The sequence below is a fragment of the Alligator mississippiensis genome, chromosome 2 (genome assembly GCF_030867095.1).
Source record: "Alligator mississippiensis isolate rAllMis1 chromosome 2, rAllMis1, whole genome shotgun sequence".
Taxonomy (NCBI): Eukaryota; Metazoa; Chordata; order Crocodylia; family Alligatoridae; genus Alligator; species Alligator mississippiensis.
Genome location: NC_081825.1, coordinates 39,900,630 through 40,044,808, shown reverse-complemented (window position 1 = coordinate 40,044,808; position 144,179 = coordinate 39,900,630). Strand labels below are relative to the sequence as shown.

Sequence of the window (144,179 nt, the reverse complement as noted above, 5' to 3'; positions counted from 1 at the left end):
TACCACTAGTTGCTCAGCATCAATGCATGTCATTGTTTACTTCAGAATTTAAGCTGCATTCTTGCATTTATACTTTACTGGTGTTCAGAAATGTTGTGTGTGACCTATTCATGTATATGCAGAAAGAAAAGCCAGCACTGGCAGTAACAAGTATGAGGATGGAGATGGGTGCTACGTTCAGAAAATAAAAAAGAAGAAAAAGATGTCACTGCAACAGCTCTCCAGCACCAGCAGCACCAAAGTAGACAGGGCAAGAAGCAACACTTCAACAGCCAATCTGATGGCTAAGAAGCTCGTCATCCGCATGCTGATGGTGATAGTGATGTTGTTTTTCCTTTGCTGGACTCCCATCTTCAGTGTAAATGCATGGCGTGCATTTGACACCGCTTCAGCAGACCAGCTTCTGTCAGGAGCTCCTATCTCCTTTATTCATTTGCTGTCCTACACTTCTGCCTGTGTGAACCCCATCATCTATTGCTTCATGAACAAGCGCTTCCGCATGGGTTTTCTAGCCACTTTCACCTGCTGTACTAAGCAAAAGCCCCCTGCAATAAGAGGAGAGATGGTTGATGAAGAAGAGGGGAAGACCACAGGAGCTTCTCTCTCCAGGTGTTCTTACACACACATGAATGCCTCTGCTCCCCCATGAGCTGCCACAGAAGGAGCTACATTTGGCCAAATTCAAATACTTCTCTTCTTGTCTGGTCTTGGAAAGGTGATTAGAGTTTGACTCATAATGTGACCTAGTTCTGAAGACATCAAAACACCTCAGCTGAGCAATTAAACTGATAGGAAAGGCAGTGGGAACGTGAGAAATGGATGCTGCTGCTTGTCTGGGCTTTTTAGCATGTCTTTTAAAAGCAGACTGGAAACACTGGGCTAATATTTGCTCTAAAGTTTCCTATACAAATATACTGTAACCAAGAGAGTTTCCTTGCATCATCAATTTAGCTCACTCTTTTAAATGGAAAATTGAAAGTCCAAGATACCATTCAGAGTATTTCTTGAAATTTCCAAGATGCTTAAATGCTCCTTATTAATCACATTATAAATCGGTATTTTTACATGCTACCGTTAAATATCTATATCATGAAATCAAAATCTGTATGTTATTTTGATAGCAGTTTTTATTATTATTTTTGCCGAGGTACACTTGTTTTTAAATTAATTGAACACCAGGCCAAAGATGGAAGCAATGGGAAAGGCTATAGATCCAAAGCACTGCATAAAACCGACTTTTTAAGTAGATTAATTTTATTTTTTAAAATTAACCACTATGAATGTAAATGGAATATACTCTTCCTTCAAACAGAAACCTATGAAAAATTTTAAAGTACATGTAATAGAATAGTTTTGTGTAACTGGGGTTTGAACAGGAAATAAAAGGACTAAGGGTTGACTTTCAAAGTTGGCCACAGACAGTGACAGACTTACCTCTCACCCTCTGTGTATGCATGGGAAAAGCCCAAAACTAGACTGTTTTGAATATAAAGGTGTTATTACTGGCATACACACATGTTAGTGCACAGAGGTATTTGCATATACAAGTCTGCACACAGGCACCGAAGACCGGGATGGAGTCCTCCAAAAAATCAGGACTGCCATAGTAAATATATCTTGATTAAATAACAAATATAAAAGTGTATCCAAAAAATCAGTTATGCTGTGGCAAAGCTTAGACGTGAAAGTAGAAGTAGTTAAATGGAGAAAAGTAGAAAGCAGCACATAAGCAAAGACTGGACACAATGTCAGAAGTGTTTATGGTTTGCTTGTAACCTATGAAATGAGTCTCTCTCCAGATACACCTATTTGTGTATAAATCTGGTGTAGAGTAGAAAGTTATGAACTGTGTATTTCATCTGTTTTGTTATGTAACAAATTAAATCTTTTCTTATTCAGCATATGGGTGAGTATCAATGTTCAGACAATGCACAGTTCTCCAGAACTCGACAGCAGCAATTACGTAATTTACACTGAATTTTATCTTGTTTTGTGGAAGCTTCCTATTGAAGTCTTCTATCTTCTAGTCTCGTCAGTACGATTTTTAAGAATGGTATGAGCTAGATATTAGAGTTTGGAATTGAATGGAATATAGATGTGGATATTAAAAGAAAACACTGTCAAGGTTTTTAATCTTAAAATCTGACTCACTACAGACTGATTTTTAAATTGAAAATACATTTTGGATTCCAAGTACCCAACTCATCCCTGAGTTATATACTGGCCTCAGTACTCACTAACGACTTAAAACTGTTTTGCCCAAATAACTGAGCTGCACATCTTTTTTAATCTAACTTGTCCACTGCCAGGTAATTTTTAAAAAATTACCACTGCATATGTGGGAATCTATAAAAACAATGTTCTACCTGCCACAATAATGAACTAGCATTATTCCTGGAGTGCTGACATTGATCTGACCCTTTGTCTTTACTCAGTCATAACTCCCATTGAATTAAATCCTGTAAGTTTTCCTTAATCAAGGATGCAGGAAAAGACACTGCATCTGGTCTAGCATGTAGGGCATGACATACTTTTCTCCTGTACAGCAAGTTGAAATTATTCAACAAAACCAGCAATGTTAATTTAAGCTTTATCTAGAACACTAGGATAAGAACAAATATTCTTGACATGGAAAGGCACAATGGTAGGGAAAATTTTAATAATTTTCAAATGGAACTATATTTCAGACCCTCAGAGAAAAAAAGAATCAGTTTCCTGTTAAAAATTAAACTAAAATAAAAAAGCTTGACAGAGTTCTTTTATTATAATATAAACAGGAGTCTGTACTCTTCAAAAGGTCAGGTCTGTTATACTGTGTAGTATAAATGGTTAGTTAGGTAAAAAAAAAAACTTTTAATGTAATAGTTGTGAATATCACTGACTATATTCAGTTTAGAGATGTGATGTACTCTGGAATTCTATATCAAATGTAAGAAAATATTCCTATTAGGTGTAGGCTTTATAATGCAATCAGAATGTACATATCTGCATGCACACCATTCAGCTCTATCAGATGATTCAACACAATGCTTAATTGATTAGCCCCAGGGTCTACATAGCACTATGTACAAGTTACTTAAAATGACATCTTATTTTGATCATCGGTCCCCTGTGGCCTGGAGTATTGGAAGACCAAACATAAAACAAAGGACCCTTTAATTTTTGTGATGGGGGGGTCAGTTGAAGGACAAGGGGGTCCAGCACTGAGTGATATGAGAAAGGGGCAGATGGGAATAAATGAATCAAGTTGAGTAGTGGGAGTGATAGGTGGGTAGCAATAAGGAATGAGAAACAAATAGAGAATGGAAATGAAAAATACAGATTTCCATCTCAGATGCTAGTTATGTACACACACAATTTTTTATTTTAAAGCAGAACTTACCTTTTATGAAATGACAGTGCCACACTAACATTAATTAATGTGCCTCAATCTGGAAATGGAAAACCTTAAAATCATGTTCAATACTTGCCGTTATGTTGGCCTGTTTTTTAATTTCCTAGTGGAAAAATTCTGAAGGTTTTCCCCATTATGGACGTTTTTTGTGCACTGTGCTGTGACCCTTTGCATTCCAAAGGTGAAACAGACATGGCATAAGGCTAAAAGTTATCCATGGCAATGGAATTCTTCCCAAAACCTTGCAGTCAGATGCTGTTATTGAATTCTGGTAATGGAAATGTCATTTGTCATACAGTAAATAAGAACTGAATAAAATAACAATACAAAAGAACAAATGAAGTCTTATTATTCTGACATCTTTATTGGGGGAGGGGGACACACCCTGAAATCCCATTACTACAATTAGTAGTAAGGAGCTGTAGATAAAAGCCTGCTCCAAATCCAGCAGAAAACCATTGCAAAATAGTGACTACATATAATGAATCCAAATGTCAAGTTTGAATTTTCTTATTCCCTCCCTTTCCCGCTCTGTTTCTTTTCTTCCCCCCTCCCATATTTATTTTGCTTATTCCCTGAACGTTATGCCTCCCTCCTCTCTTCTCTCCATCCCTTTCATCTTACCCTCACCTGCAGATCCTCATTTTTCCTCTGGAGTCTAATTGTGCAATCTTCTAAATTTTGAGGGCTCCTTTTCCCCACTGTATCTTCTACCTCCCTTCTATTCATCACAGTGTTCCTTTCCCTCTTTCCCTTCCAAGTTTTTCTTTCCAAAAGCCCTTTTCACCTGTCTTGATCTCCCTTCTGCTCTGATACAGTCCTGAACCACATTATCCTGAACTCTATTATCCTTTCATAATCCCATCCACATGTGCAGTCTTCTTATAATTACCCCTGCAACAATTACTTATCATAATCATGCACAGATTAATTGAAACCTCATTTCTTTTATATTCAAATCCTACTGAATACGTGTGTGCGCACATGAACCTCTACCAAATCTTATCACACAAAAATCCTGTACAAAAACACAAACCCACACAAAATCCTCTCTTAACCCTGAAAACACACTTCCTGCTGCTCCATATGTAATTTGCAACCTAGACTGTTGCGATAGGCTTTATTTAAATTTTTTTTCTCCAACATTTGTTGGAGCTTTCTGAAACTAAGAGCCAGGTGAAGATGGCCTCTAATTTGTAGGGGACAGGGGCTTCACACCTAGAGGAAAAGGGACCTTAGGATGCTCTCATCTGGGCCATTTAATTACACTCAGTGATTTCTGCATCAAGGCTAATGCACATCTTTGGAAAGCCATTCCCTCTAGGTTTAAAAAAAAGTTACTGCATTCATTTGCTCAAAAAAAATTGTTTCAATACTTAATTATCTTCACTTAAGAATTTGTGCATTTTTAGTTTGAATGTTCCAGACTCCAGTTTCTATTTGTTGGATTTTGCTCTGTTTTGATCTAGGTTTTTGTTTGGAGTCTTCTACTATCAAATATTTTCTCCTTAGCAAGTCCTACTGGATCACGTTTGATAAATGAAAAAAACTGACGTCTTCAAGTTTGTCAGGTTTTTTTTCTAGACAACTAAACAATTTTGCAGTTTTCAAAACCCTATTCAAGTTTTATGGTCATTGTAAACATATAAATGCCAGATCGATCACCACATGGCGTGGCTCGGTAGTCTCAATTCACCAGGGACAGGTGCCCTATCTGTAGTTGGTCTTATACAGCTACATTTTCAAAAGTGCTGAGTGGGAGGAGATTCACTGACCATTATTTGATTAAATATATCTTTTTCCTTTAAGTCTAATCTTCCCCACCCAAAAAATGAGGTAACAGAGTGTGCCACCTGCTCCATATTTTAGGAAAATTTCCTCACAAGGTCAGAATAGTCCTTTTGATTTAATGTAACCTAAACTGAATTAGGTTTTCATAGATTTCATAGACATTACGGCTGGGAGGGACCTCGGAAGATTGAGTCCAGCCCCCTACCCAAAGGGCAGGAAGTCAGCTGGGGTCATAAGGTCCCAGCAAGATAAGCATCCAATTTACTCTTGAAGGTGTTCAATGTAGGTGCTTGAACCACCTCCAATGGCAGGCCATTCGAGACCTTGGGGGCTTAGACAGTAAAGAAATTCTTCCTTATGTCCAGCCTGAAATGGTCTTGCAGTAGTTTATAACCATTCGACCTCATCATCCCTTGGGGTGCTCTGGTGAACAACCGTTCCCCCAGATACTGGTGGTCACCCCTGATAAACTTGTAGGTGGCCATCAGATCACCCCTGATCCTGCGCTTTTCCAGGCTGAAGAGTCCCATAGCTCTCAGCCTCTCATCATAAGGTCTGTTTTCCTGACCTCTGATCATGCGCATGGCTCTCCTCTGGACTCTCACAAGGTTCTCCACATCCTTTTTGAATTGTGGGGCCCAAAACTGGATGCAGTACTCCAGCTGCGGTCTCACCAAAGCCGAGTACAAGGGGAGAATGACATCCCGGGATTTGCTTGAGAAGCATCTATGGATGCAAGCCAGTGTTTTGGTTGCTTTACTAGCCGCAGCATCGCATTGCAGGCTCATGTTCATCTTGTGGTCAATGATGACCCCCAAGTCTCTTTCTTCCGTACTGCTAGCCAGCGTAGCACTGCCAAACCGATAAGGATGCTGCAGGTTTTTCCTCCCAAGGTGGAGAACCTTGCATTTTTCACTGTTAAACACCATCAGGTTCTCGTCCGCCCATTTCACGAGCCTGTCCAGGCTCCCTCCTGTCTTCAGGTGTGGATGCTTTGCCCCAAAGTTTGGTGTCATCGGTGAACTTGGCCAGTCCGCTTCTGACTCCAATGTCCACATCATTAATAAAGACGTTGAACAATATGGGTCCAAGGACAGAGCCTTCGGGGCCCTCATTGGTCACAAGACACCATGACGATTGACTTCTGTCAATTACCACCCTCTGGGTCCGACCGCAAAGCCAGTTTCCCAGCCAGCAGATTGTGGTGGGCCCAAGGCCACAATTGGCCAGTTTCACCAAGAGGTGATCATGGGATACCAGATTGAAGGCTTTTTTGAAGTCAAGATATATGACATCAATCTCTTCTCCCTCGTCCAGATGATAGGTCACCTGGTCATAGAAGGAACTGAGACTGGTCAAGCAAGACCTACCCACAACAAACCTGTGCTGGCTATCCCTCAGGATGTTGGTGTTGGCCAGTCCATTTTAGGATGGCCTCTTTAATAAACTTTTCTAAGACCTTCCCCAGGATGGAAGTCAGGCTGATGGGCCTGTAGTTTGCCGGATACACTTTCTTCCCTTTCTTGAAGTTAAGCACCACACTGGCCTTCATCCAGTCTTTGGGCACTTCACCAGAGCACCAGGAGTTCTCAAAGATCTGTGCCAGAGGCTAGGCTATGATGCTCACCAGCTCCTTGAGTATCCTGGGGTGTAGATTGTCAGGGCCAGCTGACTTGAAGGTATCCAGCCTCTCAAGGTGTTCTTTCATGAGGTCAGCATTGATGGAGGGCAAGGGATCTCCCTCACCCAGACCTCCCTGTCCCCTAGTGGGCATGGGCGTCCCATGGGACTGATGAAAGACTGACGCAAAGTACCCATTTAATAGGTTGGCTTTTTCCTGGGCATCAGTTGTCCTATCTGGTTTAGCAGGGGTCCAATGTTGCCCTTGCATTTCCTCCGGCTCCCCACATATCTGAAAGAGGACTTTTTATTGTCCTTGATACTCAAAGCTAGTTGGAGTTCAGTTGCAGCCTTGGTTTTCCTGGTTTGCTCCCTGCAGGACGAGGTCAGAATATTCCTCCTTGGAGGTGACTCCCATCCTCCATCCTTTGTAGGCCTTTCTTTTTAGCCTGAGGTCTGCTGGATCCATAGATTCATAGATGTTAGGGTCAGAAGGGACCTCAATAGATCATCGAGTCTGACCCCCTGCATAGACAGGGAAGAGTGCTGGGTCTAGATGACCCCAGCTTGATGCATATCCAACCTCCTCTTGAAGACCCCCAGGGTAGGGGAGAGCACCACCTCCCTTGGGAGCCCATTCCAGACCTTGGCCACTCGAACTGTGAAGAAGTTCTTCCTAATGTCCAGTCTAATCCGTGGAGTGCCAGGGGGGCTGCTGTGCCCTTTTGCTGCCTTTCCTCCGAGATGAAATAGAATTAGCTTGTGCACTGAGGATCACTCCCTTGAGGAGCAACCAGTCTTCCTGGACTCCCCTCCTTCTGGGGTCACGGTCCCTAAGGGCCTCACTGACAAGCCTCCTGAGCTTGTCAAAATCGGCTTTCCTGAAGTGAAGGACTTCAGTGTTGCTGGCTGACTTGCCAGCTTTATGCCAGATGGTGAAGGTGATCAGCTCGTGGTCACTGTCACCCAGCTTCCCATCAATCACTAGGTCGCCGATTAGGTCATCCCCAGTAGCCAGTACCAGGTCAAGCAACGCTTACCTCTCGTTGGCCTGTAGACTTCTTGAATCAGGTAGAGGTCATCCATGCACGATAGGAAGCTTTGCAACTGCTCGGATTTTGACCTAGTCCTGCAGCTATATGTTTGTGATGCTCTTGAAGGCAAGATGAAGATGGAGAAAGCTGAAATTAAAAGACTGGACATAGCATTACAGGCACAAAAACTTTGTAGAAAGCACCATGAGTTACACTGATCCCCTGGACCCAACAGAAGTTCACTGCAGCTGTGGTCTCCTAGCGATGCCCTTTCCCCCTACCTGCCCTGGCACTGTTTTCAGAATGGGAGAGGGCAAGGGAGCTTGTTCTGGGAGTTCCCCAAACAACTCTGGAAGGTGGGGTGGGTGGATTGGAGCTCCTCCATCTTGGTAGGTGGGAGAGGGTGAGCTCCAATCCACCCACCCCACTTTTCCAGTGCTGGCTGGCAAAAACACCCAGACCTAACTCCCTCCTCTCCCTTTCCCTACTCCCATTCTGAAAACAATGCTGGGGCTGGGAGTCAGCGCAGATACAGGTTACTAAAACCAATCCATTTTGGATCGCCTTTATCTGAACCCTCATGCATGAGGGTTCAGATTTTCATGGAATTAGGCCCTTTTAAAGTGCTCTGCAGCTGTGCACTTCTGTTTGATCATGGCTTTAGAGAGCTTTTAGGGGCCAGATCAGGCAAAAATTGTCACTTCTGCCTGTGTCTCTTCTGACCATATGCCTCCTCTTCACTTTCTTAAATGCAACAGCAAATTTGCTGAACAGATTCCATGTTGTCTGCTCACTCTGTGCATGGATCTTTCTTCAGCTCCGCTTAATTCTTCATGTCAATGCATTTTTAAGCATGTTAGAACATCTCTTTGTAAATGTACCATAAATAGGATCTATCTCCAAAACAAGCTTGTCCTCTTCCATCAAACCAGGTTACAATTTCAGGAAAAGAGTTTAAGGGAAATTTTCTTGAATAGTAAAGCTGCCCCCTTGCCCAGCTGATGGCAAAGTATCCCTGCTAGGAGGCATTTATTTTGGTCTCTAGAGATCAATTATGGCATGAACAATTTCCTTCTGTTTCAACTCCTACTAATTTGATCTAGTGAGATTTCAGCTGTCCCTTCAGTACTGAGAAACAACAGCATAACATACTCATTATAGCCAGCAGGTAGTGAACATCAAGTGGGAATCATCTCCCGCTGGGTAAATACTAACCATTTAATTGATTTCTTGCCCTTTAGCAGTTATTGAAAACAAAAAGAAACCCCAGAGCAGAATAAAGTAAAGAGAAATGATTTAAAGCTGTGCAAAAGTTCCACTGTAGTTCCTGCAAACCTAGTGGATGCACCGATACTAAAATACAAATTTGTAATGGGAGTGGAATTTAAAATCATAGGAGAATACAAGGATTGCTCCTGCAACATGCTTATTTTGCTTTTTCTAATACTACTACTTTTACTAATAATAATAAAGCACCAAGGGCCTTATTGTGAGAATGTTTGACAATCATCAAGAGACCTAGTTATTGACAGGAAGTGGAAAATGCTGTGCACAGTGGACACTATCTATATGGGTAACTGAGGTGAGCAGAAGGCAATACCTGAAGTGGAATTTGGTCAGTATATTGGGCTTATTACATTTACTCTTACAGAGAAACCCTTCAATGACCCAAGTCCTGAGATCCTCACATTCTAATCAAGACTCTGAACCTTTAGCTGATGGTTCCAGTAGCATTACTGTCCAAGAAAATTAACAGGACATTTTCAGCCAGGGCCCCCACTTTTCAAAACTTACTCTCCCCAGGAGGAGCTTATCAAGGAACTTCCAGAAAATAAGTAATTTCAACAGCTTCTAGCTAATATTACATTGGGTGATCAGATCAGATTTGACTCAGATGCTAGCAAATAAATAACCCAAACTGCTTATGTCACTTCTAGTTTCTGAAAGTCTCCCACGTAAGTACTAACCTAGTCCTACCCTGCTCATTTGGTGCAAGAGTCAGCAATCTACAACTTGTGGGCCAAATCTGGGCTCCCAAGGGAGGTGGTGCTCTCCCCTACCCTGGGGGTCTTCAAGAGGAGGTTAGATAAGCATCTAGTTGGGGTCATCTGAACCCAGCACTCTTTCCTGCCTATGCAGGGGGTCGGATATGGATGATCCTATTGAGGTCCCTTCCGACCCTAGCATCTATGAATCTATGAATCTGACCCCTGTCTGTAGGGCTTTGGCAGCGAGGGTTGCCTTCTGCAGATACTCTGTCCACGTCACCATAGGGACAAACATTAGCTGCAGGCGCTATTCCCATACTGCCAAAGGAAGAAGTGTCAGCTACAGACCCCTTACCAATGCAGATAGGGAGCCAAGCAGCAGTGGCTCAGTGGTCCTAGTACCTGCCCCCAACCTAAAGAGGGCAATAGCCAGAAAAGGTTGCCTGTCTCGGATTCAGTTCGATCAGATAAGACCACAGTACTAAGTTCCTTCCTGAAGCTGTGCCGCCTCATGCAGAAGGAACACATTATATGTAGAGATCAAGATGCAAGAGCTAATAACATTCATTTAAAAAAAAATCTTATAGGCAAAGTAGTAGCTACAGAGAAGAGTTTCAACCATGAGAAAAGCTTCCACAGTGAACTTTTTTTTTTTTTGCTCAGAGAAAGTTCTGCCAATTTTGAAGTCATCGTTTTATTGAGATGACAGATCCAAGACACAGACTCCAAGGAACATCTCTCAGTGCCCTGTGTTTATTAAACAGAAAATACTGTTTAAATAGTGTCAAGTAGCTGAAACAAACCACCACAACCCAGGGGAGAAATGTCAAACTTAGCTATCAATTGCCTGGTATTATTCAAGCATTATCTTTTTTTATTTCCTTACTTCCTTAGAAAAAAAGTAAGAACTCAGATGTTTCAGAGACATGGGTGAGATGCGAGCTTTTGTAAGGTGATGCCAGGCATTTTACTGACATCCAAATATATTTTGATTCCACTAATATAGAACTGTTTAGTTAGCACTGGCAGAGCTCTCACTGCTGTACAAAGTCAAAGAACCAAGGCAAGAGAGACCCGGATTACATAAAGTACACTGGAAATCACAAAGGAAATATCAACATTGATATTTTTTCCTTTTCCTGAAATGGGAACAGCCAGGGGCTTATTGTATGCAAGGCTGGTGAAGGAGGGAGGGATATGAATGTAGAAAGGATGGTGTGACAGGGGGCCTCCTGGGGCCGAACTCTGTGGCCCGCCCGCCTGTCACCGTGACAGCAGGCCTACTCAGGGCCGAGCTCTTCATGGCCCGCCCACCTGTCTCTGGGCAACCGCCCACTTATCTCGCCTGCCACGCCTTTGATGATAATTGATTCATATATTGATGTCAATTAAGCAGGAGGCTGCCCATTGTAGTGCCCCGATGCCAGGGGGCGCTCTGTGGCTCCGACCTCCCCTAATACCGCAGCCCAAGCCTCACAGATGGCATCATGGTGTTACTATAATCACCGGCCCCATACTGGGCCCCAGAATAGTCCTAACAGGACCCCTCTCTGATCCTTCCTATCAGGCGGCCACTCCACCGTCATCCGGGCTACCTAGCCCCCCTGAAGCCATGTTCCCCTCTCGGGTGTGGTTCCCCCGGAACCTTCAGCCTCTTGCCCTGGCCCACCTCAAGGCCAGTCGGGACCCCAGGCCCCCGGCTCTTGGGCGTCCCTCACAGTGGGCCCCTGGCCCTTTTGACCCTCTCTGGTCCTGGCCCCAGCATGGGCCAGTCGAGGGTACTATCCCCTTCGGGCTGGGTCTCTAGCCCTTTTCTCTCATCCTCGGGCCTCACCGTGCCACTACTCCCTTCCTCCTAGGAGCAACCGCAGTACCACACCCTGTACACAATGCACTCTCAGGGTCCGCCCTCTCTGGGCCCCTCACAAACACTATCAGGGTTACCCACCCGGTGGTGGTGGGAGCTAGGGGTTAAGGCGCCCCAACCCACCTTTCACAGGGGTGATAACTGGCCTGGCATTTCCTGGGGGCTCCCGCGCCACTGAGAGCCCCACCAGGCCACCCACTCCCGGCAGGGTGCAGTTTCAGGTCATGCCCAGGACCAGGAGCCTCCTGCCAACCCCTTGCAGCTCCCCCTTACCTCCGGGTCATTCATAGCAGCCCTACGGCCAGGCGATGTTGCTGCCTGCCCTCCTGCAGCCAAACTGCCTTGTTTATATAGGCCTCAAAATGGCTGCCCTAATCAGGCACCTGGAGGCTGCCAGCTCCAGGCCCTTAAAGTGGCAGAGACACCCTGTGCTCTGCCACAGATGGGAATGGATCATAGTAGCTGGAAGGCAGATACACAGGAAGCAACAAAGGGAATGCAGTTATGTAGCAAGCTGGAGTTGTCAAGAGCCTTGAGAACAAACATGAGTAGTTGAGGTCCAGTGTGATTGGCCAGAAAGAGTCATAAGATTGCATACAGGAGAAAAAGGACAATAGAGCCTGATCTACAGCCAGAGAAGATCAGTTTATCTGCTGTGTTTTGGACAGTCTGAGGAGAGTCCATATTGGTATCAAAAAGGCCAGAGAGGAAGGAGGTGGTGACTAGGGGGCAGACAAACAATTAGCTATTATTTTGGATTCATAGCTCTGTCTGTCTCATTGCTGTCTACTAGTGCATTACTCAATGCCCAACTTCTTATTGCTATGGGTTCATTTTAACGAGATGTCACCTCCCTGTTCAAATGCTAGTGCTCACTCAAGTTTACTCCTTAGTAATTCTGAGTCAGAGAGTTCATCTACCCAGAGACAAATCCCCATTACAGCAGCCTTAGTCCATGCTTCTTTAAGAGCCCGCAAAATAGTGGTTCCCCGGCTCAAATTGGTTGGTGCTCTGGGAATCAGGATTGCCTTCTAATTCTAGCTTTGGGAGTAGAAGAAACTTTAATGGGAAGAACAACAGCTGCTGGGACTCAGAACATCTGGGTTTTGTTCCTAATTCAGGAGGTGAAAGATGAGTGGTACATAGTGACCACCAGAGAAACTCTGGAGCCAAATCAGAAAGCCACAATGCCAAAACACATATAGAGGTTTTCTGAAACCCAAGCAGAGAACTAGCTGGAAAGTGCTACTGAGAATAACATTGCCAGGAAGTATTAAGTGCTACATCAGAGCTTTTGAAGAAGGGTTTCAGAAGATTATTCCCAGGTGATGCTATTTTGGCCAGAGCCTCCTACTGCCCAACTAGCAACCCCACCTCTTGGAGGAGTTCAAAATGGCAGCCAGACCAGACATTACACTTCCAAGTGTTCATGTCTTTGAATTTCCACATTTAAATCAGCCAACCATTTTACTCCATCTACCACAAGCCCTGCAATTCTCCTCTTCCCTCAGGTCTATCACTGCCCCATCCTGTCCCAACCCAAGATGGTAAAGGTGTTAAGTATCAAAGTACTTTGCATTTCCAGTATGTTTATTACAACAGCAAACACAGAAAGAGAAAAGGCAATGGAAAAGTACTATGCCTCACAGTTTGATCAGTGACCTGAGCTTTGAGGCATCTACATTTTAAGAGATAAATTATACTAAAGAAACATTTAAAAAACGCATAGAGGTTTTATCTGGTATTTAGCTTGGGCTGTTTCTGGTTCTCTCCAAGACCTGAGGAAGGGCACTTTGTCTGCAAGCTTGTCTAACATCTCTCCTTACTCTACAGCTGATCCAATAAAGGATATTTGGAAAAAAAAATCCCACAGAAGTGATTTATGTCATTCTTCTTCATCTGAATAACTGTGGCAATTGTTATTATAATACAGCCTTCAAAATTGTGTTATTGCCAAAATGTTTATGGAAGTCTATATTATAGTGTTCAGCAGCATTTTTTCCTATGCTGCCTGACAGTGGCTTGAAAAGGATGCTGTTAAACCACAGATGCATTATGGGATAATAGGGAAGGAATGGTAGGAGTTGGTCAGTTTAACTCCAAAACCCCAAATTCCATTACATTCCCATAGGCATCCACAGTGTGTCATACTAAAAATACTAGTGTCTGCTGCCTCACTGTGAAGAATTGCACTGTGGGATATCTGCCTAGGATGCTGCATGACCATTTTGAAGTCATGCAGAACAGGCAAGGATTTACAAGAAAAGTAGCTTAAGCCAGAATAAACAAAGCTGATATTACTTTTTTGTAGCAAAAAAAGTATCTATCAAGTTTTTCTACAGTGATTTACCAGTGTCAGTATCTTTAATGGACAGAAGGGCACAGAGAGATGAAGCATCCAAGGCTCCCTAGCAGGTCAGTGACAGAGCCACTGTGACTTAGCAGGGTCCAGTACAATGGTATACTGAGTAGACCATAGCGCCCCCAGACTAGTCACAAGGGGAAAACAAAGTTGGAAAGATGATACCTTGCACAGACAAAATTAGAGCTGCCCTGCCTGGAGTAGAAATGTGGGCAGCACATGAACATCCATGGGCCAACATTATTTTAAACTCTGATTTACCTCTAGGGATTTAATTCTATCCACACGTCCTGGTAGAGCTTCTGGAAAAGGGGTAATGCTAGTTACAATAACAGGATAAGCTCAGTCTATGCTAGGAGAGCTTGCTAATAGAGCTGTACAGTAAGTACAGTGCAGACAAAGCCTGAGCTCCGCACCAAGTCATAAAGCTTCTCCTTCTGTCACAGCCATATTGCTCACCTGCTGACAGTTGTCAGTGCTCACTTCATTGGCTGGGATGAGACTGATCATCTAACCAGCAATCATCTTTTGTTTCCTTAAACCAGAGTGGCTGCAGCAATTACCCATGATCAGCCCAGGCCCCTCCTTATAAGAGAGAAAGCTGTTCCTGTTGCATTACACCCCCAAACCCAGGTGAGTGGGACAGGCTACCCGATGTGTACCAGGCAGTTCTATCCATCTTGCCTACTGACATTGGATAGCACAGAAAGATGGAGCAGCTAATTGGCTCTTGCCCACCAGGTAGGTGGCCAGGATGTGGCTTTGCCTTGCTTTGAAAACTTGGAGTAGCCATTTTGAGCTCATTTGCTAAAATTATGAAACTGTTGTTACAGGCGTGTAGGTTGTAGCCATGTTGGTCTAAGGACATAGGCAGACAAGTTTCTTTGGGTGAATCTGATATCTTTTATTAGACCAAATTAAATAGTTGGGGAAAAAAATGTTTAGTAAGCTTTCAGGTTCAAAAACCCTTCATCAGCCTCAGGAAGTCTCTACAGCTTGTCTTTTCCTGGAAGAGCACACACCAACTGCAGAAAGTTTCTCGGCCTGAAAAAGGGTTTTTAAACCTGAAAGCTTGCTACAAATTTTTTTCCCCCAACTACTTAAGTTGGTCTAATAAAAGATAGCAGATTCACCCAAAGAACCTTGCTGTGAGGCTTTCCAGCTTCTACAAGGTGGTCTCTGAGTTCTGGTTGGGGAAGTTTAGATTACACTGTTGCAACTTGGGTGGGTTTAAATCAGCCTGATAGACAACCTCAAGGCAATAGCACTGAACAGAGAAGGGGCTTCATCTCCATGTCTTGCATGGGTTTCTGTGCATTGGAGGGATAGGCTAGGATTCTGAACTCCAGCCAGGGCTGTTGAACAGACTCTGAGGGGCACAGGGCACTTGCTTCATTGTATCTACCTTGAGGTTTATAAGAGTTCAGCTGAAATTCACACTGAGACCAGCCCCTTTGAATACTAAGGGTTTTAGTAAAATTGTGGCTTCTCCATTTTACCATGTTGCTATAACATAGGTGCTGTTTCTATGCTTGTATCAACAGATAAATTTTCTTTAAAAACTGTGTTTCTACTCAAGCCATAGTGCATCAAATTCAGTTCTTTTGCAAAACTAAATCAAGAGGATCATGGCTTTAATATTATTTGCTTAAAAGCAATTTTACAACTGACTTACAGTTTGCCTGCACTTATTCTGAATTTATTTTTAATAGTTTTGCTTAATCTCCTACCATAGAAAATTAACAGAAAATAAAAAATGCCACAATTTATTTCCACCCACCTATTGGATCAAAGTAGCCATCTGTTTAACTTCAGTCCTTACTTGAGCCAAGAACTGCTCCTATTTGCTTATTTTGTCCTTGTCCTCTGTGGAAGGGCATATTTGTGTACAGGCTTTTTCAACACCTTTCAATGCCTGTGAGACACTCTCCACCTGTGTGATCTGTTATCTTAGATAACAGTTCAGCGGGCTTTTGAAAAAGGGTCAAACTTGGAAGTGATACATTTTTCACTTGCTCACCTGAACATACCTGCTTTCTAATAAATAGCAGGAAATATTTCATATTAACAAAATAAACTTGAGGGAACTGCTGTCCATTTTCAGCAAGTTTCATTAACTAAGGCCATGTACAAGCATTAATTTCTAGCACTGGAAATTTCTGAAAACTTCTAAGAAATTTCCACCACTAGAAATTATTCTGAGGGGGGAACAGTACAGTACTGGTGTCCAGCCTGCAACCCATCCCCTCTCCCTTTCTCTTTGCACCTATGTGAGACTCCTCTCCTCCTATTCCTGCAGGGGATGTTGGGGGGGGGTGTTGGGAAAAGACACCCCTATGCAGGGGATGTTGGGGGACCCCCAATCTGGGGAGCAAGTAGGGGATGTTGCCCCTCTGATGCCATTCCCACCAGAATGGGACTGGAATAGTGGGTCAATTCCCCCCACCCCCTGCATCTTGTACCCCTGACTGAGCAGTTGCTAGTCTGGGGAATTGTTTAGAGCATGCCCAATGCTATTATACTCCCCTCTCAGATCAGACTGGGGGGGGGGGGGGGGAGCGTCTTCATTACCATACCAACCTTCATTCTCACAAGAGAGTTTGTCTCACAAGGTTGACACCTGGAAGATTTTCCCCCTAGAGGGAACATGTTTCTCCCAGGGGAAGTTGAATGAATACCGGTTCACTCACAGCTTCTACCAAGAGAGCAGTGATTCTCCCAATAGAAACACAACACTTGTATGGGGCCTAGGACAATTTACCATTTCTCCATTTTCCTCTGCTTTCTTTGTCAGACTAGTTGAAATGCACTCTCTTTCTCTCTCTGCCATTTCTAGATTTCCATTCCAAAGCAGGCTTGGCCTGTGTGTCTGAAATTTATTAACATGAAACATTTTTTCCTAAAACTTTCAAACATTTTTTCCCCCCAAAACAAAAACTTCTGGAGATCAGGGGCTTGTAACATGAACCTTCAGCTCTTCAACTTCCTAGTGGAAGTGGTCAGCAAATCTGCACCATCTCTGTGAAAAGGCTCGATACCATGTCAGACATAGAAAGGAAGGAACTATTTATGTCTCTCCACATTCAGAAGCCTTCCTCAAATTCATTTGTCTTCAAGAAAGATTAATAATGACATTTAATCAAGTGAAAAGATAAAACCCATCTCTGGTTTCCCTTTATCTCACTTACAGGACCCAATCACAAAAACTCTTATGCACATACTTAAGTTTTAATTAGACAAGTAGCACCACTGAAACCAGTTTCCAGGAGGGGGAAATCCCATGTTGTAAACTCTCACAATTTTAATGTCAGCCTGGTGATGCTTGGTATTTTAAAAGTCCCAGCCCAGCTCCTATTACATAAAAAAGATCAGTTTTTATTTTAAAAAGTTGCTGTCCCTCAATTTTAGAGAGAAGATTGAAAGATATGGCTTAAATGGAGGTATTTTTAAAATCTCAGGATATATTAGGAGGCCTAACTCCTGATTTTTGAACATTTGAGTTTGGTAATGTTATCAAAATTAGGCAGTGATTGTATTTTGCATCTCATATGGAGCAAAATACATTCTTGGCATGTAAATGTGAAGTAGAATAAAATACAACCATGTTAGCTGGCATTCGTACTCAAAGAATAGGCTCCAAGTTTCACAATTTGGAAAAGAACTGGAGACAAATAATTACCTACAATTTACCTGTCCCTACACCTCACATGATCTAACAGAGTGTTTTGTCCCACTAACATAGGCAGTATTTGCATTGAATTTTTAAGAGAATTGATTCAGTCATTTTAACAATAGTTTCTGCCTTGATATTTAAAGAGAGGAATTCAAATGAGGATTTGTATGTGCAAACTGACTGTGAGCATTTCTTTGACATACCACTAAAAATTTAGAATCTAAGGATGCCTTTATTGACCCATTTCTGATAACTGAGTTGAAAAGCATCAAAAGCCTTTTTTACTACACAAGACCAGTTATTATCAGTTTCCATTTCACAAACTATTCCTGTGAGACATTAAAGATAAAGTGGTCACTCTTGGCTGAAAACACTCTATGAACAGGAAAGCACATTCATCATGAACTTCACTATTTATGCAAATCATACTGTATGAACAACATGGCACTAAACAGTCTCCATGACCAATTTTTCTAGACAAAGTTTTTTATTGAAGTGTAAGCTAGTGAACAGAAGAGGTTTTATTCCCAATGAACTGAAAAATAATCAAGAGAGGTTACTTGCCTTATGCCAGGGGTGCTGAACTCAGCCAGCCTCACAAGCCAGATGAGGGCCTACAGGCTGGAACTGGCCACAGTGGGCAGGGCACCATGTACAGCACATACTCCTTGCACAACCTTCTTGTGCTGCAGACAATGAGAGGGCTGGTCCTGGAGTTGTGAGCACTACCTGTGGCCCAGGGGACCAGCACAGGGTACATACTGTATGTGGCATCCTGGCAGACAGCCTTGCATACTGGCTCCAGCATGCATAGACAGCCTGGGACCTGATCCCAGCTGGCCTTAGAGACAGTGCACAGGGTTAGTCCAGTGCAGACACCACATGCAGCTTATGCCCTGGACCAACCCTTGTGTTACAAACAGCACCTGCAATGCCAGACAAGCTCCACAGGCTGCCTGTGTGCTAGACAGGCTCTGCAGGCTGCATCAGTCCAAATTGGATGACAGCTCCACAGCCCAGATCTGGGCCACGGGCTGTTTGTTTGACATAATTATGTATAATCAGAGATCAAGACACCTTTGTCAATGCTAGCTATTCTCACAGCCTTTGCTGCTTCCTGGACAACAATATAGTGCATATAATTCACTGAAGACATCTTCAGACTTTATCTTTGTCAGCTTGAAAATAAATGTTTTCAGAGACCTCAAGCAACAGCAGAGGGTCTTGCAAGTTATGTGTTGCCTGCAAGCTGTGGGTTGGGAACAACTAGTCTACCCATTGTCCTTGCATGGTCCCAGAACTATGACATCATTGGAATTGCAGAGACTTGGTGGGATAGCCTGTATGAGTGGAGCACTGTCATGGATGGGTATAAGCTGGTCAGGAAGGACAGGTGGAAGAGGAGAGGAGGAAGAGTTGCACTTTATGTAAAAGAGCTGTAGGATTCCTCAGAGCTCCAGCATGAAACTGGAGATAGGCCTGTTGAAAGTCTCTGGGTTAGGGTCAGAGGGGAGAACAACAAGGGTGATGTCATGGTGGCAGTCTGCTATAGACCACCAGACCAGAAGGATGAGATGGATGAGGCCGTCTTCAAACAGCTAGAAGTTTTCTGTTTGCAGACCCTGATTGTCATGGAGGACTTCTAGCATCCTGACATCAGCTGGGAGGGCAATACAGCAGTGCACAGGCAATTTAGGACATTTTGGGAGAGTGTTGGGAACAACACTTCTTGATGCAAGTGTTGGAGAGGCCAACTAGGGGCCATGATCTTCTTGACCTGCTGCTCACAAACAGGAAAGAATTGGTAGGGAATGTAGTAGTGGGTGGTAACTTGGGCAGCAGCAACCATGAGATGATTTGAGTTCAGGATCCTGAGGAAAGGATCCTGGAAAGTAAAGACCCTGGACTTCAGAAAATCAGACTCTGACTCATGTAGGCTAAGTACAGACAGTCAAAAGCCTGAGACTGAATCGATTCAATCTAGGCAGCTTCCTCTAAGTTGGGTAGGTTGAACCAATAACCAACTCAACTGACATTCAGTTTTCAACTTGGAAAGGCAGAGAGAGGCCTGCACTGACCCAGGCTAGTAGGTGGGAGGTGCTAGAGCACACCTCCCAGCCTGCTGGCCATTGCCAGGCCAGTCAAGTGTCCCCAAACCCCTACTGTCCCCCCACAGGGGGTTAAGAAGCCCCCTGTCCATGTACAGACCCACCTTGGGGGAGCCTCCCCCTCAGGAGGCAGCACAGAAACTGCTTACTCACAGAGGTTGTTGAATCTCCATCCTTGGAGGTTTTTAAGATCTAGGTAGACAAAGCCTTGGCTGGGATGATAGTAGCTGGGGATGGTCTTGCTTGGAGGACTTCCCTGGTTCCCTTCCAACCTTATTTTTCTATGATTCTATACCCAGGTTTCACTGAAGGAATGCATTCCTCGTTCACAAAGGCCAGAATTTGTTGATCTGTGCTGCGTATGGCCCTTGCATGTCCTTAGTGTCTATATAACAGGGGTATACTATGAGAATCATTCAACCAATTTATCCAATTTGATTACTTCAACAATACAGAAATCCAGGTAATCAAATTCCAAAATAGCTGTTCTACAGATTTCAAGGAGAGGGATACCTCTTAAAGCAGGCACAGATGCCGACTGGCCCTAGTGGAGTATGCTCAAACTCAAGATGAAACAGGCAATAGAATTCCTGCATGGTTTAACAGCAGAGTTTAGGAGACCATCTAAAGCCAAAAGGCGTTGTTAAAAAAAAAAAAGGCGGCATATTCCACTCAGGAAGATCAAAGGTAAAATAAGGTGGGCTAAAAATAATAATAATAAAAAAGTAAAGGAGCAACTTGCAAAACATGCTTAATAATAAACACTTTAATAACACAAACATGAGAAGCAAGAAGCCAACTAGACAATTGGTGGAACATTAGATGAGCAAGCACAAAATGTGCACTTAGGGATGATAGGGCCATAGCAGAGGAGCTGAATGAATTCTCATTGGTCTTCACCCCAGAGGACACTGAGGAGATTCTGATACTAGATCAATTCTTCCAAGCAGCTAGGTCCAAAGAGTTGGATCACACTAAAGTGATGATAGAAGAGATTTAGAATAAATCAATAAAATAAGTACTGGGACCAGATGGTGTTCACCCAAGCTTTCTGGAGGAACTTAAACGTGAAACTGCAGAATTGCACTAGAGGGCTGGCAAATTAACAACAGACCTCCCATCTTCCAAAAGGGCTACAAAGGTGGTCCTGAGAACTACAGACCAGTAAGTCTTCACTTACATCCCTGGCAAGTTGATAGGGATATTTATAAAGAAGAAATCAGTCACATGGATAGATATGATATACCAGAGAAAAGTAAGCATGATTTTGTGACAGTAAATTCTGTCACAATGTCTGCTGGAGTTCTTTGATCATTTTAACAATCATGTACACAAGGGGGATCCAGCTGACATAATACATTTGGATTTTCAAAAAAGCTTTTGATAACATCTCTCACCAAAGGTTCTTAAACAATGAGTTTCCATGGGATTGCTGGGAAGATTCTTTTTTCATAAATCAAAAACTGACAAAAAGAAAGGAAGCAAAGGGTGGGCTTATAGGGTTACTTTACAGGATGGAAGAAGGTCAATTGGGAGATCCTGCAGGGATCTGTGCTGGGTCTGTTTCTAGTCAACATTTTCATAAGTGACCTGGAAAAGGAAGTGCACAATGAAATCCAAGTTTCCAGATTAAATTAAACTATTCTGGGTACTCAAATCCCAAGCTGATGGTGAGGAGTTACAGAAAGACCTCCTGAAGTAAATGGGCAAAAAAGAGCAGATGAACTTCAGTGTTGACAAGTGAAAGGTAATACACACGAAGAAAAATTACCTCAGCTGGTCTCTGAATAATATCCAATTGAGATATTATTACTCAGAAGAGAGACCTTGATGTTACCGTAGATAGTTCTCTAAAAATACCTGCTCAGTACATGACAATGACAAAAAAACCCAATAAAATGTTGGGCATCATTAAGAAGGGAATTGAAAACAAAATGGAAAACATCATCAAGCCACTCTAGAAATCCATGTTGCGCCCACATCTTGAATGCTGCCTGACCCAGTATGCCACTGCTTCTGGTTCTTATGTTTATCTTACTCAACAAATAGGAAAACTGACACAGGCCATATATCCCATTTAGAAAGCCGTTGAGATTAAATGACTTGTTTTTTAGACCCAATGCCATAAACCACAAACAAGCAAGGTGGGAAGGTAAAAGGATGTGGCTTAAATAATGCCTAGAGTGAAAGCAGGGCTTCCTTATCAAAAGGGAGCTCCACCAAACATACAAGTCCTATGTTCAAGCCCACTGTATTGTATCAATCACCACTTGAGTCATTTGATTTTTTCCCCCATTCTACAATCTTTAGATTTTTTTAAGGGCCTTCACATCACTAAGCCCATTAAGGATTGTTTTCCTGTTAGGAACCTAAACAAACTTTATTCAGAAAAAAAATAATTAACCACGAATAGAAAGGCAAACAGTGGTACAAAAGAAAATTTCCAAATGACTGATGATTTTAGAAGTGTTTTGGTGAAAATATTCCTAAGAATGAAAAATGAAAAATAATATTTGCTTAAGACATGCAGTTCTCAGACTTGGAACCAGATCCTACTCCATCAATTAGGTATTTAAGAGGATTTAAATGCCTAAGTGTGATTCTATTCCTCCTTGCTCACATCCCTAAAAATCCATGGATACATCCACTGTTGTAACATACCATCATTTGACCCTAAAGACTTAACACCCGCCCCCCCCCCAAAAAAAAACAACCCAAAAACAAACACAAGGAGGAATATCCACCTATTGTTCTATTAACAATTTTTCAGGGACTCTAACAGGGGGGGATAGAATTGCACTTCATTACCTAAAGCGACTTACATGCATATGTGGAATAGAATCTGACCCGTAGCTTGTAAGCTCAAACATGACTCTGACCCATTGCATTATTGTTATAAATATAAGGTGTCTACGTCAGCATGATTTATTTACCAAGCAATTCAATTTATCAAGTTATATACTTTATTATATACTTTACAACCAAAAACCATGATTATTTCAAGTTTAAGATGATCGCCAAATAATTAGATTCTATGTGGAGAAATCTATAAATATGTAAATTTCCCATGTATAAAATGTAGTTATTAAGGATGGTCTTAAATTCTCCCCCTGCACTGCTGCAGCGGGGAAGAGTGGCCGGAGTGGCAACCCACATTTCTTGACTCTGCCACCACCATCCCCACTCACCCACCCCCTGCTGCCTGTCCCCCCCCAGGAAGTGCCTACACCTCCTAGCACATCCACCCATGACTTGCTTCTTGCAGTACTGTGTGCACAAGGGTGCCTGCCCCCTTCCATTTGGCACCCTGCCAACCTGGGCCTGCCATGCAACAGTGGTTGTGGTGGTAGCAGCTGTGGCCCTGGGATTGAGTCAGAAGCTGCTGCCACCACTGCTGCGTGGCCAAGTGAGGGCTGGAGTCAGCCCATGCTCTATGCCCTGGGCCACGACTGAGAGCAAGCAGTAGGAGGGCGGGGAGGGCAGTGGCTGTGGCTCTGACTGCAATCCCAAACCTGGAGTAGGGGCTGGAGCCAGAACCAGAGCAGACATGCATGGTATTCCACCTGAGGCCTAACCAGTGCTGAATGGTACTATGACTTGACATATACTATGCACAATGCTTTTATATGTGCCTCCTCCCCCCCACACTTTTTCTTTTTTGCAAAAGCATTATATTGCTAGCTGATGCTGTGTGATCCTCCATAATCCCACATTCTGTTAGTGGTATTTGTCCATTTATTTTCTTATTTCTATAGGAAACATTTTACATCCATGCTGAATTTCAAGTTTTCTGTAGTACAGATTTTTCATTTATTAGGATTCCTTTGAATTTTAATCTTAATCCCCAAAGTGTTTTCAATATTTCCCAATTCTTGCATCTTCTGAAAATCTAATCAGCAAACTTTATCCCCACATCCAAGTCAGTAATTGAAATGCAGATACTTACTGCCTCCCTGGGATGACTAGGTCTGCTTTGGTTTCAGGAGTCTGTTTGCTCTTCATGATCCAACTCAGGTTCTTGTGTGAAGCACAATTTCTCCTTGTCAGAGCTCAGGTTGGTCTGAAAGTCCAGGGCCTCTTTGATGCATTCAGCTTGGTTAAGCACAAAGCTGAGTTTAATCATGGCCTTCCAGGAATAAATATTATCTAGCTCCTCAGTCAGGACTGGTGGGCAGAGCACTGTCAGAGATCCTGTTTCTGGGTATTATTATTTGATTTGCATTCATTGCCTTTTGTGCAGCATCCATCAGTCTCCCAGGAGCAAGCCCTCTCTGCCATTTGTCCAACTATATGCTTATATAGCTTCTTAATAAAGTGGCTGTAATGACAAAAGCTGCATTGTTTCCTTTTCCCAGATAGTAAGGAAATCTGTGCAACTCCATTCAATGCCAAGGCTTGGCTGCTATAACAGTATAACTCAAAAAGGACATCATCACAAATGGGGACAATTCTTGCCTATGAACAGGGAACATGGCCTAAAGCAGGAGAAGACACACCTAGGCCCTGACATGGTACAAAGGAGAGTAAGGCAGCAGTTGGAGATCTGCTAAACTAGTAAGAAATTAGAGGCATCTTCATAAAAACTTATTCCTTATTTACACAACCAGAAATTGTTTAATCCATTTTGAAAAGGCCCATTAATTTGGAGTAAGAATTGCATGGTGTGAATGAATGTTTGAAGCCATTTAAAAAAAAAATTTAAAAACCCCTAAACTACAAGTAGCAATCTGCAAGAAGGAAGTTGGGAGACGGATAGAATTTGATGAGTAAACACCTAGTAATATTAAAAGTAGGAAAAATTTAACAGAAGCAGAAGCCTAGTTTTCTGTATGAAATAAGCTCAGTGGCCTCACTGCATATCAGCTATTCATAAAACCAATACATGGCCTGAAGAGGACTTTGAGAGGCCTAGCCCATCCCTCTTCCCAAGGCAAAATCAGTTATACCTAGACCAGATAACTGGAGAAAAACATATATTATACCTAAAATGGCATTAGGTGTGGCTAGTCTACTCATGTACAAGGAAAGTTAGCTGAAATAAGTCTACCAACGCCACGTACATTTCATTATGATAAAATCTACAAGGACTTTTGCAATGGAAAATAGGGTTTTTTTGCCAGTGAATTACATTTCCTTGAAGGCATCATTAATTAAAGGAGTTAATTACCTGATGCATTTTGTATACGTCTTAAAAGGCCTTCAAAAAGGAACCTCACAAGAGGCTAAAACAGAAGCAAGGGAAACAGGTGGTTTCTATTGGTCAGAATATTTTAGAGACAGAAAGCAGTAGTATTCAATTGGGTAAAAAAAAGTAACAGTTGGGATGTCACAAAGTCCCATGTTAGCTATATATTTGTGATAATTTGTAAAGGCAGGTGAATATTTAGGTGGCAAAATTTGCAAATGGCATTTTACTGGACTCAAGCTCCTCATTTGGTATACTTTTGGACATAGTGGTACTCATATCTTTCTTCAGATGATGCTATTGATGTAGACAGATGTTGTTGCAGTGAAAAAAAGCAAATAATAAATTAGAATGCATTAGGAATAGAATGTAAAGTGAAAGAAAAAAGAAAATATTTTCATCACAAGGTAAGCCAATGGCTCTTATTCATTGTATTATGTTTAGTACTGGTGGTCATCACATGTCCACGTAGTTAAACTAGGGGAGGTTCTGTGCAAGTGACAAAATTGATTAGGGACATCAAAACTCACAAGAGAAAATTTTGGGGACTGTCTTAGAGAGCAGTCAAATAAAAGGGAAAACAGTAACAGTATTCAAAATGATAGCACAGTGAATGAACACCAGGAACATTCAGTCACCCTCTCATATTACCTGAGCAGGTAATATTACCCTCATATTACCGGAGACAGGACATCTGAAATGTTCAAATTCAAAACTGTTTGATACTTTTTCAGACAGCACAGAATTAACCTGTGAAATTTTTTACCACAAGATTCAATTGGGCAAAGGCATAAGTAATTGATGTTAGGAGGAAACATTCTGAAATGTCAGATTATTTTACAACTGCTTCTTCCCGTTTCTTGTACCCACCTGGAAAATACCTGGTACCAGCCATGCCAACAGGCAACTGGACCATTGGTCTGACCAGGTATGGTGATCCCTTTTTTCTTGCATGGCACTGGATAATTTTATCTAATTGCCCAGTTTCTCTAGCTAACTGTTTTGCACATTTTCTTTAAACTCCCAACAGGAAGTTTATGCCAGAACCAGTTATCTACGTAGTTAACTGCTACTTTTTGGCTAATGACATTCATCCAGAATGCTACATCTATGTTAAGGAAGACTTAGAATATTTCCTACAATCACTTTTTCCTCTCTGTACCAACATTCAAGTTTAGCAATCCAGCCATTCTGCATCTAAGAAGATTTTCCCATTTCTGCCGTTCCAAAAGAGCCACATAAATCAATGGTAGTGCAGCTCTGGAAACATCAAAGAGCCTTTAATGCGAGTCTACATTCACTTTACAACCCATTTTCTCTTCTAAAACAATGTAAAGGGCCTTAAAGACCAGTGATTCCATATGCTGAACAGCAACTCCAGTAATAATCCCTAAGATACGGTATGCAAAAGCTACTTGTCTTGCCAAATCTTAAGGCCACCATTTCTTCCATCTCATTCCCCTTCACTCCTGTGCTGCTCTAAACACGTGATGAATCATTCACGTATCATTGCAGACACCTGTAAGATCATAGAAAAACAGGCCTGGAAGGGACCTCAGGGGTCATCTAATGCAACTCCCTAGTCAAGGCAGCATCAACCTGGTATAGACCATCTAATTTTAAGGCTTGTCTAACCTGTTAAAAGTTCCCAAAAATAGAGACTCGAGTTACCTGCTCCACAGTTCAACTAACCTCATCACTTGAAAGCAGTTCCTAATACCCAACTTAAATTCCCCGTGTTGCAATCTAATTTCATGTTGTTATGAATCTTTCAAAAGCTATTTCTAGAGATGGACTCACCAAACTCTCTATAAAGACCAGCAAAGACTTCAGTTTTGCCTTTTGTCTTGATCATGATGCATACACCTTGAACTTGCACTTTTACATGGATAATATCTGTGTGTCGGTATCTTGCATAGGTTGATAACTGCTTCCTTACAGTTAAAGCTAACTATTGACTTACTCTGGTTTAGGTAACAGACTTTATAAATCACTCTGCTCATGTTACTAGATTTGTTCCCATCCCTCTCATGATCTCTCTGCTCTCAGAGCATCTTTTCTTTGCTGCTCCTACCATTCTTAGTATCTTCTACCACATCTACCCCCTGTATTTTTTTAATGTAACATTAAAAAGTGTTGTTTGGCTTTACGTACGTAATGCAATTGGCTATTTGTGTTTGCAATCCAAAGAGATTATTTCACTCAGTTGTTTCTGCAGACTTACAGCATTCTGTCTTGCACCAACACAAAAACAAGCTTCTTGTGACAATTTCATGGGAGAAAATTGAACCCAATTATTAACCAACTTTTGAAGGAAAAACACACTCAGCCAAACAGCATATAGGTAGTGAAGATGAGAAAAACCAGGTTAGCTAGTTGTAGCAGTAACTGTTAAATTTAAATAATTAAACACAGTTCATTTTTCCTTATTTAATAAATAATATCAAAAAAAGTGAACCGGTTCATTTTTTACATTATTGGGGAAAAAAAAGAACAGTCTCTTGTCTAACTCCAGCAATTATACAAGCCATAGAGAAACAGATTTAGATTTTGAAACCAGGTGTGTGTGTGGACATTCCATATCCAGTTTAAAGTGGAGTCCAGTGTGCAGGCCCTCATAACTACTGACGATTTTTCCACTCCCGGGCTTGAGTCTTCGGTTGATCTGGTTCCAAGATGACCTCACTGTTCATCTGCTAAAAATCTGATTTCTTGTATAACATTAAAAGTCAGCAAAAATATGGCAAACCAACAACAATTGTGATTAAAATCATATTACTATCTAATAGTATCATCATCATCATCATACAGATGTAAAAGTTTGTCACATGAATAGTAACATGACATTTTATCTTGACTGCAGCCTTATGTAAGAAATAGAAATCAAATATTATATGCACATACACACAGAGAGTACACTTGACAGAACACCTTTACGTGGTTTACATTTTCACTTTTATTTATTCCTCAAAACTGACCATGTTGCAGGTTTTTCTTGATGAAATATGGAACCAAGCAATTTATTCTTCTACAAAATTATGGTAAAAACTTGCTCAATTTTCTACCTTATTGCTAGGAAAATTTACAGGTGCACAGTTTGTAAATTGTAACCCTTTTCGGATTGAATAGATACATGTGCTGCAAAGTTAAAGAAAAATGAAAAATAAGCACAGCACTTGCATCTGGACCAATGCAGTATTGAAAATAGGTAAACATTTACAAAGTTGGATTTTTTTTTTTTTTGCAACTTTATGAAGGGAGAAAATAGTTCAGTCCTAAAAGGGTTAACCCTAATATATTATTATTTCTAACAAAGCTGCCACTCAATCCCACAGTACAGTGCTTGAAAACAAAGTCAAAAGTCTGGCACAGGAAAGTATACACATTTGTTCAGTACTCATAAACACAGCTGCTTTTGAAAGAAAAAGTAAATAATATGGTTAATAATTGAAGAGCATTTTGTTTCAAAATGGGCACCTCTATGGAGTTATTTGGTCTAAGGTGGGTAGCTCATTTGTTTCACTCTTGTTCGGTTTGTATAAGAAATTTTTTATGCTTGGGGTATTTATGGTTTCATTTACTTAGGTTCATGCCTTTTCAGGTAATCATTATAATCTCTTATAAGTCTGTGCAATGAAAACAGAAGTGAAATAACGCATATTGTTAACAGAAACAGACAGCTGTAGGGGAGCAGTTAGATGTAAATAATTAGGAAAATGTCAGCAGCAGGATATTCAATATTACACTAGTGTTGAATTTTGAAATAGCTCCAAATAAAGAAAGCATTGCTACAGCTGAGAATTTAATTTGCTTTTTCATCATATTAGTTGGAATTATAAAAAAAAAAAACATTCTGAAGACAGACTCAAATTCTACGTATATTTTTAGAAATAAGAGAAGACAAGACTTAACAGCTAGATTTGAACAGTTGTACAGTTTTGTACTGAAAATGCTGATAAGTAGCTTACTTGAAAATTTTTAGCATCCTTGGGATATTGCTAAAATCATGAGAAAGGATTAATAACTCACTGTGCCAATAAAAGTAACAATGCCACCCACAGGAAAGAGTTTAGGCAAGTAAGTTGCTTGAACTTAACGTCAAACAACTTAACTATACACGAACATCTTTCTTAACAATAGTACAAATCTGGAAGACAATTCCTGTATTACAAAGTATTTACTGGAAACAAAAGAGCCACAATTGCAGAAAAAAGCCAACAAAAACAAGTTTCTAAAAAAAATGCATGTGATTAGGTACTGCTGAAATGGAATTTAATGTCTTTTTTCATCCACTAGATTGTAGTGTCTAGAATGGCAAAAGATAGGCAAAACATGTCAAGTTTGTAAGATTCTTTAGAAGTCCAGTAATATTGTATATACTCCACTGCGCAAACTTATTGCAAGGAAAGAAATTGAATATAAAAGTATTGCATTTACATGTAAAAAAACCATTTTAAAATAAAGAATATAAAAGCAGATGTCTCTCAAGGTTCAAAAAGCTATTTAAAAACATTCCTTGCAGGTTAAAAGGCTTGTTATGGTTTTATTTGCTATGTATGCAATGGTTTGTTCCTTATTATTGTAAATCCAATACTAATCACTTAAGTTAATCCTCAGAATAAGTGAAGAAAATTTGTGGCCCATAAGTTAAACAGTACTGTAAAATGCTTATACTTCTAACAAAAATGTTGTGAAATGATTTCTGCCCCAACACAACTGAAAGAAAATTAAATATCACACAGACAAGTAAACAGGTTTGCAAGTAAATGCCAGTAAACAGTTTAAAACAGAGATAAGGCCACAATGGATTCTGCCCTTGGTCACTGAAGGGAGATGAGGCGAGGCAGTATTTGCTAGTTTTAAGAACCAGCATTTGTAACAGTGTCATAAGGGATAGATTACATAATATAAAATAGTGAACAGGAAGGCTGGTGGCAGAGTACAAGCACATATTAGGACAGTGGCACTGATTTAACAACTGACTGAACGTGTTTTACAAATGATTTCTTCCTTTAACCACACTGTCTTCAGTCTTCAAAGTCGCAAAAATAACAATGTTCAAAGGAACAGCTGAGGCAAACGAGTAAAACAGCATCAGAGAAGACAAATATGGTGCAAGAGAAGCAATGCTTTAAAATGGTGCTGGTGTTAACGTTGGGTATTATAAAAGTAGTGAATAGAAACCTATGAAATTTGTCAAAGGAAAAGAAAACCTGGTAGGAAGCCTCAGACTCATTTACATAGTAGTTGTAGTCCCTGTTTTATGGGATGGTAGAGGCTGAGCTCTTATAAAGGTCCCATTTTTTTGCTTTGTTCTTTAAGGAAAACGTTGCACTAACATTAGACCATATCTCAGGCTTATGTCTTTATTTGGTGACTGCAACACCACTGAGATGGGTTTTCAAATATGTTCAAAGCAATCAGTTTTACAGAGGGATAAAAATGGTAAGTCCAGAATAAAAGAAAAACCAACAAGTCAAAGTGCAACTGAGCATTAAATTTATGAAGGAGGGAAGATTTTAGCATTGCACTTGCTGTTGGCAGGGAAAGAGAAAACCCCACAGAAATACAGATGGGAGGAGTTGACATCTTTACAGTGCTTTTCTAATCTTCTAATTGCCTTTTTCTAAGTAATAAATTTTACTTCTAGCTATTATGGTATGATCACTTCACAATGAAAGCATGTTCTCAGTACAAGGATTACACTAATATCTGGCCTAATTCACTGAATAGTATCAAAGAACCCCCTCCCCCCCCCCGCTTTTTTTTTTTTTGCAATTCTGATTGTGTAAGGATGACGGGCATTACCTACCAATCCCATTTGTAGCAAATACTTCTCATGGTATTTAGATACATGCCAACAAGACAGAAGACATGCTGCCAAATGAAGCAACTGGGAACATCCCACTTAGAAAATAAAACATTTAACTTACACTTAATACAACTTATGTACAAGATTAGAAAAAACCTGAACAGATAGTGAAACACTTTGTGATGCTTTTTGACTTTGAGGTGGGAAGGAGGAAGAACCCAGAAATAAACCCTTCAAAACACCAATGTATGCTTATGACACAAACAATCATCAATATGACCGTTTGAGATGCCACATTTTTTGAACTCATGTAATGTTAGAACCTCATGAATTATCACTATAAATACATATTTTTAAAAAAGGAAAACATGGAAATAACTATTAACAATGACTGAAAACAGAGCACTAAAGTTAACATACATTGCATGTATTGCAGGCAAGGCAGAGGCATTTTTTTAAAGCTTTTGCACAGACTTCATATAATCTTAAAAAAAATATGCTGGCCTTTACAAGGTTCTACTTGCTGAAATAAAAACAATTTCAGTTCATAAAAAGTCACAAGACTTCAGTTTAAAAAAAGGAACAGTTCCAGCCACAGACCAAAAATATATATATTTTTTTAAACTGGAAGAGTATGGTAATTAGATTATACAAGCATGGTCAGGCTTGGAACCTGAATATACTTCAGAGCAAAAGCTCAGAGGAAAAAAAATAGAAACTATTTGGTAACAAAAGTGTACTATATGTTGTGATACAAAAAAGGTATGGTGAAAATGTACCTTTTATACTAAAGCTTATACAAGTTCCTTGGTCCGTAAAAACTATGTTGTGTTCATGTTTTCTAGTTTGCTTAACTTGTATCCCAGCCACACTTCTATTTCTTGCCCATTAAAAAAACAGCTGAAAAATAGATTTTCAATAAAGTTCTTACATTTCAGATGTATTTTTTTATTGTGGCTTCTTATTTTTTTAAGATCAGCACTTGCAGGTAACATAGTTCAAATAATATCACTTAGAATGGAAAGCTGTTTTCCCATGAACCCACAAAAATTGTTCCATTTTCTTGCCTGTAGCACATGAGAGTCAATTAAAGTCCAAACAAACAACAGTAGTTAGGAAACTACTGTTGCCGTAGATGATGTGACGTTGGTTGGATTTGTGCTGGCATTTGTGTAACTTCCCTCGCTGTTTGTATTTGTTTCACTGGAAGCCATGAGGCTTGAGTTGGCTCTGAGAATTGCTCCAGCAGCACTGCAATGTGGTCGTGGCCCTGGCTCTGGTGTATATGTAAAGGTAAGGCTGGTAGAGTAGATTATGCCATCATTACGGACTAAAGTTACTGGAACTTGGACTGGCTGACGGACCCACCTCCAACCCTCTCGGAATGCAGAAATATCTGGAACGACACACAGCATGCTCTCTGCACATCTGACAAAGGAAAGGACAAGTGAAATGTCAAACAATCTATTACTAAAAATCCTCGCAATACAGTAGATAAGGAGATAATCAAGTTGAAAAATAAATAAATAAAAGAAAAAGGAAGGAAAAGAGAGATATACACTCTTCAAACTTCAACACCCATTGTCATGAGGCAACAGAAAATAATACTGTACCTGTACATGGTTTCAGCTTCCACATCCCCAAACCACACACGTAAATTTGGAGTGAAATTCTGTCCTGTAAGTTCCAGCATTGCTACATCCCCACCACCATTCAACTGGAGAGATAAAACAAATAGATGTAACAAAATCAATTCCCTTTACAATAAGTACAAGTACAATGAACACTGCTGTTTTTAGCAATTAGACAAAAAACATTAAAACATGACTAATTTAAAAAGCAATCATTTGAAAAGCAGCCCCAAAAGCTTGATATCCTGAAGTAATTGGTTACTCTTGATGGACAATCAATTATGTTATAAAATATAAGCAGCTAGCAGCGAAGCTTCTGGAAGTACAGACCCTGTTCTCTCTTTACCAATTAACCATCCCTCAAAACAGAAGTCCAAAGAACTTCAGGACTAAGGATTTCACCTCCTTTTGGGTAGCCAGTCTTCTGAGTGCTCTTTCAGACAGGGAACGAAGGATTTGGGTAATAAGGAAACATGCTGTTCATTTGCAACTGGTTTTTGTTATTGATAAGGGAGCCAAAATACATTTCTAAATAATAATAATAAAAAAAGTAAAAGTCCCGGAGGATTTATCATAAGAGTATAATTTGAAGAAACCCAACCATCCTTAACAAACATACAAAGTAAAAAAAAAACAAACTTAGGGCTCCTGGCAGACATTCCACTTAAGATGTGATTAAGTACATCTTAGCAGTAACCTGGCCACATATTAATCCAATTAAAAGGTGCAATAAAACAAGGAACTGGCCACAAAGTTATTATATAAAATGTGTGCTAACTTTGCGGCTGGTTCCTATTGTGCCTTCAATTGAACACGAGGCCAAGCATCAGCTGATCAAGGCTCTCTAGAGGCTGGGAGCCCTGATCAGCTGACTGCTGGTCCCAGCCTCAAGAATGCCCTGGAGCCTGTGAGCCCAATGTGCCCCTGAGGCTGAGAGCGCAGATCAGCTGACTAGCTTGCTAACTGTTGGTGCAGGGGAAGCCTAGGATCATGATCACTGTCACAACTGAGACCTGATCCCTAATTCCCCAATCACACCTCCTGCCACACATGTGTAGCATGGCAGAAGCCTCTATTGTTGGGATCATTTGCTTTATTTGGGGAATAGTTTCTTGTGGATACAGATTCGTTTTGGTGTAGGACTAGTTCTGCCTAAGAGGTTGAAAGAGCCTTAGATGAAAGATCTTTGTCCACTTGGTAGAGAAAAAGTCACTGGGCACATCAACAAGATGTTTACTGTGCAGTTGACTAATCAGCTGCACGGTAAGCATCATGCATCTACACATGTGCCCCTATTAGGTTGGAGTAAACTAAATTTACTCTGCAGCAGTGCACGCACACACACTGCCCTGGCTGGCTGGACCACAAGGGTGCTTCAATACAGGGCTGCCTGCTGGCTAGCCTTGCACTGAAGCACCCTCATGCCCCAGCCAGCCCCTCTGTAGCAATTTGAGCTTGGAGCAGAAGGCCTGGGCTGGCAGGCTGACCCCCTGGGTCCCATGTCAGCCGGGGTTGCTCCGACTCAGCTCAACGTTCTGCAGTCCCGGGCACACGTAAAAGACATGTGCCTGGAAGGAATAAGCTCTGGAGTTTATTCATACACATTAATATGCATGTGTAGATGTGCCCACTGAGAGTCAGAGCTCTTTGCTTTTACTTCAGACTCAAGTTTTATCTTGATTTAAATTTGCTTCTCTTTGCCTCAATTCTCCTATCTATAAGACTTACTTACAATAACTTGTAAAAGTCCTGTTAAGTTTAAGTAATAGTTGAAGTTTTCAAACATTCCCAGATGAGAAGTACTATAAAGAGGTACAATATTTATTAAAAAAAACAAACAAAAAAATACATATTTGACTTACTTGAAGACTTTCTACAACAGGCACAGGTGTTACTGGAGCATGTACCGGTCCCATCCCCTCATAAAATGTATATTCTGCTTTATCTGTACTAATGATTGTCCAAGAAGCTCCATCATTAATCATCTCTTTATTTGGTTCCTTTGGGCATGGAGTGGCCTTAGTAAGAAAGAGAAGTTTGGTCTGTATAACTGGTTCAGCATTCAAATCAATGTTATAAAACAGTCATTTGTATTGGTATAAGCTAGTATAGTCATTCATATTGGTACAGACAGTTGACAATGGCCATGCACAGATGGTCACATACTTCACTGTAATTTAAATGTAAATTATGCTGAGGGTAAGGACACATATACACTAAAAGTCATTTCCAATAGGGAAGGTTTCAAAAGGGTAGCAGCTGTTACATTCCAGTTCTTATGAGTAGACATGTAGGGAAGGCTACAAATGTAGTGAAATCACCCTAACTTGAACAAAGATGTATCCAGGGCTACTTAGAACAGTTTTGCAACATTTGCATTGTTTCCTACTTGTCCACACAACTGGAACATAACGGCTGCTTCCCGTTTTAAATGGCCCCAAATGTGTGCGTATTCATATTCAGATATTATGAACTGATAGTTATGTAGCTGTTCCAAGATAATAGGTGCTACTACAGTACTTCATCACTAGGTGGCAGGAAGTAGGTATAGCCAGGTGGCTTTAAGAAAGCAGCTCCTTGGGGTAAAAGTACATGAGCATAAACCAATATTGTTAATTCTGCCAGTTTTACCCCTGATTCTTTCAGCGCTAATATTCTACCAAACAGGGAGGGAAATTAATCTGGTATAAATATCTGTGTCACCTGTCTTTTACTTTCTTTTTGAACACTGGGGTAATGCTAATTACAGTAGCACAGATGTAATATTTCTCCACAGCCAGTGGCTTTCATTTAAAAATGATATCATGGTCTCCCCATAATAGAAGGTAATGAAAACCCTTATACGATGTGGAATGGATTGCAATACATTCCCTTGTGCTAAAACAGCCATAAGGAGCCCAATGATGTGCAAAATAAATAAAATAGGAAGCAAGAGAAATGATCATAACCAGAATATGAGCTCAAACCCAGATAAATATAAAAATATCTAGGAGTATTCCAACCACCCAACCCTTTTTTTAAAGGAGTAAACAGGAGTGGGAAAGGGAGGTGTGGGGAAAATACTGAACATTTCTATTGGGATATGGTCATGATACGTAAATGCGGGGGGGGGGGGGGGGGGGGAATTACTGCATCAGAAATAGTACTTGAAACAGTGCTAGAAAAAGTTCTGTCCACATACCAAAGTAGCTCTGTATTAATATTTTGTTAACTTCATGGGAAACAGAGGCCTGCATTATACTGCACAGTTTAACTGTCAGACATCAAAATGTGTGACAAAAAGGAAGAAACTACTTACCTGTTATTTTACTTTTCCTGACCTCTCCAATTCCAGTAAAATGCCTGGCTTATATTTCTTCTCAACCAGCAGATGGGGATAGAAAACTAAGACACTGTGTCATGTTTTCACCTATAAAAAGTCTAACTCTCTCAGTATTCTACTGAATACTTGGTTTAGCAGTACTAAACAAAAAATTAAACTGACACTATTCAATATGTTACAAATGGTTTTAGTAAATTAAGAATACCAATCTTATAGTAAAAATAGACATTGCCCTTTGTTGCCTTTGTGCTGCCATAAAAAAAAAGTTACAGCAGCACAAAGGCCAAGCAAACAGATGCCCATGCATACTTTGTACCACAAATTGCCCAAAATCTGTAGTTGTAACAAAGGTGGTAAGAATTTGTGCTGCTATTTAGTGGCAGACATTTATTTGCTCTGTGGTGCGTGTGTGGGCAGCCCAGAGCTTTAAAAATATTCTGATGCTTCCTTCTTTTTTCTATTCTCTATCACCTCAGTGAGGATTTGGATGCATGTAACCTTTAAAACCTTGGTGCAGAATGAAAATCTGCTTGAATTCTATTGCCCTAACCTAGGTTACAGCGCCCTACCAATAGCCAGAAAATACAGCATCCCCCTCTCTGAAAGATTTTTGGACCAAATGCATTAATAAAGAGTTGATTTAGTAGGTCAGATGAAAAAACAGATGAGGTCTTCAACCTGAAGTCAGTCAAACTCCTCAGCATGACATTAGTCAAGTGAAAAATCATACATAGCTGCTTGCTAGGAAGGCATGAAACTTCCTGAAACACTACTTTTGTCTTATTATTCATAAAATGAGGCCCCCATTGTCTGCAGCACTATAGAATCATTTTTATTAGAAACAGAATTTGAAACTAGAACACAAAGTATTTCTCAAGACCATAAAAATTAGATAATATGAGAGCACCTGGGTCAAGTCAGTCAAGATCCAGGAGACTCACTATAATTTGTAGTTTATCTGCTGCCTCCAGGAATAAAAAAACATTGGTCCCAGAGTGGTCCTTAATTTCCCCCAGGCACTGGGATTTTGTGCCCAATCCTTGAACTGTCTGTCTGTTTAATGTATTAAAACACTTCCTTGAGCAAAAGGAGAATCTGGTTGAAACCAGTTTTCTTTTTGTAGTGGGTGAGACTCCTTTTATCTGAGTGAAAGCTCTCAGTTATGCTGGATTTACTTCTGTTAGACTGAAATCCTGGAGCCCATCTGGGATTCTCTTGGTGCATCTCCCTACTGTGAAGCAACTACTGACTGATAGTCTCCAACACCTTCTTGAAAAGAAACCTGACTTTGAGGGGCTGAGCAGCTGGCCTTAACTTTAAAGGAAGAATCTGCTATCCTTGTCTGCCAACAATCTGTTTTACTGGTTGAACAGTTTATGCCATACCTGGATTCACAAATGAACAGGAAGCCCAGAAATAGGGGAATGACCATTCAGATTTCTCACCTTTTCCTTTTGTATTCCTACTACCCTTTTGCATCCCTCTTGTCAAAGTCTGGGAGCTGTACATTTCAAAAACTGGAGCAAATAATGACAGGCCAGAGATCAAATATTTTTGGAGGCTGTCTTTTTTTTTTTTTTTTTTTTATCATGAGGATCCTTGAAAGCTGCTGGTTTTCCATAGCCTTCTCCCCATTTAATTCCTGCTGCTCTAGCTATCTTAATTTTCCCACTGTCATTCTTCTCAGGTGTGGTCCTGTATGCTGATCAGTGATATACTGGTCTTAGCTGCACTGATGTCCTCCTGATAAAATTCAGTGGCAGGTGATCAACAATTCCAGCTCTGTGATAAGAAGGTGGAAGGAGTAGCCTACTCCTTGATCTTAAACTCTAGACCAGGGATATGCAACCCCTGGCACACAGAGACATTTCCCCTGGTATGCCAGGAAGCGTGCTGAGGATAAAAATTAAAATTAAAAATTAAACACTTAAGTTGCTGCTCTGGGCTCTCCAGAGCAGCCACAGGTTTCAGCCACAGTGTGAAGAGAACACAGGCAGGGACACGGACTGCATTCTGCTGACCTTGGCCCCACATCCATGGCTAAGTTTGTGAAGCACTCAACATCGCCACAGACATTGGAGCAGGGTCAGGAGAACAGAGAACTGCATCCTGCCTGCATCCCTGCCCGTGTATTCTTCACCCTATCACTGGTGCCTGCCATGGTGCTGGCTGGGGGATACAAGCGGTGGGGGGGGGCGCACGCAGCGGCGGCAAGAAAGGGAAACCAGCAGCAGCAGCACCCGATGCCCGTACTGCTTGCCCACGTGCCTGCATTGCCCGGGGGGGGGGGGAAATCAGCCACACACTGACAGCCTGCCCTCATCTTCCTCCTTTTCCCCTTCCCCCATCTTTTACTTTCTCTAGGGACCTACCAAATTCACAGCAGAAGTGGGCTGCACAGGAGGACCTTTAATCTTGTAGGTTCCCTTGCGCCACCCCCCTGCTGATTGGTGGAAGGGCTGCACTTCAAGCTTGCTCCCGATTGGCAGGGAGGAGAAAAGTGCAGTTTTAAACTTGGCACCTTTTCTGCCTCCCTGCTGCTGATGGGCCGAAGCTTGCTGCTGACCAGAGAGGCAAAAACAGTGCCATGTTTAAAACTGAGGTTTTCGCTTCCCTGATAAATTGAGGACAAGATACAGGTCCTGTGGACTGTAGGCAGGGTGGGCTGGCCCCAAAGAGGGGGGAACCCAGGCACTGGGCTAGGGGGACTGGGAGGAGTGGGGGAGCCTGTGTGTGGGCAGGCAGGGGAGACCTGGAGCCTTCTGAGGGTGGAAGCCTGCACTTCATGGGCAGGTTGTGCTCCCTGGGAGTTGCAGGGCAGTGGCGGAGAGAGGGAGAGGAGGAATAGGGGATTGCCTTCCTTTCTGGAGCCCCCTGGCCACACTAGCAATCCCTCCCCCCTGGCATTAACTCTGCTAGATTTCCATGCCAGAAGTGCTGGGGTGGCTGGCAGCCTGCCTGCTGGGGGGTGCAGCATTGCAGCTCAGGCACTCCAGGAGCAATGAGGCAGGCAGAGCCATGTGCATGCCAGTTCCAGCTGCTCCTGCTCTCCCAGCCCCTTCCACCCTCTGACTTGCACTGTGCACCACAGAGCCGAGGGCCACAGCTTCCCCTGCCTCTGCACTGCTACCCTGGGGCTGCTTGCCAAACTAGGATAAAATCATGTAATAACCCTCTCCCGCCCCCTAGCAACTGCAGGTGGTTCACTGATGAATCATCATCAGGGAAGTGAAAACCATGGTTTTAAGCATGACGCCATTTTTGCCTCTCTGCTGGTCAGCAGCAAGCAGCGGGGCTGCCGAGACCCTTCAGCCAATCAGCAATGGGGAGACAAAAAAGGTGCCAAGTCTAAAACTGCAATTTTTGCCTGCCTGCTAATCGGGAACGAGCCGCAAGCACAGCACCTCCACCAATCAGTGGCAGGGAGCGTGCGGGGGAACCTGCAAACTTAAAGATGCTGCCTCACAGCCCACTTCTGCTGTGAATTTGGTAAGTTCCTATATTTTTCTCTCTCGTCTTTCTTCTCTTTTTTCCTTCTCTTTTCTCTCTTCTCATTTTCTCATCTTTTCGTCTTTTTTCTCTTCCTTCCCCTCTTTCTCCTCTTTTTTCTATTTCTTCTCTCCACTTTCTCTCTCCTTCTTTCTTTCTCTTCCTTTTTTCCCCCTCTCTGTCATTAAAACATGCTTAACAAAAAAAGAATACACAACAACAAAGGTAGTGTATGAATTTTTATTCATTGTCACCAGGTTTAGAATTTTTAGAAAACCTGGTATTTACCGTAAGAAAAAGCAATGTTTATGATTATTAACTATATTAATTTGCAGTGTAGCCTGCCATGTACTCCCAGCCCTGGTTTTGTTTTTCTGGTGTGCTGGCACTCCAGCACCTTACAACGTAGACATAGCAGTTTTTTCGGCACTCTGGTCAAAAACATTACCTACCACTGCTCTAGACTCTAGAAGCTAAAAAATGTGGGCTACAGTTTCTCAACTAAGCAGCATAGGGTCCAACCTGAAAGTGTAAGAAGGAATGGATGAAAGTGAAGCCTGATTTCTTGTGATAGCTGCAGTGACTTCTTGTCACCTGTGAAGCAAGAGCAAGAATGGGCCCATATACACAAACACTGAGCTGAGTTTCATCACAGCAGGGTAGAAAATGCAGCTGAGAGCCTTAATCTTCTCCCTGAGAAAAACTAAGGGCTTTGATTTCACTGGGCTTACTGATTGTTGCAGAAAAAGCTCGAGAAGTTCCAAGAAGCATTTTCTGGAGGGCTGATGTACTGCACGCAAAACACTTCCCCGCCCCACTGCTCTGCAAAAGGAATTATCAAGGTGCTGCTGCCCTAGAAAACTGTTTTATTGCTTTCTGGTCCCCAGTGAAGGATCAAACTGGGCAAGCCTACTGAAAGAATTGGCCAGTGTCATAGCCGAGCCGCTGGCAGAGCTGTTCAAGCACGCGCAGTGCTCCGGCCAGGTCCCTGAGGACTGGAGAAGGGCCAATGTGGTGCCCATTTTCAAGAAAGGGAGAAGGGATGAGCCAGGTAACTTTAGACCAGTCAGCCTTACCTCTATTTCTGGGAAAATGCTAGAGAAAATAATCAAAGAACACATTTGTGCAGGCCCAGCAAGGGAAACAATGCTGAGGGGAAACCAGAATAGATTTGTCACAGGTAGATCCTGCCTAACAAACCTTGTAGCCTTCTATGACTGGGTCACACATTGCCTGGATGTGGGAGCCAAGGCTGATGTCATCTTCTTGGACTTTAGGAAGGCCTTCGACAGTTTTGCACCCTATCCTCATTGGGAAGCTAGCAGACTGAGGAGTGGATGCCTACACGGTCAGGTGGGTGGACAATTGGCTTAGGGACCGCATCCAGAGAGTGGTGTTGGATGGTTCCTTCTCGGCCTGGAGGAAGGTGGGCAGTGGGGTCCCACAAGTTTCAGTCCTTGGACTGATATTATTCAATATCTTCTTTAGCGATTTGGATGAGGGTGTGGAGAGCACCCTCTCCAAGTTCGCTGATGATACCAAGTTATGGGACAAAGTTAGTACAGCGGAGGGCAGGCAGCAGATTCAGGCTGACCTGGACAGGTTGGATCAAAGGGCAGACAGAAATAGGATGCAATTTAATAAAGGTAAGTGTAAGGTACTCCACCTGAGAAGGAGGAACCCCCAGCACACCTATAGGTTAGGGAGTGTTCTTATCAGCAGCTCGGAGGCAGAGGGATCTTGGAGTCATAACTGACTCCAAGATGAACATGAGCCAGCAGTGTAACGAGGCCATCAACAAGGCCAGTTGCACCTTGTCATGCATTAGCAGGTGCATGACTAATAGAACAAAGGAGGTGATGCTCCCCCTCTATGTGGCACTGGTCAGGCCACAGTTGGAGTAGTGTGTCCAGTTTTGAGCACCACAATTCAGGAGGGATGCAGGGAATCTGAAGAGGGTCCAGAGGAGAGCCACTCACATGATAGAGGGCCTTCGTGATAGACCCTACGGGGGGCAGGTTGAGAGAGCTGAATCTCTTCAGCTTTCACAAGAGACGGCTGAGGGGAGATCTTGTGGCTGCCTATAAAGTTATTAGGGGAGGTCAACGGGGAATAAGGGAAGCGCTGTTTACTAAGGCACCCCAGGGAGTGACTAGGAAAACCGGGTGTAAACTAGTTGAGAGTGGATTTAGGTTAGATATTAGGAAGAAATTTTTCATAGTAAGGATGGCCAGGATCTGGAATGGGCTTCCAAGACAGGTGGTGCTATCACCTAGCTTCGAGGTCTTCAAGAGGAGGCTAGACAGTCACCTGGCTGGGGTCATCTGACCTTGGTCCTCTTTCCTGCCAGGGGCAGGGGGTCAGACATGATGATCCACTGTGGTCCTTTCCAACTCTACAATCTATGAAGTCTACACAAGACGCTATAATGCACAGTAGCCTATTGTACTGCACATTAGCATGTCACAGCAAAAACTGTGCTAATGCACGCAGAATTAGTCTACTGCACATTAAGCAGTAATACTGTCTGCCTTTGTTATTGTGCTTTAGGGCAGGCTAATGCACCTTTATGTAGTGCCTCATATTAGAGGTACTAAACTTAATGTGCAGTAGCAAAGGTGCATTAATGAACATGTACATGCACCCCATTTGTCAGTTTTCCATCTGCTGTCAGAGCAGCCACATACAATGCCCCCCCGATTACATTCATCATGTAATTAACGTGTTAGTCATGCAAAAATTGTAATACACTACATGTTCAAGCAATTTGATAAAAATGGCTAACTAACCAATAATATTATTAATTTAATGTGAAACATCTTTGTGGCCGATTTGTATCATGCCTTTAATTTGAATAAACTAGTTTAAAGGATGCACAAAGAGTATGAGCTTGGGAGCTGCTCCATGGTGCTGGGTTGCCCCCAGGTGGGAAGCTCCACAGCAGAAACCGGTTTGTTGGTGTCAGGCTGCACACAAGCTCCCCTTTATATTTCCTAGTGCCTAAGCAGCTTGGCAACAGGAAGCCAGGTCTCAGAATTGGGAGTCACTGGGTTCTAGCAAGTTTAAAAGGCATATGGGCCATCTATCATCAGGGACCAGCTCACTAATGCCATGTTGTACAAGTGCCCTTTAAACATCCCGGAGTGCAGGATCAGAGAACACGTTCCCAATCCCAGGCTCCCTGTGCACTGGCAGATACACGATGGAATCTGGGATAGAATTCTTCAGGTCCTATCTCACAACTAAATTAACGTACGAAGGGGGCCCACAGTGCATAAATTGTGGAGGCTCCCTTAGACCTCCAGTGCCTGCTTTTCTTAGCTCCTGTTGCAACAGCCTGCTAAGAATTATACTTTTCATCTGCTGGAGAGAAGTATAACTGAAGACTATGAGATGGCTATACCCTTTATATGAGAAAGTCTGGCATCTCAAATGTCAGCATGGTCTCTCCATTTGCAGGTTTGAAAGAACTATAACTTAAATGTATACAACAGGGGGTGGCAATGTTTTCTAGTACTGGGCCACAGTGACTCAGCTCAGGTCAAAGGTGGGCCAGCATTAGGGCCCAGCCACTCCTGCCACTGTTCCCTGCAGTCCAGCTGCAGAGCAACATGGGCCAAATGCCTGGCCATGGTGTAATGTGGGCAATGCCCCTGCTCCAAGGGATGGATCCAGAGGCTCCATGGGCTGCATCTGGCCCACAGGCTGTAGCTTGCCAACCTCTAATATATGCTGATATAGAAGACAGGTGAGAGAAGAGAAAACATATCATCAATTTGGGCTAGGAAGATCGAAGCTTAATACTTAGCCTTTAAAAGCAAAAATACCAAAGAGAATCCAGTGCTGTGGTCTCCAAATATTTTGGAAATGTTGACTTGATTATGTTTATTTTTTCGTACAGTATGTTTAAACAAACTCACTTGAAACTGGATTATTCTCTCCTGGGAAAGGCACAAGTACATTCTCTCAGTATCTTTAAGGTAGAACGCACATTTATGGAGCTGTGATACTGGATCATCTGCATCCAATAACGCTGTCTGTTTATCCACTTTTCGAATTATCTATTGGTGAAAAAAAATGCACATACAAATACCCTTAACATCAATGCAATAAGTATTTTCTGTCAGACAGAGTCCTATCTGAATATGTGCTGCATACACACGTATTTCTCCATGCTTTGCTAGGACAGAGGGGGGAAAAACTAGCAACATTCCTTTTTGTTTGCATGGTAGTATTAACACACCATAAAAGGAAATGCCTCTAGGATTGAAAACATGTATAGCAAATTGTAGCAAAACAAGCTGATCAGTCAATTTAAATCTTGAAAAATAGGAATTTAAAGGCACTGACACTTTCTTAATTATAGTTTTGTAAAAGCAGCAACTATAATAGCAAATCTTTTGACAGGTACTTGTAATGAATATTGTTTAAGATGTAACTGTACAAGAACGGATGGCTGTTTCCTCAATCTGAAAGTTCAACATAAAAAAGGTAGTTTTCAATTTTTATAAAGACAGAGTAATTGATATTTAAAAATTATAAAAGAAAAACAAAGCCCCCCCCCCCTACAGACTGGAAATCTGAAGCTTGCAATTTTAAATCAAGTTCTAGGAAAAAGGTTTAGTATTTCACTTTCTGCAACATACTCAAAAGCAGCAGCTAGAGTACTTAAAGATTTCTAAGCTGCCAATCAGAAAGCTATGTCCTCTAAGATTTCTTATAGTTATTAGCCACGTAATTTTCCAAGCCCACATTTTCTTTCAGAATTTCTGTCCCAAAAATGTTTTTGTCCCAAAACTAATGTGCTGAATGCTCCTGGTAACCAAGGGTAACAGGCGCACTTTGATTAATCTTAAATTGTATTTGACTACTTTCATTTCAGATCTCTCAAACTTCAAATGATTGTACCTGCTTCAGCTAGCATCCCAATAAAATGTAATTATTTTGATGTCAAATTAACACAAAACATGCTGAAGTGAGAGGAAATCTTCCCACTAACTTCCATATGTGCTGGATCAGACCTGTAGACAATAAGTCTGTATATTTTTTTTTATATTGCTATAGTTCAACAAAGCATGTTTAAGTATCATTTTATACTACAAGCAATGAAATAAAGAACGTTTTGCCCTCAACAGACCAACTCCATCTATCCCATAGGTTTCGCCACAGGAAATATTTTTAGCATAGTGGGTCTGGGAGATCTCCTGGATGACGAATTAAGGCTGCCTCCAAACATTATTTCTCCAGTGCTCCAAACTTCGTGGCACTAAATAAATAAAAGGCACTATGGGCAGAACCCCCTGGTGAACTCAAAGTCGTGCTCTCCAACCAGGGGGCAATAGGAGGCTGCTCCATAATTGCTGCCACTCCTAGTGGAGCCTATCACTGAGCTGGACAGGCTCACTGACCAGCTTGCAAGCCTAGCTCCCAGGGTTTCAGGCTCCCCAAGAGCCCTTTAAAGGTCCCAGTGCTTTAACAGGCTGTAAGCAGCCTCCTTACACTTACTGCCAGGTAACAGGGTTGACAGGGCTCCCTGTAAGCCTCCAGTGGCAGCAGAGGCAAATCAGGATCTGCCTCCACCACCTACAGGAAGACACCAGTAAGGGGGTTTGTAGGAAGAAGCAGCAGGATTGGATGGGGTAGAAACACACCAGCAGCCTCATAAGGAGCACTCTCAGCTTTTAAAGGACCATGTGTGCCTGTAAGCCCAGGATCCTGCATCACTCCCCAGTCAGGTCCTAGCAGCTTGGGAATCCTAGCTAGCTGCACCTGTCGCAAGCGAGCCAGATCACTGGTCTGGCAGTCCTGACAGCTCACTCCTGGGCAGGCTGTCGGGGAGGTAGCTGTTATCCTCCTCTCTCCCCTCTGAAGCCTCTTGTGGACTCACCGCCCCTCCCTATACTCCCCTTTACTGGCCATATGTTAAAATTCATCCCAGCATGACAGGTAAGTTGCTCTTTAAATAGCAGGACATGTTTAAACAGCACTTTGTCATGGATCTGATTTTTGAGGCAGGTTTGCCATTTTTACCTAGAGACGAATTCTTTTACCATTTGGCTTGTTACCATTTGTTGCAAGATAATCATATATTGGTGTAAGAAATTCCATGACAGGAGGATCCCTAAATTAATGTTTCAGAATTTTGTACAGTCAACACCTCAGCACCCAAACCTCTTCCACAGCCTGCTAGGAATAAGTAAAGTCTATGGGGGACTTCATGATGGATAAATGGATCATGATTGCACATGTATATGCTATAAAGCAGGGGTGGGCAATTATTTCGGGTAGAGGGCCGCTTACTGAGTTTTGGCAAGCCATTGAGGGCTGCATGACAGGCAGCCATGGGCAGATAAATATTCATTTCCTTAATTGGGGGGGGGGGGGGGTGGCCAGGCCGGAGAGAATGGTTTGGTGGGCCGCATTTTGCCCACCCTGCTATAAAGTCTATACAGATTATACTGCTGTGACTTATACTGTTCATTATATACAAAAGCAGGGATGGCCAACTTTTAAGCAGCCAGGGGTTGCACACCACACAGGCCATACCAGTGTGAGCCCCCCTCCCCGCCCAGGGCACATGCTGCATGAGCCCACTCACCCCTACTGGATCTCCCCAGTACCATAGGCTGTGCCATGCTACACTGCCCCACTTCTGGGTCAGGGACAAGCAGCAGAGCTGGAAAAAGGGGGAGGCCAGAGATCCTAGCTGCTGCTGCAATTAGAGAAATAGAGGTGGGAAGGACAGCTGGCTGGGAGCCTGGGAGCTGCAAACTAAATCCTCATGGGCTGCCTGTGGCCCACAAGCTGCCAGTTGAACAACCTTGTACTAACACAAGAAGTATGGGGAATAAGTAGGAAGAATTGGAAGTCCTAGTATAACTGCATACACGTAATGTAATTGGGATAGCCAAACTCAGTAAATAGTTTGTATAATTATACTACTGTCAGGAAAGACAAGCAAGGTGAAAAAGGAGGTGGTGTTGCTCTTTCCGTATGTCTCTCGCATATACTTGTTCTGAGACGTGGTACAAAGAGGGAGGTAAGCACGTTGAAGGTCTCTTGGCCAAAGTAAAAGTGGATAAGAATAAGGGTGATCTCATGGTGGGGATCTGCTGTAGACCACCACCCCAGGAGGAAGACGAGGCAGTTTTCAAACAGCTAATGAAAGTGTCAAAACTGCAGAACCTGGTGCTAATGGAGGACTTTAATTACCATGACAGCTTTTGGGAGGGTAACAGCAGTGCCCAGGCAGCCAAGGAAGTCTTTGGAATGTGATGGACGTAACTTTTTGATACAGATGATGGAGAAATCAACTTGAGGGAGAAGCTCGTCAAATGCTGCTCACAAACGGAGTAACTGGCTGATAATGTTGGGGTTAGAAAGCAACTTGGATGACAGGGATCAAAAAGGACAGAGTTCAAGATCATGAGGTAAGGAAGTAAACAGACACTGCAATTCAGAAAAGCAGACTTAAATTCGAGGAACCAGTGGACATGATCCTATGGGAAGCAAGTCTAAAGGTAAAAAGTCCAAGACAGCTGGCTGTACCTTAAGGAGGCTATACTGAGGGTCTAAAACTAGCCTATCCTGATGCAAAGAAAGACAAAGAAGTACAAACCAGCCAGGCTTAAGTGTGAATTTCAATGACTTGAAACGCAAAAAGGAATCTTACAAAAAGTGGAAGCTTGGCTATGTTTTACTAAGAATAAGCATAAGACATATCACACAGGCGTGCAGAGAGAATCAGGAAAGCCAAGGCGCAAAAAAAACCCCAAAACTACAAATATGCTAAAATTAAGGAAAAAGACCGAAGGAACTGTAGGTCCTTAACTGACTGAAGACAGTAGTCTCATAATGGATGATGTAAAGAAACATGATATATTTAATGCCTTTTTTTTACTTCGGTCTTCAGGAATAAGGTCAGCTATCAGATGACAAGCACAGCATGCAGCAAGAATGGGAAGGATAAAATCAGCCTGTACTACAGAAAACATGTTAGAGATTACTTAAAGGAGCTGGATGTTTTCAAGTCAGCAAGGCTGAATGGAATGCAACATAGAGGTAACTGTCCAGAGACGCAGTCTATTCTCTTTGAGAAGTCATGGAGGTTGGGTGATGTCCTGGATGGCTAGAAAAAAGGCAAATGCAGTGCATAACTTAAAGAAAAAAAAAAAAGGAAAGGTAGAAGGATCCAGGTCAGTCTGACCTCAATACCTGGAAAGATTATGGAACATGTCAACAAGGGATCCTAATTGCCTAGAGCATAATTATCCAACTGGCAGTCTGTGGGCCATAATGTAGTCCAAGAGCATTTAAATCATGATGGTGGCAGTATTAACACATTCAACACCACCTTCTCACCACTGCTACTTAAACTGCTGCATCAGTGCTGCCAACAAAGGAGTTAACACTGGGGTGGGCAATTATTTGGGCCCACAGGCCACATAGTAGGTTCTTCGGAGCTGCTGCAGGCTGGTGAGCACCCCCCACTCAAAAGCCCACGTGCCCTGGGGCTCCTCTCCGCCATTGTCATCAGCACTCAGCAGCAGCTGAATGCACAGCCCCAGCCCACCATGGACCAGCTCCAGACCAGCCAGGACCTGCACACACAGCCCCAACCCCACACCCGCTCTGGACCCACACACCCATGATGAGCAGCAGCTGCCAGGCAGAAGCTACTGCTGGGCATGGGGGAAAAGCAGCCACCTTCTTCCTTACCATTGCCAGGCACTTGTTGCTGCAGCAGCCCAGAGCCCATTCCTGGGCTGCCCTGCAGCTCCTCTCCACTACCACTGCTGGGCGCCTTGGAGGGGGCACCAGTAGTGGTGATGATAAAGAGCTGCAGAGTAGCCCAGGCATGGGCTCCAGACAGCCGCAACAAGAAGGGCCCAGCAATGATGAAGAGGAGGCAGGCATTTTTGCTCTGCACCCAGCAATTTCTGTCTGGCCACCAGTGCTGCTGCAGGTCCGAAGCAGGAGCAGGGTAGACTGGGGTGAGGACTGTGTGCGCGGGTCCTGGCTGGTTCATTGTGGCTGGGGTAAGTCCAGAGTGTGAACAGCATGGGCCAGGGATGGCTAGGGCTAAGTGTGCAGATCCCCGCCAGTCTCCATGGGGCTGGGATCAGCGATGACAACAGCATGGAGCCACTGCTACCAACACCTGGGTTGCTGAGAACTGGAGTGCAGCTGCCCGAGCCCTGCTGCGTGCCCAGGCGTGGTGGGATGCACCATGGACCAGATGGTGCTTGGGTCAGAAAGGACCCGCTGTGGGCAGGACAAGTCACTTTGTGGGCTGGATCCGGTCCGCAGGCCATATTTTGCCTACTCTCAAGTTTACACCATCACTATGATTTAACCACTTATGGCCTACCACTTCATTTTGGTTGGACACCCCGACCTAGAGGATAACAAGCTAATCAGGAACAGTCAACATGAATTCATTAAGAGCAAATCATGTTTGATTTTCTTCTATGACAAAGTGACTGGCTCTTAGGATGGGGGGCGAAGGTAGGAGGAGAGCAGTGGATACGATGCACCTGGACTTTAGCAAGGCTTTTGACACTGCTTCTCATGACATTCTGTAAGTAAGCTACGGAAATACAGTCTAGATGGAAGTATTGTAAGGTGAATATATAACTGGTTGGATCATCATGATAAAAAGTGCAGAAATCAATGGTTCAATGTTTATTTGAAAGGAGGTATTGAGTGAGGCTTCAATCCTGGGTCTGGAATCGTTTAATATCTTTAATAATGATTTTGTGAATGAGTCCACTGTTAGGAAATATGAAGGACAGAATTAGGACTCAGAATTACTTTGATAAACTGGAAAAATGGTCTGAAATTAATCAAATGAAATTCAATAACAAACAAGTTCTAAGTCCTGTATCCAAGACTGAAGAATGGCCTGCAAAAATACAGAGTGTAAAATGATTGGCTACACTACAGTACTGCAAAAAAGGATTTAGGGCAGGGGTGGCCAGAGTTACTCACCCTGGGGGCCACATCCGATCCTCCACTGAAGTTCAAGAGCCGCAGAACAGCAGGGGGGGTGGCGCGCTGAGTGATGTGGAGGGGGGTTGCTGAGCAACCCGGAGCCAAGCCCTGGAGTAAGTGGTGAGGCTGCAGCCCCTGCTCTGGCAGCCTGGTGCCTGAGCTGGCAGTCCCGGAAGCAGTGGGCGGGGCTTCAAGAAGCAGGGCAAGAGCCACAAGTACTGTGCCAGCAAGCTACATGCAGCTTGCGAGCCATGGTTTGGCTACCACTGATTTAGGGGGTCATAGTGAATAAAAGCTAAATACAAGCCAGTGGTGTGCTCTTGCACAATAGGTTGTCTTAACAAGATTGTCACCTGACCCTTGACATTAGTCAAGAGAAGTGATTTTTTCACTCTGTTATGAGCTACATACATCAGGGGCTCGGTAAACTGTTCACCACAGCGCCCTGGGGAAAAACTAGAAACAACAGGCTACAAACTCCTGGAAGATAGTTTCAGGCTGAACATTAGGAAAAACTTCCTCACAACTAGGGTGTCCAGACTATGGAACAAGCTCCCCTCAGAGGTGGTGCAATCACCTACCCTAGGAGGTCTTCAACAGAAGACTGGATGGTCACCTGGGTGGGGTCACCTGACCCCAGATGTCTTTCCTGCTTATGCAGGGGGCTGGACCTGATGATCCTTTGGGGTTCCTTCCAGCCCTGTGAGTCTATGATTCTAACTAGCGAGGCCTCACCTAGAATACTGCGTGTACTCTCAGCAAGTTTGCAGATGACACCAAGCTGGGGGGGAGTAGTAGATACTCTGCAGGGTAGGGGTAGAATTCAGACAGACCATGACAAATTAAAGGACTGGACCAAAAAGAAATGTCATGAGGTTCAACAAGGACAAGTGCAAAGTCCTGTACTTAGGACAGAAGAATCTCCAGTACAGGCTGGGGGCTGACTGAACGGGTAGCAGCTGTGCAGAAAAGGATCTGGGGGTTACAGTGAGCAATAAGCTGAATACGAGTCAGCAGTGTGCCCTCATTGTTAAGAAGGCTAATGGCACACTGGGCTGCATTAGGTATACTGCCAGCATGTCAAGGGAAGTGATTATTCCCTTCTATTCAATGCTGATGAGGAGGTCACATCTGGAATACTGTGTTCAGTTTTGCCCCCCCCCAACTACAGAAAGGATGTGGACAAATTGGAGACAGTCCAGCAGAGAGCAACAAAATGGGTAGGGGGCTGAGGCACATGACTTTTGAGAAGAGGCTGAGGGAACTGGGCCTATTTAGTTTGCAGAAGAGAAGACTTGAGTGGAAGATTTGATAGCAGCCTTCAACTACCTGAAGGGGGGTTCAAAAGAGGATGGAGCTAGACTGTTCTCAGTGGCGACAGATGATAGAACAAAGAGCAATGGTTTCAAGTTGCAGCAAGGGAAGGTTAGATTATATATTAGGAAAATTTTTTCTCACTAGGAGGGTAGTAAATCCTTGGAATAGGTTACCCAGAGAGGTTGTGGAATCTCCATCCTTGGAGGTTTTTAAGACCCAGCTTGAAAAAGCCTTGACTGGGATGATCTACTTAGGGATGATCCTGCTTTAAGCAGAGGGTTGAACTAGATCTCCTGAGGTTCCTTCCAACCCTAATTTTCTATGATTCTAACCCAAGCTCTTCCAATTTCTAGTCTGGAAAGGAGAAAACAGAAGGGGAATTTGATAGCTGTCTTCAAATACCTGAAGGGTGGTTATAAAGAGGATAGCAATTGATTACTCTCTGTGGCCAAAAGGGGCACGACAAGGAGCAATAGTCTTAAACTGCATCAAGGAAAATTTAAGTTAACTATTAGTCAGAACTTTGCAACTGTGAGGGTGGTTAAGCATTGGAACAAGCTGCTATAGAATTCCCATCCTTGAAAAAGCATGTTAGAAAACATGTGGTATAGAAAGGTTTAGACAGGGATCCTCAAGCAAGGGATTGGACTAGGTTACCTCATATGATGATGACCCTTTTAGCACTATTTTTTCTATGATTCTGTTATTCTGTTTCGGGGTACACAAAACATAAGTAATGGAAAAGTTTATAAGTCGAGCACTAATAGCATGAGACTGCCTAGTTGAGAGCATATAGAAAAATAAAACTAAAATCTGTAATTAGTTCGTTAAAATGCATAACTCTAGCCTTTTGTTTGGATGAACAAAACAAGTCGCTTTTAAGTTCTAAAACCTTAAGTAACTGTAATTGGCAGTTTTTAGTAGAAATATATACTGTTATGTTTAAGAAATACAGGACCAACAGTCATCCAAAATTACTTTGCACAGTATAGTGATATTTTGCACATCTCTAATAAGTGTATATAAGTATACACAGTGCTCTTCAATCTGAAAAAAGAAAAAACACTTAGGCTTACTTTTAAACATGATTATAATTCTTCTGACTTCAATTACATGACTCTCCTGCTTAAAAATTAATCATATGCTTAAGTGCTTTACTCTAATGGGGCTATCATTGCCATCCCTAAACTAGATTTATTCTTTGGGGGAGTTCAAAGAGTCATATTTTGACTGATTTTTTCTGCAGTGCCCTTAAATTTAGTTTACACCTTACTCTTTACAGAATTCCCCAAGAAACAGAAATAAAATGTAGATATAAAATAATATTTTACTAAAGACAAATACGTTTTTCAAAAAAAGTAAAAGGTAATATAAAAAGACAAACACACAAGAATTATAAACAGTGAAAACAATTATTTGGCAGTTCTTGTAAAAAATTCTGTACTAGTGAAATCTTGCATGTGTACTTTTTATGTAATTTGAATCCATCTAAAACAACAGAAGTATCTCAAAACAACAATGAAATCACAATTTAACTACTGCATCAGAGAAATTTAACTGTACCAGTCTTGGGAGTGCCATGCCAGTAACTGAGCACACAAGTTTGACAGTCTGTCCATAATGAATGTAGCCATCACGCACCGTGAATTCTTCTCCCTCCGATTCATCATCATCCACTGCGTGAAGCAGACAAAGCATTTTAACTCCTTGATCATTTTATGGCAAGGACAAAATGTCACTATAAATACCAAATAACTAACAATGAATTTTTACTTTGAAAAGTTATTAAAAGGGAATACAACATGAAGTTTGGATTAGATGCGCAGTGTTTTATTTTTACTTACAGAGATGAATGTAAAATGCTCCCCACTGTTGTGAACTGGCATGGAAATTACCTCCTTCTACGTGCAAGTATCTTGTGCTAACTGTTTGGGATCGAAGTCTATTAAATAGTGCCACTTTTGTCCCTGATGCAATACATACTGCAAGAAAAGAATACAGATTTATTTGATATTATAAATAGTTTAACATAATGAAATAAGGAGAAAATTAATATACTGGATTCAGACCAACTGCTTCAATAATCTGTAATTCATTATTTTCTAAATTAAACCTTTATGATCCTCTGGAAAAGTACTACGAAAGACATAATGACTCATTTGCAATTTCTGTTTTCTAAAGGTACTATAGTTCTCAGGAGTTTGCTTGTGTGGGAAGATGCGCACGCACACAAAGTGCACCCTTAGTTTATGTAATGAGTGACTGATGTGTTGAGAAATAATTAGGACAGAGGTTTCTTACTATTTTCTACCGCATCCCTGCTTCACTGGGAATGATGGACACATCCCACCATTCACAGGCCCTACTACATCAGGATTTTACAGAGTTCCTGCTCTCTCCTTTTCCTTCATGTCTCCTTTACAGTTCATTTTTCCTCTTGTCCTTCTTTTCCTGTGATTTCTTTCTTTTTCCTATTCTTTTTTGCTCCTCTATATTTTGCACTTATCTCTTCCCATCCAGCTTTCCCTTCTCCTATTTCCCTTTTTAGTAGCTCAATTACTTTTCCGCATTCCCTATTCAGCAGAAGAATAAATGATTTTGGGGCTAACTGATATGCAGAAGACTAAAACAGTCCCACAAAAGCTGAGGAGAGACATTTGAACTGGTAGATGGGACTGGAAGCTCCCTACTAATAAACTTTAGCACTAAAATTAGAAGAAAGAGAGGAGTTGAGAAATATTCTGAAAGACATCTGCTATTTTAACCATCAAGCCAGTAAGACACTTGCAATATGGCTGGGAAACGAGTCCTCGGCTTTCCACACTAAGCCCCTTTTGTGAGCCTAACACCCCAATACACTAATCTGTAAACTCCAAAAGGAGTGCCTGGGTTGGAAAAGATTAGTTTATAATATTGGAATCTTGGCATTAAAAGGTTAATCCGATGGATCAAGAGTAAGAGAGGCCACAACTCCAGGTGCATCAATGGTACAAAGGAAAAACTTAAAGGGAAAGTGAAAAGGAAACTTAAAAGTACCTCTGAGAGTAAGTTAAATGACCTCAGGAGGGCCTAATAAAAGAGATACATGAACAATTCGTTCTGAACTCTAATTGAGAGTGAACATCTTGAAGGTAATCATACAAAATGCATTAAAAGAAGATTGACATCAAATGTGAGCAAAGTTTTTGAGAGGTTAATAGCAATATTTAGAAGCAGTACAGAGTTGGAGAGATTACCTATCAACATCCTAAAGCGCAGGAGAGCTTAAACTCCTTGCTGTGTCCAACAGCTTTAGAACTTTGAAACAAGGACATTCTGGACTATGTAGGTACTTATACACCTATAGTCTACTGAAGGAATTGAGCTTAAATTGTTAATGATAATCACATTTAACCAAGTTACAGCATAACCACATAACCTGAAGGGAAAATAATAAAATATCACAGTATAAAGTTCTGAAATATACTGCAGTAAATCTGGAAAATATCAAATGAATCGTTTTTACTTTGGATTGTATGTCTCAAACAACAAAGAAGTTATGGGGGGGTCAAGTGCACCAACTAAAGCAAAGGCCTGAAAACTAAATACTTACAGTCTGCATTTTTCAGTGACTGTTTCTTTTTAGAAGGTTTGGAGATGACTTTGATCCGTTTACTGAGGAACACACCGATGTCATCACTATTGCCATAGAACATTTTTACTGATAACATGAAGTGCTTTCTCTTGTCTGAGTCAGATATGTACAATGTTTTGGCTGTGCAATAGTTCTGCAGATGAGAACAGATCACTGTTTCTTTTTCAGATAAGCTTAGAGTTCAAGATAACAAACTTATATGCAACTTACGAGAAAAGAGACCATGGATATAATGCATCCTTAAACACAGTCACCTATAGTTCTATAGCAATTCCCTAAGGAAGCAAATACTATTTTTCTGAAGCATAATGAGAGGAACATGGGAAAATTCTGCATTATTTCAGTGAAAGGTATTTCTTAATGTACTGTTTACTCATGTTGCTCATTACCCAACTTCAAATGCTTAATTTATTACAGTTTTTGGGGGCCACGGAAGACAACACACTGACTTGTTGGGAGGGTAACAGCACAACCCAGGATGCATTTCACATAAATGTATCTGTGCTGGAGGAGTGGACTGTTAATAAACCAGGGATATTTGAGCAGGTCCACAAAGACAATACAATAGTTACACTAAAGAGCTTTTCTAAGTACAGAATAAGTTTTCTTCAAACAATTCTTGGTATTACACAAATCAACAGAAAATAGGTGCAGTCTCAGGAAGCTATGAGACTCGTTATAATGTTGCTAATAGTAGTTTGAAAAAGAAATTGTATTTATTCTACCTTTCCTTCCAAGTTTAGCTGCTGCATTTCTTGGTCACTGTTTCCTATTCCAATGAAAGCGCATGGTTGTGACTCTTGCTCAGAACAACCATCCCGTTCCATTTGTTCTTTTTTTTTCTTCCATCCACTACCCATAAGATACACACATGGAGGGGGGCAAAAGAACCTGAAAATGAACATATTTATTACATTTATGGATATGTGGCTTGAATAACAAACTTTGCAAATAAAATATAAAACATGCTCCAGCACACATGAAGCCTGTCTAGTCAAATGCACATTTTATAGCTAGCAGTACAACGTGCATATAGATGTATAAACACACTTCTCGTTTTCCTAAAAGTATTTATTAATTTTTAAAATATAAAAGATTAAAAATGAGCATTTGATAAACAGTCAGAAAGAGAAGGCTGTGTATCTGAACAACAGTTTTCCATTTCAAATATAAGAGGGCTCAGATCTAGTGCAACACCATAGGTCAGAGGTCAGCAACCTACAACCCACAGAGCCATTAGATCTGGCCTGCAGACATGGGGCTTCAGCAGCCAGCACTTTCCCCTGAACTGTGGCAGGAAGAAGCAGCAGCTGCTGGATCCTGGCATCTGCCCAACTCCAACCTGAGATGGGTCATTCCAGCCCACAGTCTGAAAATGTTGCTGACTGCTCCCATAGAGTGAATCAAAACTCTGCAGTACTGGAGAGACTCTCAGCTTTCTAAAACAGAACTGACAGATATCAGGCCTTAACATTATGTTACTTTACAGATTTGATTATTCTAGTGTTTACTTGAACATAAATAGGTATCTCTAACACACTAACACAGCATCAACTGTTTCACCTTAAGCAGGGAGGCAGATTCTTTATTTTGTATAAAGAATGTATTTGCATCTTCCTCCAAATTTACAACACCCACTTTGAAATGGATCCGTTTAATAAAAGAAAGTTAAATGTAAATGTGGCCCCTTTAAGAAACGTGTCATATGTAGTCTCTCTTCTTTTTCTACCCTCCTTGTAAACAGTCATAACAGCCCACCCCTCAGGCAAAGGGATATTATTCAATTTTTTAAAATTAATTCAAAAAGTATTACTACGCAAGGCAAAATGTCCTTTTCTTCCTAGTGATCTTGCTTGAAAAGTATATATATAATCGTTTTTCAAGAGCTTAAATTTTATTTAAATCATTACTTATTTTAATTATTTTTAACCCTCCTGATTGTGAAGAAAACCTGAAAAAATCTGAACTACTTGTTCCCACGCTTCCACTATTTGCCTTGTGTTCCTCTTAAACACTAAACAAAGCTGCCCACTCCCACACCCATTGCATAAGAGCAGAAATGATGTTATGGTGTGTGCTCTGTAGTCTGCTGGTGTTGTGGTAGTGGTAAAGGGTGTGCCTGTGGGTAAAAGTCAAGGGTGGGTACTGTTAGGTGATTTAATTTTCATTTCCTTGTTTTTGTGGGTTTATATCTCAAAGAAAAATAAAAAAGATAAAAATCACTAGTTGACCACAAAACTTGCATGTGAATAAACAAAAACTGGTTAGCATGTATTCATAGATCTTTCAAAATCTATTTGTCACACACATACCTCTCCTTCCCAAATATACATATAAAATATGGCAAATTTAATCTGTCTTTACACTGAAGGAAAACTGGTATTTCCAAATGTAAATAACTTTCAGTTTCTTTTGTGCACAAAAACTTGTCTTAATTCCTTTTGGTTTCAATTCAGCCAGGAAGTCCAGAGAGAGACTATTTTCTTCAGTTGAACAAATTAATTCAATGTTGAAATGCCATGTGAGAGTTGGGAAAGCAAAAAAAAATATTTTCCTCTTTCAATTTATGAATAAAAGTCACTGGGGGAGCAGATTAACTCTATAATTCTAAAAAAATAATCTTAAAAGAGTTTGGTTCTTGATCTGGTTAGGCACTTTTGAAAATGTAACAAAGTTCACATGTACAACTTCAGAGACCTCAACACATCTGAAAAATTTAGCCCAGGCTAACCAGAAACTTATCTTCAATTTATTGACTGCCATTCATGTTTTTGTTCAATTAATTGGTTTAATTTATTTTTCTTATGTAAGCAGCACTTTTATTACCTAATAAATTTAAAACTCTCTTTATACAAACTTTTAATTTAATTCCAAGTTTCATCCAAACATAAGCTGAACTCAATGCCAATAAATAATTATGATCTAATAAAATGAAGAATAATTTATCATTTTCTAATATAATAAAAATGTGAATGCCTGAATCTGAATAAATATATGTTAACATTTAAAACTGTTCAAACAGATGTGCAAGGATATCCTATCTCCTCAAACTGGCTAAGTAAAGTACCAAGTTTAGTATGAACAATGTATCTGATTTCAAAACGAACATATTTTAATATGTATACTAACCAATGAGAATTAGTTATTTTTCCTACAGAAAATTTCAATGATGTGTGGAAAACAACATTAAAATATACTAAGAGAGTATCCTGTTGTTATACTAAATCACAGGGGAGAAAAAATGTTTAAAATAAATATTTAAATAAATCCACACTGCTTTCTGAAACACAGGACAACCTAATATGCACCAATATAGCATAAATCACAACTGCAGCCTTTCCAAAGTTTTACAGATCATCCCTCTTTGGCCTGAAATTCAGTCACTTCCTGTGAAGTACCAGTATGAAGCAGCTCTCAATAAGATACTACCAGAACTTTTCAATTGTGGACACTGCTAATTACTTTCTGGAAATATCACTTTGTAAATTAACTTAATAAACATCAACTCTTATTAGATATGGAGTCTGTAGGCAGACATCTGGCCCTAAAATTCCTTCCTGGCCCTAAATATGGCAATCAGTCTAACTCTGAGTGGAGGAACAAGATCCTTTAGCCAGGAACCTCTAGGTTTAAGTCCCAAAAGAAGCACTGGCACAACACATTCAAAATCCCCAGCCTTGGCTGCAGCCAACCCCTGATGCAAAAAATGCACAGACAAATACATAAAGCCCTTGATATACATAGCAGCAAGGAGGTGAAAAAATTCCTTCCTATCCTCATGTGGCAACTAACGCAGTCCAGATGCATGAAAAATACTCACTGTAGAACATAGGCATTGCTACTCAGATCATCCCTTAGCAGTGCTTGTCCAAGCTTTTTGAACATATGCCTCCAGTGACTGAGTCCACAACTTCCTTACATAGACTATTCCACTGCCTCACTGTTCTAATCATGACAGAGTTTTTCCCAATATCCAATCTAAACTTACTTTGCTGCACCTTCAAGCCAGTGGCCTGCCTCCTGCTCTCTGCAGGAAGAGAAAAAAAAAGGCATTCTCCATTATCTTTATGGTAGCTCTTCACCATATTTGAAAACTGCTATCACATGCCCTCTTAAGTGCCTTTTCTGCAAGCTGAGCATGTCTATTTCTTTCAACCTCTCCTTGTACAACTTGCCTTCTAAGCCCTTTATCACTTGCTGCCTGCCTCTGGACCATCTCTAAATCTCCATGTACTTTTTAAAATGAGAAGCCTAAAACTGTATGTAGTACTCTAGACAAGGCCTTAACCAAGGCTGAGTAAAGAGGAACTGGCACCCAATGTTTCTTCTGTTCATACATCCCAAACATCACATTCACTTTTTGTGCAGCTATACACTGTAGACTCGTATTGAGCCTGTGATCCACCAAGACTTCCAAATCCTTCTCTGTAGTGCTGCCACACAGCTAGATGTCACTCATCTTGTATCAGTCTTTTTGATTAATCTCCCTGAGGTGTAGTACCTTGTGTATATCAGCAGTGAACTTCATCCTAGTAGTTCCAGCCCAACTTCCTAATCTGTCAAGATCCTTCTGAATTGCACTCCAGTTCTCCATTGTGATCACAGTCTCCCAGTTCAGTATTGTCTTCAGACTTGATCAAGAAGATCTCCTTTCCAGTATCCAAATAATAAATATGTTGAACAACACTAAGCCTAGGACAGACCTGTCTCTACTATCCTTTGGAGACTCCACTCAAAACCTCCTGCCATTCTGACATAGATCAATTTTTAATTACTCTCTGCTTGGGGCTAGAGTCAGTTGCTTATCCACTTTGTAATAGTTCTGTCTAGCTGACATTTATCTGAAGTGTTATGAGAAGGTCACATGGAACTCGGTTAAAAGCCTTCCTAACATCCAGATACATTATATCCACAACATTCCCTTCATTCACTCAAGCAGTTACTTTGTTGAAGAAGGTCAAATTTGTTTGGTACAATATGCTCTTAGTAAATTTATCCTGGCTGCTATTTCCTTCAAATGCCTGCAAAAAACTTCTTTATGATATACTCAAGTAACTTTCCAGGTATCAAAGTGAGACTAATTGCTCTATAGTTACCCAGGTCCTCCTTTTTGTCTTTTTAAAAGAGGGGCACTATGTTGGCCCTTTTCTAGCCCTCTGATACCATGCCTAACTCCCACAACTTCATAAATATTATTGCCAAGGGCTCCAAGATCTCTGCCAGTTCCTTGAGTACCCTGTGACAAAGTTCATCAGGCCCTGCCAACTTGAAATAATTCAGACCATCAAAAGTTTACTGACCAACTGTCTTATTATCTTATCCCTCAGCTTGTCCCCTTTGTTATGCAAATCAACCTTATTAAGTGTCTGGGTGCAGCTTAAGTTATTTTTTTGTGAAGACTGAGGCAAAGTAGCTCTTGTGCACTTCAGTCTTCTTTGTATCTTCTGTTAACAGCCCATCCTGGCTGGTTAACAGCAGACCTACAGCTTCCTTTGTCTTTTCTGGCCAACATGCTTACAGAAACTTTTGCAACTTTCCCTGGCAGGTGCAGCTCATTTTTCATCTCTGCCTTTCTGATTTCGTCCCTGTAGGTTCCTACTTTTTACTGGTAAGCTTCCTTGGTGACCTGCCCATTTTTCCTGCATACTTTCCTTTTGCATTTGAGGCATCCTAGAAGCTCCTGTACAGCCACATGGTCTCTTTCTATTCTTCTTGTGCTTCCATCATGTCAGAACAGTTTCTTGTTGGGCTGCCAATATTCTGTGCCCTTTAGAAGCACCCAGCTGTCCTGGGTACCTTTACCCTTCAGTCCGTCTTCCCATGTCACCATGCCACTTATCTCCTTGAGTGGGATGAAATCTGCCTTTTTAAAATTTAGCATCTTAGTTCTGCTGACTTGATGTGTTCCCCATCTCAGGACCTTAAATTTATTGTATCAGGATCACCTCCTCCCAAGTTTCCCATCACCTTCACATCCTCCACCAATTCTTTCCTATTGGTCAGCACAAGATCAAAGACAGATGACCCTCTAGTTCTATCCTCAACCTTCTGGAACAGAAAACTGTTCACACAAGTTAGGAACTTGCTTGACACTATGGTTGGCTGTATTATTCCTTCAGCAGAGTCTGGAAAATTGAAGTCTCCCATCAGTACTCTCTCATAACTTTTTTTTAAATCTCCTTGAAAAGTGCTACATGCATTTCTTCCAGATTTAACAAACTATAAAAAAAAAAATATATTATACTGGTGTTCTCTTTCACCTTTTATCTTCACCCAAAAACATTCTGATCTGTTACCTTCTTCCTCCTGGACCAGGGAACAATTGCATTTATTTTTGACATGCCAGGAGACACCATCATGGTTTCTCCCAACCCTGTCCTTCTGAAACAGTGTAGTCCCGTGTAGACATGCAGCCATAAGAGCTGTCCTACCAGGCCTCTGCAATACCGATCAGATTATAGTTCTTTTCACAGGCTGCGACTTCCAGCTCATCTTGTTCACTCCCCATACTTCTCAAGTTTGTATACATACACCAGACATATTTTGTATTCCAACCTATTTACTTCCCTTTTGTTTCATTTGTTGCTGTCCTGTGGCTCTTTGGCCCTTTCCCAGAGTTGAGATTTTTGGGGGGGGTTTTCCACTCTGGGTTGTTTGCTCTGTTGCTGGACAGTTTTGATTACCACCCCTGATGGAAACTAGTTTAAAGCCCTCCTTACTAAGTTGGCTAGATGATGCCTGAAGATGCTTTCTTTCATTGTGCTTAACTGGATTCCGTCTCTTGCTAGCAGTCGGCCTCCCCAGAATATCTGCCCATTTTCAAAGAATCCAAAGCCATCACATTGACATCCCCATTGCAGCCATGCATTTACTTCTACAACACGATGATCTCTGGCTAGGCCATTGTCTTCCACTGGGAGGACTGATGCTTGTGCTCCAAGCTCCTTAATCCTTTTGCCAAGAACCTCGTCCTCACCACTGAACTGCTCAGTGTCATTCCTGGCAGCATCACTGGTGCCTACATGGATGAATGGGAAAAGGTAGTGGTCTTCAGGATGGATACGCTTCGGCAGTCTTTCTGTAAAATTCTGAATATGGGTCCCAGGCAGACAGCATGCCTTCCAGGGCCTCAAATCCAGACAACAAATTGGTCCACTGTCACCCAGAAAAGGAAGTCTTCAATCACTATCACACTCTTCCCCCTTGGTGCAGTGATCTTACAGACTCCATCCCTTGGACCCTGACAGGCTTGCCCCTGGAATGAACCACAATTAAGTTAAAGGTGACAAAATTAATTTACAGAGGCGCACAGCATGGTCTCAGAGAAAACTGTCAGTACATTTTCTTCAGCAGTGTTGACATGTTCTTGAAGCAGGACAATGGATATGAACACCTATAGCAGGGGTGGGCAAAATACAGCCTGTAACTAGCCCCTGCAGCACTCCATATGGGGCCATGCCTGGCCCACTCACGCCAGAACAGCCTCTGACAGGCTCCTACTGGCACGAGCGCTTTGACCCCAGCCAGCAGGCACAGCTTGAGATGGGCCTGTTCTGGGTGTGGCTGCAGCCGGGTGCTGCTCTGCTCCCCCTACCTCTAGCAGGTGGCTTCTGTTCCTGATTTTGCCCCTCCCATGCTGTGCTGCACCACTCTGAGCAAGCAGCTTCAGCCAAGTGGCTCCTGCCCCAGCTCCCAGCCGGTGGAAGTTGCTGGTAGAAGGTGGCCAGGAGCTGGAACCAGAGCCCTACATGCCGAGGCAGGAGCCACCCACCTGCCCAAAGCCACCCGCTCACCTGCCACCCCCAGGAGCTGCCGATGGAGGCAAGGGGAGCAGAACGACACCTGGCTGCAGCCACACTTGGAACAGCCCTGCTGGAAGCTGCTCCTGATCTTGCCCCAGCTGCGCCACACTGCTCCTACCCCAGCACACAGGGCTCTGGCTCCAGCTCCCGGCCTTCTCAGGTGTTGGAGCCCTACGCACTGGAGCAGGAGCTGCCCAGCTGAAGCTGCCTGCCTGTCTGTCCAACTGGAGTGGTGCAGCACAGCACGGCTGGGGCAAGATCAGGAGGAGGAGTCACTGCTGGAGGCAGGGAGAGCAGAACAGCACCCAGCCAGACTGGGCTGCAGGAGCACGGCACTGACTGCCCCAGAGCAAGTGGGTGGGGCTTGGCCCCATGTGGAGCATCATGGGAGCAGTGCAAACTGCACCACCCGAGTGAGCTTTGCAGCATGCAACCCCAGCCCCTCCTTTCCTTCTCTTCACCCAAAGTAGGTTCCTGGGACCTAGCACCCAGGCAGCCCCCATCGCATGCACGCACACACACCTGCCTCCCCATCCCCCGGAGCCATCGCTGCCGTGTGACCCAGCCCTGTAATCCCAGCCTTGTTCACCCCTCCTGCTCCTGAATACTACTCCCCACCTGCCTGCAGCCCCATAGGGAGTTTTGGTGAGCTGTTGCAGCAGGGGGATGGGGGAGAAAATGCTGACCCAGCCTGTGAGAGCTCATCAAAACTCCCCTACATGGCCCTCAGACCCAAATAATTGCCCACCCCTGATCTATAGGATCCCAAGACAAAAGACTTTTTCCCCAGGAGAAATGCAATGCCTCTTTACAGCCTAAAAGTAATAGCAATACTTTTTCATTTAGGTACATTATTAGAAAATATGTCTATCTGGCCCCCTTTACATGTTACAGGTATTGCACAATTAACTGTTTAAATGCACAATTATCTTAAGACCAGCTACATGTGCAAAGTAGCTATCATTCCATAAAAGACCCCAACAATCCACAAAGGTAGACCTCAAATACGTGTCCTAACTTTAGAGCTGGTTCCTATTAAGCTTTAATGTCCATGCATAGCAGGGTCTCCCCTGTGGGTGGTAGCCCTGTCAGTCACAGGGGTACACCAATTCCCATCCAGGGCTGGGAGTCCTGCAACTGAGGGGACTCTCAATCCCAGCAGCTGCTGACTCTGGGTCCTAGCACGACAGGGACCCAGGGTCTCGTAGCTGTGGATGATGGGTTTCAGTTGTGTGAAACCGCCAGGACTGAGGGATCATGATGTGTGCCTGGTAAACATTATGAAACCAGGCCCCAAATAGTTCACCCAGAATCCCTCGGCTGCCCTGTACCTCATCTGCATATAAACTTTTGGAGTATGCCAGGACTCATGATAAGAACACAGGTTCCAATAATGAGAGGGGGTTTAATTAGCACATGGATCCTTCATTGGAGGGAGGGAGGGGAAAACCTGGAGTGCACGCACGCACACACGCACAGCAGTGCTGAGCTGAGCTGAGGTAAATCATGATCCTTTGGCTTTGAATTAATATCCAAAAAAAAAGTTTGTACTACACATAAGTAGGTACCGAAGCGCTGCTCAACTGTGTTTATATAGTGCCTGTGCCAAAACTTGCAGCAGTTTCAAACAAAGGTAAAACACGTCGATTCTGGATGAAATAAATGCATAGTTACTATATGTACATTGCTATAGCCATGTTTAATTTCAAGGTTATCTTTTTCAATTTTGCTCCTCACTTCTATGTGCTCAGGAAGAGCAGGGTCTGACAGTAAGAAGAGGGGAAAGGAGCTGTCAGGGGCAGTGGGAAGGGGACAAATTCAAAGCAAGCCTCCAATAATTAGATTCTATACCTGGAAAATTAAAACAAATTTATAAATTTTCCATATATAAAATCTAATCATTAGGGGGTTATCTTATCATAAGGGTCATCTTCTATTTGAGTAAATATGGTATGTAATAAGCTTCTATTTGAGTAAATGTGGTATGTAATAAACCACCAGTAAAAAACATGCTGATCATGCCACTGAGGCCATGTTTCCAAAATTTGAAAATCAGTGCAAAAAGAAAATAAGGAGCTGGAAATACATATTGCTAACAGTTGAACAACATCGCATACCACTTTTCTCCCTTTGCTAGAGGTACATTTTGTCTCAACTTTTGTTATCTAGCCACTGTTTCTGCTTTCTTCAGTGGCACTGAATAGTTCATTGAGATGACTATCTTAAATGTGTTTCTGACAGATAGTAGGGCTGGAGTGTTGTAGCTCTGATGGTCCAAGCAACATATGAGGCAAAAAAATGTTTTTGCAATATTTTTTACTGGATCAACTATATAATTTTGCAAGATGTTGGATAAGCTGAAGTGCACTTTATACCCTTCTGATTGTACAAGTCACTACGTTACAGGACAAATTACCATGTCCAAAAGGGTGCTTGGAAGCCTCTCCTACCTTGGTATCATTGGTTGAGCATCACTATTCTCTTCACAGGATAGAAATGGTCTCTACTTATGGAAGAAATCTAAAACTCAGGGACTTATTCTGCTGGTCTCTGAATTCTCAAGCCCAAAAGGCAGTCCTGGCCACATTTATGTATATTTGCCTCATAAAAATATTTAACTCTCTTCCAATTATTAATATAAATCATTTTCAAAATAGGCAATTATTATGAGATATAGATTTTAAGCAAGATTTTAACATTATGTATTTTATTAGAATAAGGAAGAGAGAAAGGGAACTATATTTCTAGAGAAAGAATGCTAAAACTCTCATTTAAGGTACTAAAGTTATATTTCACCAGGTAGTAAAATGCTGAAATCCAGCTGTGTATGCCAATTATGTAACTGAAGAACTGTAAAACAAATATTACAGGCTGGTTTATCCCTCATGTACTTTGTTATATTTACCCTGTAGGAAAAATAAAATGCAAAAGGCATTAACAAAATGATACATCCATACAACAATTTTCTTTCACATCACTTTTTCCAGTCCTATTATAAGCTATGCCCTTTGACTGCTTAGGACACTAGATGGCGATAAAAGACCACCAGGAAACCTTTTATCTCATTTAAAGGGGTGCAGGGGGAAATGGCTCAATCTTTTAAACCTTTTTATTAGAATTTAGGAAAAAGTAATCAAGAAACTTTGTAATGTATTATACTACAAAACCACATACTGATTCACAGCTTACTATATTTTAAATGTATGATTTCAAACTACCAAGTCATAAAATAGAAACAGCTAAAATATTAGCAACGTTCCTTGAGTATTTCATCATCAGTCCAGGCTTGGGTGTGAGCCTCTTACTCTGCCTCCAGGTGTAGACAAATAGTCTCCCGCAATTTTATTTTTAAACAACAATCGCAATGTACAGAAGCAGATATCAGTTATATTGGCTAGCAGATACATAGCAAAGTACACAAAGACATTGCTAATCCAGCCACTTCTCATAGTATGAGACAAAAGACGACTTTTGGCCTTGTTTAGTTTAAAGTGACAGTCAAAAAACCCTCATTTTCCCCAAAAATGGATTAGGACACATACATGTAAACTTATACATTCATGTCAGGATTGGTTTCTAGTACATCTAAAGAGAAGACAGACACAAAAACCTAATTAACTATTTAAGTCTAAAAGAGTTTTTCAGTCTTATCAACTGGAAACCGAGTGGGACTAGGTCCTGTGGAACGTATTAAATTACTCTTTTTTCCACCTTCCATTTACAGGGTCTCCTTACTGCTCTTTCTTAATCACAAGGCTCTATGTTTCTGACTGAGTGGGAGGTAAAAATTCCCCAAAGATAAAATCTGAACAATAAACTAGAAGATGGTTGTGGAGGGAGGGAGCGAAGAAAGTATTGCTTCTGAACTATCGGACTGTCATCACGGACTTGACTGCAAGAGGTAACGAGTAAAAAAGCATGCAGCGATTTACTTGCCTACTGGATGGTTAAGAAATTCCCTTGCCTGTGTAGTCTTTCCTCTGTGCTGTAAAAGGATTGGCAGCTTATTTTTCAAGGAATGGAAAAATCTACCTCCAGCTTTCCCATCTAAGGAAGAAATGGCACTGCATGATCTACAGATCACAGATGAGGATCTGTCATGGATCAACTCTGTTACGTTCTCAGTCCATACCAGATGCATAGCACAATCAAGAATGTCTTCTGGACAAAAACCCACTCGCACACAAGTTCTGTAGCACAAGATGCACAATTTGGTACCTGCCTTCTTGCTGATGTAAAGCACAGCCTCTGTCTGAATGACAACCATGATACCAGGTTTCTGAAAGTATTCCATGCATTAAATAGCAATAATTTCCCAGTCTGTACAGCTGCTGTTGCTGTAGAGATTAAGGTCCTGGGATAAGGGGCACTTTCTGAATGTTCCTCTTGCTCATATTGGACATATCTCTAGTACATACAATTCACACAGTTGGAATCTGCAAGTCAAGCTCATCACTGAACTGGCGCTCAACCAGAGAAATCCAGGGTTGTGTGTCACTCGCAAGTGAAATGAACCTCCTTCTCCTGCTTGCTTCCACTGGGTCCACCGTAATGGGATTCAGATGATAAAAGGTCTTGGAAATGCTAATTCAGCTCACACCATAAAAACTGAGTATTCAGAGTTTAGTCCAAGCTGTCAGTCACCTAGCTTGATGAACTCTCTCCCTTAGCTTGGTAGTATATGGAATCATGTTCTGTAGCAGAAAGACAAAGTTGAGCTCTGCTTCACTGAGCTCTTGTGTACTGAAAAGAACCACTGGGGAAAATGGGGACTTGAGATAGTTTACTTTGAATCCTACTGACTCCATTGCTCATAATGACTTGATCCTTTGGCAACCTTCAGAATGACATGCTTCACCAGCCAAACAATCAAACATGTGCACTCCCAGATCCCAACGTATAACACAACTGAGGCAAATCAGTTAGGGAAAAAAACACAGTACTATCCAAACAGGCTACCAATGATGTGGGGGAGGGGGAGGGAAGGGAGGCAGGAACCAGTTTCTGCCAATACTATCAAATCCAAGTGCTCACTGCTTTTGTTTAACTTGGACTTCAACTTCCAAGGATCTATCTTTAGAAGCCCTCTGCATTATCCCTTTGCTCATCTTACAGAAATATTCCCAAGTCATTCTAAGGAAGGCCTAAGAGTGATAAACCACCTGCTTTTCTCAATTGTCAGGATATTTTCAGGAAAATATTTTTCCTTGCACTTGGTGGTTGATTCAGAGACAGCAAGGCAGGAGATACGTTTGTCAATTACCTACTTTGTTCTGAACATGAAATCACTGAGCAGCCTTCTTTCCTTCTCAGGAGTTAAAGAAACTGACAACACCACTAACAAATACAATGCAACAAGAAAAAAAAAAAGAGAAAAAGGATTAGGTGCCCGAGTACTACAAACAGGCATTGGAGCCACATGGCAAGCCTTGAACAAGGCAAAGAACTCAACCACAAAACAATAATAGTTAATAACCTGGACCTGACCAGAGGGCAGGCACATGGTTAAGTATACTCAATGAGATGAATAGAAAAGTCTAAAAAGCAGCTGAAAAGGTCCAGCTCTTACAAAATAAACTCCTTTATCAACAGGTGCCAAGAAGGAATCGACTAGAACAGTTAGAAGATGCTGAACAAACTCAGGGAGAATAGAATGGAATCAGCCAGGAGGATTGGCCCTCAGTTCCTCTGGTGACCATCCTTAAGAACTTAAAAAGCTTCAAGAGATTGTGTGTGGTGCTACAGAGAAGAGACCCAGGCATGAAAATCCTGGTGCAGGACATATTTAGAGAAATACAACTAGTACAAGTCTGATTTAGAAGCTTAAGTCTCCATAAAACCAAGATGACTCCATAACAAAATAAAACATCCATGTCTAACCTAAGTGCTGAACCAACTTGTTCACCTACAGATTTCTTCTGACAGATTTCAGTCAGGTCTGCTGTTCCAAAGACTGTTACTACTGGAGAGAGATGCACTCATTTCAAAAGAGCTGATGACCATTCTGTTACTATTACTACATTAAGATTTAAAGATCATAAAGTAGTATCAGGAATCCACCACGCTACATTTGTACAGACGAACAACAAAGGAAGTCCCCATTTGCTTGGCAACATCAGAAACTGTCTCTCCCTAGGATCCTTCAATAAAATAACAACAACAAAAAAAACAGTATTGTCCACCAAGGTAATTATACTTTTTATTAAGCTTCATCAATATAACTGCAAAAAGTTATTACATTCACCGCATAGCAAATTGCACTTAGAATGTTAAAATATGAGATACAGACAGAGAAAACTAAAGCCAAAATTCTATTTCCCTCTGTGCACCTAAATACCAGTTTTCTAGCTGTTCATTTTTGGTGTGTGTATAGACTGAGCATGCGGAGGCTACTCAGTTGGCTGGGCAGGCATACTGCTACACATGTGCAACCATTCTCAATGTTCAAGTGTGTGAGAGTCATAAAAAGGTAGTGGACCAGAAACCACTTATTAACATATTAGGTGTCAGAGGAGGAGCATGCAGCTTCCCCAGCTTTAGCCCTAATAGCCGAGTAGCATAGGTACTTACCCAAGAAGCAGAAGACTCAGGTTCTAGGCTCTTCTCACTCAGAGGTTTTAAATTGCATCTCTGACTTCCCAGCACAGTGCTCTAACCACAAACATCACAAGTTAAGCATTATCTAGTCCCCTCTCCAGTACTCCTTTTGAACCCAGTTCCCTCTGCAGCCAAGAGGGAGATATGTGGGACCAGAAGAAAAAGTTAGAGGTTGTGGGGCTCAGTGAAACTGGTGTTGCCCTGGATAAGAGGGACCCCAGGTAAAACACAAATGTCCCAATGGGACAGAAACTTCCCCAATCCACAGCTTTCTGGGATAGTGGCTCAAATTTCAAGAGTGCAGGAGAGGGGACTGGATAATACCTAACGTGGTTAGGAAGTCAGAGAGACTCAAGTTCAAATCCCCACTGGGTGAGGGTGGCCTGGAACCCAGGTTTCCCCCTTTCTGGGCAAGTACCCTTACCACTCAGCTATTAAGGCTAAAAATACTGGAAGTCCCCCCTTCTTCCCTCAGCACTTCCAAACTTTTTCAGACTTATGTTTAGGTATATGCTTGCATGGCTGGGTATATGCCCAAACAACGTGCAGGTTACTACTGCACGTATTCAAATTATGCAAATGTGCTTATACATAACAAAGCAGGAAAGCATAAAAAAATAAATAAATAAAAATCAATCCTGGTACGAGGCTAGAAAATGGTCATCTAGGCATACTGGGGGAAACAGAATTCCACCCTGAATGTAAAGCTGGGAACAGTAACCAGGAATTCCTATAGCCTCTAGATTACACTGTTTTACACCTGAAAACTATGAAAAGAATCAATTTCTGGAAAAAAAAATAGGTGCCTGTTTCATACAAATACAAAATGTTCTCTGTACAATACTGGACATGTAAAGTGAGTCAAGTATTTCCTTGAGAGACTTCTGTCCAACACAAAAAAAAAAGCCAAGGAGAACTTTCCATAAAGCTTAAAGAGTATAACGCATCTTCACACACAAATAACAATTCTCTTCAGAAATGCAAGCAAAGAAGTGGAGAAAATTAATGTCCAACCATAAGATTGTTTTAAAACCTATACTAATTTTACCCAGCCCTTCAACATGAAAGGCAAAAGCAATGTGCCACTACGAGCAAACTAAAATAAACTCAAAATCAAGGACCTGACTTTACATGTGTATAACTTGGGGAAGAAATAATTCCAGAGATTTAATTACAATTGGAATTTCTGAGCATGCTGTTGACTCTGGCAATGTAGCCAAGAATATGACATCACTTGCAGGACTATCAGTTTGGGAGCCTAATGGAATAGTGTACTGTAATTTCTGAACATTAAGCATTGGTTTAAAAAAAAAAAAAATCAGAAGAAAATCAGAATTTTAAGTGTTAATCAAAAAGCAATCCTTGTAAATATTCCAATATTGCTCTCATATCGAAAAAAATGACAACATCAGTTTGGAAGTTACACTATATTCCAGTATGAAATTCATAACCACTGCCACACTCCTCTCTGTAAAACTTGCAGTCTAATAAGAATTTTGTACTCATTTGATAAGCCTATTGCTAGCAAGGACACCTGAAAGAATTTGTACAAAGAACTTCAGGTAAACTGGTTAGCGTTTGGACACTTAATTTCTATAATAGAACATAAGTCCTTCTTGTCATGCAAAGACAATTATTTATTGTTTATATGCATTAACCAACACCAACATCTGATTATTGTTCAGTTTGAGCCCATACCTGCAGTCATGACACCACTGAATAACAATGCAAAATTCAGTGCGAAGGTCCAGTATTAATTTCCACTTAACAGTACTCCTCAGGAGACTTTTAATGTTTACCAGCTCCACTGAGAATTATGCTGCGCCAGTTTAGCTTCCACTTACCATGGGATAGGAATGATCACACTAAAGTTACAAAAGAATGGCTCATACACAGAAGTCCTCACACCCTTTTAGTATGGTAAAATATGCTGGTCTGTCATTATCCAGTAGTAGATGTTACTTATTTGAATTTGGTACCACTAAATCTCCAACTTTTGCAGGCAATTTTCTTATGGATACCAATTTTCATCTTTTTTACCATATATATGCTATGCTACATGGTACCATAAACCTCAGAAAATGGTGGCAAGCAAGATGATACAACAGGATGTGGACAAATGTGGGGAAAGATTAAGCATCAAAACAAAAGTAAATGCTGCACAGGTGCTATTTTAAGGCTACATTATATTACTAACACATCTGAAAAACCTCATTAGGTCTAGTCCAGTATTTTTTAGCTCAACAGTTTAGCACTGGAAATGTTTGTCTGCATTTCAGTAAATATTTAATGCTACTGTACTTTATCAGAATAACTAGAATTCTAGGCATGAGGGAGCTTCTGTTTTGAACTGCAAGTCAGGATTTAAATGCCTCAGCAGAACGGTTTGTAAAGGCCTGCGCACACATTTTCATCAAATGCATTCATGAACAAGTCTAGTATACTTTCTTACAGCTTCTTGCCTTAGAAAACTACCTAAAGCAAAGGTAATTATCCGGAAATGCATTGCTTAGATACTGTGGGGACAACTGAAGTATACACACCTACACTGACAAGATCAGACAGATAGCATCAGACTGTTTATACAGTGACCCAGCTTTAACAAGTCTGTTTTATCACAGTTTAATTTATGCATTAAAATGATGCACATCTTGACATGTCTTATTGCTATTACAAACTTCATTTATGAAACGATCCCCATTTAAATGGCACTTAAATAAACACTTCAGTCTCCCCTTTCTGGGGTGGGGAACAAACGTTTTTAATATGAACAAACATTTTACTTCATATGAAGGGGAAACAAAAGCTAATTTCCATCATCTCTTCTTCCTCCAAACAAAAATAATCTCCACAGATCCTATTACTATGGAAAAATACTTTAAAACAACAGAAATGGAGAATAAGTTTTCTTTAGGTTTTTTTCTACGTTTCATTTTACTTATATACTGTGACATTAATTTTCTTAAAAGATTTTCATTTCAGACTATATCTGATTAAATATTAGAAACTAATATCCTGCCTAGCATACAGCTGAAACAGTAAATTCATTTGGAAGATGACAGAAGAAGCTAGGGTGGAACCAGGACAGAGTCCGAGACTACAGGTAGGTGTGTGCACAGTGTCATGCTGAAAGCAACATGATTTGCAGCATTCATTATGCAAGTAACTGTCTTTGGCAATATATTTAATTTAGAGTCCATAAACATGTTTTCTGAGTTTGAATAAGAGGCTTTGAAGTAGTTGATAGGTACCACAATAGCTGATGACACACAAAAATGAGCACCATTTTCCCCCCACAGAGTGAACAGAAGATGAGGTAAAGGAGACCCCCTTACCTTTTTTCATTTCCATATGACTTCTGTGCAACTTTTGCATGGAGGATTAGCACTGTTTGATCACCCCTCTCCTTCAAATAATTTCGCATAGCTTCCCTAAAAAGTAAAATGGAATTAGGTTTTGAAAGGAGTGTTGTTTTATTTTTTAAATGGATATAATCATCTATGTAGAACTTTTAAGACAAATAAATACAACTGAGGTTGAAAGGATGCAGAATAGAAGACGATTCAACATACTCAAATAATAATAAACAGGGTCTGAATTAAGTGTTTTAAAAGTAACTACTACGCAAAAATAACTCTGTATTTAATTTGTACCCCATAATTACATATTATATTATAATAGATTAAGGCCATCTTGCTCTCTTCTCCAGCAGTTTTTGGTTGCCTTCAACAAACCTGATGATTCTGTAAAAGAACACTGGTGTTTATTTCAACAATCGAATCAAACCAAGGACACTGTGCTCTCACTGTTATAACAAATATTTTGCTACACACACTGATCTGAAACACACTTTAAACTAATATCCCTTCATTTTATCCAAGGTTTACAACTCCTAAAGCAAGGTGCTTACACGACATGCCAAGGTTCAGAAAGATTTCTTGTGCTATCATTAAGTATCACATTGGTTTACTGGTATACGAGAAAAGATACCTTCAGACCCCAAAGAAAAAATGTAATTTAAAAATGCTCACATATGTCTAAACTGATATTTGCTTACTCACCTACCAAGGAAAGCTTCCTAGTCCCCACAGGGAACCAGGCAAAATGAATTTTTAAGCTTTGTACTTACTATATACTGATATTCTAGCATTCATCTCTACAATACCAGGAAAACCATATGCAAATTGTCATTGGTCCAAAATATAGACAACCAACCCTGAAGCAATTAGGTAGAGAATAATAACAAAAAATTGTTTTTTAGATATATAGGGAGTAAAAGGAAGGCCCAGGGTGGAATAGGACCTCTACTAAATGGGCATAAGCAATTGGTGATGGACAGGGGGGATAAGGCTGAACTCCTAAGCAAGGGGCAAGACAAGTCTCTCACTGGGATTGTAGAGAGGTAACAGCAGGGTGCCAGACTACCAAGCATAGACCCTGAGATGGTGCAGAGGCACTTGGAAGAACTGGATGCCTTTAAGTCGGCAGGCCTGGATGAGCTCCATCCAAGGGTACTGAAGGCACTGGCTGATGTCACTGCACAGCCACTGGAGGGAATATTTAAACACTCATGGTGCACGGGCCAGGTCCCGGAAGACTGGAAAAGGGCTAATGTGGTCCCCATTTTCAAGAAAGGGAGGAAGGAGGACCCTGGCAACTATAGCCCAGTCAGTCAGTCTCACCTCCATCCTTGGCAAAGTCTTTGAAAAAATTATTAAGGCTCACATTTGCAAGAGCCTGGCAGGAAAAATTATGCTGAGGGGAAACCAGCATGGGTTCGTAGCAGGCAGATCATGCCTGACTAATCTAGTCTCTTTTTATGACCAGGTTACAAAACACCTGGACGCAGGAGTAGGGGTTGACGTCGTTTACTTAGACTTCAGGAAGGCCTTCGATATGGTATCCCACCCCATACTGGTGAACAAGTTAAGAGGCTGCGACTTGGATGACTACACAGTCCGGTGGGTGGCGAACTGGCTAGAGGCTCGTACCCAGGGAGTCATAGTGGATGGGTCGGTATCAACCTGGAAGGGTGTGGGCAGTGGGGTCTCGCAGGGCTCGGTCCTTGGATCGATACTCTTCAATGTCTTTATCAGCGACTTGGACAACGGAGTGAAGTGTACTCTGTCCAAGTTTGCGGATGACACAAAACTGTGGGGACAAGTGGACACACCGGAGGGCAGGGAACAACTACAAGCAAACCTGGACAGGTTGAACATATGGATAGGAAACAACAGAATGCAGTTCAACAAGGAGAAATGCAAAGTGCTGCACCTAGGGAGGAAAAATGTCCAGCATACCCACTGCCTAGGAAATGACCTGCTTGGTGGCATGGAAGCGGAAAGAGATCTTGGGAGTCCTAGCGGACTCCAAGATGAACATGAGTCGGCAGTGTGATGAAGTCATCAGAAAAGCTAATGGCACTTTATCGTGCATCAGCAGATGCATGACGAACAGAACCAAAGAGGTGATACTTCCCCTCTATCGGGCGCTGGTCAGACCGCAGTTGGAATACTGCATGCAATTTTGGGCATTGCACTTCAGGAGGGATGTGGATAACCTGGAGAGGGTCCAGAGAAGGGCCACTCGTATGGTTAAGGGCTTGCAGGCCAAGCCCTATGAGGAGAAACTAGGGCACCTGGACCTCTTCAGCCTCCGCAAGAGAAGGTTGAGAGGCGACCTTGTGGCTGCCTATAAGTTCATCATGGGGGCACAGAAGGGAATTGGTGAGGCTTTACTCACCAAGGTGCCCCTGGGGGTTACAAGAAATAATGGCCACAAGCTAGCAGAGAGCAGATTTAGACTGGACATTAGGAAGGACTTCTTCACAGTTAGAGTGGCCAGGGTCTGGAATGGGCTTCCAAGGGCAGTGGTGCTCTCCCCTACCCTGGGGGTCCTCAAGAGGAAGTTAGATAGGCATCTAGCTGGGGTCATCTAAACCCAGCACTCTTTCTTGCCTATGCAGGTGGTCGGATTCGATAATCTATTGAGATCCCTTCTGATCCTAACATCTATGAATCTATGAATATATTACAGGGGTCACCTGCATGCGACACCAGCTATGCTTTAAGTACTATAAACAATTCAAGGTTGTTGAACCATATTTATAAAGGTATTTTAGGTGCCCGATGATGTTGATACATGTCTAATGGGATTTACAAATGCACCTACGCAGATTAAATGCCCCAGTTCCACTGATGTCAATGAGATTTATGTGCCTAACTGCCTGAGTAGGTGCAGCTGTAGATCTAAATAGGCACTTATCTGTATTCTCAGGTGCTTCTTGCCTCATCTCTGCTTATTCAACTAGCTAGGCACAAAATGTTTCCTGTTGAATCTGAAAATGACAAGAGTGTATAGCAAAGGATATCTAAAAGGAGAAACCATAGAAATTCAAGCTAAACCCATAACATGGTCATTATCACTAAATAACTATTTGATCTATGCTTTTCTCACAGGAAGCAGTATTTTTGCCTTAACATCTCTTAACAGAAGGACTCCTAAAATAAAGGCAGCCTACAAAATACAATCTTGTTTAATAGAGTCAAGGGGACAGACACCATATTCTACCTGGGACAAACATACACCTTATATTCTTGTATTTGGCACGTGGATACTGGTGATTGGTGTACGTGATACAAACATGTAGAAAAGGGTAGGACAAGTTACAATTGTATGTTAGTTACCTGGTCTCCTTAAATTGAGCTAATAGCTGGTAACTTGGATACTATGCTGCATGGAAACAAAAAATCATCTCTCTGAAGTATATTTACCTGCACTATATATGAGAATATACAGACGCACATCCAGTATTTGTAACCACAAAACCTAATAATTTTTCAATGTTATATTTATGAATTTCAATACTAATTTTTTTTAAAATCCATTTTACTCTATCAGAAACCTGTGTTCAAGCTGCAGATTGAATTATCTAATACTTCATTAACATCCGCAGTATTCATATTATGCGCTTCTTGGACTCGTTGCTATAAACAGGGCCTGGAATAGCCGTGTACTTGTCAGTTCCAGTATTTGTTCAGCGCCATTTCAGAGGAAAAATTAATTCTGCCTTTCATCCTACTATATTGCAACAGTAGAAAAAAAATACAGTCTGGAGACTTAATCCCCCCAAAAGGACAATACCCTCCTTTTCTATCCATGTAGTAAAAATGTTTGATGACTACCACCAGGGCTTTCATAGAGCAACTTTCATCACTTGCTAGCAAAGCATTTTACAAACAAGGTAAAACATCATCCTACTAAATTTTCTGTATAACTGCAAAAAAGGAAAATAGTAGCAAAATCCAACAGAAGTTGAAGTTGCTGGGAGATATTTTTATTCCCCCAAAGGAACTTATGCAATGAAGGGGAAAAGAATGGTTTCAGCATTTCCTGAAGAACATGCATCTTAAAAAAATAATAATTTTCTTGTCACGCTGGAAATCGGGATGTAAAAGATTATAATGGTTACTTAGGACATTTTTATATGGATTAGCATTTAGCTAACAGCTAATAGAGTCTATAGGTATGTTATTTGAAACTATTTATGCAGATAGTAATATTTATTACTTGTATACTCTTATTTCTTCAGTTTAAGACTTCAAATATTCAAAGCAAACAGAAAAAAAAAAGACCACAATTCTCTAGTTTCCAGTCTTCCTGTTGTCTTTAGAGATCAATCAATCGCTGGGATATGTCTATTAGATCTGAAACAATGTTTCCTACGCAATTCTCTAAGTCAGTGGTTCCCAACTTTTTTTATACTATGGACTGGCATGGGAGTGGGACAGGACACATGGAGCTGGCTGCCTCTCTCCCGGAGCTGCCCTGCTGCCCAGCTTTAACACTGGACGTGACTGCCGGCAGCAGAAGCCTTTCATCCAGGTGGACAGATGGGGGTCCAAGCAGAGGCTCATGCCACAACCCTGCAGTCAACCCTTCGTGGCTGTCATAGTATGTGGTCTTAGTGTGGACAAGGTTATGACCCGCAGCTCTGAAGGATATAGTCACCCAGATCCTAGTCAACATTCCCCAGAGAAAGACACCTGAAGAACTAAGTATTTAAAACCTGTGCATGAAATCTAGATTCATCACAGTTTATACGCAGTACATTATGTTTATGCCCGAGTCATCGGAGACTACCAATAACTTTCAAGTAACCCACAAGTGGCATGAACCTAAGTGGGCAAAATATTTCATGTTTTAGACTTCTTTTTTTTAACATTTCTGTAAATGTGTATTTATTAATAAGCCATGAGGGAAGATAAACATTCACCAGATTTATGCACTTCTCTGGCTTTGATCCTGGTTTGCATTTCATACAAAGTTGTTGCCTAAATATGGAATAAGCTCAGTGTACATCTCTCCTGACATGGCAGAAAACATGAAGATCTGCATCCTAGTTTTGTTTGAGGCATTCCAAACCTTCGGTCTAAAAGGAACATAGCTAGAGTAACAGTGGGCAATGCTCCCAATATGCTATTGTTCACATATAACACAGTAAACAAAGTGAAGTTTTTCTACACATCAGGCCAGGAAGTCATCAACATAAAATAGTAAACATTTGTAAATACAAATGTATTGAAAATTGCCACAGAATAATTAATGTTTGCAATAACTCTGCTGCAACAATTAGCAAATGGGAAGTGTTCAGCTGCATCTACAGTGAGTTATAAAGGGCAGAGAATTTTAAATGTTTCCTTTCAGCTCCAGACTTGTTACAAGGACCTACTCCAGTCAAACCACTGTAAACAAATTCCTAGTTATTTAGGCTGGCATTAATTTAGTTAACCCCAGATCTTTAAACCTAAGAACCACCTCACTCAGACCTTGACAATAAAAATTCCAAGAGCAAGAATAATTCAGGTACAATGCTTCAGAGAGAAGGCAGGGTAGATATGCACTTCATAGACTAAATAAGATACATCAACAACACAAATTTTGCATTCTAAAAACCATTTAACAACTACCTTAAGAATGAAAAAAAATATTTAGAATACAGTAAGCTATAACTGTACAGTTAAATTCTAGAAGAGATCATTCCTTGACAGCATTCTTGCTTGTGCTGCATACTTCCATGAAAAAACACTCAAACACAGAATCTGAATTCTGTCAGTAGAAGAGCTTTGTCATTTGACATGCCACCATTGACCATATTTGGCAATGAAGAGAAGCTTGGAGTCTTCTCTAGAGATTTTGACCTGGGCACATTTATACCTACTATGGGATCACTTAAATAATCTTTGGTAGATGCAAGCTATGCAAGTTCTGCAAATATTTGATTTTCAGATTAAAAACAAAACAATAAGCATTTCAGTGTTCAGATGTGTGGTTATACAAAAATTAAAATAATTTTAATCTGCTAATTTTAAAATATTAAACCAATATTTATAATATTCATATAACAGTTTTCAAATATCTGAAGGGTGGTTATAAAGAGGCCAGAGATCGACTAATCTGTGGCCAGAGGACAGGACAAGGAGCAGAAGTCTTAAACTGCACCAAGGTATATTTACATTGGATATTAGAATCAACTTTCTCACTACAAGGGGGGTTGAGCACTGGAACAACCTGAGAGGTTGTGGAGTCTCCATCATTGGAATTTAAGAGGTGGTTAGCCAAACACTTGGCTGGAATGGTTTAGACAAGGATGGTTCTGTCTTGAGCAGGGGACTGGACTAGATTACTGCCTTCCACCCTATTTTTAGATGATTCTATGATAATATCTTAAAGCATTTGCTGATTCTGATTCTTCAGAAATGAAAACTGAAGTCTGGCAAACTACAATCTGTAGTACTGTTTGTTTGTTTTTTTAAATAAAAAAGTATAGATAAGCTCTTCAATGCTTACCTGGTGAGGCGTTTAGGTTGTGGTCGCTCACCAAATTTCCTGCAAAAAACAAGAAGGTTGTAATTTAAAATAAACCATTCACCAATTGAATTTTACAGTGAAATACCACTACATTTTTAATATTTCAAGGCAAACATTCATGTAATTAGATACTGCTCTAAGTTCATTTTTAAGAACACAAAAAAGGGCCACCCTGGGTCAGACCAATGGTCCATCTAGTCCAGTAGCCAGACCAAGGAGCTGCTGGCTGGAGGGAACCCAGATGACTACAAGATTATCTTCCTTTCCCTTGTCCATGCAAGTCTAAGTGGAGTTTCAATGGGTGGTGCTCACTGGCTCCTTAAACACATTCAAGGGGCAGTGGGCACCAGCTGGAGTTCTCTGCTCAGTGGCCTTCCTTAGCACTCTAGTTATTAACCTGTAACATGCACTCCTACTCCTGCTTTTTCATATTTTGTCCCACACACCCCATTATTATACATTTAGTGACCTCCCTCTGGCCACTAAGGGGAGTTTGTAGTTCCCTCTAGGTGAGCCTAGGCCTACAGTCATCATACAGCAAATAGGCCTGTCTGACATGAACAAGTAACAGATGCTTTAGAACAGGGGTTTTCAACCTTTTTGCATCAGTGTACGCCTGGCAGCCAGATTGGGGGTGGGGTGAGGGTGGAGGGGAGTGGTATAGTGCACGGTTGGCAGCAGCAGCCGCCATATGCGATCTTCCCCCACCCCCCTGTGTCTGGCTGGGCAGGCAGCACCTGTGCAGCAGTGCGGGATGGTGCGTGGCAGCACTCTGTCCCTGCCCACCAGCATGTGCTATACCCCCTAGGGCCTTCTCAAGTACCCCCAGTTGATAACCCCTGCTTTAGAGCAGGAGTGGCTAACCCACAGCACGTGTGCCACAGGAGGCATAGGGAGACGCTGTGTAGCACGCAACCTCCAGGCACTCAGTAAAGAGATGCCAGAATGAAAGCAGGGGCTTGAGCCTTTAAGTATATGAAGCAGACTGGTGGCAGGAAAACTGCTGCAAGAAGAGGTATCAGGTATCACCCTAAGAACCAATTTAAGCCTTCCCTTGCTCTGCATCTACTCCCAAATTCAGGGCTTTGGATACTCCCTCATAATATTAAAAACTGCAGCTGTTCTGGGCCCAGGGAAGGATTAACCAAGCTCTTAGCTGTGACACCTCTTTCATAGCAGCATCTTGCCCCTGCTCCTCTCCTCATGGCTGGAGGTTCAAGCCCCCCTTGCCTCCATTCTGGTGCCCAGGGCACCAACTCTAACACGTACATCTCTAACCAGGACCTGAGTGGTATTTACGGAAAAGACAGAGGCTTAAACTTGTAACACACACCTGTCAAAAAGGCTGGCTACTGCTGCTTTAGAGGGAGAGTACATGAACAGGGCATGCCTAGAGTGATCTATCCCATGTCACACCCTCCTGGAAATTAATCAGTTTAGGGACATCAGAGGATATCTCCCTGGACTGTTCTATTTACAAGCTGCCAGTTGACCCATCCTCTGTAAATTTCTCTATAGTCTCATTTTGACCATGGTTATACCATCTGCCTGCATAACCTTTGGTGGCAGTAAGTTCCTTAAGTTAACTAAGTGCTGAGTTAAAAAAAACACTTCCTCTGTTTGTTTTAAACCTGCTTCCTGATAGTTTCCAGGGGTAACCCTAATTCTCATATTCTGGGACTTGGTTCCCTATTCACTTTATCCATGCCCTTCATTGTTTTACAGACCTCTACCACATCCCTGCTCAGCTTTCTCCCTTGCAAACTGAAGTCTTTCTCTTCTTAGTCTATTCTGATATGGCAGCTGCTCCAGACCCCTGTTCATCTTTATTGCCCTTCTCTGTACCTTATCTAACTCTACCACATCCTTTTCAAGATATGGAGACCAGTACTTCATGCAGTATTTAAGATGTGGGCACAACATGTAATTTCCTAGACCCTTTTTCTTGAAAAGAAAACTAAGTAGCATAAGCACACAAAATAGCAAGAGACTCTTTTTATGACCAATTGGAAGCACCAAGAATGAATGCCCACTATTAAATGAAAAACTTTATTAGTAATATTCCTTCTCTGAGTTGGCAAGCCCAATGCGCAAGGAATACTCACCATCAGCATCATTCTTCTCAGAAATCCACCCCCCAGACCATACACATATGACTTCCAACATTTGGAGTGACAAAATCTGCTACTCATGCTGACCAAGAAAACTAAGAAAATTAAATGAGGCTCAAGTAATGTGCAGGTAGAGAAACTGATCCAAAAATATGTCATAATATAGTACGTTAATGTAAATGTACTGATTAATTGCTTTTGGACAGCTTTATCTCCTCTAGTCCTTCAGCACTATGGTATATGACCTCAATTTTTTTGGCTAGATCTTCCTATGAATGCTTGAGTATGCAAGAAATATGTACATGTATACAACTGTTGGGTAGAAAACCCTATAAAAGAAAGGTAAGAAACTGCTCCCATACTCTGACAACACATACATGCTCCTATGATCAACCTGTTGGAGCTAAAATGAAGACAATCAAGAATCATGTGGTACCTAACATCTACCAGGGTTGTCTCAACATTTTTCTACCTAAAAATAAATTAAATGAAAGAAAAAGTCAATTGGCAAATGCACGTGTTACCATTATAAATAAACCTACTTAAAACTAACAGCCTTTCAGTGCCATATAATGAAAATTAGCTACATCTTTCCCTTCATGTTTCCTGAATAATGAACATTTGTAATTCCCTTGTGCAAAGCAGGAATGACACAGGTTAAAATGACTGTATGGTTAATGAATACCCTTTAGTTTTGTATCAGTAATTCCATAAATAAGCTAAAAAGTAAAAATATTTAGCAAATGTAATATCATTTAATTAGCACTGAAGACTACAAACAGGAACTAAGGGGAACACCCAAACAAAACTACAGGAGATATACAGCAGCTTTAAATTTAAGACAAAACAACATACATATTAAGCTAGCCCAACCACACATGTAGTTTGTTCTTTAGTGTTTTGGAAGGGTGGTTTTTGTTTAAAATGAGCAAAGGTTTTGTAAAGGAAAGGCTGAGGATGATGTGTTTTGCATTTAGCTCTGAACAGGTGCTAACCATGCATACAAAAAACTGAGTCTCTAAGTTGTCTAACTGTTTTACAGTTGGCCACTGTAAAAGTAAGTGCCAAGAACACTAGTAATTGTTTTAAAAAATAGTTACCTACAACTAAAGCATTATCTGAAAAAATGACTAATTTTTATATTTACTTATTCTTTCATTTCCTCTGAGCTTGAACAATGAAAGTAAATTGTTCAGTATCATTTATTTTTACTATGTTTTTAGTAGTTTTTATTTTATTCTTGATGCACTAGTGCAATGCTGATCTGTTTGATCCTTGACTATTCAAAGACTTTTAAAATGTTTCCATTTGAACATATTTTTATTAGCCTTACAATAAATTTTATAAGAACTTGTTTATAACCATTGCTGAATTTAAGGCCAATTTTTACATCCCACTTAAGCATTTTTCCTTTCAATATGATCTTTACAAGCATATACTACACAGCTTTAACATCTGTTTAGTCATTGTTTTCTTTTGGACACAGGACAAAAGTCCTATTTGGGAGAGGAAACAGCTTGAAAAAAAGAATTCATCTTCCTCAGACTCACCTTACCCCAGTAGTAGATTATATGACCACAGTCCTCTGCACAAAGAGCAAAAGACTCTGCAGGACAGTGGTATAATTAATGCAGGGAGGCAGGAGGGGTGCAAAAAATGGTAGCTCTGACAGGTGTGCAAATCACAGTTGTGATCAGGCCGACAACCATAAGCTGCCGCTGCCTCTATGTTGCTACACTGCTGCCACAGGATCATTAATAACGCATTTGGTGTAAAATCACATTCTCTGATATAGTGTTGCTAGTATAATTCATTTCACTAAAATGACCTTACTATGGCCTAATACTACAGGGGGGAGGGGGGTAGCTCTCTCTATATTCTGAACAGAGGAGCCATTAATCTATCATATTTATTTGTACTATACTAGCACTTACAGGCCCAAATCAAGATCAGGATCCTACTGCACTGCAAGCTAACTAGGAAGCTACCATGAAGGAACAAAGAGTTCTTACATCAAACAAATCCAAGGCCTTGTCTATACACACTTTTCTGAGGTAAAACTGTATACAATTTGTGGGGACTCTGGGGTCCTTACACAAATGTAAAAACACAGTTTAAACTGCAAATGGCCAGGTGTACAAGCCATTCTTGACTGGTCTGAACCTCCTGAACAGTTTCAGAAGTACAGCTGGATAATCTGGTATTATTTTGAATTAGTTCTCTGTGAACCAGTTCACTATTATAGGCAGATACAGTCCCAAGTTTTTTCAAGACTCACATCTGGACGGTCGGCCAGGCATCTCACACTGCACTGTTTCTCAAGCCTCCCTCCCCCAACAACAGAGTAACTGGCTGCTCTGTTATGCAGCCAGAACTCCGCTGCTCCAAATTCTATTGCCGGCACTTGACCACAATGTCCATGGCTAGGGCCTCTGGAGGTAGCCCTCTGCTGTTTTTAAAAAGCTGATTAATTTTTTTCTGTTGCTGGTAACTGAACAGGCTTACTTGTAGGTGGGATATGGCAGGTGGGACATGACCACAGGGGCTGTGGGTACACAGCTTAGACCCCTCCTTCTGTGTGCCTGGAGGCTGACCAAGGACTCTGCTGCTACCAATGGAAGAAAACTGACTAGGTTTTAAAAAAAAAGCAAGTGAGAGCTGCTCTAGAACCCCCAGCCACATGTAAGTGGGAGCCCAGGCAGCCATCCACTCACCACCTGATCACTCCTCAACATCTACCCCCAATCCTAAGCCTGGGACTTGCAGAACCCCAGTCAACTGCCACCAATGGAAGGAAACTGACCAGTTTTGAAAGTGGCAGAGAACTGCCCCCTGAACCTCTAAGGCCCAAACACAAAGCAGCAGGGGTTCAGGCAGCTCCCCTCCCCCATTGCCCAGCCACGCTTCCAACCCCAAATCAGCCTGGGATGCACCAAACCATGGTCAATTTCCAAGAACTAAAGTAAACTAATGAGTGGCTTGGGGAAAAATGCTCTTTAAAAGTTGCACAAGTTTTGGTAGCTCCAGAGCATCAAGCTCCCTGGGAACAGAGAAGCCCTACGTATACATCTAGCCAATCCCGCTGAGGGTAGAACTACACAGATTTCAGCAAAGTGCAGGAAAACGTCTTTATTGAAGTCAAAGTTAGTGAGAGGGGGGAGCAGAAAATTGCAATTGATCTGGGTACTCGCTATCACCCCTGGTTATTTATGCAAAGGCACTGCATAAAAGGTGACCATTCTACTTCGAACTCTTAGCAATGTGTGTGCAGACAACTGAGTCAGGACGAATGTGACCCAGTTTCCAATCAGTGATATTCTCAGAATGGTACAACTGCTGTCTTTCTGCACCCACACACTGCAGTTTTAAAAAGCTGTATACAGGCTCAAGTTAGCTGCATTGATTTCACTAAGTTATTTTAAACCAGGGATGTCAAATTCATCCCAGACCCTAGACTGGATCCAGACCACAGGGGCTCCTCCTGGGCTAGACTCATGGCAACTGCAGCAGGTATGGTGGCAGCAGGGAACTTCCAGGGACAGCAGCAGAGACCTGGAGGCAGCAGCAGTAGTAGAGCAAACAAGGACTGTGCCTGTGCAGCCCTTACCCACTCCTTGCTGCCAACAACCATGTCCATCAGGATCCAGGGACCCACAGTTCGTCAGCATGCCATGTTCTACTAGCCTGGTCTCCCAACTTCTTATCTAAACTAGTGTCAGGCCAGATGGAACAGTTCCCTGGGCCAGATCCAGGTCATGTGTGTGACACCTCTGTTTTGGACCTATCTGAGTATATACAACAAACTCGCTTGTGCAAACAAACCCCATTGAATATTCTAACTAGAATAAAAATTTGTGTCCATTTTACAAAATGGAAATTGTAGCACAGAAAAATTGATGTTTTACCTGCACTGCATCCTCCCAACATAACAAGACCACACTTCTGTCTGCCATTTGAAGTACAAGTCTTAGACTTTATTTTAAGGAATATGTGATCCTATACTATTTATAGGTATAAGAATCTTTATCTGAACATATAAAACCTGATTCAGGACCAACAAAACAACTTCCCAACTCCAAGAGCTCTTTATCTAATGTTAAACATAAACCCCTTTTTGGTTATAAAACTACAGTTTATTCCATAAATCCATGTTATGATTTATTAAATTGAAAGGTGGCTTTTCTATAACTGTGTGGTCTCAATCCCATTAAGCAAAAGGGTCATAAGCAGATGACCGCCACTGTATCAGGGCACTTTCCAAAGAGAGCAATGGATGATAACCTTAGTGTCCCAGCTAGCATTTCTTTTCTCACTACAAACAGGTTATAAAGTCCAAGGCTGTATATGTACAAGCCAACATTGTGTTTTGGTTACATAGAACTGTAATACTTAATTCAGTATTTTTAACATGCTTTGGGAAAACAATTTGATTGGATTCTGTCTGTATCTAACTGGTTACAGAGATGGTTTCTCTTCTATAGGCAGACAAGGTTCTTTGGGTGAATCTGATATCTTTTATTAGACTAACTTAAATAGTTGGGGGGAAAAAAAAGTAAGCAAGCTTTTGGGTTTAAAAACCTTTCATTTCTACAGAAACTTCCTCAACCTGACAATGGGTTTTTAAACCCAAAAGCATGCTTAAAATTTTTTTCCAACTATTTAAGTTGGTCTAATAAAAGATATCAGATTCATCCAAAGAACCTTGCCTGTCTATGTCCTTAGACCAACAGAGCTACAACCTACAGCCCTTTCTCTTCTGTATACATTATTTTTAAATAATGGTACTTAACAACATAAAAGGACCCACATGCTCAGCAGCACAACCGAGGCAAACTTACTCTACAGTTTCATGTCAGGAAACTCAATGGTGTTGCAATCAACCAGCTGTTGGAAAGAACTTAAGAAATCTGGGTAAAACTCCCTTTCCGGATCCCAAGCTGCTGACACAGCCTTTAAGAGGGAGGACAGCTCTATACCCTTGCCACTCTAACAAGGAAGATGTCATGAAGCTGATGTTGTGTGGTGTATCATAAGCCTGACTATCCCCACATGCTTTGCATGTGGGACAGGTCAGCGCCTGGCCAGTGGACATGGTCCATTTGCTCAGCACATGCACATACTTGCCCTTCACCAGGCTATAAGCCTATCCCAGAGAAACCTTGATGACTCAAGACAGCCCTCTTACCAAGTATTTATGTAACCTAACACACTCTCTTTGTAGTGAAAGCACACACCAAAAAAGAGGCTATAGCCACATCTGGTTGCAGTTTGAGCAAACTGTTTGGTGCAAAATAGTCTGATGGCAGGAAAACAGCATATTTATGGCTGAAAAATGGAATTTAACAACAGTTTGGCAAAGATCCAAATCTGAGGGCAGAATGGAATACACAGCCACCTGTTAAGAGCAAATACCTTATTTTCTTTGCACAGAGCATGCCCCTGTATATAGTTGGTTGCTGTTGGGTGGGCTGAAGCTCAAACTCTGCTGATGTTCAAACTACAAATGCAGTGGGAATGCAGAAGCTGAAGTACAAATCATTAGATGATAATCTATTCATTTTGCAAATCTTATAAAACTCAGCGGTATCAAAGATATGGCCCGTGGGGCCAGCAATGGTACATACTGTATGCCACATGCAGGGGCAGTTTTTGAAGTTCACTAAATACAGCCTTGTAACAGGAAACCAAAGGCTCCTTTAACTAGATAGGGGAAGAGAAGAGACTAAAATGATGACAGAGGTAAGCAGACCTCAGGAAAGAGGTGATCTGCACATTGATGGGCAAGACAAATAACAGAGACATGCTGGCAGGTATGAGCCAGGGGCTTCAGGCAGTCAAGCCATGCTGCAGTCAGTAAGCAGGACAGGCTGCACATTAGGACTAGAGAGGCACAGCTGTGCAGGAGCTAAAAAGACACCCAATTAGAAGGGGACTGATCCAAGGCACTTACAAACCCTGCAGTTTGAGCAAGGGCGGCCAATCCAGCATTCCAGAGGGAACAGAGCTCCCAGGAGGGGAAGAGCTGCCAAAGAGACCTTGACTGGCATGGAGCACCTGGAGACAGAGAGGTGAGAGCCCAGCAGTAAGAGGACTGGCCAAGTGTTATTTTACCCCAAGAAAGGGAAGAAAGTTTTGTTGTAAGCAGATGCTTGCCCTTTTTTTGTTCTAGTTTAGATTAGCGGACCAGGTGTGGCTAAAAGGGATAGCAAGAAGGCCACAGGGGTGCCCATGGGGCATATGGATATTTTGAGTCTTGCCAGGGCTGGGCACAGACACAGGCAGGCAGGAACCCAGAAGGTTAAAGCCCAAGTAGCAAAGGTGAGCGGTGGCCTGAGACCACGAAGGCTAGAGCAAAAGCCTAAGGGCAAAACAGAGCTAGCACTAAAGTGTTGAGGTCCTACACAGGCTAAAGGGGGACCCAGGTAGTTCTAGGCTAAAGGGGGACCCAGATAAAGAAAGGGGGCCAAAGCTGGGAAGGCTGAAGCCAGAACAAGGGATTGGAGGCCTGAATAGGCCAAGTACTGCGCTCGGGGCAAACTGCCCTGATGAAGTGTTAATTAGTATCTTTTGTGAGGCAGAGGTGTAGCTCTAAGTGCAGAAGAATACCATGAATCTAGCCCTCTAGGCCAGCGGGGCCTGAGGACACAGGCACTGAGGGCAAGACAAGAGACAGACAAGAGAGAAAGAACATGCCCCAAGGATGTCCATCAGCCCCAAGGACAGCCTCCCCTCATTACTTTTCTTTAACATCAAGGCTTGGCAGGCAAGTGAGCAGGTTGAGACCTCGGGAGATTTGAGTAGGGGCTGGACTGGACAGAGGTGGCCACTAGGGGGAATCATGGCAATCCTTAGGCACCATATTGTCATGGGCCCTAACACCACTCATCTAGCCTGCAGACCAGTCCCAGGCCATTCATCTGGTCCACAGGAGTCCAATGAGCTAGACGCCCCAGATTTAGCTATACACATGGTTAAAACACTCTGTGTACCTGGGTGGTGTGTAGCAGAATGGTGGCTCTAACCTGAGCAAGAGAAGACAACAAGTATGTCTATAATGCAGTGACTATAGTTTATGCAGCCATACCCGAGCTAGCTTTAGACTAGCTATCTGAGATACCATTAACAGTGTAGCCTTAGCTGCATGCAACTCAGTGGAGGCTGCAAAATCCGCTCAAGAAGAGAAAATACTCCAGTGGTCAGACCATACTGACTGCCGTACTATTCAAGATATTGTGCTAGCAGCACCTGAGTATTTATTTTAAAGAGCTAGCTCTTGCATGTCTACCCTATCTGCAGCGACTGCAAGGCAAAACCTTCCATACTACTAATGTAAACAGTGGCCACCTCTAACATTAGCTGCAGTCTTACTGTTCTCAGTTGAGGTACACTAATTGAGGCTAACTGGACTATAAATAACTCAAGTCAATACTCAGGGCTTGTTTTCACTGCAAAAATTAGAAGCAAGAGACACTTAAGATGAAAAAGTCCCATTACAGTATGCAGCGCAAATCTGTAATTTAAACACTGCTTGTACTCCATGGCAAGGTGAACTTACACTATACATGAAGGCCATTCTTTCTGTGGCACTTTTACAGTGGGTTAGAAATGCTGCCATGACTTCAAATCATTTCTAAACCTCAACTTATTATCATATTTAATACGATAGAAGAATTAATGCAGTATCCCTTTTATTAAGTTAAATCTGGTTTCCTCTGACCACAATATTACAATTTTCCAAAGATATTTGTATTGATAATGCAGAAGCACATTGCATAAAATGCTAGGGAGAAAATATAATTTCCCCAGTGCCTGGTATTGACGACTGATATTTCATTACTAAATTTGGTTGCCAAATAGATAATAGAATGAAGTCTACACTTTTCAGTTACTATATCAATCAATCTAGAGGTCCAGGAAGATAACTCTTCATCAATATATATATGAATCATAGTTACTACTATTGTTTATTGTTTGTATTGCCCTAGACCTAGGAGCCCCAGTCATGAATTAGGACTATTGTGATAGGTGCCTCACAAACAGAAGACAAAATCTGGTCCCTACCACAAAGAGCTCATGGTGTATTCAATAAAACAAAAGAGACGGATAGAGAGGAAGAAGTATATAGGGAAACATTAAAAGTGTTATCCTAAACAGTAGAGATTTGAAAAAGAACACTGATGTAGCTTTGTAAATGTTTATGGGAAAACCCCTGTTAAACAAGAAGACCTGTATAAAAGAAAACATGAAGGCACTTGTTTGATAACTTAATCAGATGGAGGTTTGCATCACTGAAAGACTGGAGTCCACTGGAATTTTTTTCTTTGCAACACTGAGACGGAAACGAGGTCTTCTTCTTTTTAGATAAAATCCTGAGCTCTGGAGCAAAATTCTGTTGCAAGAGATGGTCTGACGAGGAAATTCTATCACTGCAAAAAATCATGCAGCTCACGAACCCTGCTTACATCATATTTTGTAGGGTATTGTTCAATTTCATTGTCAACACCACAGTAGAGCTTGCACCACTTTCCCCAAGGGAAATTAATACCCAACTTTCAGTTAGGAACCTACTCTTGACAGTCAAGTTAAACTTCTCCTCCCCCTCTTAGGTTCTCTCTTCCCATAACTCTGATTAATTCTCTTTTTCTTTGTATTTCCACCTTGCAATTATTTATTTATGGTTTAGTTATGTCAGCAAACCTTCTAGAAGAGATCTGCCCATATCTACCCCTGATATCTTCAGTAGGTCTCTCAACATTAAGTTATAGAAGTCTTCTTGATGAAAACATCTGCTTCAGATTATTTCCCTCAGATTAGTAGGATGTGAAAAAATACATCCTACTATTTCAGATACAGTACGATGCATTCTTTCACATTGAATCTCATTTAATGCCTATATTTCTAATCTATCCAGATCTCATTGTGTGACATTTCCAACCTAGCTAATGCTACTGTCTGTCTTGTAAATTTAAGTGGCCGTACTACTATCACTCTCTATTCCACATCATTACGACAAACGACAAATAAGAACAGACATCCACTCCAGCAATTCAAATACTTTCTTTCTCGTTTATCATTCCCACTTGGTTTAAAATATTTAAGCTAGTTTTCAATATCTTCTCTAATATTCCTAAGTCGATGTGAAGTATTTTTTTAAAGCAAGATTTCCTGAGTTAATCAAATGCCTATTCAGGAACTCTCTTTTTTTGTTGTTATGTATGGCACATAGCAGAATGCCATCCTGATCCATGCCACTACAGCAATGCAAAAAAATACTACATTAAAAAAAAAATCCATACGTTTCCATGTTTTCTTTAAAACTGGAGAACCACCACACTTCTGGATATACTTGCAATTCAACACATATATTATACTATAGAATCAACATTTTTTTCTATTGCCTCCAGTCTCTGGAGTCTATAGGACCTCCCCTTTGCCTGTCATTGCCAGTATCTTTAGAAAAATGAATTCCCATGCACATGCTGCGATGATGCCCACTGACACAGTCAGTACTTCTGACAGATGGACAAAGTCCATCAATCACTTTCCATTTTTTTATTTCTATACACAATATATCTATCAGCTACATTTGATCAGCCCATCAAATTTAAGTTATGACTGAACAAATGAACAACTACACCAAGATATGGTTAGAGCTAGACAATGCATTAATTATTTCTGCTAAAAAAATCTAATCTGTAGTTTAAAAAAACCCAAAATAACAACAAAAAGACAGGCCTTTATATAAATGGATTTTTTGATCTCCAGAAAATATGGGAGCTGGAGACCAGTAGCAATACCTACACTGTAAGCTAGAAGCTAGCATGAGATGCTTCTAACCAGAAAAGAAAAGCTTGCTTACAATTCAGACAGTGGAGAATTTTTGTGAGACACAGCCACACAAGACTCAACAGTTTCCATCTTCTCTATGAGCAAAGCTGGTAGCACAACTTATTAAGCAAGGGTACAACACATGTAGCCTACCAGAATAATACCAGCACCACAGTGAGTTGGCCACATAGTGATCTTCATACAGTTCCACATGAGGGGGGAAAAGCATGTTCAGGAGCCATAACTACACCATCAGGACTTACTCCTGTGAAGGATGAGGGATGGATTGGACTCACGTACTTGAAGTGGCACTGAGCATTGGCAGGCTGGGGCTACAGGGCAAGGAGATTCCCCTGTGCCCCTGTCTGGGTTTAAGGGGACAGTTGGGTCCCATCCTCTCCACCCCCAAGATATCCTGATATTGTTGGAGTGCCTTTACATCAGAAGTGTAACATTCCCTACTAATGAAGGCGCTGTCTTGTAACACTTGTAAGTGGCACTCAATAGTATTTGAGTGGTGCAACCCTTACTGAAATCATCTGATATGATCTATTATACAACCATTTTTAATTGCTAAATTATGTACTGGAGCAAAACTTTTCCCATACGACATATAAATACCTGCATTTTTTAAGAATTTTTTTTTGGAAAATTTCAGACAAAATTATTTTGGTAAGCCCAAGGCTACAAAAATCATATACTTTTGTGCATTTTGAATTCCACTGATCCTTTCTTTAAACAGCTTGTGTACCCTCTAAATTACAGGGAAAAATTTAAATTTATCAAAGGTGGTCATTTTGTCAGAAACATTTATTTTATCAGCGAGGCACTGCAAGGTGGACTGGATCAGGTTTTGTGATGATGGGTGTCAGAGGAGGAAAGAATCTGCTGCTTGGATGTAGAGCATCGCTAGTGCATAGTGTGCCCTATCTGTGGGCAGGACTGTCACTCACACATTGGACTGAGCAGCCAAAGAACTCATTGGCATATACATCATGCTCTGCAAAGAGTGACAGTGCCAACTGATTGATCTTTTGCCATCTTGTGTCATCTTTGAGAAAGCTCTGCACGTACTCAGTTGAGACTTAAATTTTAGCAGTTAAATCTTCCAAAGATCCCATACTCATAGGTATGTTCCAGGAAGGGTCTAAGCCAGTGTTTCCCAACCAGTGTGTCGTGGCACAAAAGTATGCCATCAGAAATTAACAGGTATGCCACAGAATGTTGCCATGGCAATGAGCTACAACAGGTATGAGGATAGGGAATGCCTTAACAGGTGTGCAGCAGAAAATTTTTATTAATGTAAGTACACTTTGGGCTGGAAAAGGTCAGGAAACACTGGTCTAAGCAAGACTAGCTGCAGCACTGGGGTAGAACCAGATCTGACAGCAGATAGCTGTATCTCCTAAGCCAGGGGTAGGCAAATCTACAGCACACATGGCACAGTCAGCCTCTCTGTGGGTGGCATGGGGCAGATTGGGAGTGAGCAGGCAGCACAGTGACAGATAGGGCAAGGAGGAGAAAGCAAAGCAGCAGATCGGGCATGGAGCCCAAGGCAGGGAGCAGTAGCAGATCTGGCAGGGGAAAGGGATTGCAGTGGCACTCAGAGAGGGCATGGGGCTTGATGTGTGGCATGCCTGCCAAAAAAGTTGGCCCGCACTGTCTTATGCTATGAATGACCCCTCTGCTGACCTCAGACAACATGCTGCAAAGCAGGTGCAGAACTCAAAAGTTGAGGCATTCAGAATCAGGTGTGCAGTACAAAGAGAGACAGACCAAGCCCTAGAGCAGTGGTTTTCAACCTTTTTAGATGTAAAGTATCCCTCTATAAATTTAGTAGCACCCCTTTTTAAAAATGAATTTATTACAGTGCATAAAAGGTAACAAACACATATAAGCACAAAGAAAAGACACCCCTTGCCCTTGAGTACTGCAACTACAGCAGGCATTTCCTTTACCTGACCAACACAGAGACTCATAGATCTGATGTTAGGGATCCCACAGGATGCCCAAGAAATGGGGCGATGGTACCATTGAGCTGGCAGCACCTTTGGCACAGAGAAGCCAGAGACCTGGGCAAGTAAGGAAATGGAAGGTGTGCCACAGCCTCAGTCTCAACCAAAGCCTGCTGCTCTGGGAGTAGCAAAGGAGACCCCTCTGCACAAATCAATGGACAGAGGAGACCGGGGGGCACCCTCTCTAAATCAGCACCAGGGGCTTATGCCCTCCTAGCCCACTCTAGCTATATCACTGGGACCTCTGGTTAGACTGAGCTACAGTATCAGGCCCCTGCCTACAGCAGCCACTTCCTGGTCCAACCCTGCAGAACATCTCCTGGAAACAGAGGTATCTGAAGTAATTCCATCTGGCAGCAGCAGTAGTGCAACATCCTTTAAAGGGTCTTGTAGCATCCTGGTTGAGAACCTCTGTCTTAAAGCGAGTAAGACGAGACTGCAACTGTGATGGTAAGACAACTAGGACTGAAAACTACGAAGGACAGAAGGAAGGAAACGACAGAAAGAAAGAGAAATAAATCCAAAAAGAAGCCAACAGAGAATGAAGTGGGACTTGCTGGGCAAAGAGACTGTGACAAGGAGAATGGGGAAGCAGTACACTGGAAATGAATGAGGAACCCAGAGAGGGAATTAGGCTACTAGTGGGAATGAAGGGGAAAGGAACTGGGAATGGGATAACAAGTCTGAATGGAGACTGGAAAAAGGAGCCAAGTATGCAGAAAAGACATAACTGAGAAGTGGAGAAGTTGAAGATGGAAAGCAGAAAAGTCTGATCTGTGAAAATCACTAGCAGAAGTTTCTCATCTGCGTCCAATGCTGTTGACAGAGAGGATAACAACTAGTACATTTGATCCCATTACCCTAGTAGCAGAGTGGATTAATCCAAAAGTTTCAGCCATGCAGATTTGTTTGGCTGTGAATATTATAATGCTACGTGAGACGGTTTATGGTTCTACTGTCCTTTTAAAATCCAAGAAAAATCACATAAACCCAAATTTGTAAAAACAAACAACCATGAAGCTTCAAAGTAAACCCTCCCCTTCTCAGTTGCCTGTGCACCTTTTCCCGTCTCCTCCTTCCAAACTCATAGGTATTAAGATTTACTATTTTTCCACAGGACCATACCTCACTGAGTCTATAGGACAGATAGGAGTCTGGGGATGAATCAGGACTGAATAGTGAAGACCGCTAATGTTTACAGGACCAATGCTTCATGCGTTTCAGAGTAGAAAGACTGTGGTAAATAAGGCAGCGTGTAAAGGGGTCAGTCTCACAATTAAGGTAGTTGACTACTGTCATGAAGCACCGGACTGTATTCCTGCCTCTGCCATGGATTTCCATGGGATGTTGCTCAAGCCAAATATTCTACAGGCGGTTACTACTTATTTGTTATGCATTCTGCATGCCTGACAGGATCTGATCCGTACAAGCACTAAGCCTTCTCTGTGCTTCATTTCCCAAATTGTTAAACGGGAATATTACCTATTAATTTCACAAGTGCTGCTGATAAGCACTACAGAAAAGCCATGGAAGAAATTATTTTTTTAGATTTTTGAATTCTGTGATACTAAAACAGAAAAAAACAGACCACCTATTCAGTGAAGTAAATATTATACTCTAAATAAGGCAGAGGACCTATGAAAATGAGTGTGCAATCCTGCAATAATTATGTTATTATGCATATATACAAGGAAGTCTTACTAAGATTATACAGGTAATCTTGACCCTGACATTTCCCAATTTATCTTAGGTTGCCTGTACAAGAGCTGGGAGGCTGTTCCGACACACTCCAAATACAGTGCATCAGAGCAGACTCGATTAATCAAGTCTGCTGGAGTGTGGTAATTACTGCACTCCAGCCAGCCTCCACTTCTCATGCATTGGTGTCCCCCTGCTTCAAAATGACGATGGAGGTGGCTTTAACTAAAGCTCATTTGACAAGCTTTAGATAAATCACTTCTGCTACCATTTTGAAGCATGGGGATGCCAATACACAAGATGCCCAGGGAGCTTTTATTAGAGCAGCTCTCAGAACCACTCTAATTAAAGTGCCCCTCCACCTCCGGAGCATGTGTAAAGACGCCCTCATTTTATAAACTTTATTTTTCATATAAAATTTGTGCATGTGTGCTCAATAGGTAATTTTTGCACCACAACTCACTCACAGTTTCATAGTAGTTAGGGGTCAGAAGGGACCTGAACAGATCGTCTAGTCTAATCCCCCGTCACTGGTTGGAGCACATGCTGGGGTCACATGACCCCAGACAGGTGTTCATCCAACCTCTTTTTGAATTTACCCAAGGTAGGAGCAAGGACCACTTCCCTAGGAAGTTGGTTCCAGATCCTAGCTACCCTAACAGTAAAATAGTGCCTCCTAATCTCTAACCTGAACCTATTCTCTAGCAGCTTCTGGCCATTGTTCCTCGTCACCCCAGGCACTGCTGGGGAGAATAGGGCTCTTCCTGTTTGCTGCTAATCTCCCCTAATGAACTTGTAGACAGCCACCAAATCCCCCCTCAGCCTCCGCTTGCTGAGGCTGAACTGGTTCAGGTCCCTCAGCCTCTCCTCATAGGGCCTGCCCTATTGTCCTCCAAACAAGCGTGTGGCCCTCCTCTGAACCCTCTCAAGGCAGGCCACATACTTCTTAAAGTGCGGTGCCCAGAACTGGACGCAGTACTCCAGCTGAGGCCGGACCAATGTCACATAGAAGGGGAGCATCACCTCTCTGGACTGGCTTGAGATGCATCTTTGGATGCACAACAAGGTGCGGTTGGCTTTGCTGGCTGCGGTCTGGCATTGGCAGCTAATGTTCACCTTGGAGTCAATAATGACTCCAAGATCCCTTTCCACCACTGTGCTCACAAGGGGGCAGCTCCCCAGCTTGTATGCATGCTGTGGATTCCTTCTCCCCAGGTGCAGCACCCTGCATTTATCTACATTGAACCCCATCCTATTACCATCCGCCCACCTCTGTAGTCTAAGTCTAATTGCAGCCTCTCTCTCCCTTGGAGCGTGCCTACCTCTCCCCACATCTTGATGTCATCAGCAAACTTGGACAATGTGTTTTCCACCCCCTTGTCCAAGTTGCTGATGAAGATGTTGAACGGTGTAGGCCCCAGGACCGAGGCCTGGGGGACCCCACTGTTCACATCCTGCCAGGATGTTCTATAAAGATCCCTATGACGTGAAGTTCACACTAAGCATTTTGCACTAGAACTAAATTTCAGGCACAAGCAAAAAGTGTTGTTGACAGCCTAATTAAATCAATGGGAAGTGCATTTCCCTATGTTGTAAAAGGGACTGAATAATACTGAGTAATGAGAAGTATTACTAAATCTGCAGATGATATTAAACTGGGAGGGATCTACAAGCATTTTGGAGGGTAAGATTAGAGTTCAAGCTAATTTTGATACACTACATAAATGTTATTAAATAAACAGGATGCAGTTCAATAAAGAGAAAAGTAAAGTACTACACATATGTACAAGTAACCAAAAGGGAGAACTACTGATTTTGCAGAAAAAGATCTTGGAGTTACAATGACTCAAAATGAACGTGAGTCAACAATGCCCGAGTTAAAAGAATTGAGGGGCAAGGAACAAGAAAGCAAATACCATATAGAGACACATGCAAGAAGTAATTCTTCCATTACTTAACACTGTGTCCAGTTTTAGGCACCCCATTTTAAAAAAGTATGAACCACTGAAGAGGATCATAGAGTACAACAAAAATGGTAGGAGGTAGGTGGGAATTGAAGCCACCACCCTGCCACTGAAGGATGGTCATCCAGCCCATGAGACCAAATAAACTGGACATCCCTAGGCTAGACAAGCATATGCCAGTGATAGCTCAGCTATAGTGAAGGCAGGAGAGCACACTAGATCAGTGGGTCTCAACCTTTTTAGGCTTGAGGTACCCCTCAAAAAAATACCAGCTTATTCTCACTCATTTTTGACTACAGAAAAAATAAGAAAGTAATTCTTCTGTTGCAAAGAGTTTAGAAAGACCACAGAAAAGGTCAAAACATTTTTAACACTACAGATTCCTATTTGAAATCTTTGGGTTTATCTGGAGAATCATTTCCTAACAGTGTTAATGTTGTGCGGCACTGCACCCTTTAAAGGATCTTAATGCATCCCAGGATGCTGTAACACCATAGTTGAGAATCATTACACTAGATGAGTGCTTTTCAACCTTTGGGAGTCCACAGACTATGTCTAAAGAGTCCACAAAAGATAACCATGATCAATCAAAAGTATGTGATTACCCACACTTACAATTCAAAGGGGTCTGCACCACCATTCAAAATTTTTTACGGGTCCACGAACAAAAAAAAGTTAAAAACCACCACACTAGGTGACTCTCAAGGCCCTTGACAATTCTTTTTTCTAACATATCTACATTTTAGTAGTAAAACATATTCAAAAATAAAAGTTGGTTTGAACTGGCCTTGTATAAGGGAAAAAATGTTCATGATACAGAATATTTCAGAGGATTCAAGCATCTTTTCATAAGCCACAAGAGAACCCCCCTTCCACGTGGACACTCAACCCATCCACCCCAGCTACACAACCCATCATACACACAGATCCCCTAACACCCTCATACACACCTCAGCCACACACACACATGCCCTACATCCCACCACCCATCATACCACAAAAACACCCAACACCCTCCCACACACCCCACCATACTCCCCCCCCCACACACACACACCCCACACAGACCCCTCTCACACCCACCTGTACCCATAAACAACCCACACCCCAACCACACACCCCACTATACCCACACAAACCCCACACCCCCCCATATGCATCCCACACAAATGCCACCTATACCCCCCTACCCCACCTCCCCATATAATAAATATGAGTAAGACTTCATTTTGAGCTATTACGCAATTGCCTCTATTATATGCACTATGCCAGGGTAGGCAAAATACGTCCTGTGGGCTGCATCCAGCCCACCAAGCAGTTTCATGCAGCCCGCCGTGCCCACCAACAAATTGTGCTCTGTCCAGTCCTTCCACCCACAAAGGTGGGAGTAAGGCACCCACATGTACACACAGCCCCAAACATACCCTGTTGTGCCTCACTCCCACCCTCATGGGTAAAAGGGGGCAGCCCAGCCAGCTTCCGAAAGGGGCTGCTGCAGCCCCTGGAGACCTGCTTTGTTTCCCCAGTCTCCTCCTGGGTCCAGGCAGCAGGTAGGGAAGGAGCAGAGGCAGAGCTGGAGCTGTGGGGGGGAAGCGCAAAGCATGAGCCTGGGGCTGGCAGCAGCAGAGCCCGTGCCATGAGGGGCAGCAGCACGAAGCTTGGCTGGGCAGCGTGCAGGTGAGGGAGAGTGGGGGGGATGGGGGGACCCCCCCACACACACACTCTCCTCTTGGCGTACAACCCTGGCAAGTAGTGGCAGCAGTAGCAGCAGGCAGGGTGCTCAGGGCACAGGTGCCTGGCAGAGCACAGCTCTGGCCAGTGCTGCACATCACAGCAGGGGGCGCAGCTTCTACTGGGCCATCTGTATTGCTGGCACTCCCTGCCACTCAGGCGCAGCTCCTGCACTCACCAGGCATGGGAGGGAAGCCCCATGCACTGAAGCTGAGGGCCTTCCCCACCCCACAAGGGAAGGTGCCTAGGGCTTCCCTCCCATGTTGCGCAGACCCAGTGGGGAAGGCAGATGGCTCCAGCACCTGGGGCTTCTCTCCCATGCCCAGTGAATGCAGGGGCTGCACTTGAGTGGCAGGGAGTGCTGCCCCTCACTGCGATGTACAGTGTGGGCCGGAGCTGTGCCCCGAGTGCCCTGCCTGCTGCTGCTGACCCATGGGGGCGGGGGGGGGGGTGTCTCACACCCCCCACAAATGCCACACACCCACACGCTGCCCCCAACATGCCCTAAGGCCCCCTGCACACACAGCCACGCCCTCACAACCCCCCTCACACACACTCCCACCCACACCCCTCCACAATATACAAAACTAAGAATTTCTTTTTGAGTTATTATCCACACTGCCCTGTTCCATTCCTGTAAATCAGTTATTGGATCAGTATTGACTGATACTGTTGGTTAATAATTGGCTATTTGTATCGGCCAAGGAAATCTTTATTGGTGCACCCCTAGTGTACACCCAATGCACAAGGCTGGTAAACAGACTGGATCAGGCTCACAGACCCCACCTCCCCTTCCTTTTTTCCCTCCCCAGCATACATGATCTAACAGCTGCTCTAACAGTCTGGGATCCATACTGCATGAGGTACAGGTGCCAGAGTGGTTGGAATAAGTGGCGCAATCCAGCCAGCAGCAGCTGCGCTGTACATGGTGGCCACCCTGGCCAGACTGAGCCACTTGGTACCTGCTCTGGGACACATGCCACACAGAACATCCAACTCCAGCCAGCCTGGGATGCGTGCTGTACATGGCTGCCATAGCTGCATGTGTGCAGGCACGGATCCCAGACAGGCTCGAGTGGGCACCCCATGTGGCATACTTCCAAAGCAGCTGAGGCAGGCACCACATGTAAAGGCAGGGCTGCCTCCTCCCCTGTCTCTAAGTGCCTCCGCACAGGGGCTCTGCAGAGGGGAGCAGTTGGCTGGGATGCTGGGTACCTCAGCATGGCAGCTCTGCAGTGTGCAGAAACGGGGGAACAGGAAGTCCTGGGCTGTCTGCTCCTGTCTCCAGATGCTGCTCCCCTATGCACCAGCCAGCACATGAAGCACCAGGACATGAACAGCACATGAAGCACCAGTTAATTTTGTAAAACAACATATATACGTAGCTTTATACTGATTGAAGAGCAACTAGAGGAAAGCTTCTATTTCATAAAAAGAACAAGCTGAGAACAAACGTCAGCCTGTGTTTGTATGTTTTATCATTCTCCCACAACTTGTAAATGACAGATGATCTTTTAGACTGCTAGACTTCTGGGCACGCAGTAGGTTTTCCAGTATGTTTGTCCAGCAGCTAATGCAATGATGCCATAATCAAGATGGGTCTACAGAAATAAAAGCTATATTATATATTATATGCTGCTATGTTGTCAGTCTTCTTGTCTATTGATAACCCTTGATACTACATGTTCATGCTTACATTAATACTATGTTCTTTACAAGAAGAACTTTTATAAATGATGCTTAACACGCTGCTGCTGCAATATACAAGAGTGAAATATTTACAGTTCTCCAAAACAGCTTTATATTTAAGAAACTTTTATGGAGGAGATAAACATGAACTTTCAATAGTTAACTGAAATACAGCTTGAACAAAAACTGCATCCTTCTTTAATCAGAGAGAATGGTTTCTTCCCTTTTGCATATTATTACTTTTCTTTCTTTTCCTCACTCACAGGCAAGATGCGTCTACCAAGCAGTGAGCAGAGTGCCTTTCAAATGATAATATTTTTTATTAAAAAAGCAGGATGACAAATAGTGGACTAGGGCGTGAAAGATATTTGGATGTTAATAAAAAGCACAGAGTTCTAGGAAGTCGCAACCTGCAGATCTGGATGGTACACCATCTTATGGAATGAAAATTGGCTAAGAAAAGAATAATCTGGAATGGGACAGCATGTCAGAACAGTTCTGTTCTATTTCTTGGCTCCTCAAATATTAATTTACGCTCTAGAAATAAACCAAACATTAAATTCATGATAATACTGAGTTGAGAACTGAAATATACTCAAGAGGCTAAAAAAAAATAGCATCTTGCAAAAAAGTAACATCTAGGTAAATTTGTTATATGTATTCTAAACTGAATAAATAAATTTCAACACATAATGGGAAACCAAATATTAATTTTGATATCAAGCTTACCAAAACTTTAAATCTAGCTTTTTCTTTTTTTTATATATACATGTGAAAGCAGATATTAGCATCTATTTTTAGCAGATGAAAATCTGAATCTTCCTTTTTTATTTCTGCAAACCCTACACATTGCTAGCAGTCTGCAAACTGAGGTAAGGTGCATCATTTTTTAATGCACAACTTTAAGGTGTCAAAGATATCTACAGACATGACTAGAAACATTTTGAATTTGTCAAAGCCAATATATGACAATAACTTTGCGAAAAATCTTCCTCATTTTCCTTCCATTATACTTCAATGTTAGAATATCAATTATGGGGTAAGATTTTAAGTTCTTTGGGCCCATAGATACACTAGCTCTGTATGTGCAGATTTGTATATTCAAACAGACACATCACTTAAGCAACGAAATACCATGGTGACAGGAATGAAAAAACAATCTTAGTAAGGCTGTGTACAGATGTTCAGTCTCTACAGGGAGAATCACTGTTCTCCCACCACTGAAAGTTATTCAGTGCAGATATTCAAGTTAATTCTCCTGGAGCAAAAATGGCCATTCTGGGAAAAAATGCCTGGCAAACGAGTAGAAATCACTCCCAGGAGAATTTCTCCCTGGAGACTGAACATCTTCAAACTTTTCCCCAGCAGCAGCAAAATGGAGACAGAAGAAAGGCCCCCATATCTTCCACAGACCAGGGTCAACCAGGAGAGGAAAGGAAGAACACCCACTAGCTGTTCTCCCCCCTGTTTCTCACATCAGTTCCCAGTGTGAGAAGACAGGGCCTTTGCCCTGCTGCTCCTTCTGCTTGGCTTGCAGCTATTGGGAGCCAAGGTCAGGGAGCAGTGTTGTCCTCTGTCTGCTTCACCTAGTCCTCCCCAGCCCTTCTCAAGTCAGCTAGAAGAGGAAGGGAAGCCAGATGGACTGGGAATGAGGCTTGGGGAGGCTCTCTCAGGGGTAGCAGGACAAAGCCCTCTCCTGCTCCTCACACCTGGGAGTCCCAGGTGTGTGGAGCAGGTGAGGATTTTTCCCCCTGCTCTACCCACTCAGATCCTGGACACCAGGAGCCAAGTGGAGGAATAACATTGCAAGCTCTCTGCCTGCTTCTTCCAGAGTCACCAGGGTGAGAAGTGGGCTTTGCCCCACTGCTCTAGTCCCCTAGGAATGGGAAGACTGGAGCAGCCCAAGCTTTCCCCAGACTAGGATCACCTGATCTGGGGGAGATGAAAGCAGTAGTGGAGAGGGAGCACTTGCAGAATGAACAGGTATACTGTTCCCTCTCCCAGAATCATTTCTAGCAGTGGAAATTTTCTACTGCCTGAAATGAGCGTTTGTACATGGCCTAAATTTTTCTATGCTGTTCACCTAATTAAATCATCAAATATATCTTTTCCTGTGCCTATATGACCAAGACAGCCCAAGTAACCATTAACATGGGTGAGATTACTGTCCGTGTATTACCAGAGCAAAAGTAGTCTTCCCATGCAGTAATATGATAATAAACAAAGGCAAAACAACCCCCCCCCCCGTAGAAGATTACTTTATCCATGTATACAAAGCAATTTTTCCATTCATTGGATCTATATTCACAAGTGGTTTTTGCAGATACTAGAGCCAGCAGGGACCATTAGACTCATCTCAGTTTACCTTTTGTCTAACAGAAACCACAGAATTTCACCCAGTAACTTTTAGAAAATGCATATTTAACATTAGTCATTGAGTCATATAGTTGTTATTATTTGTTTGTTGTCGTGGATGGAGTGCGAGATTTAAGAGGCAACCTTTACAAGTTTTTAACATGCCAATTTCCCTTATTTTTCAAAATGGAGTGGAAGGGGTTCATGCTGAGTATTGACGAGAGGGTCTTATACAATTCCCAGTGAAATAGAGCATTTTCAGTTACATCTATGACAGCTGAAACAGTTGTCAAGAACTGTTAAATAACGTGTATAGGAAGTTGGGACCCTGATTTTAAAATAGGAATTGAGCAGGTGGCATTATAGGTTTTCCCAAAGCTAAAGTCTGCAACTTACAGAAGCCAAACTATAGGTTTAAAAAAAAATAAAATAAAACAACTAAAGAAGTTTTTAAAAATTACAGTAGATTTTTTTTTTTTCAAATTGCTGCAGGAATTAAGGGATCTAAAGAAATCTAAAAAAACCCACCCTAATTAATAGATTATATACCTAAATCTCCATGTTTTGATTTTTAATTGAAATATAAATATCTTTCACATCTCCAATTCCTGAGATTCTATAAATTAGGCATCCAGAAGTTTTCAGTGCACATAATTTCAGTACCAACCATCCCCCTTAACTTTTATTGATAATCAGAATTTTTGAGGCTTTGGCCTTTGACACCACTGCAGCCTTACTTAACAAAGGCTTTGAAAGTTTCTAACTTCATGCCCTGAGAGACTCCCTAAAGAAAGCAGCAGGAGTCCCAAATTTATTCCTCCTCTTCCTTACATCCTAAATGTTTTAAATGTCTTCTGTTACTTCCTCACACTTAAACATGGTCATGGAAGTGGCTTTTATGTCATTTCCTCAATAAAAATATTGCTGTTACAGCTGCTCAGTTTTACTTAAGATGTGGAACTACTGAAAGTGATGAGGATTCAATACTGCACCATAGTTACAAAAGATGAAACAGTGCTGTCTGTTTAAAAAATGTTAGTAGATACCATGTAACAAAAAATAAACAAAGGAAAAACACAAAACAAAAAAAACCATCACCTGGTAATGCTGCCAGCCTGCACAACCACTGTGCATCTGAAAGGCTCTCTCTTCTCAGTATTGCAAATCTAAGGCAAGGAAACTGTTCTTTGGAAAAAATGAGTTCTGTCCCTCCACCACAGGTTTTGCAAGTGCAACCTTCAGGGCATGTGCTTATCAGTCAGCAAAACCAACAGTTCACCAAGTCACCATCATGCCTCAGCCAAGACATGCATACATGACTAATGAAATCATTACAGATTACCATCCCACTTCTCACATTTGTTTGTATGCTAGTAGTGCTTAGAGAGCCCATTTGGGATCAAGGCCGCATTATGCTGGAGGCCATATAAGCATATGTAGAAGCAGTCTCTGTCCTCAAGAGCTTAACCTCCAATTAGGCAAGACAGACAAAAAACAAATACACAATACAGAGGCAGAACGTTGTTGGTAAACCTCAGTCCTTCGTAGAAGGGGCTTGTCTTCCCCGCCATGCAGTGAACAGCTGCCTCCACAACCCTCTTCTACCACTGCTCTGGTATGTTTTGTCCAACTTATAAAATCAGAGGCAAGAACTAAAAGGCTCCCAATATATCTAAAAACCAATATAATGCTGCACACAGCAAACCACAGCTGGCCACTCCTACCCCCAGTACAATACCCCTTTGGTTGCTCTTCCCCGAGGTGCTGGAGGAAGCAGATGGCCTATTGCCCCTCTGGTTTGAGAAGCTGAGAGGTGACAGAACAAAACAGCTTTTATTCAGAGAGAACATTTCTTCGTTGCCTTTCAAAAAAAAAATTCTTAAAACCTACCTGCTCCAGAACAGATTCCACTGACCATGCACCATCACATCTTTATATTGCATGATCCTGAACTGCTCCAGTCTACTTCAGAAAGCAAGTCCTTCGGAAAGGGGAACATGTTACTTGTTTGGAACAAGCCTCCACTGTACAGCACTATATACACATTTGGCATTTTACCAGGTCTATTACTGACAAATACAATACAAAAGCTCTGTTTCACTTAGTCACTCCCTCTTGCTGGTAGTCACTGGTTCAATTAGAAACTCCCTCTCCCTTTTCTGACCCCTCTTTCATCCTCCCACGTTTCTTACATTATTGTCCTCCTCTTTTTCCAAATCCTATAGAAAGGAAACAGCAGCAAATGCAACTGGATTTGAAAGCAGCATCTCTGTTCAGATTAAAAGTTAACCGATTTATTCAAAGAGCTTGCAGGAGTAAACAAGCTCATGTGTGTATAAAACAGCAGTTTTGATTCTGGAAAAAAAAGCCTCAGCTAGTAAATATCATTAAATCACTATCTACTCTTAAAGAATCAAAAATGTACAACCCAATCTGAAATGGATAACATTTTAATGCATTTAAAACCCCTGCAATTGTGCCATGCACAAAAAATAATCAATCCAGAAAGCAAGTCAGTAATGATACAGATTTTCTAAGGGATTACTGTGTGTGACCATAAAAATGAAGATGCTTTTCATGCAGCCAACTTTCACTGTAGTTATCCTATGTGCAAGATGGCACTGTCAAAGATTTTAAAACAGAAAAACCAGTATCACATAGTTATAATAGGAGCGATTTTTATAGAGCCCTTTAAGATGATATGCTACTGCTTTTTGAATCAATATCTAATAAATATACATAAGGTTGGCTCAAATCTGGAGTGCAAACTGCAGATTTTCAGACACTTACCTCATCAACTGAAACAGATATCAGCTTGAAAAATCAGCATGCCAACAGAATCTCAGTCCCTAAAACACAATATAATTTGGCTCAGCTATTGTGATTGCATTGGGAATGTGCAATGTAAGGCTCTAGTCAGAAATATCTTTATCCACCAAAAGAGGAAGAAACAACAGTTGGCAAGTAGTAAAAATCATATAAACCGTTGACAAAAATTAGCCAGTTAAATGATTAGTAAACTTTTAATGTTTGGTTATAATCCAAACATAACTCTAAAATATCATAGAGAACCATATTTCTGGCTTAAAGTAACTGTCTAGTTATTCAATTTACAAGAATAGGATTTTTTTCTAACTGCTATACCAGCAAAACTTTAACCTGGGATCTCAAAGCCAAGCTCCATTCTCTCACTTGTGCATCACCACCAGTGAACACACACTGCAATTGAATTATTTCTCAGAAAATAATCCTACTCACTTTCCCACAGCTATATTTACCCTGTAATGCTAATCAGAGTAAAAATGTATTTTCAATGGATCAAAGTATGACCATTAAAGAGGAGCAGACACCCTTAATTAAGATGGGGATATTTTTAAAGCAACTTTGAATAACTGCAGTTAGTTTCAGACAAAAGCAGAAAAATGTAAACTCTATGAAGTGGTAATTTATTTTAAATAAACCTGTTCTGCTTTGCTTTTTTTTTTTTTTTTTTTTTTTTTGCTTCCATGGCTCAACTCTTTAGAATCCACAAACTGAGAGAAATTAGAAATGGAACAGAACTGTTTGGCTAATTAGGCCATTTTCCTGCCAATGTGAGATTGTCCTCTATAATGTACTGCCTACAATTCTGTTCCGAGTCCCAAACTTCTACCACATTTAAAGAACAGAGATTCTGGTCCTTAAATACACCTTCCAACTCTGAAGTGGAAGGAAAAAAACCCTAAATTTGCATCACATGGAAGCAGTCTCACATGAATCACAAAATCCTGAAGCATAACGGGTCTTTTTTGAATTGCCAGCATTCCATGCAATGCCAAAACTGCATACTATAACAGAAATTGTGAATGAGTCAGCAGGGAAGTGGTAAAGGGACCAAAGTGAACTTGCAAGGGTGCCTCTACAAAGAAGGAATGTTCTTAAGAGACCAACAAACAATGTCTTGCATTCAAAGCTTGTCTAACTTTATCCCAACTACATAATTGGCACAATAAAAGCTATCACCCTAAGAAATCTTTGCTTGTCATTTAAAAGACCAGCAAACTTCATTTACCCAAATGGTTTATAAACAGAATAATGAAAATACGTATTTTTCTTAGAACTTCTGCAATTCTTAAAGACCCTTCCAAGGCGCTGGAATGCTGAGAGAGTTGTAGCCACTGTTCAACTTTCAAGGCACAGTAATCGTTCTGTGCTCTTTTCCTCACCAACAGTCGCACAGCAGGGAAACTACCACAAAAGTAAAGTTCTTGCTATAATTTCAAATTAAGGAGACAGAAAAATCTTGTACCAGTTCAAAAGAGAAGGACATGTGAAGGAAATAAAAAACAAATACAAATAAAAATAAAAAAAAACAACTCAGCTACAGAAGGAGAAGGCTGTAGGTATAAGAGAGTTTCCTAATGATTTTTTGTCACTACAGTTCTATACCATGAAAAGCTGGGACCATTCTATAAAATTTAGGATTTTATTGTACTTTTAATAAACTATTAAAGATTAAGGAAGAAATTGAGTATTGAGTTTTGAGGGGAACTTCTTCTAGTAGTAATTTCCTGAGCATTATTAAAATATATGCTATTAGAAATGAAGAGTATTTTAGCTGTAACAGTATTTATTCCAATGTTATAGTGATTTGCTTGGCTATGCATTGCTTTGCTGATTTCCTACCAGATGGCGATATGTGTTTGAGGGATGGGAATTACAAACCTGTATAGCAGCAAAATATGCTAACATTTATTGTGATATTTATCATACTTATATATAGTGTAATAATATTAGTCTTTAATGATACTTCAGTCCTAAATTATAAGCTTTTTCCATCTGTAGGTGTATTGAAATAGCAGAACAGTAAAAAAAAAAGTTCAAAATATGAAAGATTATTCTTTTAAAAGTAGGGAGATGTAGTCTGCCAAGAACGAGCTCAAGAGAGGTAAACACATCCCCAGTACAATAAGAAAAAAAGAATATGTAAAAATGACTACAGAAATAATCAGCGCATTTTGCAGTGATGAAGCCTTGAATTTCATACATAATAGGGTAAAATCGAGATAAAACGAAAATACAATTCTATCTTGTACAAATAGCTATGAAAGTCTAAAATCTGAAAATTAAGACTTTTTCAGCAGTCTGCACTGCAAATACAACCTAAACTTTGAAAGACAATCTGTTCTTTCTGATATCTTGATTATATAGAATGCAGTGTTTGCAGCCGGTATTTATTTTACGGCTGTGTTAATTAAGACCAAGAGCAAAACCAGATTATTTTATATTTCTGCAATGATGAAAATAAAGTTCTTCTGCCACTTAGAGAAGAGGGTAACTTTGAATACATAAACAGAAGATGTGTCAAATATAAATATGCAATTTTTGCATTTACTTTCCTCACTATGACCATAAATTGAAAGGACAACTAGACCTCCAAGTGGAAAAAATAAAACACTGTCATGCTGATCTATGTAAAACTCTTAAAAATACAGAACTAGTTACCAAACAGAAAAGTTAGTAGGCAGTTAGTAATTCTGTTTTCCTCCAATCCAAACAATTATATCTAAAATACCTTTTAAAATACGTGGGAAGCAAGGGGGTTTTTTTTAGTGCTATCTCTGTTGGACCAACTGCATAGTTGGGAGAGACGTTAGACAAGGTTACAGGCACAAAGTGACCTTCCTGAGGTCTTTGTGCCTGAAAGCTTGTTTAACATCTCTCCTAACTATACAGATAGCCTAATAAAAGATATTACCAAATAACTCCTTGCTTTGCACTTATTTCCTGAACCATCACAGCTACAACACTTCAACCACACTTAAAAAAAAAATGGACTGCTATACAGGCAAATATAAATTCTGAAGGTTTCAATGAAAGACCCAGGAAACTGTATTGGAGAATATTCAGTCAGTTTTAGAATGCATCTATGTAGCTTTTACAACCTTCCAACCTTACTATGTGTGCATGTTAGTGCAGAAGGAAGTGGTGGTCATGGTGGGAAAACAGAATAGAAAAAACAATTCCCATGATAAATAGAAGCATTACCACCTTTGATATTATTGGGGAATCCTGCCACTGTGCACAAATGCTAGGAAGTAAGCAGTTTCTTCCATCAGATCCTTTATAAGCTTCATATCTTACAAGATACTACAGATAAGAAATGTTCACAAAACTTTTGAAAAGTAAAGTAGTAACTGCTGGAGAGTAAATCTCACCCTACTTAGAGCCTTCTCAAAAACCCTTAAATAGGAAAACTCTCAAGAGCTAAGCCAGTAGATTTTTGTGAACCAAAGTATTACATTAGAGTAGATGAGGACTCGAAAGCAAAATGAAAGAAGAACAGAAAAGACCATAATCAGTTCAGGCTGCACAGATGTGCTGGGGGAGACTGGAGCAATTTAGGATTGCCTTTGTAATTTCTCTGTCCCTTATTTGCATAATCTTGTTAATCAGAAGAAACAGGTGAAGTGTATTCATTTCAGAACTGGCCATATTAGGTAGATATCACCAATGATGACAAAAATCACAATGTTCAATATAAATTAACTTTTTTATTAGCTTGGGAGTTAGAGAGGGAGGAAGTGTTTCTTCTTTTGCAACACCGACTAGATAGCATATCATTAGCAGTTAGTTTTATGCCTCTCTTCTTACATTTCTTTCTCCCTCTTCTTTCCTTATTTATGAGCTCCTACCCCATTTCTTGTTAGGATCTAAATTACCATAAAAACCAATTACATACTCCTCTATTTCCAAATGAATCATTCTACACCTGGAAAACAACAGCTCCCAGAGCTGACAACTCTCTGCACCTGCTGAGGAATAATTCAATTATCAGGTGCACTTATTAGGTATACACAGCACCTACTGCCTTTGATAAATAAGCAGAGTTAATCATATCTACAGCCCTCCTGGAGGCTACTTCATGATGCTTCTATCAGGTCATGTACTCTGTACATCATTACTTATGCTTCTGACACTCCTCAGTTCTTAAATCTCTTATATATATAGCTGTGTTGCAAAAGAAAAGTTTCTGTTTCTCAAATAGGGCTGTGAAGTCAACAACATAGGAGAAAAGGGTAATTTTCTCAAATGGTCTCACCTCCATCCTTGGTAAAGTCTTTGAAAAAATGATCAAGGCACACATTTGTGAGAGCCCGGCAGGACAAATTATGCTGAGGGGAAATCAGCATGGGTTTGTGGCATGCAGATCGTGCCTGACCAATCTAGTCTCTTTTTATGACCAGCTTACGAAATGCCTGGACACACGAGGAGGGGTGGATGTCGTATACTTAGACTTCAGGAAGGCCTTTGATATGGTATCCCACCCCATACTGGTGAACAAGTTAAGAGGCTGTGACTTGGATGACTACACAGTCCGGTGGGTGGCGAATTGGCTGGAGAGTCGCACCCAGAGAGTTGTGGTGGATGGGTCGGTTTCGACCTGGAAGGGTGTGGGCAGTGGGGTCCCGCAGGGTTTGGTCCTTGGACTGATTCTCTTTAATGTCTTCATCAGTGACTTGGACGAGGGAGTCAAATGTACTCTGTCCAAGTTTGCAGATGACACAAAGCTATGGGGAGATGTGGACACGCCAGAGGGCAGGGAACAGCTCCAAACAGATCTGGACAGGTTGGACAAGTGGGCAGAAAACAACAGAATGCAGTTCAACAAGGAGAAATGCAAAGTGCTACACCTAGGAAGGAAAAATGTCCAGCACACCTACAGCCTAGGGAATGACCTGCTGGGTGGCATGGAAGTGGAAAGGGATCTTGAAGTCCTAGTGGACTCCAAGATGAACATGAGTCGGCAGTGTGACGAAGCCATCAGAAAAGCCAATGGCACTTTATCATGCATCAGCAGATGCATGACAAATAGGTCCAAGGAGGTGATACTTCCCCTCTATCGGGCACTGGTTAGACCGCAGCTGGAGTACTGCGTGCAATTCTGGGCGCCGCAATTCAAAAGGGATGCGGATAACCTGGAGAGGTTCCAGAGAAGGGCCACTCGTATGGTTAAGGGCCTGCAGTCCAAGCCCTACGAGGAGAGACTAGAAACTGGACCTTTTCAGCCTCCGCAAGAGAAGGTTGAGAGGCGACCTTGTGGCCGCCTATAAGTTCATCACAGGGGCACAGAAGGGAATTGGTGAGTATTTATTCACCAAGGCGCCCCTGGGGGTTACAAGAAATAATAGCCACAAGCTAGCAGAGAGCAGATTTAGATTAGACATTAGGAAGAACTTCTTCACAGTTCAAGTGGCCAGGGTCTGGAACGGGCTCCCAAGGGAGGTGGTGCTCTCCCCTACCCTGGGGGTCTTCAAGAAGAGGTTAGATGAGCATCTAGCTGGGGTCATCTAGACGCAGCATTCCTTCCTGCTTATGCAGGGGGTCGGACTCGATGATCTATTGAGGTCCCTTCCGACCCTAACATCTATGAATCTATGAATTTTCTTTGGATTAGGACTTTTCAACAATCCAGTAAAACTCACCCTTATTTTGTATTTGAGAATCTCTTTTCTTTTATGGCACATTGCAATAGGTTGTGTATGCTCCTTGCATTACTTTATCCTCCCTCTTTGAGGGCATCATAAGATACATCCTTCCCATCAGTCAAGGAACAGACGCAGTGTACTTTACAATTCATTAAAGCCACTCCTTCAAAAAGAAGTGATATAGTGATACAAGATGTATAGGTAGGGCCATCCCTGGGGCTGTGACTCAGGGCGACAGCCCCAAGCCCCACGCTTTGCGGGGCTCTGTGGAGCCACTGCTGCTTGCTTTGAGTTCAGCTGCTCGCTACCCCCCCCAACCACCCTACCACTGCTGCCAATGGCTGCAGCAGCTTCTTCCGGTCCAGGGCAGATGGGATCGGAGTGGGGGCAGGGCCTTGCATGGGCTGATTTGCCCCGACTTCACACCCTGCTCAGGTTGGCTTTGTGTATAGGAGAGTTCACTACTGTCATCAATAGAGACGAGTTAAGAGGAGGATAAAAATCTCTAAGATATTTATATCTATTCATTATTGGATGTATGTGCTAACTTTCATAAAAGGATTCTTCTTTCCACTCAATGAAAAGTTAGGAGGAAACTGTAAATACACACGCTACATCAGTCTGTTTTGTGGTGCTTTAAGTAAGCCACAAGCCCAAATTATGGGACTCCCTAGATTTCAAGGTAGCATTTTGGCATCATCCAGGAATCTTGTGGATGCCGAAAGGTTAACCAGCTGCAGCAGTCAAACAGCAGTGATTAAACATATGCATTATGAATTAATGTGACTATCAAAGCTTCATACTACACACATACAAAGACAAGGAGGAAAAAAAAATCTAAGGAAGTAAAAAGGGTCATTTACCACAGTGAAATACTTTCTCTGGCATTGTGTAAACCAATGGTTCCCAACCTTTTTTATACTACGGACCCAGCAAACTCACCAAAAGAATTTTGGTGGACCTGGTATAGAAACAATCTAATTTACATAGTTAAACATTTGCACATTTAAATATGTAACATTTGTAAATATTTAAAATTTGTACTCGGTTATGTGTTGGGGCAGCTGCAGGAACCAGGGGACCCTGCAAGGGAGAAGAGGGCTGCACAGGCGGTGGCCCGGGGGACCCAGCTGGGGCTGTCCAAGGAGCTCCTTTGCCTTCCCTAGAAGCAAGCAGCAGAGCCGTGTCCCTGCCTTCTGCCCCAGGCATTTCCCCACCTGCATCCCCCCACTCCCAGCCATGGGCTGGGGGTCCTGCCTGGCCCAATGCGGGCCCCAGTACCTGATGCACAGGCAATGCCTCGCCAGACACGGCCACGGCAGAGGGAGCAGAATGGGGCATGTGGAGCCAGTTGCCTCCCTTCTGGGGCTGCCCCGCCACCCAGCTTTAACCCTGCACAGCTGGTGGTGGAAGCCGCTATCCCAGGCAGACAGACAGGGATTTGAGTCCGGGGCTTGTGCCATGATCCAGCAGCCAACCAACCCTTCATGGCCCAGTACCAGGCCGCAAACTGGTGGTTGGGAACCTCTGGTGTACAATACCAAAACCTTCCCATTACAGCTATACTAGCAAGCCTACTAGCGGATACACACTTTATACCAGCAAAAGGATCTTTCAGACTTCCAATACCAATACTTCAGCAAAACCTTACAGCATAGCTTTTACGTTTTCGAAAGTCACAATTTTATAAAAATACATTACGAGATTTAACATAACTAAGGTTTTAGATTGTTCTGTTAAACTGATCTCCAGACAAAGGTAATTGTTTTCTACTAATTGCATTTCCTCAGACACTGCTTCACAACAGGTCTGCCCTCTACAGGAAAAAGGTATTAAACACACATTATCTTTATATTTTGCAGAAGCAGAAAACATATCTTCTAAGAGCAAAAACATTTTTTAACTTAAAAACAGAAGCTAGGTATTTCTTTCAGCAACAATTTCTAGAGACTTTGAACATTAAATTGTACAGTTAACTAAAAACACAAGCCACCTGGGACAATGCAAACTCTATAATCTCCAGGACAGCTATCAAATTGGAGGCTCATGGGCCACATGCAGCCCCAGAGGGGTTTACCTGTGATCATCAGGCTCTCGGTCCAGGCACCACTCCCTGCATTACTGTCCAGCTGCTCCCGTCAAGGGAATCTCCGGGTTCCCCTTTCCCCCTCCAACTTCTACAGCTTGCCTGTGCCCTTAGAGCAGGGGCAACCCATGAGGCTGAGGGAACTGTGGACCTAGGGTTTTGGTGGGGGCCAAGGCATGAGTGTGGTGCTGTAGGGGTTTCCTGCTGTACAGTGGAGAGGAACCCATGCAGCATGGCCACACAACATAGCAAACAGCCCACACAGGGAAGGTCTTAGTATGGGGCATGGCCCGGGGGGGGGGCCACATGGCATAACAGGGAGGCCCAGGCAACCTGACATGTGGCCCAGCAGGTGTACTGCTTGTGCAGCAAGTGGCTGAGGAGGCTGTGGCCCCTACCCACTCAGGAAGTCGACATCCATGCTGTACAGAATAAGGTTCCACTAGGATTTAAGCGCTTCTGGTACCTATTATGGTTACTTCGGCTAATGATCTATGAATCAGACAGTCAGAGATTCATGAAATATATTTTAATCCATATCAGAGTATTTCTGAAATGTCAGATAAGTCGTGATTGAACAAAATGAACATGTCAGACAAACTTCAGCCTGTTTTATACGTTTTTGTAGTATAACATTTCCATGTGTGTATGAGAAACTATTCAATCTCAACAGAAGGAAATAAAAGAAGGGACCATAAAGGAATATACATATGAGTATCCTGAATCTATATCTTGTTTGACTAACTTTTTTTCCTCCTAGGGCTCCTACACGTGCTCAGAGCCTGCTCCAATGCACTGGAAAACCAGTGCATCAGAGCAGACGGGCGGCGGAAGTGGGGAAGGGATCTTTGCTTGTAAAAATGAATGAAGCTTCAAAGTAGTTTGTGCAACAATACATATTTTTACAATGAAATTTTCATACAATGCAATTATACAAGTATATTTTTCTACACAAAAATGTGTCATACAAGCACAAGTATGCTATTTTTCAGAGTTGTCCAGTTAAAATTCTATATATAGGCAAGTTACAATTGAAATGTTCCTCTGAAATCATACTAAGATATACTGCATGTGAAAACCCAAACCTGAAAGTAAAAATTGTTTTGATGAAAATTTTACCTGACCAGATATATCAGATTTCCCTTTGAAATAATTACAAAAATCAGTGTTTAAAATGAAACGCAAAGCTTAACTACTTAAGCTTTAAGTTGGGGCGGGAAATTATTTTGGGCAAAGGGCTGCTTACTGAGTTTTGGCAAGCCATCGAGGGCCACGTGACAGGCAGCCCAGGGCAGATAAATATTAATTTTCTAAAATTTTTAGGGGCCCCGCGGGCCAGATAGAATGGCCTGGCGGGCTGCATCTGGCCCCCCAGGCCGCATTTTGCCCACCCCTGCTTTAAGTGATCATAATTCAGTGATATTATTACACAATGTTCTCATAATAATGACTGTGCTACCACAAATATAGCAAGCTAAAAGAAGAGTACATAAGCAACTCTGCAAGTAGATAAACTGCTAAGCTCTGTATCCAACCTCTTTTGAAAATGTTGTCTCAGCTTCTTAAGACTGTTGAAAGCCAAAAATTATCAGAACTGTTTTGAAATGCCAAAGAACTAAGTAAAATAAAGCAGACATTTTAGTCCCTGGCCACCTCCATGCTAATTAGACCATAGTCTGTCAGTATCTTCAAACTACCTGGAGACGCTGAACAAAGTGTAAAAGGATTTTCTGGTACATGGTTAATACACAAACTCCTTACAAAAGGGTTCTAGGATGCTGCTTCCTACTTCTTCATAGGCAGACAGACAATACTAACAACATTTTATAAGGGGTGCACCAATAGAGAATTTTTTGGGCCCATACCAAGGGCTGATTTTTAATGAGCCATATTGGCCAATGCCGATCGGATTCCGATATGCAGCTGGGCAGCATGAAGAGCCATGTCCGGCTGGTAAGTATGTGGTGGGGGAAGGGAAGGGGCATTGGGGGGGGGGAGGCAGATCGAGCCCCCCACAGTGAGGGAGGGAGTGGGGCTGGGGCAGGCACTGCACAGCTGGGGCAGAGCATGGGACAGAGCCATGAGTGGCTCATCAAGGGGTGCAGGGGGGCAGCTCCCACCGCTACGCTCACCCCAGGGTATGTGCCCTCAGTTATGCACATGGGATGAGGGCAGGTCGCCACAGTGAGCTGGGGCTTAGGAGGTGCCAGGCTCTTCCTGGTGGTGAGAGGGGGGGAGGGGGAGAGGGTTGGGCCAGGCCTGAACTTGTGGCAGGTGATGGCACCGCTGGGAGGGAAGCTGCAGTCATCCCAAAATTAGCCATAGTACCCCATAACTCCCCCCTCCCAGCACCACCACCAAGCACTCCAAGTTCAGCCCCAGCCCAGCCCCCACCGGGAAGAGCCCAGCGCTGCCCCAGCCCACAGCGGCATCCCACCCTTCCCCAGCACACACATCTGAGGACATGCCCCCCCATGACCTCCCAGGGTGCATGCATCAGCAGGAGCTACTCCTCTCCCCGCGCCCACGGATGAGCCGCTCGCAGCTCCACCCACTCTGCCCTGGCTGTGCAGCGCCTGCCCCCGTCTCAGTCCCATTCCTTCCCTCCCTCACCACAGGGGCCCCAATATGCTCTCCCTGCCACACCCCTTCCTTAACAACAGACTTACCAGCCAGACCCAGCTGCTCTTCACACTGCTGGGCTACACTCCTGGCTGCCTGCATGCTGTACTGTGGCTGTGCACATGCACGGGGCATTTAATCAGCCACATGAGCCAAAAAAAGCAGATTGCCAATACAGTCAATTTTCCTTATAATTGGTGCTGATCTGATGTGGGACAGATGTATCTGTGTACCTCTACATTTTATAGAAGTAGGACATTGGCTGCCATGGTTTCCCTGCTTTACCTGTGGAAGGGCTATGTTGTGTCAGGGTTAAGGATAGTTTTATGTAGAGTTTAGATTATGGTTGTATGGGATAGTTTGGAATTGGATGATCCTGTCTCAGGCAGGGGTTGACTAGATCAGTGTTTCTCAACCAGCGGGACGTGTCCCACTGGTGAAACACAAAGGTTGTGTAGGTGGGACTTCAATTTACTGCCTGATTGAAAAAAAATCAGTTGTTTGCACTTCAAGTAGATGAATCAACAGATACTGCGAACAGTGCAATTTTGTGGGGTTTTGTTTTTATCATGGTGGGACCAGGGTGTTTTGACAAAATGGTTGGTGGGATGTAAGGTACAAAAGGTGACCTCTGGAAGTCCCTTGCAGCCCTACATTTCTATGACTCTCTCTCTCCAAGAAATACCATCAATAAAACCACCAGTTCATTGACAATGCCAATGACCTCTGTCCTGCAATGCTGTATGCCCATTTACCAAATGTAGATTAGCACTGGATGGAAAATAGAAGGTTTAGCAAAGATGCCTCTGTCGCCAAGGAAGACGGACACAACAACAACCACCTAATCTATCTCAGGAGATAGTCCAAATATGTATAAAGATTCATGATGAAAGAAACAATTTAAAAAGTCAAAATGGGTTTGTTTATTATCTAAATAAGGTGGTAATTTCAGACTCCTTTAATGAAAGATAGAAAAGGTAGCTCAATATGACACTGAGTCTTCATCTCATCTTTAATTTGCCAATTTATCATATCATGTGTAGCTTTCCATTATGCTGAGGATTCACTGCTCACCCAAGCCAAACAGCTCAATTTCTTGACCAATTCTAGGATGAGCACAGGATTTTACAGAATTCTAACAATGTTGTAGCATTATACCCAAAAATCACACAGAAATCTAAAGGCCCTGCAGTAAATGAATTTTCAGAAACTACAGAAAATATATAGGATGAATAGCAGTGATATCTCAGATTGGAAATCTCTTGAGATGAAGACTGGTTCATGTAAAGTATGCCAGTCCAAAGAAAGCCTAACAAAAAAGTGGGACAATTTAAAGATACGAAGCCCAAAAATATTTAATTATCTGATTTCCTTTCATCTTTCCCTAGTGGTTCACAGGCTGCGAGGGTAAAATCAATATCTGACTGGGAGAATACACTGCATGAATTAGAGAAAGAACTGCGAGACTGTTTCTATGATGGGGGGGAGGAAGTGAGAAGTAGAGGCCAGGTTTGGAAGCCTGAGGTACTTTTCACTTCTGTTTTGTACTTTTGTGCGCGAGTGTGTGTGTACACGCATGTATAAGGAAATTCCCCTATGGGGAGAGAAACCAACTTCCCTAAGGCAAACATACAAATGAGTATTTAACCACAGAGGAGTAAAAAAAACCCGTCCCCGCCCAAAAAAAACCCTTCAAGGCTTCCAAACCTTAATGTAGGACTGGCTTTCTGGCAAGGACATTGCAACAGAATAGTATTCTGTAGTAAGTGATGAAGTACCTCTATTAATTGCATCCTGTAACCAAAAAGGAAAATGTAATTAAACTGCACTCACAGTGACTTGACTTTACAAAACAAAGTAAAAATAAGAGTAGAAAAGGCATGTTGTATACTACTGTGAACAACTACAATTTAATTGTCAGTGTAACAGAGTGACATGGTCCTTTAAAAGCATTCCAGAGCCACCTCAAATGGTTCCAACTCTCATCTCTCACAGAAGGGATCTTTCAAACAGAACCACTAGCTGGGAAGTGAAGCTTGCTGGGAAAGGAAGCAAGGATAAGAGCTACTCTCTTCTCCACTATAATACATCAGAAAAGAGGTTCTTCCTGAAGAAGGGACACAGGAGTGGCAGGAAGATGAAAGGTCTAGTTAGAAAGCCAAGGGGGCAGGTATACAAAACACAGAACACTAGGAAGAAGAGAATTCTGTGGACTCATTTACAAGCTTTTGGGAAAGACAGGTTGGTGACAAAGGGTTTTAAAATACTGGAGTAAGGATGATGTTTGGCTACTTTTGCCAAATCTCAAGATGGATTACAATGTAAAGAAAGAGGCTGTGAGCACACAGAACAAAGGATCTGGGATGTGACCTACGTGCCATCTTCCTTTTTCTGAGCCCAGTCTGAGATTGCAAGAGAAGATTTGAGGAAGATCCCTTTTGTCAAGGGAGGAAAGAAAGCTCAAGTCCAGAGAGGGAAGACAAAAAACACGTGAGGGAACTGTTGTTCGGTTTCACTTTTCACTGAACCTTTCAACTTCTGTTAAATTGTTTATCCCACATAGGGAATTTCCTTAATTTAGTCGAAGGACTCCATTAACTGCCTAACGCCAGATGCATTAAGGCCATAACACCAGGTTCTTGCCAACTTGATTCCTTAATAATATAAAGAGCTAACTATATGCACCTAATTCAAAACTACCCAATAGTTTTATAAACAATGAACCTCCATCAACATGGGTGCCATAGTAATGAGTATAAGTGTGTTGCCTATTAGCCATTGTTGAAAGGGCCTGAATATAAATATATAGAAATGAGACATAACAAAGTAAGTGTAAGTGATTCATAGTAAAACGAAACTTAAGATAACAGAATGAAACTTAACGCACCAATCAGGTGTGAGCATACAGGGTTACTTTAGAGCAATTGAAAGGTCCCAAAACCAGCTCGGACCAAGAAAAATTGCTCAAAACTGGGTCAGTGGAGTGAAACAGGCATGCGCTAGATGCTGCATCCGCACCCAAATATGGGACTTACGGCAAGGCGGAGTAGGAGAGGGCCATGACACCAACTCACTCCATATAAACTGAGCATAAGTGATCCCAATTTGGAGAACTCACTTGCAGAGCATCGAAAGAAGAATTGCAAGTAGTTCGCATTGCAGCCTGATCAACTGTGCAGAGTCCCCGAGACAAATATCTCACTTTAAGTGAACGAGTTGTCTCGTCTGAAAGTGGCGGAACACCAAGCCAGCAATCTCATCTGACTGGGTAACAGAACAGAATAACCAAGTATGCTACACCTATTGGTGCGGTAAGTATGAAATATGAATAATACAAATAATTCTGAAATCAGTAAAGTAATTGTAACCTGAAATTGTATTTGTAATCCCTTTTCTGTAGTATTATCATCAACAGAAACAGGAGCAACAATTTCTGTCATATTTTTGTGCTGTGTGTGTTTGCATATGTTGTGTTTCGTATTGTTTATGAAAGCTAAGCAGTTGTACAAGCGATCTAAGGAGTGGTAAATTAGTTAATCCATTGTGCATAATAAAGGAAGCTTAATGGTTAATAACACCCACCTCAAAAATCTCCTCAGTACTTACCCTTCACACTCCTACATTCTGACTCCTAACGAGCCGTACCCTTCGGCCCTGTAAGTTTACCACCCCCACATGATAACAATGGGGACAAAGAAGAGTAGTCGAGTGCTGTCTTGCACCATTGAGGAGATGCTAAAAAGAGATTACACAATTAAGCTAATTTGGTTTTAAATCGCTGATTTATGCAGGGATCCTGGTTTTCTCGGTTTAAAATGGCAAATTTTCTGATTAAAACTCTGCAAATCTCTATGCATTTATACACACACACACATATATGCACACACACACATACATACACACATATATATAGTGGCGTTTCAGTTTTAACTGCAGAAAAACACAGATTTGGAGGGTTTTAATCAGAGAATTTGCCATTTGCCGATGCCCCTCACTCGCTACCCCCCCCCCAGCCTCCACGTGTGAGGAAGGGAATGAGTGTGTGGGGAAGGTGGGGGGGCACAAGATCTCTGTACCCACAGCAGGGTGCAGGACTGCAGCCAAGCCACACCAGCTCCAGGCAGGCACTGCCTCCACAGCCCAGTGGGCAGGACTCAGCGCTGGAGGGAACGCTGCACTACCATGGTAAGTCATGGAAGTGGCAAAGGAACTGTGTCCCCTTTTGCTGCTGGGTGGGCAGGGGGTGCCTCACCTCAGCAGCAATGACTGCAGAGGCAGCTTCTGCCTGGAGCTGGTTCAGCCTGGCTGCAGTCCCACACCCCAGTGTGGACACAAGTGTCAGGGGGCATATGAGTCCCCGCCCCACCCCATGTGCCCCCCCCCCCCCCCCCGCCCTTAGCGTGGCCTTTGCCCCTCCCCCGCCCATAGACACTTACCTGGAGGGAGCTGCAGAAACTGCTCTCTGCTGCAGCCTGGAACCCCCTGCTTGACAGCCTTCCTCCTGCTCCCTGCACCCCAAGCAGCCCCTTGGAGGCTGGAACTCGGCCAGCCTGCAAAGGGAAACCTGAGGTTTCCTGTGTTTTTCTCATTTAAAAGGGAAAATCCTTGATTTTCTCCTTTAAAAGAGGAAGTTCTTTTTTTTTTTTCTCTGTTAAAAATCTGCTTTTTTCTGCAGCAAACGGAAAACCCAGATCCCTGATTATTAGAAATTAGACCTGTGCAAAGTGGCTACTATTCACTTTGGATTTGGATTCAGATTTGGCTGATTCGGAGGACAGTGATTCAATTCAGTGATTCCAATCACTGTCCTGAATCAATTTGGCCAAATCTGATTCTGAGATTCAGCTGCTGCCAAATCGACCAAATCTCTGCATCAAACAGGCCCCATCCCCCGCCCACTCTCCAAGCTCCGTCAATGGCTGCCCCACCTGGTCCCAGCATCCGGGCTCTAAAAAAAACAAACCCCACATTCACTAGCTGCTGCAGCTGGTGCAGCTGAGGCTTTAAAAAAGAAAAAAGCTGGGACCCTGGGGCTGGACCTGGCCAAGCAGGGCAGCCATTGACAGGGCTGGAAGAGTGGGCAGGGAATGGCAGAGCCCCGCACAGACTGCGGGGCGGTGGGGGGCAGCAGAGATTACCCCCCATGCCTGGCAGCAGCCAGTGAATGCGGGGCCTTTTTTTTGTTTTTGTTTTAAAGTGCCAGAATGCTGGGACCAGGTGGGGCAGCCATCAATGAAGCTGGGAAAGCTGGCAAGGGCCGGGGGTCACTCAGGGGGGCTCGGGGAACAGGCAGGGATTGGGGCCTGGTGGGGGTCCCCCCATGGTGCCCTCCCCCCTCCTCCACTCCCTACTTACCGGCGTGGAGTCCAGGTCCAGCTCCCTGCAGCAGCAAGCGGGGGACTGCCCAAATCTCCAAATCTTTTCTGAATTGATTTGGAGAGCTTTGAATTGATTCAGACCTTTTTATTGGTCTCCTGATTCTTTTTAGACTCAGAGCTTCAGCTGCTGAATCAGACCAAATCTCTCCCCTGAATCAAATCAGCACCAGAAGCGTCACACAGCCTATTAGAAATCCATTAGTATATAATGAATCAAGGCCTAATTGTGCTAGGTACTGTGAAGATGTAATAAAATAAAAAAGATCCTCCACTGCCCCAGAGAGGTCACAGTTTAAGGCAAGAGACAATAGGTAGATGTAAACAGGAGCAGCACAGGAAAATAATGATCAACATCATAAGCAGTAGCTAATGTGTCAGCCACCTAGTTCCTGTCAAGCTTTTTGTACACATCATAGCAGAGGAAAATTTTGAGTAGGAATATGCAACAGGACATGTGACGGCCTTGCAGATATTTACTGGAAGCAGTATGAGAGAAGGCGCACAGTTAATTTTTTTCTGGAGAATTTAAATGGGCTTTAAAGCCTGATATTACTGGCAGTGCAGTGTCAGATGTCAGAGTGAGCCTTGACAGCATATCAGAGATGACAGGTAAAGCAGAGATAAGTCAGAAAGGGATTTGAAAGCAAAGATAAGTAGTTTACCAATGTAAGGACATGGAAAGATAGAGGTGGTCATCATAATAATCCAGAAAATTATTTTTATAGCACCATTTTGAATGAACAGAAGTAGGAGAAATGAAATGTACTGGCAGAGGTAAGAGATACTATGGGTTTGGATTAGAGTTTAACTGTGTGAATTAAAAGGAAAGACTAGATGTTCATGTGAGTTATGCAAGACAGAATCAACCACCTGGATGAAATGCCCCCTAGAAAGCCACAGTTACAAACCTGGTTAATAAGAATGGAAGCTGTATCAACAAAGAAGAACTTGGAGGGGCTTAAGGGTTTGGGCTTTCTGTTTCAAATGGGGGGGGGGCAAAAAGGAATGCAACACTTGATTTCAAAAACACTGTTTTGGTCATGCTGATATTAAGCCAACAACTGAACATATGAGATGACAAAAAGAGACACACAGAACAGGGAAGTAGATCTGTGAACAACCAAGATAAAAAGGATAGCTGAAATTATATATGCAAATAAAGTGGTCCAGGAACATAATGACAATTGCAAAAAGGAGAAAGCCCAATGGAACCCACACAGAAATACCGAGGAAGTCAAGATTCTCCAAATGAGATGCTCAAAAAAAAAAAAAAAAATCATGGATCAGAGGACCCAAGGGAAAGTAGGGGAGAAGATTTCAAGAAAACATTGTGATGCAATATCAAGGAAGATGAGGATGTAAAACAGGGGTGTCCAACCTTTTTGAATGTGGGGCCAGATCACAAACTTTTTAAATCACCCAGTGGGCCGGCGACCCAAACTGAACAGCCTCACTCGGGGGGGGGGGGGGGGGGGGGGTAGGAAATCACTCAAGTGTCTTCTAACTTGTCACATTCTCAGCTGCAATTTCTAGGCAGGGAAGTGTCCCAAGAGTTCCCCCACCCCAACTTTGTATAATTGAGATCCTCCACCTCCAACCCTTCCAGTAAAAATGGCAGAGGGTGGGGGCAGGAAATCCATAAGAGGTAGTCAGGTGGAAAGCAGCAAGAAAACCACCTATGGAGGTTGCTGGGAGTCTCCGGGGCTGGCACGGATACCAGCTGCAGCCCCAGCCCCAGCTCTGGTGCTGGGAGAGTGGCAGTGGCATAGGCCACACCGCTGGAGCAGACATGGGGGGCAGTGCCCACATGCTGCCCAGGGTCTGGGGGACTTCTAGGAATGGAGGGTTTCCCCTCCTCCCTCAGTATGAGCTCTGTGCGCTGTGGGGCGGGGGGGGTGTTTTACCCAATCCTCAGTGTGCACAGGCTCCTGGGTGGGACTTTTGGGGGTCTCTGGGATGACCTCCCTAGCCCAGTGTCAGCTCTCCCTACAGTGCTGGGGTGGGGGGGCTGCAAGTGAATTCTTGCTGCCCTTCGGGTTTTACCCGCTCCCCTAAGCCTGCCTGGGACCCCGCTGCAGCTATGTGGGGTTTCATGGGGGTTTCCCTTCCCCCCAATGCAAGGCTTCCCTTGCAGGTTCCGCAGAGCAGAGCTGGCATTGCTGCCTGTAATGCAGTCGTGGGGTGGGGAGATTGGTTCCCTGGTTCCTGCATTTGCATCCTCTTTTCCCATCCTGGTGGTGTGTTTTGAATAAATAAAAAAAATAAAACCTATACAGACAAAGATGCTTATTTTTATTTTCACAGACTCAATATTTCACGGACTTAACACAGACATTGGATTTATGACACATTACAACCTGCCAGACCCCACCTTTTACGTTCTTCTTTTTCCCCAACCTCTCCTCCCTATTTGTTCTGCCTTTTGTCTTCCTGATTTCCTCCTTTTCCTTTTTGTTTGAGAGCCTCTCTCACCTTGTACTATTATTACTGTCCTGTTTCCCTTAGGCCTTTTCCCCCCTGCTTTCCTCCCCCTCTTCCCTGTTTTACTTTTGTTTTTTTTTTAATTTTGACCTATTTTCTTTTCCATGACTTGCTGTCACTCTTTCTCCATCCCTCTTTGCTCTTTTGCCGTCTCCTATTTATTCATTTTTCACTGACGGCTTCTTTCCACCCGTCTATCACTACTGTCTCTCCTTGGGACAGCGGCAGCAGAACCCAGCTCACTGATGAGCCCGGCCCCACGGGGGAAAGCAGATCCCCTCCCCTCCCCGCCGGCTGGGGCCTGCGGGCTGGCCCTGTCTGCCTCGCCTCACCACTGCCCCGCCGCCGGTGGCTTTGTGCTCTGCAGCACCGGTGCCGCCAGCAGCTCCGTGCTCCATGGAGGCGGCGCCACCGCCTCGGGCAAGATAAAATGGCTTGGTGGGCCACAAGGCGGCCCACGGGCCATATGCTGGACAAGCCTGATGTAAAATAAGGGTTCCAAGCTTTGGATAAGAGGCTGCTCAAGGCTCTCTCAGCCATGTCAGTGGAGTACAGCAAAAGGAAGCAGGACTTCAGAGTTTCTACGCTGGAATTAGAAGGCAAAACTTTCAGACAATGATGACAACTGGTACATTCAATGAAGTTAGAAATAAAGGGGAGAAAGCAGTAGTTGTCAAGGCAAGTGAGAGCACAAGGATTATTTTTTATCTTGAAAAGATCTGAGCGAGCAGGCACTGTGAGAGGAAAAACCTGAAGAGAAATGTTAATGAGAAAAATAAGGGAGAAGAGTGTGAGCATGAGAAAAGGAACTGCAAGGAAATTTGGTAAAACTTGAAATAATAAATTTCAGTGTTGAAAAACTGTACAGGCTCGAGACATGGGGGACTTTTTCCTGATGAATGTAGCAGCCTGTCACTTTTAAGTACATCAGGTTTATTATTCAGTAACATTAACTAACACTTTCTGGAAAATTTACACTATAATTTTATGAAAGTTCCTAATCATTATAAACTGAAAAGATAGACCTTTAAATCTGAACTGAAATAGTCACCTCCCTGAACCTGCAGACCAACTACTACAGTTCCAAATGCTATTGCTCCCAACTGCCAAGCAGCAATAGTGTGAAAATAAGTTTTGTCAATAAACAAGACGTGAGTCAGTTTCTCCACTGTTATTCAAAATTCAGGCCCTAATTTAATGGAGAAATTTAGCAGACTTTCTTGGTATCATCTTGGAGAGATGCTTTCTGAATTGGGCCCCAGTGAGTAGTACCATAACGTATCGTTTGAGGTAAACTCCATTCTGCTGCTTGGAAAGGTGGAGGCAGACACTGGACCTCTTCACAAGGAGCACACCTGCCTCACCTCTCAAAAAAACTGCAAAAATACATTCTCCTCTTCCAGTAGGAAGATCACCATTTAGAACAAAAATACCACTCTTAATAATTAAAAAGGCAAAATATAAGAGACTTGTTAAACAACCCTAACAGACAGCACAGTAAATGTGACTCAGCGACGTCTACAATAAAGGTTTTACTGTATGGGACTACACAAATATGAAAATCTTTAATATTTTTATACTATGGTAAAATATTATGCTGCTTTTAAAGTTTCCAATCCTTTAAGAACCTTATAGATAGGGTTAGAAACTACATGAAATCTGGGGAAGTCATTCCCCATTTTTACATAATCCATTACAGTAACCAATTCTCCAAACTACATTGCATCCCACAGGAAAATGCAGGCAGGCAGCATGGTAGAAAGCACCCACCATAGCTAAGTCTATGGCAGGAGGGGGGGCAGGGCAGGGGGAAAGAGGGACATGACCCTTGACATGTCACCTATGGCACTGTCTATGCCCACACACACCCACCCCACACACTGGTGGGGGCTGGGGCCTGGGGGCAGCAGGGCTGGGGAGGGTGGGGGGCAGTGGCTTGGGGGTGAGGAACAATGGTAGGGGCAAAAGCAGAGCACTGCTTCTGCTGCTTGGTGCCACAAAGTAGTGGGGGGGACAGCCTCAGCTAGACCAGTGTCCTGGTGAGCGAAGGGGATAGGGGGAGCTCTGATTTTCCATGACAGAAAAACCAAAATCAAATGCCAAAATATATATGCATTTAGAACAGTGTTGAGCAAAATGTGACCCACAAGGCCATTCTATCCAGGCAGCGTGGCCCCTAAAAAATTTAGAAAATTAATATTAATCTGCCCTGGGCTGCCTGTCATGTGGCCCTCGATGGCTTGCCGAGACTCAGCAAGCCGCCTCTGCCCAAAATAACTGCCTGCTCCTGATTTAGAATTTATTTTATTATAACGACTGAAGTACTGGTAGGCTTCCAAACTGTTTTAAAATTGTAAGTATATCAGTAAAACATTGTTCAACATCAGTTCAACTGATACCTATACCTACACACATACACACACACACGTAGTGTTTTCATTTTAATCATGGAAAAAACACAAATTTGGGGGTTTTTTAATAAGAGAATTTGGGATTTTTTATCAGAGATTTTTATAAACAAGGAAAACCAGGATCCCTGGTCATAAGCTGTGTGTTTTTACTAACAAATCAACCAAGAGTTAAAATTGGCATTAATATCAAACCCTGGAAAGTGCTTTGAGATGTGCGTGAAAAAGATACTAAAAACTAAACATTATTGGGATTCATTGTCACCAAAGCTAAACACAGATTACCTGTCCTAAATGCATCTTAAGTTTATTTTGTATTAGGAAGATAACAAATAATCTTATAATTGTTATATTTAGAAAATCTTCTCTTCTGCTGCATGGACTAGAAACATGTTTTTCCCCTAAAAGAAAGGCTTAAATTCTGCTACCCAACTCTTCAACTACAGAATCATGGAAAACATGTGGCCTTAAATATATCTTTAACTTGTTTTACATATTTATAATGTTGATAAGTCAGGGCTGTAAATATCTCTTTTATAGTCCATAAAACACTTCTAGGGCATGTACCCATAAGTGTGGATGCGCATTATGTGGTACTGAACTACACACCACACATCAAGGTGTTTCCCTCGCCACTACTTTGTGGACCCGGGGGCGGGAGGAGAGGGGGAAGGCCCCCAGGACTCCAGGTAAGGCTGCTGGGGCCAGCACACTTGCTGGCCCCAGCCTTTCATACCCCACCTGGGGTAACCTGCTGCATGCCCAAGCACATGTGGCACAGGTATTCCCTGGGGACAAGCAGCATCAGTACAAGGTGTGCCCCTGCTATTCGACCCGAGGGAAATACGTTCCTGCTCAGCTGGACACACCCCTAGTTTGTATAGTTAGGATTAAATAGAGGTTTGACAAACCATCATTTAGACTTTTAAGATGGGAAAGATATGTCTAAAAATGTACACGTTTGACAGAAATATACTCCTTTAAAAGAATTTATTTTCAGTAGGTAGGTTAACCAGAGCAACAATGAAATTACAGAAGATGAGCAGAGAAAGAAATAGATGGCTCTTATACCTTAATCCAGGGGTTTTCAACCTTTTTTAAGGAGTGTACTCCTTCTGGAGGTAGCAGCCCGACACATAGCGGGGAGCGGATGGAGAGACTTCCACAAAGCAGCAACAGCCCCCTCATGTGAGCTCCCCGCCATGTCTGGCCAGCCAGGTGGCGCCTGTGCTGCCTGCAGAGGACAGCCACAGCCCTCATGCCCCCCACCCCCAGCCCTGGTCCTGGATGGTGGCACTCTGTCCCCACCTGCCCACATGTACCCCCAGTTGACAACCCCTGCCTTAATCATTCACAGGAACTGGGCTGGAAAGTACTTAATTGATTTTACACACACAGAGCTGTAGACCCAACCAGTTATTTTGGTTAACTACTCCACTAATTCCCTGTGTGTCCTGTTATAAAATTCATGTTGGGATTTAAAAGCTGAGTTGTGATTGGGAAAGATATTTTCAGTACATATCTAAAAAATGTTAGATACAAGACTGCCAGTTCACTTCCACCAACCATGGTGTGTCAAGGAAAAAAAGTCCAGGATGCAAAAAGTTTAGGTATTGTCAAAAGAAATTATGAACATCATGGAGCTCAGAACTGAGCTGGCAACAAGATATTTCTTTAAAGAATGAAGTAGTATTGGCAATCACCATTGGAAGACAGTACAACAGATTAATATTTTTCAACTCATCAATGCTCTATTTATTTACCAGAAGGCTTAGGAATGGAAAAAAGAATCAGCTTCTCAATATAATGGCCTTGTTTTATTTTTATTCCTCCAGCTTGTTACTGCATTTAACAGAACTGCCATACTTTTGCCTGTGAGAGAGCACTATTACATAAAAGAAAAAGCAAATAATGTATGCAGATTAAACTCTAGAGAGGAATGGAAATGGATACTGTTTTTGTACCACACCAGCACATTTCTTATGCTCATAAATTCTGTTCCTAAGGACTTCCATAAAAGCAGTAACATCCTTTTTGCTAACACTGTACAATGAAAGCTATTAAAACAGATTATACATTCATCCCTTTCAGTTTTCCACTAACATGATCCATTTTTTTCTTCATCATAAAAGCAAAAGGCCAAGTATTTCGATGCCTTTTGCGTCTAAAAGTTTCTAGCAGGTGAAATAAAACACTGGACCAACTTGTCCATAACAGCACAACAAGGAGGAAATATTACCCACCAGACAGAATGCAGTCAAAAGTGTCTGGAGACTTTAACACATCTTTGCATATAATTTTGGCAAGTCACAACTCTTCTGTGCCACAGTTTTCCTATGTGTAAAATATGAAGTAAATTGATACTTATGGCTGAAAAAAAATGTCACTGAATAAGTTAAGTATAATTTGTTCTCTTAGGCTAGACTTTAGAATGTTCAACAACGACAAAAAAAAATAAAACTTGGCTTGAAAATATTCATGTCATTCTGCAGTCTCCATTTTAGTCCTCCACAGATGACAAAATTGATGTACTTTCTAACTACTTTTGGGTAGAAGCAGAAGGAAACAGAGAAGTTTACTCAGTTTCACATACTGTTCTAATGAGCTAGACATAGTCAGTCTTATGCAGTGTCCCAATCCAACCTTAACAGCTGTCTATGAAACAAATTTCATCAAGTTCCACTCTGATGTTGAAGCTCTTGCAATCTGCCAAAGTGCTGCATGCCAGAAAAATACAGGTACAGCACAGGTGGAACTTTAATGTAAAAAAAGGGAGACCAAAACTTCCAGAATAACCATGTAACAGAATAACACAAACAAAGACATGGTAATGAACAGGGATCTGGCTTTTCTCGTTTTAACGAGAAAAACTCAGGAAACGGGTGGTTTTCCCTTTGTAGGATGGCAGAGTTCCAGTCTGCAAAGGGATGGAGGCAGTGGGACGGTCAGTAGGAGGCACCATATGCACATGGACATGTACACACCAACATGGTTGCCAGGCAGCCTGGAGAGCAGCTCTCACAAATAAGTCGGGGGGGGGGGGGCGGGCAAATGAAGCGCTCATAGTGAAGGAGGGAGGGAGTTGGGCAGGGCTAGAACTGCTACCCAGCCCAAGTGATGCATGGGGCTTGAGGCCCGAGGCTGGAATGCACGGCTGTAGGGCCTGAGCAGGGAGCGGGACAGGGCTGCAGGCAGCTCATATGGGGGGCAGTGAATGGGGCTTGCTCCCTGCCACCGCACACACTCTTAAGTGGGGCATGTGCCCCCTAAATTGATACACAGCCCAGGTGCGGGCTAGCTGCTGCGGGCTCAGGCTCCCTGCCCTGCTGCCCCACCCCCTGGGGCCCAGCCAGCAGGAACTGTCACAGCAGGGCAGAACAGGGTGGGGAAGCTTGATGCTGTCATGGCGATCCACCCCCTGCCCACCCAACAGCAGTGGGGGTGGCAGCGCAGAGAGCATGGGTTCACAGCAGTGGCACCTGACCCTGCTCTGCTGCACTGGGTCCTGCCCACCAAGCTGCAGAGACCCTGGCAGGTGGGCAGCAGGCCAGGGAATCCCAAACCCACAACCCATACCCGCCCTGTGCACAAATCTGGGAGGCACATGCCCCCCATGTCTCCCTGGCAGTGCCTGCAGTGGCAGGGAGCTGCCCCCAGCTCCCAGCCCGCACTTGCCCCCACCAAGGGGTCCGCTCCAGCCATGCCGCCTGTGGGTAAGGGGGAGCCAGACTCTGTGCTCTGCTCCCCTGCAGCAGCCACCTCCCATAGGCAGCAGCCAGGGCTCAGGTGCTGCTGCAAGCAGCACGACTGTAGACCTGGGTCCCCTCTGGCACAGCTGGCGGGCTGCAGGTGGGACTGAGGGGCAATGGGTGGGGAGTGAGGGGCAATGGCATGGGCAGGGCACCAGCATATCAGGGGTGCTCAGGGCCACAAAGCGGGGGGGAGGGGAGGGATGGAACATGTCACAGCCACAGTGGACCTGCACCCTGGTGAGCAAAGGGCCTGTGTCCTGATTTTCCATGATAAAAAACCCAAAAGGAAACACCAAAATTTATAGGTATTTAGAATTTATTATAGTGATCAAGGCACTGGTAGACTTCCAAACTGCTTAAAAATGTTAAGTATATCAGTAAAACATTGTGTTCAACAGATACCTATGTATATAGTGGCATTTCATTTTAAAAATCACAGAAAAACATAGATTTGGGGGGTTTAAAACAGAGAATCTGTGATTTTTAATCAAAAAATTTGCAATTTTTAAACAGAGAAAACCAGGATCCCTGGCAGGAAAACTAAAAATGAACTCCACCTAAGGATGAGGATTATAGATGGATGTATTTGATGACTAATAACAATTGTAAATAATTGGACAAGCAATGAAGACACTCTGATGTAGGACACATTGTGCACATGACCCCTCAGATGCACACACTTATGAATCTGTCCTCCCCAAAACTGTACATGAAATAACTGAAGTTAAGGAAATAACAGAGTCTTAATCTCCAGCTGTGTGTTTAAAAAACAACTGCTTGCCATCTTAGTTTGTCCTCAACTAGACTTACATATATTCGCTCAACTCTTTGTGCTACCTAAACATTTAAACTCTAATAACTATTAGATCACCAGCAACAAGGTTTCAAAGCTGGTTTTGTTCAAGCCAGTACACTGAATACAAAAGCTATAATAATTCAAAATGCGTATTTTATGACAAAAAAAGTGTGCGCTGAAATTTAGAAGTACAGATTAGTTATTACTTCAAATATATAATCACATCTCAAAGCAAAGACAAAAGAGAAGAGGGTTCTTCCTTCTATATAAAAGCTGAACGCAAGGAAAACACTGGGCAGCTAATAATGTTTAGTTACTAGAAATTGCATGTCTTTTCTCCACAAAGACATGTTTGTTTAGTTTTAATTGTGTAATACTGAAGGGCACTGTTGTTTAAGTTAACAAGAAAGAGCATTAAAGGCTAGTCTAAACTACAAAGATATTAAAGAATCAGTTAGCAAGCAGGTTGCTAGAGCCACAGTTTCAATATAGACCAGGATGAATTATTCCAAGCTCAGGTCAATTAATTATGTTCTAATGACAACATGATTCTGAATACAGTATGTCCTGACTCTACCAGCCAAAGTAATTTTCAATATAGCATCACCTAATTTTGCTTTCACAGTGAAGATTTCTTATAGTAAAGTGCTATAATGAAGCATGCCTTTACAGTATATAAAATAGAACACCAGCTTCATCAAGGCTGATAATTACTATCAATTATTTCTATAAAAAGAAACACTCTAAAGCCTGGCTATAGTCAGAAGTATGTGCAAAAAAAAAAAAAAAAAAGCTTCCTCAATCAATAGACTTGTCACCCTCTAGGCATTCAAATTTTTTTCTGCTTACTTAGAGTATTAGAGTGTAAAAAGGACTCTATTTGGCTCTGTCACATTACTAACTAATTTCTAATTGCAGACTCTATTATTCATTTTTTTTGTAGAATGAAGTCATGTTAAAGTTATACACTACATTCTGTATCTGAAAGACAAGAAATTCCATGATGTAATAACTGAGAATAAACAACCACAAAGGCAATTTTTTTTTGGGAGAAGGAAATATATTTTAGAACATGTTACTAACTGTCCCACAAAAATGTAAATATTTCTGCATGAAACAACGAACTGCTTAAGTAATTCTGGAAACATCTCCAATACAAATTCATATTTACTGTTTCAATTTTCAGCTGAATATAAACTATATTGAGGCTCTTGCAGGGAATTAATCATTTCTTCCTCAAATAAATATACCAGCTATTAAATAGATGCTGTCTTGTTTCTTGCCTACTAGGCTCTAGACCAGGGGTGGCTAACCTTCAGCACATGTGCCACAAGTGGCAAGGACAGACTGGGTATATGGCAGGCAGCAGATAAGGGAAGGGGCAGGCAGCACAAATGTAGATAAGTCAAGGAGCAGAAAGCAGAGCAGGGGAAGGGGATTGGGCAAGGGAAGGGAATCAGAATAGCCCTCCAAGAGGGTGCATGACAATATGTGGCATGCATGCCAAAAAAGACTAGCCCCTGAATGCTCATCTTGAGGAACAGTGTGACTTTTTTGCCCCACAGACATGGCAGGACCTGGCCCAACCACCCAGAGGAAGCTGGGAGGGTAGCCCACCCTGATCCAGCTGCAAGCAGGGGAAGGGGGCATGGCTCTGCCCTGATGTGCTCCCCCCTCCCCACCCCCACCACATGGCTTGGGAATTTGGCAATGCAGGAGGGGTGGCAGTGTTAATTGTCACTAATCCCCCTCACCCTACCACTAAAATGTTCTGACCTGTGGGAAGCCCTAGAGGATGGATGCAATGGTTCCACCAGCTGGGGGTTGAGCACCCCAGTCTAAACAGATATCTCATTCTTCTGCAACATTTGATACTATTGCAATTATGCTTTAGAATCATTATTCATTTTGACATCTATATGGAAAACTTAAAATTAATTTCTTATTATTGTATTGTGCTGTTAAATTAGACTTCTATTAAAAATGCACACACTTAAAACTCATGTCAAATTTTGATGACAGACTGAGTATTCACCCTGATGCCGAGACTGGTGACACTTGCTTTTTGCTCCTGACTTAACGGAGAAAAAATGTAAGTGCCAACTATATTTAAGTTTAAAACATTACAACTGTTTCATATTAATTAAAAAAAAATTTAATTTCACTACCTGAAAATCTCCACTTACAGATTCTAGTATATCTATTCTTGAGAGTCAATGAATCACTACATTACAGTAACATGGAGGTCAACTAACCAAGTACTTACCATTAACTCCAAAGGATTTAAGTTAAAGAGTACCCTAATACAGCAAGGGGTCCTACAATCTTAATATTTGGTTAACTTTGGTCTCAAAATGATTTCGGGTTTTACACCTAGTGAAGAAAATTCGTAAATTCTATGATAACCAAGAACGATGTAACAGTTGGACAGACCACATTATTTATGATGTTTATATTAAGCACACTTTAGAATATCTAAATCAGGGGTGGCAAGGCCATTCTATCCAGCCTGTGGGGCCCCTAAAAGTTTAGAAAATTAATATTCATTTGCCCTTGGTTCCTAGGAACCAAGGGCAAAAGGACCCAGGGGAAGCCCAGTGGGCTCCCACAACAGCAGGGCCCCCCCGGCCCCGACCCCCCAGCCAGGGCTTCTGGCCCAGGACCACTGGCTGCCCAGTAACTGCACCTTGAGCCTTTACTTATCTGCTTATGTCTTCACACCCCATGACAGCCAAAGAATCTCACATCACCCTCATTAAGAATCACCATGCTAATGACTTGGAAGTTAAAGCTGCATGAGCCAAAAGCATTTGCTCATTTGTCTTTGAGTTTAGAAAAACTCATTATGTGCACATGTACAATAATATTCATAGTTATACTATTACTCAAGTAGCAATAACCATAATGTTTAAACTATGCTAATAAGGAAATTACTCCCCAGAGTTCCTCTCCTTCAACAACATCCCTATGTCCTCATTTCTTCTTCCTCCTGTTGAGCACCACAATCCACTCACCAAAGACTATAGCCAAAGTACAGAATTAGTACTCTATACTCATTCTGCTTGACCAGCTAATTATCTTTAAACAGAATCAGTTATATTCCTCTGGAAATCCTGTCCTTCCCACTCCCATCCTTTTTGGCTTATGTGATTCCATCTATTTCAGGTCCTAATCCTCAATCCAATTCTTCAGTCTGTCTTTTCATGGCTTCCTGCCTCTCCTCCAACTTTCTGCCCTTGATCCCACTGTCTTCTCCCTCTACACCTTATTTGTGGGAAATTTAATCTGTATAAACAATTCAACTAAAATATCTAGGCTGAAAACTTAGACCTTGCCCTGCCTACACCTGCCTCCTATCCAAACTCAAACCTCAACCTAGTTTTATGGAAAAGAGCCATCAGCTGAATCTCAACATAGCCAAAGCAGAGCACTTAATCTTCAACCAGAAGCTCCAGCTGTTTCTTCCTTTCTCCACTTGACCACCACCACTAATCAAATCTCAGTTCAGACTTACCTAGATTCTGCTATAGAGACTCCTTTATCTGTCCAGATCCTGATGATTCTTTCTGCCTTCCTTTTTAAAACTTGGCTTTTGTATGCATCACACAGCTAGGCTCTCTTGCATCACAATTATTCCAAAATCCTTTACACTGGTCTTGACAAATGCAAGCCTGCACATATTTATTCTGAAAGCTGAAGCAAAAGTAATTTCCCTGTGCCACTACTTTGTCATCTCTATTTGTATCACATACCAGCTACCTTCCTTATTTCTACTGCATAACAAACACTGGGCATTTTGAGGCCCTTCACAATCTATCTTCACCTTACTATCCTTCATTCACTGTTAAAACACAGAACCTCACCTCCAGTCAGCTGATTATACCAGTCTTCTTTACCCACTTGTTAAAATTTTAAAAAGGTACCTTTGTATTTCTCCCATGCTGCCGCCAACAGCTACACACAAAATTTACAAACCTGATCAGGCTCCCCCAAAACCCTCCTTTTCCTTACTGTCTATAAGCAACAGGCTGCCTATCATTCTGTCCAATGCCATCTCACCAGCTCCCCATATCCCCCTCCCCCCCCATATGACTACATTAATTTTTGGTTTCTTGTCGTATATTTAGACAACATGCTCTTTGGGGCAGGGACCTTCACATAGTTCTGTTTGCACAGTTCTGAGTACAATGGAGTCCTGATCCATAACAAGGTGATTTAAGGGTTCATAATTCCAGAGTTGTTAGGGGCTGGAAGGAACCTTATAGATCACTGGGTCCAGTCCCCCTGCACTTGGGCAGGAAAGACTGCTGGGATCATACATAATAAATCTAAATCTCTCATGGGCCTTATATAAAAGCTGTATACCTATGCATTTTTCAACACAGGTAAGCCTATGATAAAAGAATATTCCATCAGCAAACTGGGTGAAGGTCACAGTGCCAGAAATACAACTTCTATAGCCAGGTATTACTGTTACTAGTCCTTTCAGATTACTGGAACAAGACAATAGGTTTATCAGGCTTATGTACTGCAATTTAGTTTTAACAACTAGTTTTCATGAAAAGATAATATTCCAACATTCACCTCCCAGCAATTACAAAGCATCACTTATACGCTTCATCTAGAAATTTCATGATTGCTAGAAAGTGCATGCAAGCAACAAAAACAGCATGCAACCCTTGGTTACTACATTAACAGATTTATTTTATTTTTAATTCTAAACTGTTTTCTACCCTGTTTTCTAAGATCGTGAGTGAAAATTAACTACACTAGAATGAAGAGAGGTTTTACTACTGTGAAAAATGCCAGTTACTAAAAGAAAACAGGGTATCACATTGCTAATCCAAAACCTAAGTACACTAAAAACACAAAAAAACCCCCAAAACCACTGAATAAAATAAAAACCATACCCGTTAATACATTTTAGCACATCTTTTCAAGGTTCTCTATGTTTTAGGTGATTAACTAATTCAAGATCTGAGGTTAGAATTATGACTCCTCCCTCTCTTTTTACAGGATTTAACCAATTTGAAAATGCTAAACAATAGTTGTATTGTTAGAATTGAAACACAGAGAAACTTCCACCCTTACATTAAAACACAACATATTTTCTATTCCTTTGTTGTTAGTGTGTTTCTCTCATTCGTAAGTTCATTAATTAGTCAAAAATTAAAATGCATCTCCTGGAAAAAACAGATGGGATGTCACGGAGAACATTTCTGTCCCAATCAATAAGCAAAACGAATAAAACTCAAGCACAGAGGCAATTAAGTGACCAGAAACTGGAATAAAATTAACATGCAACCCATGTAAGGCAAACTTTTAGAAACACCATTATGTCTTACTCCCCCAACTCTAGAACTCTAAATAGTGTACTCCACAGATTGCAACACACAAGACTTGCTGTTTTAAAGAAGGTTTAAGCAGCCAAAATAAGCAACAGCAGCAAGTGCCTTTTGAACTCGAATAAAATCAGGCAACAGTTTAACGCTTGCTTTTGACAACCATGAAACAAGAAACTAACAAGTGCTAAGGCCAAAACAAAACAAGAAAATACCATAATGCCGCCACCTCCATAAGAACAAAAGCAACCACCACCAACTCCACCCCACCCCCAAATAGGCTTGGCTCTGTGCTATAACCACAGAGCCAAGCCTAGAGACTACGTAATCCCACGGGGAGAAAAAATCACAGATGCGATGTGAAGGCAGGATATTTAGCCAAACGTGCAAAAAACACCCCCCTCCTCCCCCCCACGCCTAGAATTATTTTCAGCCACCAGGATTTTGTTTCAATCAAGCAGGTGGGGAGGAGGCAAGGCCTACTGCTGCCCTAGCAGCCCCAATCCCCTTAGGGACCAGGCCGGGGGGGGGGGGGGAACTACCCAGCGAGACTAAAGATTAGGAACAGGCTGCAAGCAGGGTTCAGGATAATTTGGGATACCAAGAAGATGCCCACACTCAGCAGTAACACAGCAGGTGACACGGCACGTTGGGGCTCGCGCTCTCTCATTCTCCCTGGCCCGCAGGGGGCATCTGGAAGGACACCGTGCGGGAGAGCCGAGGGGTGCTGCGCGGGCGGGAGCTGCAGCGCGGCCCTGACAGCAGCCGCAGCCGGGCCCCGGGGGTGCAGGGGAAGAGGAACATCTCGCTTCCCGCGCCAGGGAGCAGTGCCCTCCCTGCCGAGCCCCACGCCGCTCGCGTAGCCACGCTGCGGTGCGTGGGGGACTCAACTTCTCCCGGGACATTGCCCGGGAGCCTTTGGGGGGGACTCTGCCGGCAGCCAGAGAGAAGCGCCCTCAGGGCAGCATGGAGCCAGGCACTGTCCCGGCACGGAGCTGCCCCAGCAGCACGGGGCGGGCGCAGGCCGAGCGCTCCCGGGCGAGCGGGCGCGGCCTCGGGCAGGGGGCGCCTCGGCCGGGGCGTCCGCCCGGGGGGTTCTCGGCCCCCGGGGCCGCGGCCCGGGGCGTCCCGCCGGGGAAGCGGCCGAAGGGGCCCAGCCGCCCGGGAGGAGCGGGGCGGAACGGGGAGCGAGGGCGGGGCAGGCGGTGGAGCCCCGGCGGGCACGGGCGGGGGCCTCGGGCGGCGCGGTGCGGCGAAGCCTCCGCACTTACCCTGTCACAACAGGCGCCATCTTCCACAAACTCTCGCCAAAACTCCTAGTCTCGCGAGAGCGCGGCGGCCCTGCCGGAGAGCGCGCGTGCGTGGGCCCATAGAGCGCACACGCGGAGCGCGCACCACCCCCCGCGCGCCGGGCTCTCCCAGTGTCAGTCAGACACAACAGCAGCAGGCGTGGGAACCTGCCCGAGTCTCGCGAGAATGCCGGCGCCGAAGGGAAGAGGAGATGGTGCGTCTCGCGAGAGGAGCGCGAGGGGGATTCCCTGTCGGCGGCGGAGTCTAGGCTCGGAAACTTCCTGCGCCTTGGGGGCGGGAGAAACCATCCCGGGCGGGAGGGGTCTGCGCAGAGCACGGGGGACGCGCCCATTCGCCGGGGGGACGCGCCTCGGAGCACAAAGTGGGCGGCGTGGGGTGGGGCCGGGCCGTAGTTTCCTGTGGTGGGCGCGTGGGGCCGGGTCTCACCCGGCGCCCCACCCGCCAGGCTTGGGGCAGGCGTACCCGCCCGCAGCGCAGAGGGCGAGGGCAACCAGCAGGGAGAACTCAGCTGCCAGCACCTGCAGGCCAAGGGGTTTGCCCTCGAATGGACAGCAACTGCTACGGGCACGTGGCCCCCGGGACCGAGATGAGCGGGTTTCCGGCTGTGGCCGTGGGGGAAGGAGGGGCAGGTGGAAAATGAGGCCGTGATAAAATGGAAGACCGCTGGGCTAAAAAAGAAACCCCCCAAAAAGTGATTTAAAAGTAAAACTGGTCTTAGGACAGCCTCTGTGAAGGCCTCCTCTGGATGCTGCCCCTTCCTGTCGTTTAACGTGATTCAAAAACCCACCGTTCAAGCTGTGTTTTTGCGACCGAGTTTTAAAGTCTGTCAAGCCACTGAGCGGGGATGAAGTCGCAAGCAAAGCCTCAGGACCCAGTTTTCAAGCAAAGTGGAAAAGCAGCTTTAGACATCTGGGCCCTCTGTTGTAGGTGGAGAAAGAAGAATCCTCTTCCTTTTGTTCAGTTTTGTTCATAGTTGAGAAACATTTCAGCTCGTCGTTGCCGAGAGGCTTATTTTCTTTTTCCGATCTATCAGTCAATACTTAGGAAACACAAGAGGTTAAAATCTACTTCCAAAATCTTGACGCACGTGTCGACCCAACATAATTCAGTTCACTAGCTACATAGAATGCTTAGTTTGTTTCATAAGTCAACTTAAAATTTAGTTTAAAATGTCTGGACTCAATGAGGGGGCTGGACTCAATGATCTTCCAAGGTCCCTTCCAGCCCTAATGTCTGTGAATATATGCAACTTTTTTTCTTCTGTGTCTGTCACACTTCAAGTGTATTTATTTAACCAATAAAAACAGTAGTAAAATGCTATTCCTCTGCATTTTATTCCCAATTCCATCCAAATTGCAAGTTGTAAACATTCAGGATTTAAAAAGACCTACACTCTTTATTCCTTGGGTGAATTTGGTATCTTTTATTAGACCAACCCAAATAGTTGGAGAATAGTTATTAAGCAAGCTTTCGGGTTCAAAAACACTTCGTCAGGCTAAGGAAGTTTCAGCAGCTTAATAACTATTCTCCAACTATTTGGGTTGGTATAATAAAAGATATCAAATTCACCCAAGGAACCTTGTCTGCCTATGTCCTTCGACCAACACGGCTACAACCTAAACTCCTACACTCTTTATTGTTTCCTAACCTAAAATAATGAACCAAATGAATATTAGTAGCTACTAAACTATATAATTGCTTATGTGTAAAGATAATAGATCCTTTTGGTTAGCAAAAATACAGACATAATTTAGTGTAAAAGCTATATCAGGACAAAAATCAACAAGAATTAACCTTTCCTCAGGAAATTAAGGAGTACAAATGCAAAGAGGACTGAAATTATCATGTTTTTGATTCAAATCATGATAAAAACCATGATTTGAAACAATCCATCCTGTTACGACTGCTTTTCAACCAAATCTTTTACCTATGATCTATAGATGTGTTTGAAGCTGCAGGCTCTGTTAAGGATGTTAGTGCTTAGTGCAGGGTGGGCAATTATTTCAACTGGAGGGCCACTTAAATGAGTTTTGGTGAGCTGTTGAGGGCCGCACACACAAAATTTGTAGAAGGTATCATTTTAACAAATTGTAGATAAAATCATACACTAAAAAAAAAAAATCAAACATTACTGTAACATTCTATTTTTATTTTAAAAAAAAACAACAATTTTTGTCCTGACTTGGTTTTTTTGAGTAGTGTATATAGAGGTGATTGCATAACTCAAAATAAAGTCTTACTCTAGTATATTGGCAGGGATGGAGGGGGTGTGAGTGGAGGGTGTGGGGTGGGCATATTGTGGGGGAGAGGGGAGGCTGCCTGAGTGCTAGATTCCAGGAGCTGGCCTGGGAAAAGAGGGATGGGACAGGGCAGCATGAAGCAAAGCTTTCCCAGACAGTATGGCCTGCAGCTGCCCCCACAACACTGCATAGGTCCGAGCCCCCGCCCGCTCCCACCCAGGGCAGCCCATACCTGCTAACTGCAGCCCGGGTACCAGCCAGCATGCACAGCTTGCTGGTGAGTGGTGTTTAGCTACCGCCACACCTCCAGCAGCTGCTCCTCTTCCTGCTCATGCAGCGCCACTCTGGACAGGAGGGAAACTGCAACCAGGTGGCTCCAGCTCTTCCCAGATGTCTTCCACTCACTCAGCTGCCTGCAGGTGACTGCTCATCATGCAGGTAGAGGTAGGTAGGCAGGCAGAGTGGGTGGAAGGCAGCCTGGAGCTACAGCTAGGGCAGGAGCCACCTGGGTGCAGCTTCCCACTCACCTGGAGCAGCGCAACAGGGGCAGGAAGATGAAAAGCTACTGGAGCTGGCGGGAGCCAAGCACCACCTGCCGGAAAGCTGCAAGTTCTGGCCAGGCGCAGCAAGAACAGGTGGGAGTCCAGTGGTGGCTGCCCCCTGGCAGGGCTCAGCCCCATGTGGAGTACTGTGGAAGCGGCCGCAGGCTGGATCCAATCTGGGCACCCTCCTGTGGGCCATACTTTGCCCACCCCAGCTTACTGTCGCATACATCCCACATTCAAGATTTTAAAGATTTTTTGGTTTTTTTGATGTACATAGAAATCAATGTCTTTGAACTAGAACATTTTCTCAAATTGTGGACTTAATGAGATGGAGTGTTCAGAAGTCATTGTGTAACAAGATAGATAAATGCCAACAAGTTGAATGTAAGACCTTGCTTCACTCAATTAAATGATCTTAAGAGTTACTTTTTGGACAATCTGGAAAGGTTAGAGGTTGGATGAGAATGCATGAGAAGAGGTATCAGTATCCAAGATCTTAAAATATTTGGATATAGACTATCATTTTGACATTAAGAGAAAGAGAGACAACTTTCCTTTGGGGTTCAGAACAGGTATCTTAGACCTGAAAAAGTAATTCGCATAACAAAATACAAAGTTGACCTTTCGAGTTAAAGGGCGGTTGTCTATTAGATACCTGTGTTTAAAAAGACTAAGATTACGGTGCTTAAAGCTCAGTAGTAGCTCCCATTCAGCTTGTCTTCTTCATCAATCTAGGTTCAAACTCAAATCTAACATTAATTAAAATCCCAATTTGAGAAGGAGATTTTGAGAGTTACTTAATTTTTACTAAATCTGCTGGCTCCCATACTTATAAAAGATTGAATTTTCCATCATGTCCATGACTCAGTTTTTGCTCTGTTTTTATACTTACTCTCCACTGCTAATGCTAACTTAATGCAAGGAAGAAAATCTTGCCAGACAAACTGTAGTGAACTCATGCTTTGGAACTACAGCAAACAACTCAGTTATAATTCAGGAGACTCTTTTCCTATCATGAGTTCCCTCTCCTCATTAATCATAAAAGGATTTTGATTGGTTCCTTTATCGGCACACTCTTCATCTGAAACACAGTGTATACCGCAGATCCTCTGTATTGTTTGTGAAACAACAATTTGTAATCCTTTTGAAAAATTTCTTCTTGAAAACATCTTTTTTTCCCCTCCAAATTGAAGAATGATCTCATCTCATGCTAGTTCCGTCCCATTAAGAATCGTTTCTGGATTCTTGCCATCAACTGTCTCTAGATGGTCATTTTATGGGGCCCCTCTTTTGTGTGTTTTAAATTAAACTGGAAAATGTAAAAATATAGTGCACAATAATATTTAGTGTCTAGACTTCTTTTAATATTTTACAAATAAGACATTTTGATTAATAAAAAAATTAATTGGATCTCAGAGAAGGCACTTTGTTTTCAATAATTAATAAATAGCACAGTAGTTTAAGACTACATAACAGTGCTTTCTATCACTGATTCAGGTGTACTTAACAAAAAGACACTACTGAAACATTTTTAAAATCATAAACCTTATGTAGCAGTACAAAAGGTCAGTCATACTGAAGGTCAGGCTCTTGAACTAAGTCAGGAATACTGTCAAAATCAGAGTTGGTCTAAAATTGGTACTTTCTAGGGGAAAAATTATGGCAAAAGCTCAGACAATTTTTTGTAATTATCACTGTTTATATGTATGACTTCTTTTGCTAAAGGGCCCAACCTCAATAAAGCACAAAATACTCACTTTTTACTGACTTAACTTCAGCACCTCCTTGGATTGAGGTCTAAATTCTGATCGTTGGTAGTGGACAATGCCAGATTTGAGTAATGACGAATTTTAAATACAAGGTTTAGACAATAATTATATGGATTTATTTGTTATGTAAGTCAATGTTTTCAACCTCCTGTGCCAAGTGAGTTAAGGCCCATTACAGCCATGCTGTAACAATGGAAAAGTTCTAAATCTAGCCTACATTTTTAAATCTGTCTAGTGATATTGGGGCATTCTAAAGGGAACTGATTTCTGAAAAATCTTACATTTTATGGATGTCTCCAGTTAGAAATAAATAAATAAATAAGCTAGTTACTTGCAACAATGGAACTCTAAATAAACTTCAATACATGTAATCTAGTTTGCCCACCCCTTTTTGGGCTAAGTACAGACAGTCAAAAAGCCCAAAGCTGAATTGATTCAGTCTTTGCAAGTTAGTCTAAACTGCAAAGATTGAACCAATAAGCAAATGAACGTTCACTTTTGAATCAGAAAATGCAGCCATATGCCTGCAGCAGCTCAACCCAGAAGCTGGAGAGTGCTAGAGCACAGCTCTCTGGTACATAGCCAGCATGGGCTGTGTGTTCACTTCCTTTTCCTGCTGCCCCTTAGGTCTCTGGGATTTGCAGTCCAGACTCAAAGCAGCAGGACTCTGTAGGGTTTCTCATCACTTCTTCTTCCTGCTTCCAAGCACCTCTGGGATTTGTAGTCCACAGCTGCAACCAGCACTAAGTAAACAGGCAAGGCAGCTCCATACTCAGGGGAAGGGAAGTTTAACCCCTCTGACCCCAGACCCCAGCAGGGTTTTTGAGTGCCATATTCTCAAATAGCCTAATACCACCAAGAAAATAAATAATTCATTATATAAATCTCAACACTAGCAGGTTTTATCTTATCACTATATTGTTTTATCATTATGGTAGTTTCCAAAAGTTGTAGTCAGCTTTAGGGCTCATTGTGATACCCAGTATAAGAGTGGGTAGTTCCCACCCACAAAGACAAGATGTAAGATACAAGTATAACAGACAATAGGAAGGAAGAGGGGGAAGGGAAGATGAGGTTAACAGTATTAATATCATGTGGTTGTGTATTTTAATGGTATGCATAGCTAGATAATTCTGAATTATTTAATTAAAAATATATATTTTAATTCCTGTCAATCCCCAAGGCCTTCTAATATATAACATTTTGTCCTTCCTCCCTGCCCACCTGGAAGGAGTAACCTTGATCTCGATTTTATATTAAGTCAGGTTTTTCCCCTCCCCTACATAGCTTATCTAGCTTATCCCATGCCCCTCCTACTGGGTTTTTCTTTTTAAAGAGGTTAGTAATGCTATTTCCATGAATCCCTCTGACAATGGGCCCTTTCTATTCAGGCAAACCTGAAAGTACCTCTCTCAAAATCCTCCAGGGCTCCTGTATGTCCTCTCAGTCTTTCTACCCATCCCATTCACTCTTTTGTGACTGATGCTGTTGCCCATTTAATACCTGAAGGTTTGACAGAGTTCATTAATCAGTTGTGGAATATACACTCTGAAATCTTCAAATACCATAGCTTTGAAGGTGACATTTGGCTTGTCCTACTATTCAGGAAATTCTCTGTCAAACATCTCACAATCCAAGTTCAGAACTGCTGATATCATCAGACTAATGACCCCACCCTGGTGCACTTAAATTTATGTATGAAGCTGCTGCATGCAGTAGTCAATATTGGCTAGTTTTAACACCTGTTCTAGTTTCAAGCCAGCATTAGAGTGATTACAAAGTGAATTACTGAAAAGTGCAGCAACAGAATGTCCTTTAAAATTTACACTGTAAAAGTATCCCCCAGTTTTTTAAACATGTTAGAGAACAATAGAATGTATTATACTGTTTTTATTCTTTTCATTCTCTTTTTTTCTGTGAAATGATAATGACAGCACACGCAGGGCACTGTGGTTTAACGCCGCTCAAATAAATTTAGCACAATGGGCAAAAATGGTTTATTTCCTTTTAACATGAATTGCATCTATACTTTACAGATAATAGCTAGTAAAAACAAAGCACAAACTGGGTTCAGACCTTTGCCTGCTGAATGGATTTTTATCAATAAATAAAATAGCACCCTGGGCTGAATCTGTAACAGTTACAGTTTTTAACTGGTAAGAAAACAGATGTCTTCATGAAGGAAAAAGTATTTAATGCTATGTTGTCTGAGCTCTAAACTTTCTGTCTTGTGCAGTAGTGAGATCTCTGCACTGTGGAAGCAAATATCACACCTACTGTCCCTAAATGGTTAAGGTAAAATGGGTGCTAGATGCCTATAACTGGTCTTCCTTTCAAAACATCCTTTGAAATAATACATGCTTACACACTTCAGCACATGATCTCAGTAATTCAACCCAAAGAAAACAAGGTCAAAATTCTCTACAAAATGTCTCAAAATAATCAAACCTCAAATTTTATTTTACAAATGCAAAAGCAGAATGCAGTCTTGAGTATGCACACTCTGATATTGTAGTTAGGGCATAAGGAAATTTCATACTGGCTACAACTGTATACAGAAAGAAGCTGAGCAAGCCAGCCTCTCAAGATAGCCACTGGATGCACATAACGCATTGCTAAACCTATTTCGCAGTGTAACTATTATACTATTTATTAGCAAAGTCTAGATTCTAGTCAAAACCAGGTACTGCACAGAAATGGATAAAATACCAACAGAAATCATTAGTATGCAGTTCTACAAACAAGTACCAGTGTAGGCGTGCAGAGGTTGCAGAGCAAATTACAGAACATGATCATTTGCAGACAGCCAACACAAGGCATATGAACCACTTTTAATAAATGCTGTTGTGAAGATATAATTGATGCTTAGGTAGGGTGACCACATAATTTTTTAGGAAATCCAGGACACTGCCTCCCCTGCTCCAAGTCAGTGGTGCTGCTGCAGGCAGAGGCAGGTGGGCAGAGGCGTGGGACACAGTCAGGCACCGTACCACCCACCTGTCTGGTGTACTATACCACTCCACCTCCCTAATGGACTGCACCCTGCATGCCTGCAATTCTTGTTTTAATTTTCTGTACCCTACATGCCTGCAAGAACTTAA

The 144,179-nt window shown here is 42.3% G+C and overlaps 2 protein-coding genes across 4 annotated transcripts in view; one reads left to right on the top strand and one right to left on the bottom strand.

Moving 5' to 3' along the window:
• The window catches only part of CCKAR (cholecystokinin A receptor), a 9,716-nt gene extending 8,879 nt beyond the window's left edge, over positions 1–837 (top strand). Inside the window, exon 5 of the mRNA XM_006260436.3 lies at positions 123–837. Within this exon, the coding sequence (XP_006260498.1) occupies positions 123–649 (527 nt within the window). The 3' untranslated portion in view covers positions 650–837. The remainder of the gene's footprint in view (positions 1–122) is intronic.
• Positions 838–27,437: 26,600 nt separating this feature from the next.
• Positions 27,438–136,592, bottom strand: RBPJ (recombination signal binding protein for immunoglobulin kappa J region). 3 transcript variants are annotated; one of them, XM_006260434.4, is made up of 13 exons: positions 136,485–136,582; positions 104,671–104,729; positions 103,771–103,861; positions 78,469–78,507; positions 71,955–72,050; positions 54,946–55,111; positions 54,179–54,353; positions 52,431–52,568; positions 52,150–52,262; positions 43,197–43,337; positions 34,328–34,483; positions 32,448–32,551; positions 27,438–32,262 (listed from the first exon to the last, which is right to left on the bottom strand). In XM_006260434.4, the coding sequence occupies exons 3-13, from the start codon at positions 103,821–103,823 to the stop codon at positions 31,947–31,949; spliced, it is 1,497 nt and encodes a 498-aa protein (XP_006260496.1). In that variant the 5' UTR covers positions 103,824–103,861; positions 104,671–104,729; positions 136,485–136,582; the 3' UTR covers positions 27,438–31,946. The 3 variants fall into 3 exon arrangements, with proteins under 3 accessions (XP_006260496.1, XP_059577599.1, XP_006260497.1); XM_059721616.1 differs by lacking the exon at positions 103,771–103,861; XM_006260435.4 differs by lacking the exons at positions 103,771–103,861; positions 104,671–104,729 and having other exon boundaries at positions 136,485–136,592.
• Positions 136,593–144,179: the final 7,587 nt, after the last annotated feature.

Excerpts from the sequence above, each read along its gene's own strand:
- RBPJ (XM_006260434.4), bottom strand. The coding sequence starts at position 103,823 with ATGCAATATAAAGATGTGATGGTGCATGGTCAGTGGAATCTGTTCTGG. Across the intron at positions 52,569-54,178 it reads GTCACTGAAAAATGCAGACT|TATGTATTGCATCAGGGACA; the intron begins GTAAGTATTTAG and ends CTTTTCTTGCAG. Across the intron at positions 52,263-52,430 it reads AGCATTTTACATTCATCTCT|TGGATGATGATGAATCGGAG; the intron begins GTAAGTAAAAAT and ends TGCTTCACGCAG.